Source organism: Tenrec ecaudatus, chromosome 8 (genome assembly GCF_050624435.1).
Source record: "Tenrec ecaudatus isolate mTenEca1 chromosome 8, mTenEca1.hap1, whole genome shotgun sequence".
NCBI classification, from domain to species: Eukaryota; Metazoa; Chordata; class Mammalia; order Afrosoricida; family Tenrecidae; genus Tenrec; species Tenrec ecaudatus.
Window position 1 is genome coordinate 134,689,288 of NC_134537.1, and position 144,179 is coordinate 134,833,466.

At 39.0% G+C, this 144,179-nt stretch overlaps 2 protein-coding genes across 3 annotated transcripts; one reads left to right on the top strand and one right to left on the bottom strand.

Moving 5' to 3' along the window:
* Nucleotides 1–1,449: 1,449 nt before the first annotated feature.
* On the bottom strand, nt 1,450–34,124 carry CEP44 (centrosomal protein 44). 2 transcript variants are annotated; one of them, XM_075556864.1, is made up of 12 exons: nt 33,232–34,124; nt 30,959–31,067; nt 27,269–27,406; nt 19,945–20,092; nt 18,442–18,588; nt 17,936–18,055; nt 13,738–13,908; nt 12,584–12,790; nt 11,597–11,669; nt 2,710–2,837; nt 2,415–2,452; nt 1,450–1,660 (listed from the first exon to the last, which is right to left on the bottom strand). In XM_075556864.1, the coding sequence occupies exons 3-12, from the start codon at nt 27,355–27,357 to the stop codon at nt 1,618–1,620; spliced, it is 1,164 nt and encodes a 387-aa protein (XP_075412979.1). In that variant the 5' UTR covers nt 27,358–27,406; nt 30,959–31,067; nt 33,232–34,124; the 3' UTR covers nt 1,450–1,617. The 2 variants fall into 2 exon arrangements, with proteins under 2 accessions (XP_075412979.1, XP_075412978.1); XM_075556863.1 differs by lacking the exon at nt 30,959–31,067 and having other exon boundaries at nt 33,232–34,123.
* FBXO8 (F-box protein 8) lies at nt 33,802–85,949 on the top strand. The gene is made up of 6 exons (XM_075556865.1): nt 33,802–34,077; nt 56,150–56,486; nt 60,007–60,133; nt 82,355–82,473; nt 83,651–83,847; nt 85,322–85,949. Exons 2-6 carry the CDS (start codon nt 56,158–56,160, stop codon nt 85,507–85,509), a joined length of 960 nt encoding a protein of 319 aa, XP_075412980.1. The 5' UTR covers nt 33,802–34,077; nt 56,150–56,157; the 3' UTR covers nt 85,510–85,949.
* The last annotated feature ends 58,230 nt before the right edge of the window (nt 85,950–144,179 follow it).

Sequence of the window (144,179 nt, forward strand, 5' to 3'; positions counted from 1 at the left end):
GTTTGGTAAAAGATTGCATTGGAAAGATAAAAGAAAATCTGGATTTCAAGTTTCCACTTGCTAACAGATACCATTACAATATATATTTTACTATATTTTCAATAGATTTTTATACTTTGTATACTAAATATAAATTACATTAGAAATGTTGGAAGATATAAAGGTAAAAAAGTAGGAGACATATTTTTTCTTTGTCTTATAAAACTTCAAAGTTTCTTCTTTTTAAAACCAAGATTGAATTTTTCCAAAGTAAAAAAGTATGTTCCTATTGTTTTATGGTAAAGCATTTACTTTTAACAAAAAGTAAGTTATTGGCATTTGAACCACAAGGTGGTGCTATAATTCCATGATGATACTGATATTTTAGAAGTTAAATGATGTTTTATTTTCTCATATAAACTCTTCACTTTTGCAAAGGTATCTCCTTTGTAAAGGAAAAGATAAAACTAACAAGATTGATTAATTCCAGAAATACTTACTGAAATGATATTAAATTCACTGTATATTTTTATATTTCTATATTGCCAATTTTTCAAGTCTAACAACAAAGCATGTATTAGAGTACTAGTCATATTTTAAATTTTTAAAAGCTATTCTTATTTAGAATAACAGATTAATGTTAATAATTTATAGTTCATACTTGCCTGATTATATATATATAATTATAAACATATATAAAACATGATCCAGAAAAGTTAACATATGATCTATATGATCATTTTATAAATTTTATTTTTCATTCAAAATAGCAGTGGTTTTTCCTGGTGACTACTCAATATTAATTTTACTTTTAATTTCTTAAACATATAATTTCTTGAGTCTTAAAATTAGTTCCTTTTTTCTTTTGATTTAAATTTATCTAAGACATCCATAAGGATCTCTCCTGCCTGAATTTACAACTTCCACCATAAAAAAATTTTTTTTTAATGTCCCTCCCTGTATATCTAGTATGACTGGACAGCCACCAGCGAAGGCTGGGCTGCTGCCTCACTTAATATGTGTTGCAGAACAGAGCACTAAAATACTAAATACATTTATCACAGAGAACCTTTAAACCGACTTCCAAATATATACGTAGCATCATATCCTGACTTTCTCAGTGTTCATTGAAAGCGTGTTGCTCCCTTTTACTAAGCATGAAACAACAATTGCTATTTTACTTAATTTTCAGTGGCCATATATAATTGTTTCATTGCAACGCATTATCAGTACTGATGGCAGGATGGTATGTAGGAAAGCCTCCTGTGTCCAATATGCAAGCGCCCGCTGGGGTATTTCCAAGAGGATGTAAACCATGCTCAAGTGCGTACTTTCAAAAACATACTACTTAGCACACTGCCAACAAATGTCACCACAAAAATACAGTGCAGTCATGACTGCATGCAGCAAAAGACACGCAACCGAAACACAGCTTTTCCCAAAGAGAAGAAAATCTGCTACTGCGGAAAGTAATAGCTCAAAAATTATTTATTCAAAATTGAATAAGAAACATATTCCAAATAGAATTTTAATTAATAAAAATATTGCAGAATATTAAAAGTGTAATGAGAGTTCTTAAAATACATAAGAAGTTCAACAGCTAACATTCGAAAGCAGTTCCTGTAGACAAGGCCCCAGTTAGTGAGCTGGACATTTCAATAACTCGACTGTTTCTTCAAACCTGAAATAAACATTTAAAAATACATAAGAAGTGAAGTAAGTAAATATATATAATAAATAAAAAGCTAATATTTTTATTAAAATTATACATTATTCTAAAATTAATTTGAAAGCTTTCCTATTCATAGGTGCAGTTGTTACTCATCAACTAAGTGTACAGTGGTTCAAATAGGAAATATGAGAGCCAAGTATGACTCTTTAATTTGGTGAGCTGAAGTTATTATAATATTTTAATAATGTCAAAAGAATATAATAGATTTTTTAAGTAGTAGGCTATATAATAACTTTATATGAACTTCATTTTCTTATCTTTTGAATTTCTCTTAAAAAATCAAATATAACTTCTTATTTGTATTGGGTAAGGGTATTACCTGACCAATAACTTACTGAAAAAGGCTAATAATACTTAACAGTTTTAAATATATACTACGTAATACTTTGATATCAAAGTTATGAAAGATAACGACTCATGATCATTATCAGTCAAAAAAACCCAAAAAAACTCTGCACTCTTTAATCCCCAGTTAACTCCTTTAACAATGTTTTACATCACTTGTTAGAAACCAAAACAGTGACTCATCTTACAAACACAGAACTGTAGATAGATTTATTATCCACTGGAGTCATGAAGGAAATTCCACACCTGTTTGAGAGACCTTAAAGGTTTGAAACACAATGTACATTCTATATTTACTGTAATCCAATACAATTCCCTAAACAGAAATAAATTTCTGTTGCCCCTTTCTGTTACTTACATTTTTTTCATCCTTTCCATTTTCTGGATGCTTGTTTCCTTTAATTTAAAAATCAACAAATTTAGGCAATTTCTCAAAGTCAACTATCATCAAAGTTGGGGCCTGAACATATAAAACGTAATCTAAAACATTATTATCAAGTACTGTTTACTTTTCAGAAAGAATTTTTATGAGATTAAGATTTATACAGCTTCACGATTTTTCTTGCCAGCAATATACACAACAAAAATAAACACTTGCTTGTTTTCCAGACCTGAGAAAAGAAATCATCCAAGCACTTGCCAAGATTCCTTACCTCTGAATTCTCTCTCACACCATAGCAGGTGAGAGTCAAGGCTCTGGGAGCTGAATCCGAAGATGATGTGGTGCTGTAGCCGGAGGACAGAGGAAGACTTGCTGAACTCTCCTCACTGCTCTTTCTATCTGTGAAAACATTCACTGTCAGGTTCGTTTTTTTTCAGGTTCGTTTTTCCTCCCACAATGCAGTTAAACACTTTAAAACTTTATAGATGAAAGAAAATAAAGTTTTCATAAGAAATGGCTACTGTATAGTCAAGGGGAGGTTTTAATACTCTTTTAAGACAATGGTGTGGATGTTAAATACCAGTCAATAAAATTACTAAAAATAGTATTAGCAATTTGAGTATAAAGAGTAAATTAAGAAAAATTTGCTTATTAAAAATAAGCCACTGACATATTTAGTTTTCTTAAAATAGTGTCATTCATATTAATAACGATAAAAAACCTGTCACGAAGCTTTTCTCTTTACTTTATTTGAATAAAATGGATTTATCGTAATATTTAATGAGAAAATTCCACTTCATATACAATTTTCATGTATTCTGAAAAATAAGCATTCCATTCAATTAATAATACTTAAAGTGCTGTTGGTAGGTGCCATAAAGTGATTTCTGACTAGGGGCCAATGTATGCTGTTGTTATGAGGTGCTGTCCCGTTCGATCCACTTCCAGCGACCGTGTGAGGGCTGCCGGGGCTCACACCATCCTCACAACCGCTGTGATGTGGAAGCTTTCTGGGGCAGACTGCGTCAGTCCACCTCACTGAGGGTCATCTTTTTTGCTGATGCTTCTACTTTACCCAAGTATGATGGCCTTTTAGAGGACTAACTTTCCTGGAAATATGTCCAAAATACATGAGCAAAGTCTCACCATCCCTGCTCCCAATGAACATTTCTTCTAAAATATTGATTCATCTTTGCCAGACCATAATTCAAATGCATCAACTCTTCGCCTGTCTTCCTTTTTCACCACCCAGCTTTCTCATGTCATGATGCTTTAAGCTGTAGAAGATACCTAAGCATTTCACAATTCCTTACTGTCATGTGATCGGTGACAACAATTCCTAAATCCTTTTCTCATTCAAGCAAAATTAAATTCCGAGTTAATGCCTATATAAGGAATGACTCCAACTTAGAATTCAATCTTCTATGTCTAAAGAACTGAACAGCTTGACATTTCTAACAGCCTAATATTCATCCAGCAAAAAGAGGGAAAATCTTCCCTACAACTAAATTAAAGAACATTACAACTAAGACAGTATATTTAATTGTAAAGCTTAGTAATAACCTTTTGTTGGTGGTGTTAGGTGACATCAAATCTACTCCAACTCATAGACGCCCCATTGAGTTAGGCTGGGTTGTCTAGAAAGCAAATCCAATGGCACTCATAAGTATGAGGGGGCACCCCCCCAAAAAATGACAATAAAAAAGCTGCTGGGCGGAGCTTTCATAGTACCCATTTTCCCGGCTAGACGAGCTTCCAGCAACTCACTCTCAGCTAGGGCACCCAGTGGCATTGCCTGAGAAGTTCTCTCTGGTCACAGTGAATTTTTTCATGAAAGCACGTTTCACTCAAATCTTGTTTTGTGTGATGGCCAATTTAAGAGAACAGCATGTGGTTGGGAAACTCTGTTTCCTGCTTGGGAAAAATGCCACAGGAACTGTTGTAATTCTGAACACAGCTTATAAGACAGCACTGTGGGAAAAACTCAAGTGTACGAGTGGTTTTCTCGTTTCTAAAAGGTGAAAGATCAACTGATGACAAGCCTTTTCTGGATATTCATGAGCTTCCTGAAAGGATGAAAATGTCAATTCGTAGAGCATTTGGAGTTCATTCCACCAGACTGTTAATCAAGATTTCTATCGAGAGGTTCTGAAAAGATTGCATAACAGTTTGCGACAAAAAGGTCTGATTTGGGCAGATGAGGAACTGGTTTTGCCATGACGACAATGCACCTGCTCACCCGGCTATCTCATGTAGGCCAGTTTTTAGCAAAAAACAGCATGCCTCTTTTTCCCCATGCACCTAACTCACCTGACCTCGCTCTGTGCGACTTCTTTTTTTTGTTTCTGCGAATGGAGAGGAACATGAAAGGACAGCGATTTGACGAAGTAGAAGAAGAAAAAACTGAGGGGGATGCTGTCAGCCATCCAGATGAGTATGAAAAATGTTTCCAAGAGCAGGTTAAGGTTTGTTAAAAATAAATAAATACATACCTTTGAAAAAAGGGTTTTTTTTTAATGGGGGGGATGGTACAAGCACAGTGAAGTAAGCCAAGCACAAAAAGATAAGTATAACATGAGTCCACTGAGGTAAGTTTATATATATATAAATGAAAGAACAGAAAAGTAAATGCAAAAGGGGCACAGGGAAAAAGCTACTGTATATAAACACCCCAGGGGGGAGGTCCAGGTAGTAGAGCAGGGACCAGACCAAACCCAGGGCTACATATGGTAGCCAACTAAAAAGGGGGAAGGAGAAACGGGGGAAAAAAACATGTGTGATGAGGGGAATAGGGCACTGACCCACCCAAGGGGAGGGTACTGTTTGTGTCTCCACATGGAAAGAGGGATCAGACTTAAAGCCAGTGCCAGATGAATGCAGCCTGTCGGCAAGGAGTGGGGAATCAGTGGGGGCCTGAGGGCTCGGCCCCCATACCAGCTATGTGGACAACTGCCTTCCCCCCAGAAGAATTCACTTTAGAGGACGGCACTGAAGCTGCAGCTAGGGGAGAGGGGCATGTCTGATTAGAACACATGGGACCAAATGAAGAGGGAGGAAGAGAGAGTGGAGCACATCCTGGCCCTCCAGGCCTGGAGGACAATATCCCTGCTCTGAACAGCCAATGCACAGAGTGGACCTTATGGCTGATCGCACTACGAGACATGCCATCCCTTGCTGCCCCAGGGCCCTAAGGGGGACAACACTGGAGACTCAGTGTAGGGACTGGCCCTGACTGACCCCACGACACTGAGGCAAACCACTAAAGGCATGAGGCAGAGCAACCATGGGAGCAGAGCAGGGAGCCCCCGAGGGAGTACAAAGGACAGACTCTGGGGCCAGAGCGTGGCACCCCATCGGACCTGACTGAAGGATATGCCTAGAGATCAAAAATCAGACCTTGATCTATTCACAGGGTTTTCTTTCTTTTTTTAAATTTTGTTGTCTTTTAATTAATTTATTCTTTTATGGGTCATTGGTTTTCCTTTTTGTTGTCATCGCTGTGTTCTCATTTGTCGCCTATCTTGCTATGGCTTGATTTTTGGTGCATATTATTATCTCTACAGATATAACTAGATAAGATAGGTTGGAAGAATAGTCTGGAGGAGAAAACAACGGGACCAATGGTTTCAGGGGGACATTGGAGAGGGGGAGCTGGGGGCAAGGAGATTGTGTTACCAACCCAGGACAGGGAAGCAACAAGTGGTCCAAAATCAGTGGCAAGGATGGCGTGAGAGGCCTGGTAGAGATTCAGCAAGTGCAATGTAACCGAGAGAAATTACTGAAACCTAAATGAAGGCTGAGCATTGTAGTGGGACAAGAGGAAAGCAAAAGGAAATAGAGGAAAGAACTAGGTGACAAAGGGTGTTTCTAGAGGTCTAAATATTGGCATGTACATATGCAAATATATTTATATAGCAGGGTGAGGAAATAGATCTACGTGCAAATATTTATAGATTTAGTATTAAGACAGAAGATGGACATTGGGCCTCCACTGAAGTACTTATTCAATGCAAGAACACATTGTTCTATTAAATTGGCATTCCATGATGCACAGCTTCCCGACACAATTTCTGAAGAAAAAAGTGTGCATAAGCAAATTTGGTGAAGAAAGCTGATGGTGCCCAGCTATCAAAAGATATAGCATCTGGGGTATTAAAGGCTTGAAGATAAACAAGCGGCCATCTAGCTCAGAAGCATCAGAGCCCACATGGAAGAAGCACACCAGCTTGTCTGACCACAAGGTGTAGAAGGGACCAGTTATCAGACATCAAAGAACAAAAAATATCAGTGGGTGCCCACCTTCCTGATACGATCACTGAAGACAAACATGGGCATAAGCAAATGTGATGAAGAAAGCTAATGGTGCCTGGCTATCAAATGATACAGCGTCTGGGGTCTTAAGGGCTTGAAGATAAACAAGCGGCCATCTAGCTAAGCAACAAAGCCCACATGGAAGAAGCACACCAGCCTATGTGACCACGAGCTGTTGAAGAGATCAGGTATCAAGAATCAAAGAATAAAACAATTCCATATCATTGTAAATGAGGGTGAGAGCAGAGTGGAGACTCAAAGCCCATTGGTAGGCAACTGGACACCCCCTTACTGAAGGGTTGTGGTAAGATGAGCCAGTCAGGGTGCAGGGTAGCAATGATGAAACATAATTTTCCTTCCCTCTAAATGTTTCCTTCCCTCTACTATCATGATCCCAATTCTACCTTACAAATCTGGCTTGAACAGAGAATGTAGATTGGTACAGATAGCAACTGGAAACACAGGGAATCCAGGACAGATGACCCCTTCAGGACCAGTGGTGAGAGTGGCAATGCTTGGAGGGTGAAGGGAATGTGGGGTGGAAAGGGGGAACCAATTACAAGAATCTATGTATAGCCACCTCCCTGGATGATGGACAGTAGGGAAGAGGGCGGGGGGAGATGTTGGACAGTGTAACATATGACAAAATAATAACAATTTATGAATTATGAAGGGTTCATGAGGGACAGGGGAGTGGGGAGGGAGGGGGAAAATGAGTTGCCGATATTAAGGGCTCAAGTAGAAAGCAAATGTTTTGAGAATGATGATGGCAACGAATATACATATGTGCTTGACACAATGGATGGATGTATGGTTTGTGATAAGAATTGTAAGAGCCCCCAATAAAATAATTTTTAAAAAATTAAATAGCTTTGAAAAAAATCTGGGTTTTTTTTGGGGGGTGGGTCCACCCTCATATATGACATGACTTTATATCAAGAAGTAACTATATATCAAAAAGTCAACCAGGCCAGTCCAACCTCAGTCCATAAATCAATGCTAATCCATCAATCCCTTTTCAGATTCACGAAGCCACATACTGGAGTTGCAGAATGGTGTGAACTGGGAAGCAGAAGAGCACAGAGCAGTGGGTATAGGGTCTAAGAGATGCGACGATCAGTGGAAGCAGGGCAGAGTGCAGACAGCTCTCAGGGTTGAATGGCCCACATGGGGCCACCCATGCAGACAGACACAGGGACCCAGTGAAGTCCCAGTAAGGGGAAGGTGATGTGACAAAAAGATCATCTCTGTTCACCTTGCTCTTACCAAAGAGGCTGATGACCTCAAGGTGTCAGGCTGGGACTTGACTGACAGATTTAACTCCACCCCAGCCTGGAGGGTTTAGTTGACATAATCCGTAACTGCCACCCCCGTGTAACAAAAAACATTATCCACTCCAGTGCCATCTCAAAATTACTATGCTTCAGCCCACGGGTTCAGCCACAATGACAATTCTGCTTTCTCGACAGTTTATTTTACAAGCATGTGTGCTTTTCCAGAGACTGGTCTCTCCTGATAAGAAACCCAAAGCACATGCGACTACTTCTTACCTTGCCGTCCTTTCTTCTAAGAAGCATTACAGCTGTGCTTCTTTCAGGACTGACTCGCCTGTTACTCTGGCATTGCAGAGTACTTTAGATTCTATCAATATCAAATTCCACATCTGAAAACTACTGCATCATGGAACTAAAAGTCTTATAAAACGCATACATAATTGGCCAATCATTTTTAACAAAAAGGAAATGTCAAGAGCAGCATTAGTTAATGGCAAACACTGCTTTTTAAAAATCAACGTTTTCAAACATATATTCCACTCGGACAAGTTTCCTATTGAGAAATTGGTGACAACTGCTTAAACAATGATTTTTCTCTTTCCTAACTTGTCATTTAAGAAAAAGAAATTATTTCAAAGATATTCAACATTGTAAAATAGTTTTGGCTCCTAAAAAAGCTCTCTACACCTCATCCAAGTCACTGATTCCAGAACTTCAAGTCGTAATTTCTATTTTAGTTACCGTGAGGACTCAGTCAAATTGTAAATATTCCAGCCTGTTCTTGTTTCACTCCATTGGCTCTGACAGAACCGATCCAAAGCCCTGCATTAAAGGGCAAACAGGTCCAAAGCACTGCATTACAGGCAGACGTTCATAACCCAAGCACTGCCTGTATATAATCTAATGTTTCCCCCCAAAACACAAACAAACAAAAACCAAGCTTTGGAGTCTGAATGGTATTTATTAGCTTTATGGTGGGGGATGGTCAGGAACTCAGTGCTCACATCTGTCGAACTGGAGTTTTATTGGTGGTATTGGTACTGCCAAGTCAATTTGGACCCTTGCAAGCCCATGTGTCAGCAGAATTGTCCCATGGGAGTTTCTTAGTTGTACACTTTATAGGAGAAGATCTTCTTCCTGTAGAACCACTGAGAGGTTTGAACGGCCAACCTTTTAGTTAAACTGCTGTGCCACCAGATTTCTTAAGATTAATGCTCTCTGAATGGTGGTGCAGTGGTTACGCGCATTGGGCTGTGATCTGCATGGTTGGCAGTTCAAACCCACCAGCAGCTCTGTGGGAGAAAGACTGGGCTTTCTGCTCCCGTAAACAGTTACAGTCTTGGAAAGCCACAGAGGGTCTGGCTTTTGGTTTGGCATCCAAATGAAATCAACCACTTAGGTTCCAATGAGCATGCATATATAAGGCACAATGTGTATGACTTTATAAATTTGGCTCCTTTAACTCATGTAGACCAGATTACAATGTCTTTGGGATGGAATTTTGGATTGAATATGACACCCCCAGAATATGTGTTGCAAATCCTAACCCTACACCTATGTTTATAATCCCATTTGGGAACAGGCTGCCTGGGTTCACAAGTATAGATTGGTGTAGGGTGTGTCATAAATCAATCTCTTTTGATTTAAAAGAGATTAAACAAGTAAATGAAAGAACCAGCAACCTGAATTCAGACTTCTAGGCACCCAAACAGTGAGCGAAGGAGCCCCAGTGACTTAGTGGGTTACAGAGGGGGCTGCTAACCTAAGGCAAGCAGTTCAAAACCACAAGCTGCTCCACAGGACAAAGATGAGGCTTTCTACTCCCACGAAGAAGAGTCTCTATTAGAAACCAGTGTGGCACTTCTACCGTCCTACAGGGTCACTATGAGTAGAAAACTGACTCAATAGCAATGAGTTTTTGAGAAACGGTGAGAAAATAAATTTCTGTTTGCTAAAATTACCCTACCCATTTGTGGTATTTGTTATAGTAATTTCCTATCTGGTACTAAAACATTAGGTATTCACCATATTTGTAATATATACGCTATTTCAAATAATGGCCTATCTCTTCATGGCTCCAAATCCTGAGTGGCTTAAACTTTATATATTTACATAAATGAGTTAAAAGTATGTTATATAATAATATAAAAACATATGAAGTCTAAAGCATGCAAAATTAACCCTGGCAAAAAGCAATAGTATACAAATAGACATTCAATAGTCTTGATATATAAAAATTTGAGCTCAAGCATATTCAGGTACTGAAGAGAGAAAAAAATACAGACATATCAACAAGCAAATCCATGAGACAAAGCTCCTGCCCTAAGATTGTTGAAGAAGTGAAAAATAAATGGGGAGGTGAGGCAGAGCGGGAATCATCCTTACACCAAATGTGAGGGCCGCTGCCTACCACATATACTCGAGTGTAAGCCGACCCGAGTAGCAGCCGAGGCACCTAATTGTACCACAACATCTGCATTAAGAATGTGCAGAAAACCTCGGCTTATGCACAAGTATGTACGGTACATTATAGTAAGAGGACCTCAAATAATTACATACATAACCTAATTAGTAAAATTGCTCTCTGTGCAATGAAATCCTCATGTGCACTAAATCTGAGATAGTTAAGAGAATACTTCAGAGCCTGGATTCCAACAGAGCCCTGGTGGCAAAGTGGGTTGCACACGGGGCTATTAATTACACGTTCAGCAGTTTGAAAGAACCTGATGCCTTAATGCAAAAAGATGAGGCTTTCTAGCCTTGACAAGAATTGCAGTCTTAGAAATCAAGAGGGGGCAGTTCTACCCTGTTCTACAAAGTGACTGTGAGTCTGAAGCGATCCAATGGCAGTTCTACCATTCTATGTGACCTCTGGCCGTGACTTACCCTCCTTCTATTCAGTTTCCTTATTTGTATAGCAGGGATAATAATACTGAACTTGCAGGATTGATTTGAAAATTAAATGAGTTAATAAAGGACTTAGAAAAGTGTGGGGTTGGTAGTTAGTTCTATAACACCCTGTCATTGTTATTATGACGTTCATGCATATATGGATTTAAAAGTTTAAGACACGTTCTTGAGAAAAATGATTTAAGCAAAAACACGAGGCAGAATTCATTATCTTTATCAGAAAATATAAGATTTAAAAAAATAACCAAGCAATCACTGGTACAGAGATCAGAGATCCATGTCTTTGTTCCGTAAGAGGTTATAATACCTCTCAGGTTAGTGGTAACTGTTTTCTTCTCTAACTTCTAATAGTTCTATCAGGGAAAGTTTATACTTAAGTGTCGATTGGAAACTTTGGAGGTTGGTTGTTTTTATGGTAGAGCTCTGAGCAACTAACAGTCTAGAACTTGTCGAAAAGTCCCTAACTTTGAACTGGATCAATCAACTACTGTCTCTAAGCTGGCTTCTCAAAGTCCCCTTGGCTTCAATAGTCTGCAGATTCCTGGGAGCTTTGCAACTTTCACAAATAAAAAGTCAGACTTGGGAGTATTAAAATTGCCAAATAGCCATAAAAATGTCTTTGCCATCTATCATGCTTCCAACACCAATAGTGTAAGAACTTACCAGTGTCCAGATAGTCCACACGCCTACTAGGAGAGTCTTCACTCATTTCACTGAATTCCACATAGTTGTCATTCTGCAATAACAGAGTCAAGTATTTAGAAAGAAAATCACACTATTCTTACTGCCAAGCAAAATATTTAAAAGGGCATAATTAATGCCTAATTACTTTTAATGTACTTATTTAAAAATATTCCCGTATAGAAAAATAATCTTTTAAATGTGGATCAGATTATAATTTTTAAAAATCTAATTTCTATTTCCAGGAAGGAAAGTGAAACAGATACTGGAATCAGGAATAAATCAAGAAAGAAATCTGAAAACACAATGGCAAAATGACTGAGGTGAGTGAGAAAAGGAAATAAAAGTTGTAATTTGTCCTCTTCTACCAGTATTTCTTTTTAAGTCCTGTGATAATACACCATTTATAATAATGGATATACAATAATAATCTCATGCTTTTCAAAAACAAAATCAAGGCTTGTCTTTTAAGAGACACAGCATCCCTATGTTTATTGCAGCACTGTTCCCAGCAGTAAAAGGATGGAAATACCTAAACACTCATCCATGGATAAATGGATACACAAAATGTGGAACACACATACGACATACGACCCCTCCCCCATGGAATTTTTTTTCAAAGCTCTGTATTTATATTTTTTACAAGACAACCTTATCACCTGCAAAGTACTCTCCATTACACTCAGTACATTTGTCAAGGCATGTCTTGCATCCTTTTTAAAGTACTTCAAGTGGTACTAACAATTCTAAATGCTCAATACATAGATTTATCATAGTATCTTGTTTGATACAAAGTAAAAACAATAGCCACAACAGCAATCATACAGGGGGTAAAATATCAGAACTTCATTTTTATGCCCTCTCCTAATCTTGAATGTTCTTCACACTTCCAGAGGCATGCACACCTAACACTGAGTAAAGGAAACACTGTACTTTACCGAAGATGGTTTATAAATGTTAAGAAAATACCTTTTTAGACAAAAGCATTTCTGTTTCCAGAAGAGTCACACGACTTAGAAGATTAGTCCAGGTCTTTTCATTTACCATCACTTTTCCTTTCATTTTTTCTTCTAAACATTCTATTCTGCTCTCTAACCAACCAAGCTTCTGAAGCTTTTCTTGACAGTCAGCTAGTGCAGTCTGCAGTGCAGTAATCTCAGGGTTAAATTTCACACCCTACAAGGATTAGAAAGATTGAAAGTAATAGCACATAAACTTAGCTCCTTTTAACATCAGTACATTGTCATTCACTGTTTCAATAGTATTGTTTCAATTGTTAATGAGGTGGGACAGCATGGTAGCTAAGAGCACTCGGTACCTCTGGAGGCAGACTTCTGGGTGCTTAACCGGTTCATCTAAGGAGTATGACTTGGATAATTGTACCAACTTCATATGGTTCTTGTGAAAATTCAATGAGTTATTCTGTAAAAGCTCTTAAAACTGTATCAGGTGGTGCCATAAAACTGGCAACACTAGTTTCTCAGAATGATGCCTAGCACAAATCTGACAGGAAATGAACAGTAAGTCCTCACACTCAGAACCCTGAGACTTCTCAGTCGGCCCTAAAACACAAAGCGAGGTCAATGGCCAGCCATCCGGTAGTTTTCAGCTATGCCAACTGTACAAGGAGATATAGAAAAGTCACAGACATAGGAGAAAGAAAGAGGGTTAACAGAAACGCCAGACAGTTAGCAGTATAAGGGGGCCTATGGCAATAAGGAGGAATAGAAAAGGTATTTAAAAGAAATAAAAAATGGAAGGACCAAAAAATTTCGGGGGGCGGGGGAGAGAGGTAGTGATATACCAATCATTTCATTCATTAACATACAGAACATGTAGTAGGGATATTTCACCGTATATAACATAATTACGTTATTTTCTACTAGAATGTAAATTCCTGAAAAGGCAAGCAGTTCTTACTCATCTTTGCATTGTCCAATGACACCTAGCTCAGCACCCTTGCCTAAGCAAAAGAATAATTGTTCAATTCTTTGCAGTAAGATTTACAGTTAAGTAACAGAAACATAAGAAATGTAATTCAGAGAGCTAGAAAACATTCCACATTTTAGAAATGAAATCACTTCAAAGAAATATTGGCATGTGTTAAAGAAATCAAAACGTACTTGCTGCTCAGCCGTGATTTCAGGATCCTGTTTTTCAGGTGTCTGTGTCTCAGTGGTCTTTGCTTCAGACACATCAAGTGGTTCGTGAGCGTCCGTTACTGTATTTAATGCATCCTCAGGGATGTCAGCACTGTCTTCATTATATAAGTGACGAATCACCAGAGCTTTTTTCTGGGTAAAGAAAAATAAGAGCTGCTTCAATGATTTTTTTAAAAATTATTTTTAAAATGCAGGCAGTTATTTCCCAAAAGAAGTATCTTATCTCCAAAGGAAGATAAGTTTATAATGTTCAATGTACCTATATACTCGTGTATAAGCCGAGTTTTTCAGCACCTTTTTATAAAAATTTTAAATCATTTTATTGGGGGCTCATACAACTCTTGTCACAATCCAAACTACATCAATTGTGTAAAGCACACTTACAAATTCGTTGCCCTCATCATTCTGGAAACATTTGCTTTCCGCTTGGGATCACCTCATTTTTCTTTTCTTCCCCCCCTCCCTCCCCACGCACCCCCCCCATGAACCCTTGATAATTTATATTGTTTTATCATATCTTACACTGCCCGACATCTCCCTTCATCTACTTTTCTGTTGTCCGTCCCCCAGGGAGGAGGTTGTTATATGTGGACCCTTGTAATCAGTTCCCCCTTTCTCCCCCACCTTTCTTCCTCCCTCCCGGTATGACGACTGGTCCTTAGGGGTTCAGCTGTCGATTCCCTGTTTCCAGTTCCTATATGCACCACTGTACATCCTCTGGTCTAGCCAGGTTTGTAAGGTAGAATTGGGATCATGATACTGGAGGGTAGGAAGCATTTAAGAACTAGAGGAAAGCTGTGTGTTTCATCAATGCTACACTGCACCCTGAGTGACTCATCCCCTCCCCGACTACCCCTGGTGTGCTTCTTCCATGTGGGGGCTTTGTTGCTTCTGGGATAGATGGCCGGTTGTTTACTTTCAAGCCTTCAAGTCCCCAGACGCTGTATCTCTCTATAACCAGGGACCATCAGCCTTCTCCATCACACTTACTTATGCGCACATTTGTCTTCAGCGTTTATGTGGGGAAGGTGAGCACACAATGATGGTTTTTGTTCTTTGGCGCCTGCTACCTGATCCCTTCAACACCTCGTGATCACACAGGTTGGTATGCTTCTTCCCTGTGGGCTTTGTTGCTTCTGAGCTAGATGGCCGCTTATTTACCTTCAACCCTTTAAGACCCCAAAATCTGTATCTTTTGACAGCTGGGCAACATCTGCTTTCTTCACATTTGCTTATGCACATGATTGTCTTCAGCGATCGTGTCAGGAAGGTAGATATCATGGAATGAATGTTTAGTTGAGCAAACTGTTCTTGTATTGAGGGAGTCTGTGAGATGAGGTCCAATGTCCATCTGCTACCCTACTACTAAACCTATAAATATATGCACATATCTATTTCCCCCATAATCATAAATATATTTACATATGTACATGCCTGTATTTAGGCCTCTATAGATGCCCTTTGGCTCCTACTTCTTTCCTCTATTTCCTTTTGCTTTCCTCTCAGTTACATTGCCCTTCATCACTCCCTATCAGTCCTACCTCCTCCTTGACACTGGTTTTGAATCACTCATTGTTCCCTTGTTCCTGGATTGGTTAATACCACTTCCCTTCCCTACCTCCCTCATTGTTTTCTTCTCCACATTGTTTATCCAGCCTATCTTCTCTAGATAGACCTGCAGTGATAATATGCACATAGAATTGCAGATGGCCTTGACAGCACCCAAACTGACACATAGAAACAAGGCAATGATGGCAACAACAAATTAACAAACAAAAAAGCCAATGACATACAAAATCTGAAAGAAGAAAAAAGGGGAAAGAAAGAAAGAAAGAAAGAAAGAAAGAAAGAAAGAGCCTGTTAATAGTTCAAGGTCTGCTTGTTGACATTTAGGAGTGTTTTTCAGATGAGTCTGATGTGGTGCCACGCGTGGCCCCAAAGTCTATTTTTGATACTCCCTTGGGACTTCCTTACTCTCCTCCCCTGCTGTTCTAATGCACGCCTTTAGTGTTTTGCCCTGGTGTGATGGGGTCAGCAGGTCACACATCCCACACTGTGTCTCCACTGCCGTCCCATGTAGGGCGTTGCGTCTCACAGTGGGGCTGGCCACATGGTCCTCTCTGTGCATTGGCCTCTCCGAGCAGGGCTATTGTTCTCTGAGCTTGGTGGGCCCTGGTGTGCTCCACTCCCTTCCTCCCCCTTCATTTGCTTCAGCTTCCTTCTGGGTATGGTAGGTTGGTTCCTTTCCCTCACCAGACGGTCTATTTTCATTTTCTGTGGAAATCCCTTCCATGGTGGGGGTCAGGCTGATTCTGGTTGACCCTGGCATATAGTCCAGTATTTTTATGGATTCCTCCGTGCATTATGTTGCCCTCCTGGTTTGGCGCATCATGGTGGGGTCTGTATGCACATTCCAATTCTGTAGGGACATAACCAACACTCTCCCCATGGGTGGATTAGTGCCTTGTTCCCTCCATGTCATCATCTCAGTTTCTCCCCACCCCGAGTCTCCCTCCTGCTTCCACCTTTCCTCTTCTTTATGTTAGACTCACATGGACCTCCCTGGGTGTGGTCTACCCTCCCCCATACTACCTATGCTTCCACCTATTTATTATGAGATAAGTATCTATTCTTCTATTCCTGCCATGCTGATGGTACTTATCTCAGGGGGCTCATGTTATACCTGTCCTTTTGAGATTGGCTTACCTCACTTAACATGATTCCTCCCAGCTCTTTCCATGAAACGACATGTTTCATGTGATCATCCATGCTTTTCGGTGCTGCATAGTACTCCACTGTGTGTATGTGCCAGAGTTTACTAATCCACTCGTCTGTTGATGGAAACTTAGGCTGTTTCCAAGTCTTTGCGATTGTGAATTGTGCTGCAATAAACATTGGAGCACAGATGACTGGTCGTGTTTTTTTGTTACCTCCTCTGGGTATATGCCCAGTAGAGGGATGACTGGGTCATAAGGTAGATCAATTTCCATTTTCTTTAAGTATTGCCAGATTGTTTTCTATAGTGGCTGTACAAATCTACATGACCACCAGCAGTGGAGGAGGGTTCCTACTTCACCACAGCCCCTCCAACACTTGTTGCTCTCTGATTTGCTGATTTGGGCTAGCCTCAGGGGTGTTAGGTGGTATCTCATGGTTGTTTTGATTTGCATTTCTCTTATGGCTAATGAGCGGGAACACTTTCTCATATGCTTGTTGGTCATATGGGTCTCCTCTCTAGTGAGTTCTTTTCAGCTCTTTTGCCCACTTCCTTAGAGGGTTAGCTGTTTTCCTCTTTTTTCAGGTCACGATGGTGTTGTAGATTTTAGTAATGAGCCCTTTGTCCGGTGTGTCATTACTAAAAATCCTCTCCCTGACTGTGGGTTGTCTTGTCACCCTCCTGGTGAAGTCTTTCGAGGTGCGCATGTGCTTTATTCTTATTAAATCCCATTTGTCGATTACAAGTTCACCTGTGTGTGTGCCCTTCCCTATTGCAGTGAGCCTATGAGTTCCCTGGGCCAGTGCTCTGAGGTTAGTCCCGAATCCCTCCTTGATGGTCCTGATGGTTTGGGGTTTAACTTCTAGGTCTGTGATCCACCTTGAGTGTATTCTTGTGCATGGGGTGAGGTACACGACTTGTTCCATTTTTCTACATGTGGATATCCATTGTTTCCAGCACCACTTGTTTAAAAGGGGATCCGCTTCCCACTTGATGGTTTGGGGGCCCTTGTCTAAGATCAGTTGTCTATCTGCTCATGGTTTTATTCCTGGGCTTTCTCTTCTTTTCCACTGGTCTGAGTGTCTATCATTGTGCCAGTACCACACTATTTTGACCACTATAGCTGTGTAACAGGCATTAAATAGAGTAAGGCGAGTCCTCCAACTTCTTGAGGAGTTCTCTGTTAATTCTGAGTTTCTTCCCACTGCATATGAAATCGGTAATCAGTTTTTCTAATTCTTTGAAGAAGGTTGTTGGTATTTGAATTGGTATAGCATTGAACGTGTAAAGTTTCAGCACATTTTTCATGGAGTCTTTGTGGTAAATTAGGTGCCTCCGCTGATATTCGGGTCGGCTTATATTCTCAAGTATATGTGGTATATAGAGTTAATTAAAAAGATTACTTTTACTCAAGCTACATGATTTTGGGTCTGTGTTTCATACCTTTCCTGAAGTCAAAAACCGTCCAGTGATGTCAATGCCAACAGGCTCTGCGGATGTTTTCTCACTATTTAACGTCTCTGGCTTACCCAAACTGACTTTCTTTTTTTGTTGCAACGGAATCTTAAAAAATAAATAAATAAAAACTATTAGGCATAATAACAAAACTAATAAGCATGATTATATTGAATTCTACTATCATTTAAGTGTTCATATATGAAATATGACTATTAAGTATAAGACAATAATGAAGCTGCAAGGTTTCTGAAAATTAGGAAGCAATGGATATGCATTATGATTCAACTGTTAGTTTGGAACTAGCAGCATGAAAACATCGCTATGTAAAAACACAACACTAATCTTTAATGAAAACAGCAAGCTTTGTAAGGCTAACCAAATCTATAAATAATGACATGCATTAATTTTATGTGTATGTAGGGTATTAATTTTATACATTGACATAGTAGGCCACTTAGTATGTCAGTATTATAATCTATTCATAGAATTACCTTGTCAAGACCACTCAGCTCCTTGTGCTTTTTCATGACACAGTTCAAAATATCACAAATAATTTGTATTTTCCACTCTGCAAACCCACACTGGATAAACTGCTTTTTGGTTAAAATTGGCTTGTAATTAAATTGATCACGAAGGAGCTATGAAGAGGGAATAGATGGATGTACTAATTAGGTGCAATTTCTTTCAAAAATCCTACATGATAAACGCCCACCTGGCTAACGCCATCTTGAGAGGAAACGAGGGACTAACCTATCAAGTAAACAGTATTAAAAAGACACAGACGGGAAAGGATGGCAGTGGCTGTGATATTTTTATTTGTTCTGCCTTTTTGTAGGAACCTTCCATAGAGTAGATGGTCATCCACACACATGTAGAAGGATAAAATAAAATCTGAAAGACTTAGACCCTTTATAAAACAGACACCTATCAGGGATGAGAGACAAAAAAGTAGTGAAAACTGCACCCTGTCAAAGAGAAAAGTTGAAGAGCCCAGAAAGACAAGGGAGTCTCAGTAAAATTTTGGCTCTCAGAGTTTACACTGTAGTTTATCATAAAAAAGTTTATCCTCACAAGCACTCATCCATTATGTGATATTTTAGAAAAGTCAAATGGCCTGGCAGTCTCCGATCCTTGTTTGTTAAATGAGAGGAAAAGATTAGAACTGTAATTTTCAAAATAGGCTCTGTGGAACCCCAGGATTTCTCAGAAGTGCCTGTTTAAGTTTCTGTGAAAGGCTCCTCTGGATCAGAGGCAGCGAGCAGGAAGAGCAAACAGACTAAAAAGTCCCCATTTTGTTAATGCAAGGCCACCCTTTTTAGAAGTTTGGATTTGATCAATGAACAGATTTCATCATTAAGAAAGCATCTTAATAGAGCCCCAATACTCGAGCAATAATTTATCAGTAGATAATTTAAAAATAGTTTTTATCTAAAAAGTAGATTTATTTAAATCAAATACGAATTCAGTATCTACGACTGTGTAGATACTTATCTACTAAGATACGTATAGATAATATACTTATCTATATTTTAACTGCTAAGATAAAATATGACATGGTCTCAAATCTTAAAGAAGCTAATATCCCAGTAAATGTTTTAGCTACTTCTTAGAAACAATTCATAATTTTACAAACCATAAACTTTACTCAAAAAATCATGTTTTTCTTCCTAATTTCTGTTGGTGTATCAAATTTTACTAATTTACTAAAATTTGAAACATAAGGTAATGAAAGCCAATAACATCTAAAAATTAATACAGCTATTAGATTATAAATCATTTATAAAACAAATTTGAAATGCATCTTGATTTCAAAAGGCATATCAAAATGTTGGTAGAAAAATGGAACTAAAAGGTAATGGAAATCTTCCACAAACTTTTTGAAGACCTCTCATCTATAACAAAATTACTGCCAGCTCTATTTGTTGCATGTACATAATCTTCATAAATCAGCCAATAACTTCTAATGCAAATATCATTTCATGCATTCCAAATACCTTATAGACTGCATCTATAAAGCGCAAGTCAGTCTTTGCTAGGAGCTCCACATTGGACTCCATTAGAAGTTGGGCTATGTAAGGTGAATATGAAGTAAGAGAGTAGCTGATGATCGGCAACGCCGCTGCTGTGTCTCCCTTTATCAAACTGGTAGGGGAAAGAAACAAAGGGGGCTTTTAATGGGCACAATTCCACAAAGTTGGATAATTAGGTAAATATGAAAAGTGTCAATAACTTATAAGAGCTATAATTATTCAGCTATATGTAAGACACACTAGTTTGCTCTCTCGTTCTAAATTGGTTTATTCTTAAATAATATTTTTTCACCATTTCAACAATATACTCTGGTAACTAATGTCACTAAGCAACTTATACAGAAACTATCAAACAGAACCAATTTTCTCTGTGAAAATAAATAAATAAAATGTCATTAAAACAATAAAAAGAACACCAACTTACAATGACGAGAGTTATCTGTAAAAGCTAATATTTCTTTAGAATAAGAAATTGGCTAATTACATATTTTTAAAGAATGACAAACATGGAAAAATTTAAAAGTCAGTAGAACAACAGTCTAGTATAGTATTCATTGATTTTCTAAAACTCAATCTAACTTAATCTAGTCCATTTTTAGTCATAAAACAAATGGACCACATTTCAGCAGTCAAGTACACTTATTTGTCTTGTAAACACTTGTGATTTGCTCTTTACAAAAATTAAAATAATATATGCTATGACTTATAAATTACAAATGAGAAAATCTTTTCAGATTGCAGCCCAAGTCCCCACTACGTCACCAGGGCTCCATTAGAAGCTCTATACGATGGTTCTAGTCTCTCCTATAGTGTTGCTTTTTGTCCGAATCAACTTGCTAATAATGGCTTTGGGTTTCTTTCTGAATAAATCGCCCAGTTTACTATCTTCCACTTATATAAGTCTCATTCTAAACCTACATACAATCACAGTAGGTTTGTTACTTCTTATTAACACAGAAGTCTACAAACTATAAACTTTATTGAATAAAATCACATTTCTTTCTAATTTTGCCATTGTACCAAATGTCACTAAATACTAAACAAGGAAATTTCAGCCAGTAACAGATGCTCCTTCCCTTCTGCTGATACCTCCAGTCTGGACGGGCATCTCATTCTTTTCTACCTATCTGACTGCTATTCATTCAATGAATCATTTGCCAACTGTCAAGTCTTTCTTGAAGCCGTCCTTAAGTTTCTGGCTCACACTGATCATTCCTATTGTACTCCCAAAGCACTCAGCGTCTTTTGCTTCATCTGTCTCATCCTGCGTTTTCTGGTTTGGGTTTGCGTTTTAATTTTCTACACATATGGATCTTATTTTGTCAACGGGATGTGCCCTCACTGATTCTCCCACACCACTACACAGGAGACCTTGGTTCAGCTGAAGTAATATTGTACTTGCCTAAAACATATTTAAGACATGCATACACATTCTCTTATCCCCTTTTGATTTTTCAATAAGGCAAAAAACCAATTAAATGATGATAATACTACAGTTTGTTCTTCAGGACAAATATGAATTGTTTTTCCCTTCAAGTTTCCCTAGGGGGTATAGCAATATTTCACCCAACGGGAAAAAAGCTCTGGCAACGTTGATATGCAATACAGGCCAAACACAGGAAAGAAAAAATACCCCTGATGAGCAAAGTAGTCCACTGTATGCTTATTATAAATAGAAGACAGCCAGAGCAACAGCTAACTACCCTCAAAAAGCTTGGTTATGTGGCTTCTAAGGAGTTAGCGGAGCAGAAACACTAGGAGAAGCAGGAGTTATACACTGGCCCATCAACAGCAAAACGCAGCTGATGAAAATGAAAACTAAAAAGTGGTAAGAATCAAAATGCCTTATGTGTATACTGGGTAGAGGAAGCACTCAAAAACCTGTAAAACTGGAATTAAAATAAAATGGTATTGTTCCATGAACTTTTTGAAGTCCCTTGATACATGGGTAGCAATTTAAGCCTCATAGGACAGGATTACCTATCTAAAAAAATTAATGTTTTTAATAATGCACCTTGGTCCATGAGAAAATTTAAAGTTGTGCCCCTGAATATAGCACGTCTTACAGGTCTTCCCCCAATTCTGATAATGCAGTCTTCATATTTTACAGCTTCTTGAAGTATATATGCAGCACACACATTGAATAAGTACGGTGAAAGGATACAACTCTGATGCACACCTTTTCTGATTATAAATCACGTTATCTTCTTGGTCTTTATACAGATTCCATATATATGAAGTGTTTTGGATTTCCCATTATGAAAAATACTATCCTTTAATAATATATACTTCATACAATTGAATGCCTTTGTCAATAAAACATAGGTAACCATCTTTCTTGTATTCATTGCTTAGCTACATGACATCAACAATATCCATTATATTGCCTCATCTTAATCCAACTTGAATTATTGGCAGCACTGTCAATATTCTGCTGAAATCTTTTAAAATCATCATCAGCAAAATATTACTTGCATATGATATTAATGATATCCACATTTTGTTGGGTCACTTTTCTTTGAACAGTGTATCTGTGGTAGGTACATCATCTGTTGTCAATTTGAGATTTAAGAGTGAAGAGGTAGAATTTAGCCTGCCAATCAGGTCGCAGCTTGATGAGACCACTGCCAGCTTTGAGAGGCTGCCACTGCCACTAGATCCATTAGACTTTCTACCCACTGGTCTGTGATCTTCCTGCATTCAGTGTCATTGCATGTGTTGCATGAGTCTGAAGAAGAATCTATAGCTTGATATTGGTCATACTGGCTAATATCAGACTTATGGAATTGACCTGGCCTGGGCTGGAATAGCTCTTTTGTTATACACATGAGTGTCTATGAATCTGTTTCTCTACTCTACCCAGAATAACACAGCATCCCTTCCGATTGGCATTCTGCCAATTCTGGGAACCTTCTTTCTCACCAACGCCTTCAGTGTACCTGGTTGTTCCTTCAGTACCCTCAGTTCTTGGTTACATGCTTGCTACTTCTTGAACGGTTGACTGGGGGAGCAGTTCTTTTAAATAGTCTCTGTATATTTGATCTTCTCTTGATGCTTCTTATATGATTCAATATTATACACATAGACTCCATCACTATTACAACTCGAGATTTGAATATTTCTCCAGGTCTTTCAGCTTAAGAAATACTAAATGTTCTCTTTGGTTTTCTCATTCCTGGTCTTGGTACATTTCAATATAATATGTGGCTTTCTGAGGCTGCTCTTTAAAGTCTTGTGTTCAACTCTTTTACATCATTACTTCTTTCATTCACTTTCGCTACTCTACATTCAAAAGTAAGTTTCAGTCTTTCCTGATATCCACTTTGGTCTTTTCTTTCTTTCTCATCTTTTTAAAAAATCATTTTATTGAGGGCTCATACAATTCTTATCACAATCCATACATCCATCTATTGCATCAAGCACATTTGTACATTTGTTGCCATCATCATTCTCAAAACATTTGCTTTCTACTTGAGCCCTTAATAGCAGCTCATTTCCCCCCTCCCTCCCTGCTCCCCCTTCCTCATAAGCCCTTGATAATTCATAAATTATTATTTTGTCATATCTTATACTGTCTGACGTCTCCCTTCACCCACTTTTCTGTAGTCCATCCCCCAGGAAGAAAGTTATATATAGATCCTTGTAATTGGTTCCCCCTTTCTAACCCACCTTCCCTACACCCTCCAGGTATCGCCACTCTCACCACTGGTCCTTAAGGGGTCAGCTGTCCTGGATTCCCTGTGTTTCTGGTTCCTATCTGTACTGATGTACCTCCTCTGGTTTAGCCAGATTTGTAAGGTAGAATTAAAATCATGATAGTAGGGGGAGGAAGCATTTAAGAACTAGAGGAAAGTTGTATGTCATCATTGACACCCTGCAACCTGACTGACTCATCTTCTCCCTGCTACCCTTCAGTAAGGGGGTGTCCAGTTGCCTAAAGATGAGCTTTGGGTCTCCACTCTGCACTCTCCCACATTTACAATGATACGATTTTTTGTTCTTTGATGCCTGATACCTGATCCCTTCAACACCTTGTGATCACACAGGTTGGTGTGCTTCTTCCATGTGGGCTTTGTTGTTTCTGAGATAGATGGCTGCTTGTTTACTAAAGATCCCAGATGCTATCTTTTGATAGCTGGGCACCATCAGCTTTCTTTGCCACATTTGCTTATGCACATATTTGTCTTCAGTGATCAACTGATATGGTCTTTCTCATCTTTTTAATGATTTTATTTGAATATGATGTCTTTGATGTTATACCACAACTCATGTTTGTGATCTCCTGTCATTAATGTTCAATGTGTCAAATGTATTCTTGAAACGGTCTCTAAATTCAGGTGGGATAGACTCAAGGTTGTACTTTGACTCACAGATTCTGGATTCTGATTTTAACTTCAAGTTGAATCTAGATAGGTGCCAATGGTGGTCTGTTCCACAGTTGGCAGTAGCCCTGTTTTGGCTAATGATATTGAGCTTCTCTATTGACTCTTCACACTGACTTATTAGTCAATTTGATTCTTGTGACTTCCACTTAGAATGCCAATCGAGATGTTTCAACAAAAGGATATAACTCTGCCAAATGCCAAAGATTAAGAAATCAAGTTTTACCAACTTCTACTGTCTGAAATTGATGAGACATGCCATTAACATCATTCAATGGCCACTATATGCATGATGTTGAAAATAGATTGCGGGGATTACACCAGCTACCCCGCATCAAGCTGGGTTCGAAATGAGGCATGCGAATGAAAGGAAAAGAGCTATGTAGGAAGAATGGGATCGGGAGGAGGACAGTCTGATGGACTTCTTACACAAGGGAATTGGTTACAAAACAAACATCAAAGAACTTAAACTTTCCTAAACTTTTATCTATGCAAATGTTACTTAGCCAGTCATACTTTCTTAACCTTAGACTAATAAAAGCACTAAGTTCAAAGACAATCACACAGATATGCAAGATTCAAAAGAATCTTAAAAGAGGTCCTAAATAACTGAGTTATCACTCAATGATTTTAGCAGCAAGGTCACTAATAACAGTCATTTTGCAATGCTTTTGTCTGCAAAGACACAGAGGCACAGCGGACTACATGGTCACCCATTAGTAAACACCTTGATCAGCCGGATGCCTCCTACAATAGATATTTCAAATGAATAAATCATTGGTCTTGTAAAATTCTATCATGAGATTTCTACCTCATTTCTAGGACCAATGAACTACTGCTCCTTCTTTTTGGTTTCCAACTTTCACCTGTCAATCACCAGAAAATATCAATGCATCTTGATGGCATGTCTCCTCAATTTCACACTACAGAAGTTGTTAAAACTCAATTTTTTAATCTTTGGCATTAGTTGTTGGTACATAAATTTTAATAACAGTCATATTATCTTGTTTCCTTTGGAGAAATTGGATATTATCATCTCACTGATAGTGTTATACTTCAGGATAAATATTAAAATGTTCTTTTTGATGTTCAGTTTGTCATTCCGGCCATAGTAGAAAGTATGATTATCTGATTCAAAATGGTCAATACCAGTACTTTTCAGCTCATTAATGTCCTGTATATCTATCTTCACACGCTTCACTTCATTTTTTTATACTTCCTGTGTATCTATCTTCAAACGCTTCACAATGTTCCTAGATTCATACTGTGGTACTTATATAATTGTCGATTTGAGGATTAAGAGTGAAGGGGTAGAATCTAGTCTGTCAATCGGGACATAGTCAATGAGGGATCTATGTGTGCATGGCCTTCTCCTGAGACTCTAGGAACTCCTGTATTTTTCCTCGTTGGAGGTGGAAGACATTTTTCTCTCTCTTTTCATTCCCTCAGAGGCCCTCTATTGACAAGGCTGACTCCCTGCGAGACAACCCTGAGAAAAAGCCACACGGACTTAGCCTGATGTAGTCCTGGGAACTGGAGAAGCCAAGTAGAGACCCCTGCCAGTGCTGAGATTCTTACAACACCAATGGATCCAAAGACTTTCTACCCACTGGCCTGTGATCGTCCTGCATTTGGAGTCTTTGCATATGTTTTGTGAGTCCGGAGAGGACTTTATAGATTGGTATCGAACATATGGGCTAATGTTGGATACATGGGTTTGGACTGGACTGGGATGCCTTCCTAATGTACAATTACCCTTTATATAAAACTCTCTTTTATACACATGTCGATAACTTTGTTTTTCTAGTCTACCCAGACTAACACACACACTTTATACATCCCACATTTCCATTACTAATGGATATACACAGCTGTTTCTCTTCATTTTGAGTCATGCTCCAAGAGCAAATGAAGACCCTTAACTCTTTATTCTAGCCAGGCGCACTCTGAGAAGGCATCAAACACTCTACTAGTATTTGAACAACTAATGTTATAACTTTCAGCATCATACAGGGAACCACCTGTGACCACCTGTGCAGCCGATTAGTCTCACACCTACGGCCATCAAGTCGATGCTGATTCAGTGACCCTGCAGGACAGGGTAGAACTGCCCCTGTGAGTGTCCAAGACTGTCACTGCTTCAGGAGTAGAAAGCTCATCTTTCTCTCGAGGAGCCCCTGGTGTTTTCAAACTTTGGACCTTGTAGATTGTAGCCCAATGCATAAGCATCTGCCAACTGTGGCATCAAACACTGGTTAATGACCTCAAGATTGGCCTTCAGAGGTAGCCAGTTCTGACCCTCCAGAGTTCCTTTCCAAGTCCCTATGCAGCTCTGACCACACAGAACTCATGACAAAATTCACAATTATGGGGCTATACTGAGAAGAAAGATGAGGCTTTCTGATCCTATAAACATTTACAACCTTGGAAATCCTTGGGGGCATTTCTATATTTAATTCTTCTGAATTAAAATTAGTTTGATATGGGCTTTTGTATGTAAAATATGTCCTATATAATAATAAATAAACAATGTAAAATAAATAGCATGACAAGAAATAACTGCAAACTCGGCTTCTTATGGATATTTTTCAAAGTAAGAATTACCACCATATAACCAAATACACTAAATCCTATGAATTTACAAGGTACAACATAACCATACCCAATAGACTGTGCTTTTGAAAATTATTTTAAACCTTTTAGATTGAACTTTTCAATAATTCATACTTATCTAAAAACAAAGCCCTGTAATTCCCTGCTTTCTAAATAATTATTTTTATTATTTCAAGATAAATTTAGATAGTATGCAGATAAGTCAATATCTTTGTAGATACTATTCCCTCATATCTAATGTTATCTTATAGAATTACCAAAAAGAATGCAAAAAGTTTGAAATTATAGCTTACCCTACACAATCAACCTCTTTGGGGTAATTTAGTGAGCGAAGTACTTGTTCTAGGTTCCGTAAGCTTCTTTTTAAATCACCTGTTGCCATTATTTAACATTGGATTCACCTCCAGCTCTTGAAAAAAATAGGATTTTACCTAAAAATAAAAAATCCACAAACACTGATTTTCCTTCAAACTTCTCTATTGTTTATATCTCTGAAACTCATAAATTGCTGTGAAAGAGTAAACTGCAGAATTACTGTAGAAAAATAGTATTATCTACTAAAGATGACAAAAACTTGTGAAAAAAACAAACACAATTCCAATAATTATACATCTTATGGATTAAATTATGTAGCCCCAAAATAGGTTATAAACCTAACCTCTGAACCCATCTTTATAACCTCATTTAGGAATGGATTTTCTCTATGTTAATGAGAATTTTTGAGACATGAAAGAGCATATTAGGCAATACTACATGAAGAGCAACAAGAAGGAATAGAAACACTACTTTTTATCATACGGTGTCACCTCAAAATATCTGAAAACCTTCCAAAACTCACCAACAGAGAGTAACTGGTGACACTGCGACCCCTCTGGGGGTTTCCAAGGCTGTAACTTTCCGGGAGTGGAAAGCCAGTCTTTCTCCTGGGGAGCTGCTGGGGGTTTGGGACTGCAGCCAACCATGTAACCATGCCACCAGGGCACCTCTAAAAACTTAGATGCTGTATAATTAATAAAAATCATCCAAAATAAACAGATGTATTTTATTTCTTTAAAAGGAAAAGCTGAAAAGAGACAAAAACTTGGCCCCAGAGTACACAGAAAACCATTACCTCGAAATGGCACCAAACATTTAGACCGCTGGCTTCCTAAACTGTGAGAAAATACATCTGTTTGTTAAGGCCACCTACTTGAGGTACTTCTGTCATGGTAGCAATAAATAACTATGACCTATAACAGAAATACACATATATGTACACCAAACGACCTATAAAATATTTGGGATATGACAATAAAATGATCAGTTTTTAAAATCCCATCGAAAACAATGTCATGGAGTTATATTGCAGCGCCTTCCGTGAGCGAAGGATTTCCAGTCCTTGGGAAGTGCACATGGTTACGGGCTTGACAACTAGCCAACAGGTTGGCAATCCAACACCCCCAGGGGGGCCTTGGCAAAAGTCCTGGCAATCTGCTTCCTCAAGGTCACAGCCTTGAGAGCCGTGGAGCAAGGAAGCGGTGCACCTGTGGGGTCGCATGAGTCAGAATTGACGCACCAGTGACTAACAACAGAAGTTTCACTGGACTCTCAAAAGAGGGTATTCTCAAAACAAGGAGAATTTACTCAGTTCATCGCTAAAAACCTTTGCTGAGCAAAAATTTTGGGGAACTAGATATATAAAAAAAGAATGATATCCAGGATATACAACTTAATAAAAAAAAACCACCCAATTTTTAAAAAGAGGCAAAGGTCCTGAATGAAGATCTCACCAAGATGATACACAAATGGTCAAAAAACACATGAAAACATTAGCTAGTGAAACCCCGAAACCAATCCACTGCCGTCTAATCCATTCTGACTGGTAACAACTGCTGTTCATATTTTCAGTGGCTCTTTTTTCAGACTGCCTCTTCTTTCCCCAGTCTAGAAGCTCTGCTCAAGCCTGGCCTCCTTGGGTAACTGCGGAACGGCTGCAATACCAGCGGCATGGCATTCCGTGTCACGAAAACATACGAGTCCAACTGTCGGACTAGTGGAGATTCAAATCACAACCAGCTCTTGGGCCACCGATAAGACCAGCACTAGGAAGGAAAACAGCAAAGCTGCCGAGGACGCAGAAGCATCCGAGCTGACGGAAACGCAGAGGTACAGCTGCCACAGCGACGCGTGGCCTTCCCTCCAGAGGTAAGCAGCGCTGCCCAGCCTCATCTGATTCAGGAGCTCCTCTTCTGACACCGAGCAGGGGGTCTCAGCCTTCCTAACGCTGTGACCCTTTAACGCAGTTCCTCACGTGGTGGGGACCCCCCAACCATCAAATTATTTTCTTTGCTACTTCGTAACTGCATTTTGCTACTGTTATAAATCCGCCGACCCCTGTGAAAAAGGTCGGTCAACCCCCAAAGGGGTCGTGACCCATAGGTTGAGAACCACTGGCTTAGGGACTTGAAAGCAACTGTACATGCAGATACAGGTACATCACTGTTCACTGCATAGCCCAAAGGTAGCAATAACCCAAACGCCTGTCAACAAAGGTCTGGATTTTCTTAGAAATGTAGTACTTCTAGGTACACACAATGTAGTCCTGAAAGTGTATGAACCTTTGGACACACTCACTGTACTGAGTGAAATGAGCCAATCACAAAAGGGCAAATGTTGCATAGTCTCACTTACAGGAAATTCCTATAGGTACCTGCATAGAGAACAGAGTTTAATATTAGCCACCAGGGGCAGGAGAGAGAAGAGTGGAATCATTATTTAAAAGCCAGGATATCTGTGTTATGGTGAAGGAATATTTTGTAATGGATACTGGTGATGCTTGCACACAAAATTGATGTATTGGATCTTACTGAATTGTACACTTGAAAAAGGTTAAATTGGCCAATGTTGTTTTCTTTAGATTTTCACAATAATTAAAAAACAACAGTAACCTTGGCTGGAAGAGATGAAAGGCTCTGAACTACAGGCACAGTTTGCTCAAAAGCTCAACAACACACTCCAAAATATCCAACAGTGCACAGACATGCCATGGAAGGAAAATTCTGTAACAATACCTTGATTAATGAATCCTCTGGGAGTGAAGCTCCTTTAAAATGAAGTCATTGATATTAAAAAATAAAATAGAACAATTCATCAATTGGATGAAGTATAATCTTTCGCCCACTAGCTAGCAATCAAGTGCTTGCCCGGAATAATCTTCTTACACTTCCTCTACATCTATGTGTAGCAGCAGATAGCAAGGCTAGCAGTTGGCAAAATCCTACATTTAGTGAGTTCTGTATTTTAAGACCTAGCCTCCCATCTCTGCCTGTTTCTCCCGGGCATGGTGTCTGCTCCCTCACTGAGTGCTTTCCTGTAGCTGGTCTCCCTCATCAACATAGCAAATGTTAAGTCACTGAACACACTTTTCTATACTGATGCATTGGTTTTAGACATTCTTTTTCAACTGGTATCTTGACTAGCAATTCATATTTTGTCAGTTTAATGTACCAATTTTAGGCAGAGGAATTTCAGGTACAGTCAAATGGAAGACAGCCAGACAAAGAGGATATGATCCAGAAATCATATTACAAAAATACAAGAAAAGGTAAACCATCCTGAATATCTTTTGGGATGACTGGACGAGTTGTATTCACGGGATAAGGAAGATGACTTCCCAGGCCAGTTTTCACTTTCCTGGGAAAGAGGCAGTAGCAAATCTTCATGTAACTGCAAGAAACCCTTCTCTTTGGGTGCTGTGTAGCTTAATTGAGGTTCCAGACCCACCTATCTTAACAGTGTTCTAAAGGTGCTTCCTGACCCAATGCCATTCTAAAATTTAATATAAAACTGTGTCTCTCTACATAGACTTCCCTTAATTTTCCAAATGTATATTCCATAATTCCAGATTATGTAATTTTGTTTTAATACACTACAGTATTTTTCCATTTCCCCCCTATTTTTGATGTCTTAAAGCACATTGCAATGTCACTTATTATTATTTCTACCTCTGGTCATGGAATTTCTGACAACAAAGTATGTCCCTGGAACACATCCTCTTCATCAACAGCAGAATAAGTATTTTGAAGAAGAGTAAGATACAAGTACAGCTTGGATCTGCAGATGAAGGAGACAGTGATACAGGAGAAGACAAAAATATGAGGTAAAAAATATGTACTATAGAGAAACGAAACCCCCACCAAAACAAAGAAAAAATGCAGCTAGTAGTCTATACAACCAGGAAAATTTTCAGCAAGTTTCTCACAAAATTAAAAAATCACCTAATTATAATACTCTAAAAAAGCATTTTAACAAAATACTTTTAGAGGGTAAAAAAATCTTACTTTAAAATATTGATTAACCGTTTCACTTTATAATGCTTATCAATAAGATTAAAAGCAGAAAAGGCCTATTACTCTACAAGTATCACAGATTCAGCCAACAAACACTCACAACATTGCGTTGAACCTTCCTCCTGAGGGGGGTTCTGACCACACAAGCCGCATCTGTCCAACTGAACTTATTATTGGACAGGTACTGAACATTGCAAATCTGCTTTTTCGAGATCCTTCAAAGGGCAATGCTAAATGGACAGTCATTGGAATCAACATTATTTTTTCTAAGTGAAGCAATTACACTGAATCCATTATACTATATGCATTTGACTTAGTCTATAACATCTGATATCTTTTTAAACTGTACATGAAATAAAGCAGTAAAATGAGGAAACTTTTAGTTTTGAAACTTCACAAAAGATATTTAGAAATACCATTCTGAGAAAGGCTGGAAAAACTGGAAAGAGACAGTAAGAGCTCAGTGGAACTGCTGTGTTCACTTCTAAAACTGTTCAGCACTTCGTATATATTTTAGAAAATGTCTCTCTCACTTACTAGGTGCCATCATGTCCGATTCCTAGCCACCCTACAAGGCAGGTTAGAACTGCCCCGGGGGGGGGGGGGGGTTCTAAGGCTGTAAATCTTTACAGGAGTAGAAAGCCTGATCTTTCAGAAAACGTCCATTACCCTAAGTCCAGACTTTTTAAAATGGTAAAAAAAAAAAATTCCCATAAATTTTTACCATTAGCAAAACAAAACCCAAACCCATTTCTGGCCAGCAAATTCTGATTCAGAGACCCTATTGGGCATGGTAGGGCTAACCCTTCGCTTTCAAAGCCTGATGGCTTAGTGGTTATACTTGGGCTCCTGAACCACAAGGTCGCCAGTTGGAAACCACACCACTTCATGGGAGGTTTTCTACTCCCACAAAGGGTTACAATGTTTTATGGTACTGGCTCTTGTAACAAGAGACACCCCCCCTCCAATCTGGAATATAATTTAAAGAAACATTTATTAAGTCTTAAAAGAGACAAAGACATTGGCACAGTGTGAGGGAAGCCACCATCCCTCCAGGGGTTGTAATGGCTACAAGGATTCACTATTGAAACGAAAATAAATAGGTAGCAATCTTTGTCACCTATTTGACTGCAGGAGATCAGTACATCAAAGTTGCAAGTGAGGACAGTAGTAGGGGCAGACCAAGGTTGGGACCTTCCCATTGTTAGAAGGGCTGATAAAATTGGTCTGGGGGCCTTCTAACCAAGGCAGTCAGGGGCCAAACTCATGACCTCCATCAAGGGCACACCTAGGCAAGCCCTCAAGAGAGACTGCCCGCGGCCTGGGCCGGCCAGAAAAGGGAGCAGGCAAAACAGGCTCCAAGGAATTCTGCCTAAGGCCAAGATTACCAAGTCCTTGGTTAATGCTCAGAAAGCATTCAATGGAAGCTCAAGCTACACAGGGGCTCTGCAAATGGATTTGGGTCGGCCACTGGCATCCCAATGCCTTTGCAAACCAGGGTGTTCAGAATTTAAGCGCTCTAAAACACTAGTGTCGGAAACCCACGGGTCCGTTCTCGGTCTATTTGAACCGCCAACCTTTCCTGAACAATGGAGCTTTTTAACCCCTGCGCTCCTAGATTTTCCAGTGAAGGGAAAGTCTGTATCTTTCCAGTAAAGTGCAAAAACACCCGGGAAGAGCAAGCAAGGCAAACACTGAATGCATGCTCTCGTTTCTTGAGGGCATTATTTCTGAGCCCAATCGCTCAATGCAAATGATTCTAAAGAGGAAGCAGGCTACAACGTCCCGACCCTACACGGCAATCTAGCCCGGGGCACCGCTGGCAAGCCTCTCAATGCTGTACGCTTATCCAAAAGACACGCGTAAGGCAAGGCATTCTCTAGGGCTTTCCTCCCCGTCACTAGATTTAAAAGGATGAAAAGACAGACCTGATCATCTGGCACCCCCCGGAGCCTCGATAAAGGAAGCAGATGCAAGGATCTTCTTTGGAGTCCGAGGCGTAGCCTCTGGTTTCCCAGAGCTTTCGCTGCGGCCCTCGGGGCAGGGAAGCGGGCTTGGAAGGGCAGAGTCAGAATAGGCAGGGGACAGGGCCGGGAGCAGAAAGAACCAGAGCGACTCCGGAGCACAGACTCTAGCCTCGGGTTCCAGGGACCCGACGGCGGCACTCCAGAGCGTTCCTCGCGCCGACCGTTTGTATTTGGAAGCCCGGGGAGAAGCCCGCCAGTCTCCGTGGCCCGAGCGTCCCAGCGGCGCGCTCCGCCGCGCTCCGGGATTCGTCGCTGCAGATTCGACACCCTCCGTCTGACCACAGTGGGCCCGACCGACTCGCCGGAGAGCCTTCCCGACCGACTCGGCAGTGCCATCCCAGCGAAGAGGGGAGGAGTGGGTGTCGTTTACAAGGTCGGAGAGCCTCCACGTGCGAAGTGAGTACCGAGGGCTATTTGGCGAATTGTACATTAGCAGGATAAAAGTGGTTCTTTCAGGGGCACTCCACCCGCAACGTCACTTCCGGCAACAATAGGAAACGTCAAAGCCCCGACAGTTCGCTCTTCGGGCTGCTGCAGCTTGAAGCGCGCTGAATCCAAAGGCGTCTGTGTGGCGCGGTGTCCGGTGCCGTGGGCGCAGTCCCCGCCAGCGACGTGGACAAAGAGCGGGGGAACCGGCTTCTACATGGCCTGGGCACCAGTTCCCGGCTGACGCGTTTTCCTGGTGGCAAAAGCCCCCGCCCAGAGGCCGATTCGTCGCGGCGGCGGTGGGGATCGCAGATCGCGCAGGTACAAACGCCGGCCTGTGTGTTTCGCGTCTCACGTCTTGTTCCCCCTGCACGGCGTGCACTTTGCTTCTCAGAAATAAGACCACCAGTGCTTACCAGTTGCTAGAAACTTGCCGACCCGCAGGAGTCCCAGACCAATGATCATACAAAGCCTATTGAGTGACAGCAGTGGTGGCTTATTAGCACAAAGGCTCGGAGGTTGGAGGCGGGCGGGGGTGTGCTCCGTGTTTCTAGGCCACTGGGGTGGTAGGTCAGTCAGCCTGGTTCCCCAGGTTATGACCAGGCAGCATTGTGAAATAAAGCTGACCCGTGACGAAGGTTACTTTCTGCTGGCCCAACTGTTGCTTGCCTGCAAGTTTAGCGCTTTGTTCTAGTGGTTATGCAAATGTGTGATTCCTTTCCAGTACATAGGAAGGCAAATAATAGAAGTTGCAGTCACAATGGATTGCAATTACTTCAGCTGTGTCACACTCTGGTTATAACCTTTGGAAGACTTTTATTTTTATTCTGTATTTTCTGTGATAGGACATATTCTCTCCCACATAGTTGGTAAGGCAACATCCTGGGATGAAATGCCCAGGCTGCACCAATGGGCTCAGACAATTGCGGGGATGGCTCAGGACTGTTGTACGGTGAGGGTTGCTAGGAGCCGGAATGCACTCCATGAGCACTTAAAAGCAACCACTTTCAGGGTATGTTTCCAGCGAGTCAGTAAGTCCACGCCAAAAATCAAAGGGAAAATCTTCCACAAGGTCAGACACACAGATGGCAGAAATCATTGTGACTATTTTAGGAAGTGCCTGCCATGGATACTCTGATAAGTGTTATGAATTAATAGATTGAAATAATTTAACAAAAATATGCCCAAAGAAATGTAATCAGATGAGAAATGTGAGGTTTTAAATAACTACATTTGTATAAGCAACACTTTTTTGGATCCTTCTTCCTTTTTTTTCCCCTCCCTTTTTATTTGAAAGAGGCCCTGGTGACACAGTGGTTATGTGTTGAACTGTGATCCAAAGGTCAGCAGTTGGAAACCATCAGCCCTTCCGAGGGAGATGGACAGGGCTTTCAACTCCTGTAAACAGTTACCGAGCCAGAAACTCCCCGGGCAGTTCTACCCTGTCCTAAAGGGTCACTGTGGGTTGGCCTTGGCTCAATGTCAGTGAGTGAATCATTTGAAGAGATGCTTATTCCAAAGTTTTCTTGAGAATCTTTGCTTGAAAAATGATACATATGAGAGGAATGAAATACTGGACAGAATATCACAACTGGAAAATATGTGCTTCGTGTGTGCTTGAAATTGGGCCAAAGTAAATATGGGCAAAGAGAGCTTTAAGGGGCATAGAAGTTTTAGATGTTGAGGTGGTGTTGAAAGAATGCAGAGCACTGGCAACCTATATGTTGACATGTTGTCAAAAAGGAAGTGAAGGAGATGTGCCTTAGAATAGAAACATCCATTACACGTGTCTTGAAGGCTTCTTTTAAGGCATTATTAATTAGCATCTTTTCTCATTGCCTAGCAATCACCACATTGCTGGCATCACTAGCACGTGAGGGTACCCTCCCAAAAAAGAACGTTTTTTTCCCCCCACCAGAACTATGTATTTAATTTTTTTTTACAAAACCACCTTATCGCCTTCAAATTACTCTTCGTTACACTTAATACATTTGTCAAATTGGCAATTCCATTCTTGGAAACATTTTCAAACTCATCTGTTTGGATGGCTGACAGCACCTCCCTCATTTTTTCCTTCACCTCTTCTATTTGGTCAAATCACTGTCCTTCCATGTCTTCTTCATTCCTGGGAACAAAATGATGCAACGAGTGAGGTCAGGTGCATGGGGAAAGAGGCATGCTGTTTTTTGCCAAAAAACTGGTGCACTGAGATGGCTGCCACAAATCAGGCCCTTTTTTTGGTCACACACTGCCTATGCAATCTTTTCAGAACCTCTAAATAGAAAGTTTAATTAACAGTCTGACTTAGTGGAATAAACTCCAGATGCACTAAAAGTCAACATTTTTGTCTGTTTGGGAAGTTGACGACATCCAGAGGAAGGTTTGTCATCAATCGACGTTTCATCTTTTTTGAAATAAGAAAACAACTCCCACACTTGAGTTTTTCCCATAGCGCAGTCCTTGTAAGTTGTGTTCAGCATCACAACAAATTATATGGCAATTTTGCTGAGCAGGAAACAAAATCTCAGAGCTGCATGCTGTTCTCTTAAGTCAGCCATCACAAAAAGCGAGGTTTGAGTGAAACTACTTTCACGAAAAAAATCACTGTGACCAGAGAGAACCTTCCCAGGCGACACCACTGGGTGCACTAACTCAGAGTGAGTTGCTTGAAGTTCGCCCAGTGGGAAAAGTGCTACTATAGAAGCTCCTCTCTGCCCAGTGCAAATCTGGTTGGAGGGGCAGTACTCCCTTGTACAGTCTTCAGAGTGTGTTGTTGGGTCTCAATTTTGGCTATGATGGGATGCAAAATTGTTTTTCCTTCTCAGTTTGAAATATGTTTTAAACCATTATCAGAAAAGTATTATTTCAGGTTTATCTCTGATACCTCAGGTGCTTAACACTAACAGTTCTCAAAAGGTAAATTTGACTTTTAAATCAAGGATCCCTTTCAGGTTAACACAATTTATTTGTAGTGCCAGTATAATTTTAGGACCTCTATTGTCTGCAAAAATTTTTAACAGATGCATGGAAAAATAATACACTTCCAAGTACAATATGTCTTCTGGTGATGACAACTCAGAAACCCAAACTCCCTGCCCTGGAGTCACTGCTGACTCATGAGAACCCCCGGGAGTTTCCCAGACTGTAACTGTGTAAGGGAGTGCAAACACCATCATTTTTAATCCATGACTGCATTCGTGGGGAGTATTTCGTGTGTTAGGTGGTCTAATGTGTAAAGGTAACAATTTACTCCATTTCACAATATACAAACATGAATTACCAAGAGATTAATCTATTCTCTGATATAAACCTATTCCTATAAAATTAGTCATTCAATTTTGTGAATTATTTGATCCATTGCTTAGAAAATTACTAATATGTTTACATGTTTTTCTGTTCCATATGTTGATTCAAATATGGAAACTGAAGATACTCCATTAGACTGGTCTATGACATTAGGTTTAGGAAGTTTAACTCTATGTTCAGCAGTTTGTTACATAAGATTTCATAAGAATTTTAATAAGGATTCGGGTTGAGCCAAGCTTGGCAGAGCCCCTATCTGTACTTCCATGTGGTGTTGTTGGAGTCGTGAATGGGAAAGGAGGGTGGAGAGGACAGACGCTAAATGCACATCCCCCCATCTGTACTATGTTTCAAGAATCACAGAATTGAATGTAGAGGTGACTTGCCCAGTGTTTGCTACCTAGCTAAAGAGGGGGGCTTGAATAAGATCCATGTGCTCTGTCTGTCTCTCTTCATTAATGGACATTTTCTCTCCCTCTTTCCAACTTTTTCCCTTTCCAGGCTGCTTCAATGTGTATTTTAATATTTGTTTCATTCATGTAAACACAGTTCAGTGAGAACTATGGCTTTTGCGCGTTGTTGTTTTAATTGCACAGAACTCATCAGTATAGCCCAGGTTGGCAGGCACCCGTAGGTGGCTAGGCTATGCGGCCACGATTGCTGCTGATTGCTTTTGTGTTGAGAGAATAATAGTGCACTTAATGAGAACCGGCATAGTGAACTACTGGCGTGCATAATACAGCAATGCTAATGATACCTGTGATCAATTTATTTTACTTAAAAGCCGAAACAGACCATGTAACATTTTCCCAAAAACAAACTGAAGAAATGAAATAAGCTTGAAGTACTGGTTGTAGTTACATTTAAGTGATGCATCTTTTTACATTAACATAGGTACATTTTGGAAACCCATTACACAGTATAATTAAGGAACTGGAGATATCCTTCAGAAAACAAAGTTATATTGTAAACATATTCTGAAGTTTAAAAACCTACAAATGTTATGTCATAACAAAAACTGCTTTTGCAGAGCCAGATCTTAATGTAAATGAGTGTTCCCTTTCTTTTCATGTGTTTAATATGCCTTGTGACCTCTTAGTTGTAGCTATTTCCTTTTCCCTTAGAAAGGCTTCCTGGTGGACTTAACCTTCCTTCATTGAGCCAGTGGTTGCTTAAAGTTTTCGGGTTGGGATAGGATAACAAAGGTTTTTATTTTTGTTCTTTTTTATAAAATGCCCAACCTGTCTGTTCTCAACCACATTGATGGTCTGTATTTCGACACTAGATAAATAAAATACTGGGTTGTCAATTTGTTTCTGGTGGCTCACAAAATATTTTGTCACAGAATCCCCTGTGTTCTTCAGGCATTGAACAATATGGCATACTTAATGGTTTTGAGATTTAAAATAATAAATAATCTAGTTGTTTCTTTCATTTGAAAAGAATATGTATATATAAAATTTATCAAAAGATACAAGTAAGTAAAGTTACCAGTTTTAGACCTTAATAGAATTTTCATCTTGAAAATAACGTTTAGTGTGCATTTACAATAGCATCTAAATTAGACCTTTCATTAGTTTTATATTCCACTACTTAGATGCTTCAAAATTATTGAAGAAAATTGACCATCTAAATTGAAGTATGTAATGAGCACTTCAGTACGACTGCACGCATGGCCACCATTTCATACCAGTGATCCGGTACTTTGCTTGGGAAGAGACTTATGGAATTAGTTTACATCAAATAAAAGTGTTAAAACCAACAGCTTTTTGGAGACCCACTGATGCTTTTTTATTCTTAATTGCCTTTCCCTCTGTATTATTTATCTAAATGACATATAAACTATTCTTTATTGCATATAATTGTCTCTGCAGTCTATCATAGCTAAATACTTAGTAGTATGAATTACTAAAAGCATTAGTACAGTTCTCCATTTTGTTGGCTAATATTTGATGTATATAGGGATATTTTGACTACTTGTAAATATTTTGATTAGAGGTATTTAATATATTTTGCAGGTTCACATTATATTGGACATGCCAATAATAAATAACAAAATAATTCCTGTCTTATTCTTTTGTGGAAATATTCTCTTTTGTCAAGAGAATAAAACAGTATATTTTACCATTTTAATAGTAAAACTTTTCCATGTAAATTGGGTGAAAGTTTACAGAGCGAATCATTTTTCCGTTAAATAATTCATACACATTTTGTTTCATGAGAGTGATAGCAATTCCCACGACATAACATCCTTCATTCCACTTTAACTTGTTTCCTGCGCTCATTCCTCCTTCTTTCCTATCCTTTCTGGCCTTCTGAGAAAATTCTACCCTTTTAGTGTCCTGGATTTTCAGTTCTCAGGAGTGCATACTTCTCTGCAGTTAAGTGTTCCTACCGTTATCTTTGGCTGGAAAGTGAGCCACAGGGTGCTTTCATTCCAAGCTTGAAGAATGACTAAGGGCCACATTCTTGAGGACTTTACCAGTCTCCTATCAGACAAATAATCCTATTCCTTTTTATGATTCTAAGTTTTGTTACTCATTTTTCGACCTCTCTATCTTGGACCTTCTAATGTGATGCCTTTCAAACTGGGTGGGAGCAGTAGCCAGGCACTATCTAGTTCTCTTCACAAGGTCACAGAGGCTGAGGTTCCTGTGGCCCATTTCCCCTGCCATGAGTCCATTCAGATGCATAGCCACCCTATGGGGTTTCTAAGAGTATGAGAGAAGACAACTTCCTACTGCAGAGCAGATACTACCTGTGTTTCAATGCCTAATGCACAGCACAACCAGGGCTTCTTCACATTGCCCACCATGACTATTAACTTACAGTGAACACTGTATTTTAAAAAACAAGGACAACTGAATAGCTTTTTAATTTTTTCAGTAAACTTAATGAAATCAAAGTAAAATATGATTTAAAAAGTGCAAAATGATAGGTTATCTCCAAAGATCGGCCTTGTCATGAATTTGTGACAGATTCCTTTGTGTTCCAAACCTTATTTAAGCTATTGTGTGGCTATGAATCCTTGGATACTATTTTGAACTCATGATCTAATGGTCTTCCTCATCTGGAAGGTATGGCTGGGTCTTTATGTTGTGTTTACCCCCTTTAAGACTTAATAAATGTTTTTCTTAAATTATATTTGAGATTGGGGGTCTCATGTTCCCTTAAAAAGAAGCACAGCCTTTTTCACAGTAGCCAGCAAGAGCAGCTGGGCTGAGAGCAACAAAGGGGTTAATAGCAGTGATAGGAAAAAGAGATGGGAGCCAGCTATGAAGAAGCAGATGCCAAGTTGCCTTTGCCATCTGTGGACTCTACCAGCTTTGGGCAAGTGGTTTTGTTGGTTATGAATAAAAGTTTCGGATTCATAAAGAACTGAATTTTAGTACTAAATCTTCTACTTGTCAGACAAAATTACTTGAGACATCTGTGGGCCACTATTTTCAAAGCTATATATTAGAATTATAGTAGCTACCTATGAGGATTGTACAGGACCAGGCAATGTTTTTGTTCTCTTGTACCATGGGGTCACTGAGTCAGAACTGATGCAACAACAACATGGCTATTGTAAAAAATTTAACAGAGTTTGGCACAGAGTAACTACTAAGTAGTGATTCCTAGCACAAAACAATAATATTAGCGATAAAATGCAGCTGTTTCCCCCCAATTCCTATGTAAAAGAATGAACTGAGATTTCAAATATTTTTTAATCATTTTATTGGGGGCTCATACAACTCTTATCACAATCCATACGTACATCAATTGTATAAAGAACATTTATGCATTTGCTACCCTCATCATTCTCAAAACATTTACTCTCCACGTAAGCCCCTGGCATCAGCTCCTCATTTTTCCCCTCCCTCCCCGCTACCCTGTCCCTCATGAACCCTGGATAATTTATAAATTATTATTTTGTCATATCTTGCACTGTCCGACTTCTCCTGTCACCCACTTTTCTATTGTCCGTCCCCCAGGGAGGAGGCTTTTTGTAAATCCTTGTAATCTGTACCCCCTTTCTACCCCACCCTCCCAGTATCACCACTCTCACCACTGGTCCTGAAGGGATCATCTGTCCTGGATTCCCAGTGTTTCCAGTTCCTATCTGTACCAGTGTACATCCTCTGGTCTAGCCAGATTTGTAAGGTAGAATTGAGATGATGATAGTGGGGGGAGATAGGGAGGAAGCATTTAAGAACTAGAGGGAAGATGTATGTTTCATTTTCGCTACACTGCACCCTGACTGGCTCGTCTCCTCCCCATGACCCTTCCATAAGGGGATGTTCAGTTGCCTACACATGGACTTTGGGTCCCCACTCTGCACTCCTCCTCATTCACAATGATTTTTTGTTGTTGTTGTTCTTTGATGCCTGATACCTGATCCCTTTCACACCTTGTGATCACACAGGCTGGTGTGCTTCTTTCATATGGGCTTTGTTGCTTCCGAGCTAGATGGCCACTTGTTTACCTTCAAACCTTTCAGATCCCAGTCTTTCAGACCCCAGATGCTGTGTCTTTTGATAGCGGGTACCATCAGCTTTCTTTGCCACATTTGCTTATGCACACATTTGTCTTCAGTGATCGTAATGGGGGGGTGAGCACACAATGATATGATATTTTGTTCTTTGATGCCTGATAACTCATCCCTTCTCCAGCTTGTGATCACACAAGCTGGTGTACTTCTTCCTTGTGGGCTTTGTTGCTTCTGAGCTAGATGATCGCTTGTTTACTTTCAAATCTTTAAGACCCTACATGCTATACCTTTTGATTGCCGGGCTCCATCAGCTTTCTTCACATTTGCTTATGCACCCTTTTTGTCTACAGCGATCATGTCTGGAAGGTGAATATCATGGGATGTCAGTTTAATAGGAGAAAGTATTCTTGCATTGAGGGAGTACTTGAGTTGAGGCCCTGTGCCTTAATACTAAACCTATAAATATATGCACATAAATATATTTCCCCATCTTCATATATAAATATATTTACATATGTACATGGCTTTATTTAGATCTCTATAAATGCCCTTTGCCTCCTAGCTCTTTTGATTTCAAATATTGTACAGAAAACTAAAATTCTCATAACTGAACCATAGACATCATGATAAATGGAATAAAATTTATAATTTAAAGAGAACATTTATTAAGTCTCAAAATGAACAAAAACAACAATCTATTAGCACAAGGCCATAATGGGAGGGTTTTAAGGAAGGAATAAGGATTTCCTCTTGGATCCACAATCAATGCTCATGGAAGTAGCAGTCAAGAAATCATAGGATGTATTGCATTGGGTACAGACCGCTACTCAAGACCTCTCTCTAAAGTATTAAAGAGCAAAGATGTGACTCCAACACAGATCTGTCCCTTCTGGCCATCCATGATATACGTAAGATTTGTCTACACTGTAATTCAAATTTCCTCTATAGCCACTGTCCAGGTTTCATGCGCATATGAAGTAATTGAAAATACATGTCTTGGATCCCTTACAATTTAAGTCTGCAAAGTGACAACTTTTACTTTTTAGTACTTTTTAACACTGTAAAGAAATCTTTTGCAGCAGCTTTGCCAGTGAGATACTTAATTTGTTTTTGTTGGGGTTTTTTTTTGACTACTGCTTCCATGACCTTGCTTTAGGTCCCACTCTCAACTATAAGAAGAGCATTTATAAGTATCAACAAGGACAAAAACAACATAAAGGCACAGACACATTATACGGATGATGAAGACCATTAGCACAACATGATAATGACATCCAAGGATTCACAGTTGAAATACTAGTTCATTAAGGCATGGAACAAAGGAAACTCACAGATTCATGATTGGTGACAGACCAGTACATCACAGGTACAAATGGGACTGCGGAAGCAGGAACATGAGCATGAGTGGGACACGGATATTATGCTAAATAGAAGACTTTATAAAATTGATCCAGAATTATCTGAGTACGACCCATGACGATGAGACCCCTATATGAGTATTATCTCCAGTACTGTGATCTTCATCATGGACATACCCGGGCAAGTCCTGGAAAGATACTGCCCCTCCTTGGGCTGGCTGAAAACAAGGGGTGGGGTATAATCCATTTTTCCCAAGTACTCTGTCTGAGGGAAAGATTATCTACATCCTTGGTTCATGGTGTGAAGAAATTATATTAGAACCTAAATTCTGAGCACCCAGTTTGCAGACATCTTATTGCCTGTCTGAACAATATGAGAATAGATTGGCCATTTACTCCTTAACACAGCAATGCATCAAATAAGAATATATTTTTACTGTCACAGTATAGGATGCTATCCATTTTTACTGTAAAATTCTGCAAATATAACACTTTAACAATATTTTTACCCAGTTTTAAGTCAATATATCATTTTCTCAATTATTTCAATATTTTTCTAGTCCAGGATCTGGTCCATATATTGCCTTTTGATGTCATGTTATTAGTTTTCTTTAATATGGAACAATTCCTCTTTGGTTTTCATGGCATTGGAATTTCTTAAGGAAAAAAGATTACTGATTTATAGACGTCATTTGATATTTCTCGTGATTCAATTCAATGCATGAACATTTGTCTGGATTGCCATGTTTTGATGTTGTGGCTTCAGGGTATTAGATCACGAAGTTGGTGTACTAATACATGGTACTTTACTAAGACCTGGCCATTTGGTTAAAATTTTTTGTATGAGTTTTTATTTTCGTGTTAATATTTTTATTTTATAATAAAGGAATAGTTTGTGAGAGAGACTTTGAGATTCTATAAATATTCTATCCCTTAACCAACTCTAGATTGACATTTCTTACCTGAGTAGTTTTCTCCATCCTGTTACAACATGGTGATTTTCTAACAGTTATTCTTTCTATCTTTATTAATCAGTGTTCGACTGTATGAAAGAGGTTTTTCTTTTCCTTTATTTTTCACTGATCATCCTTGTAGTCATTAATTCTTACTTATTTGTGTGATGCTTTGTACGAATTCTTGTTTCTTTTTAAATCTTAAATTGCCCTAGGTTTGGTCAGTAGACATTCCAAACTTGTCTTACTGTCCCTTTGAGCTTCTTCCATTGTTTTTGTTTTTAATTTAGTGGACATTCATAAGCTGTGTTTAAGGGACAGTGAACTAGGAGATTCTTACTCTTCTTAAAGGATATGATTAGAGATTGAAAGAGAAAAAGGCTTACATTTTCACTATAATCTTATACAGCAGAGCTTCAATTAGTATGTACTATGCAAACAAACTACCAAAATATGTAGTATGTAAATTATATTATTTTTAATTATATCTACTTATGTTAAGATTAAAATCAGATGATACTGGAAAAGCATTGAATAAAATCAGGAAAAATTATTGTAGTGTGATTGTTTCACCATGCCTTAAGGATGTCGTGTGAATGTTTCACCATGCCTTAAGGTCTCTAAAGGACCTTATTCATAATAGGACTTGTGACTCTTGCTTTGGGCTAATTGGTTTGAGGACTATCATACTGGACCATTTGTAAATGCTGAAATGAAGCTGGAGACTAGTAAAATAATGATCTCAGTTACTGTTACAAGTTTATCCATTGTACCACTGAGCCTTCAAGTTTCCTCAGTCTGGTTGCCAGTTGTCATTAGTGCCAGGTGTCTGATGGCTGTCCACCACCGTTCTGCATGTGTGCATTTTGAGGCTGTTGGGAACTGAACAGAAGATCTTGGCCTGGAACCAAAGCTGCAGATAACAGCTCTGAGACACAGGGTCATTACTCAATTACTATAAAAGTCAACACTAGCTCACTAAGCCATCACTCTTCACTTTTACTACATTATTAAACATTTTATGATTTACTAAATAGCCAAGATAAATTGATAGCTTCGTTGAACTCTAAGATAACTTAAACTATTCAATTATATTCATTTGCCTGTTTGATCATTGTTTCATTTGCTTTGTCATCCAATGTAAAAAGTAGTTCTGAGATGTATGTAATAGTAATCATTCCATATAAACTGTAAATTTGAGTTTAGTATCTAAATCTTCAGTTATAAATATTGTTAAGCCAAGGTCCCAAGCTTACCAAGAAAGATCTGACTTTCACACAGGCATTGTGAGTGAAAGGACACTTCACTCACATTAAAGGAACTGAGCAAGGTCGGCTTCATTAATGGGCACTTTCCCCAGGGTCAGCAGCTGGTCACCCTCTGCAGCCAGCCCATGGTGGCTGGGCTGCGCGCACCTGAGCTGTGCTGCAGTTGAGAGGCTCTGTTTACTTCTGACAAGGAAGGGAGACTCTCATCCTGATGGCCTTGGTTTCTCTGCTCCCTAATATTTGTCATTCTCTGAAAAGGATATTTTGAACTTTGAAATATTGTACAGATTATTGTTGTTGTTGTTAGTGTAACTTTGCCTTGGTAACCTAAAAATTCAGAATTTTTAATTCATCCCTGTCAGGTGATGAATAATAAAGCGGTGTTTCTAGAGATCAGGAGAAAATACTTTTGGTTTCATTTGGAAGCTCCTTAGAATTTTTTAAATAGTCTGCAAATGATAAAGAAATTTAAACAAAAGAGATTCAAGTTTATATTATTGTGGATAAGGGAGTTAATTTGTCATTCATAGTATATAGTAGTATAGTTATATTTCAAAATCATTCACTCTTTCCTGTAAAGATAATGTATCTCTACCTAGTTTGATGTTACTTTTTAAAATTTTTTAAATCATTTTATTGGGGGCTCCTACAATTCTCATCACAATCCATACATACATCCATTGTGTCAAGCACATTTGTACATTTGTTGCCATCATCATTCTCAAAACATTAGCTTTCCACTTGAGCCCTTGGTATCAGCTCCTCATTTACCTTCCTTCCCCACTCCCTGCTCTCTCATGACCCCTTCATAATTTATAAATTCTTTTTATTTTGTCATATCTTTTTTGCTTGTTTGTTTTTTATTGTTTTATTAGGGGCTCATACAACTCTTATCACAATCCATACATGCATCAATTGTGTAAAGCACATTTGTACATTCATTGTCGTCATCATTCTCAAAACATTTGCTCTCCACTTAAGGCCCTGGCATCACGACCTCATTTTTCCTCTCCCTCCCTGTTCCCCCCTCCCTCATGAACCCTTGATAATTTATAAATTATCATTTTGTCATATCTTGCCCTGTCCAACATCTCCCTTTACCCACTTTTCTGTTGTCCGTCCCCAGGGAGGAGGTCACATGCAGATCTTTATTTTTCTTTTTTATAATAATAATTTATAATTTTTCTTTTTTTAAAATCTTTTTATTGGGGCTGTTAAGGCTCTTATCACAGTCTGTACATACATCAATTGAGCAAAGCACCCTTATACATTCGTTGCACTCGTCATTCTCATAATTCACCTTCCACTTGGGTTCCTGGAATCAGCTCGGTTTCCCTTTTTTCCCCCATCCCCCTCCCTCCCCGATCCCACCCCTGGTCCCTTGATAGTTTATAAATAATTATTATATCTTATCTTACACTCCCCGGCGTCTCCCCTCACCCGCCTCCCCATTGCCCATCTCCCAGAGAGGAGGTTACACATAGATCTCCAAGATAGGTTCTCCCTTTCTACACCCCCTTCCCTCCTGGTGTCGCCATTCCCACCGCTGGTGTTGAGGGGTTCATCTGTCCTAGATTCCCTGTGCCTCCAGACCCCCACTGCACCGCTGTACATCCTCTGGTATAACCAGGTCCGCAAGGCAAGGTAGAATTGGGGTCATGATGATTGGGAGGGGAGGAAGCGTTCAGGAACTAGAGGAAGGTTTTGAGTTTCATTGTTGCTACACTGAACCCTGAGTGGCCCATCTCCTCACTACCCCTCTGGTAGGGGTGTCCAGCTGTCTACAGATGGGCATTGGGTCCCCATCACACACTCCCCCTCTTTCACGGTGATGTGATTCTCACCACCACCCCACCTTTGTTGTTGGAGACCTGGTCTCCTCTGTCCTTCACGATCACCTATGTTGGTGTGCTGCTTCCGTGTGGGCTCAGTTGCTTCTGGGCTAGATGGCCGCTTGTTTGCTTTCAAGCCTTTAAGTCCCCAGACGCTATATCTCTCAGTAGCCGGGCACCATCAGCCTTCTTCACCACACTTGCTTATGCACACTTTCGTCTTCAGCAATTATGTGAGGAAGGTGATCACACAATGATTGTTTTTTGTTCCTTTGTATCTGCTACATGGTCCATTCAACACCTTCTTTTCGCTTAGGCCGTGTGCTTCTTCTCTGTGGGCTTTGTTGCTTCTGAGCTAGATGGCCGATTATTTTCCTTCAAGCCTTTAAGACCCCAGATGCTATCTTTATAATCGGTTCCCCCTTTCCAACCCACCCTCCTTCTACCCTCCCAGGGTCGCCACTCACACCACTGATCCTGAAGGGATCATCCGCCCTGGAGTCCCTGTGTTTCCAGTTCCTATCCGTACGAGTGTACATCCTGTGTTCTAGCCAGACTTGCAAGGGAGAATTAGGGTCATGGTAGTGGGGTGTGGGGGGGGTGGGAGGGCACGCATTTAGAGACTAGAGGAAAATTGTATTTTTCATAGTTACTACATCGCATCCTGACTGGCTTGTCTCCTCCCTGAGACCCTTCTGTAAGGGAATCTCCAGTGGCCTACAAATGAGCTTTGGGTCTCCACTCTGCACTCCCCCACTCATTTACTATTTATATATGAGGATGGTGAAATAGATCTATGTGCATATATTTATAGGTTTAATATTAAGGTAGCAGAAGGACATTGGGCCTCCACTCAAGTACTCCCTCAATGCAAGAATATTTTCTTCTATTAAATTTGCATTCTGTGATGCTCACCTTCCCGACACAACCGCTGAAGAAAAGCGGATGAATAAGTAAATGTGGTGAAGAAAGCTGATGGTGCTCCGCTATCAAAAGATATCATGGCTGGGGTCTTAAAAACTTGAAGGTAAACAAGCGTCCATCTAGCTCAGAAGCAACAAAGCCCACATGGAAGAAGCACACCAGCTAATGTGATCACGAGGTATTGAAGGGACCAGATGTCATATCTTACACTGTTCGATGTCTCCCTTCACCCACTTTTCAGTTGGCCCTCCCCAAGGAGGTAGATCCTTGTAATCAGTCCCCCTTTTCTATCCCACCTTCCCTCTACCCTACCCTCCGGAGATCGCCACTCTCAACACTGGTCCTGAAGGGATCATCTGTCCTGGATTGCCTGTGTGTCCATTTCCTATCTGTACCAGTAAACCTCCTCTGGTCTAGCCGGATTTGTAAGGTGGAATTAGGATCATGATAGTAGCGGGGAGAAAGCATTTAAGAACTAAAGGAAAGTTGTATGTTTTATGTACTGCACCAAGAATGGCTTATCTCCTCCCTGTGACCCTTCTGTAAGGAGATGTCCAGTTGCCTACAGATGGGCCTTGGGTCCCCAATCTGCACTCACCCTCATTCACAATGATTTCTTTCTTTGTTCTTTGATGCCTGATACCTGATCCCTTCAATACCTCGTGATCACACAGGCTGGTGTATTTTTTCCATGTGGGCTTTGTTGTTTCTAAACTAAATGGCCGCTTTTAAGACCCCAGATGCTATATCTTTTGATAGCCAGGCACCATCAGCTTTCTTGACCACATTTGCTTATGCACCCATTTGTCTTCAGCAATCATGTCAGGAAGGTGAGCATCATGGAATGCCAATTTAATAGAACAAAGTGTTCTTGCATTGAAGGAGTACTTGAGTGGAGGCTCAATGTCCATCTGCTACCTTAATACTAAATCTATAAATATATGCACATAGATCTATTTCCCTATAATCATATACAAGTATATTTACATATGTACATGCCTTTATTTAGACGTCTATTAATGCCCTTTGCCTCCTAGCTCTATCTTCTATTTCCTTTGCCTTTCCTCTTATCCCACTATCATGCTCAGTCTTCATTTGGGTTTTAGTAATTCCTCTCAGTTACATTGCCCTTGATCAATCCCTACCAGGCCTCTTACACCCTCATTGCTACTGATTTTGGAGCACTTGTTGTTCCCTTGTCCCTGTGTTTGTGAACACCACTTCTTTTCTCCTACCTCTCCCTCTCCCATGTCCTCCCAGAACCATTGGTCCAGTTGTTTTTGCCTCCAGATTGTTTATCCAGCCTATTGTATCTGGATAGACCTGCAGAGATAATAATTTAAAAAAAAAAAAAACCAAGACAGAGTAAAACAAAGCAGCAAAAGAAAACAAAACTACAACAACAACAACAAAAAAGAAAAGTCTAGAAATAGTTCCAAGTCTGTTTGTTGACTTTAGGAGTTCGGTGACTTTTAAAATCGTGACTGGGTAGTATTTGACCAATGGAATTTTATCAAATAGCTAAGTCTACTAAGCAGAACTTTTACATGAGTTTATGTAGTTTAGCTTGACCTTTTTCTTTACTTTCCTTCTATTATCATACTGGTAATGTCCCACATGAGGGCTGTTTCTTATTGTATAATATATTGCTTTTATATGGCCTTTTGTGGTCATGGTTTTGTAATTCCCACTGGATGATTGGGTGTAACTGTGCAAATAAAATGCATGTGGCTGCCAAGGTCATTGAGCAACTTGTTAATAAAGCAAAGGAAGCTATGGAACCCTGTGAGAGATTTGATCAGTTTTCCCATCCCTGGCTGTAGATACAGCAAAGAAGCTCTCCTGATCAGAGGACCATAGCCTAAGTTGTTCCTCATCCTGAATTGTAGCCCCGTTACTTCCCTCATAGATTTTCTAATCATGTGAGTTTTGTGCGGCTATTGTAATGATATCTCAATCCAAGCAGAGAAGCAGAGTGTTTTGGTGCTACAGTGGGGTGGAGCAGGTAGTGGCTATTGTCAGATTGGTACAAGATTGGAAAGAGGAAGACTAGCTGACTTTTGCTCCATAGAAATCAGCCTTGGGCTGTTTATGGTGATGATGATTCCCGCCCACCCTGTTATAAAATTCAGCAAAGAAGTCAGATGATGGTGCTACCAGAGGATGTTTTACATTCACCAGCCTGCGTCCTGGATGAGAAGAAACTAAAATAGAGTGAAACAGAACCACAGGTGTCCCATCAGCTGGCATATTCTAAGCCACGTAGAGTTTTAAAATTGAAGGCCGAATGGTACAAAGAGTTAGCACACTTAGCTAATAAAAAGTTGGTGGTTCAAGACCACTCAGATGCTCCTCAGAAGAAATGTTTGGCAATCCATGTCTGAAAAATAGACCATTGAAAACTCCTAGCACACCCCTCCCCCCCCCCCAGCCAGAAAAACTCGATAACTGTTGGTTTTCTGGTTTGGGTTATACAGCCAAGTTGACCTGTACAACCCAACTAGACATTTGAAGAATTGTTTCTAGCATCTGCTCATGTTACAATCATCTCAGGAAGGATGTCATTTATAATTGATATGCACTTGAGTAAAATGTATAGTTTTTTACATTTTATTTTTCAAATTACCAACATTTTCTTATATGCATATAATAGATACCATATATACTCATGTATAAGTTGATCAGAATATCAGTCGAGGCACCTAATTTTACCACACAAACTGCATTAAAAAAATGTGCTTAAGAAATCGGTTTATACATGAGTATATACAGTATTTAGAATACTAAAAGCATTTGAGTTATAGTGATTCATAAAATTTCAAATATGGGAGGGAGGGGGAAAAAAGAGGACCTGATGCAAAGGGCTTAAGTGGAGAGCAAATGCTTTGAGAATGATTGGGGCAGGGAATGTATGCATGTGCTTTATACAATTGATGTATGTATATGTATGGATTGTGATAAGAGTTGTATGAGTCCCTAATAAAATGTAAAAAAAGAAAAGAGGAGAAAAAAAATGATTAGGACAAAGAATGTACAGATATGCTTTATACAATTGATGTATGTATATGTATGGACTGTGATAAGAGTTTTATGAGCCCCTAATAAATTGTTTAAAAAATTAAAATATGTACACTAAGATGATAGCTATTCTCATCAAAATATTTCTAAGTCAGTGACAACATTTTATGCCTGATCACATGGTTTATTTAAATATCAGGTAACTGTTTTTTTTCATGTGTAAAATAGCCCCAGTCTTCAACATCATTGAATCCAAGGATATCCTCAGCTGAAAATCTTTACTCAAATTCACTTGGACTTTTAGGAACTGTATTGACTTTGGTAGAGTTGATACAGTGGCTCGATGACATTGTCAAGATCGGTTTCTTCTCATCTCCTTGCTCTGCTGTCATTTTTGGTTAACGTTATCATCAGCCTGAGTAAGAAAAAAAACCACGTGACCATCTCTACTTCATTGGCAAGGATTGGGTCATGAACCTGTTTTCAAACCAAATACTGATAAAGGCAATAAGATACCACAAATGTTTATACCAGTCATTTGGGGTACACTGAATGATAGCAAATCAATCACAAAGATCACTACTTCAGAAGTGTCTTTATTGATAAAGTCTTTAAAATTTCTTCCATCTCTTACATAATTTAACAGTCTACTTTATTTTCTTACATATTGTTGATAAACAGAAAAGGAAGTAATAGTTCAACATTTCCCTATGCTTTCTTGATCAAATATTTAAATAATTGAATTTGATTTTGTTTCATGTTATAGGCATCTACTTATCAACCTCTTTGTTACATTTTTCATCTTAATTTTCCTTTGATATAATTTATACAACTCAAAAATCATTTACCTATGAAATACACTATTTTCTTGCATGAATAACTGTTTCCAATAAATTAAACATCTGTTTTTCTTTCTCCTTCATGAGTGAACAACTAAACTATCCCTTGGTTTCACCATGAAATAAATATTTACTCCAAAACTAATGACTTCATATACAAAAAGGACTTTTATGTGTGTTTTGAAGTTGAACCTCTCATTGATTCCACAACTCTGCTGATTTTTTTTTCATTAACAAATAATGGCACAGATGTCAATCATTTCTGTTTTATATTACTATGTTTTGATGTTCAATCTCTTAAATTAAACATTAAGACACATTTGAAGACTTTGAAAACAAGTCTTCATTGTCTCAAATCAAATGCCTTTTTTCACGAATTTGAAGTCTTGCAAGAATACAGCATGGAACTACGTATTTTATGGCACTGTTAAGGAGGCATATGAAGATAGATAATTGATGATTCAAAAAAGAACTTAGTTTGTGCCCTGCTGTTGGCACTATTGTAAAGCATGCTGGGTTAACGTACTAAAACTATTTTGTGGAAGATAATAGACTGTTGGTGGTGTCTTTATTATTTTGATATAATAAAATTGTATGTACAAAAAACACTGACCATGTTTGAAATATCAGGTAACTAAGCAAAATAAAGATTCCACACTGTTCATAGCTTTGTAGATGTCAACATGAACAAATAAACCTAATTGACATGTAATATATCAGGATAGCTGAAATATTAAATAAGTTCTACCAAACTACTCATCATTTTCACTTTTATTTCTTTAGAGGAAAATGTTTTTAGCTGAACAAACTAATAGCTAACATATTGAGTTAGTTTATTGTGCCAACCTGGCTGATAAACACATGTGGGGTTAATTGAAGGGTGGAGGGATAGATGGCTCAGTGAGCCTTGCCTTCTAGTTCTCAGGTCTCTTGCTTTGTGGTGGTCGGACCAGGGTGCAGCTGCCTTAGCAGTTTCCTGCTTCAGCTGGCAAGGCTGACTTCCTGCAAGACATCCCCAAGGAGAAGCCACATGGACCTACCCTGATGCAGCCCTGGGTGCTAGAGCACCAGTGTGGAGATCCCTGCCAGCGCTGAGATGCTTACACATTCACTGACTGAGCTTTCCTCCTGCAGTCGGCATCATTGCGTCTGTTTTGTGAGATGGAGGAGAACTTTGTGGACTGGTGTTGGACGTGTGGGTTAAAGGGTTAATGTTGGACTTGTGGGCTTGGGCAGCACTGGGTTGGGATGTTTTCTTGATGCTCACTTAACCTTTACATAAAACTCTCTCTTATACATGAGTTTCTGTGGATTTGTTTCTCTAAAGTACCCAGACTAACACACATATTGATGGTCATACATAAATTTTTTTTACATTACCCCGTTGAATACAACTTTTCCAAGCTGTATTATTTATTTTCATTATTATTTTCCCATGTTACAAATAAAGAAATTAAAACAGAGTCAGAAAGCCACTCCCCCAAGTTCTTTTATTTAGAATTAGTAGAGCCAAGATTCAAACTCAGGTCTGCCAGAATTTGGAACCCACAACACCATGTTTCCCTGAGTTGCTTCACAACTTTTGGAATTATTGTCATCTCTTTGAAAGTTGTATCACGTTTCTGACAATATACCTAGAGTCCACATCTATAGTATTGTAAAGAAGAAATGAGTTGGAGATAGAACACTATTGATTCCCTTTCCTGTCTCCAAGTGCTAAGCTTACATTAACCTTTCGGAGAGTGATTACTGGCTCACGGGGAGTTGTCCCTTGTTCTTAGCCAAGATCAAGACTGCTGTAAAGGAAAAAAGTCCCCAATGGCCACTTTCATGACCGATTACCAGCACAAAAAATGTATGATGAAGTGTCATCTTGCAGCTTTCATTGTCTGAATTATATGAAGATGAAATATAACCTTGCCTAGTAGTTTTATTTTTCTCAATTATGTATACATGAGCTTCAACCTTCCAACTTCCTCAGCATTTTTCATCTTTTTCGAAGAACCAGCTATTTGTTTTACTTCTTTTTACCTGCCGAATGCTTTCTGAATCACATTATCTAGTGTTCAGTTTAAGTGATCCCCATTGAAGTCCAGATCCTAGGGAAATCACCCTGAATCTCGGTTCCCTAGCAACAACCCTGAGAATAAACAGCAACTGCTTAGCCAAATGGCTCTTCTAGAAAGATGCTGTAGTGGATATGTACCAAAATGTGTATTCAATGCTTGAAATTTTAAACCTTCAGAACACCATGTTACCGTGTTTGATTATTTACCTTCAATTGTGCAAAGGCCAGGGCTTCAAACCAGTTTGAACCAGTTTAATTGTGGCCACTAAAGCAAAACAAGAACACACTGGAATTTGCAAATTATGAATGCCTGGAAAAGGAAAAATTACAGGTTAAAGCTCTGGAATGGGAGAAGAGGCACAGTGAAGCCTTTCAGGAGCTGGGTGATACAGATTTAATTATTACTAGGACTGTGGAGAGTATTACCTTCAAAAGAGTGGGTCAGCCAATGTGTTTCTGACTCTGTCAGGTAAGTTGCTAGGCGGTGTGCTTGGGGTCCTTGTTTTCTAATAGGTGGATAAGTTTCTAGCAGGGCACCAAGCCATAATCTTCTGGTTTTAGTTATCATGGCACATTTACACATTAAGCAAATTTAAAACTTGATAATGTATATTTTAAGTAGTTTAGTTTTTGTCATTTAGCCGCACATTCAGGAACTACTGTCACTGTCATAGTAGTGTATTCCAAGGGTATAGAATGTATATTTTGAGACTTCTTTGAATAAACAAATTCCTTGCAGTTTTTAAACATTAATTTATCCTTAGCATAAGCCTTTGGAATTCCAAATTGTTTCTTATAGAGAGGGAAGAGTTAAAAATCATACTGAACTATTTTTCCTGTTCGATTCACAAAAGATCTACTACAGTGGCCATGATCCAAGCAACATCCAGTAACTTAGTTAATATACAAGTAGATCATGCCTGTTTACAATCTTAAATATATCTCTATATCTTTTATGTTTTTTCCAGTTCTACTTAAATTTCAAAGTACATGTAAAATTTGTCAAAATTTCATAAAACACCAGTTTGTTTTTATGCATCTTTATTATCAACACCTAAATAAAACCATATTTTACATTTAAGTCATGCTTATGATCATGAAAACTTTTAATGTGTGTGTATATTTCATACACACATGCATATATATATGCATATACACACACAAAGGATGGGGCTTTGAAAGGTACAATGAAAAATGGAACTGAAAGTAAAAGAACTTTTCTCCCAACTTTTGAAACCCTCTTGTGTACACACACAATAATTTTATATGGAAATTGGTATTTTTTCCAAAATTTAAAAATAAAAATACATATTGACAGTCAACTTGTTTCTTAAACAAGAGTGTTTTTACTTGGAGAAGAGATCATGAAAGTAAATATTTGTATTTTTTAAAACATTTTCTTATTTATTGTTTCTCGAGTTGTTTGCCCAGAAAGCAATATATTTGAAGACCGACACTATATAGGAAGTTCTGGCCAGTCATTCTTTCTATATATATATTTATATTAGAACCCAATACGTGTAACAGATAAAAGTATAGCTGCTCGAATTGAAGCTCAGTATAAGAGACAGCGCCATATATGTATATGCATGCTCTGGCAACTGGTCAGGTAGAAGTGGGCAGAACTGAATACAGCTTCCCAGGGATCTCTGGTGAATACATAGGATAACATGAGAAGAGATGGAAAATTAGTATACATTATGCTTTTTGATTTAAAGCAACAACAAAACCAAATTGTTCGTTATTACAGAGCTGCTATGTATCATGGGTTTCTAGGTGTCTAATTTATAAGGTTTCTGAATTAGACTTCAGGGCCCATGTTACATTTTATTACAGTCTACAACATAAGTGTAGACTGGCAAGAATTAAACTAAAAGCCTGTTTCACAGCTGTTAAGCATCTGGGAGTTTGGTTAAAAGGGTCTTGCTTAGTTTAGCCTGAGCTGTGATAAAAAGCAGGGTCTAGAGGCCTTTTAACTAATGTCCAGTGCTCCAATCAGAGCTGTATTTAATACAGGCCCATAAGTCCACATACTTATAATTTGTGAGAGTCTTCAGGACATCAGTAACTTGTAAATCTCACCATGTGAAAAATGATTATGCCACCTGTGGACTTTAAAAGTAGCCAGGACACTAGGATAAAGATGGCAATCAAACCACATATTTCTAAGCATTCTGTCTCAGTTTTATGCTTGTATTGCTCCAACTATTCATTGTAATATAGTACCACTTTTAATATACTGCAATGCAGAATCTTCTTCTGATAAATAATTCTTGTGTCACAATTGTTATACCACTGGGAAAGACAGGTTCCTTTTTCAATGTAAACTCCTCAGTACATTCCAGCTTTCTCTCAGTCTTGCAGATGGGTCAGGGGCTGTGGAGAGTGGCCAGAAACCAGCAGCTACAACAGGAAGGCTACAGTGACCAAGCCTACCTCCCCAGGGAGCCCAGCAGGAGACCGGCTGCTAGCGGCATTCCTAATGGTAATCATCGTAAGCAAGTCCAAGGAGGCATTGACCTGTATCATCTTTTGAAGACCAGGAAGTCTAAGGAACAGGAAGGATTCATTAATTTGGAAATGTTGCCTCCTGAACTAAGCTTTACAATTTTGTCCTACCTGAATGCAACGGACCTTTGCTTGGCGTCCTGTGTTTGGCAGGACCTGGCCAATGATGAACTTCTCTGGCAAGGGTAAGTTTAACTAATGCACATAAGAGGAGTCATGTTTAAATTTCCTTTTTAAAAGATATGTATACCTTAAAATAAATACTTTGCTATATATTTTAAATGCCCCTTTTTAACTTGTCCTTTCAATTATCCTTTATTAAAATCAAGACAAATAAAGATGCAGTTATCTTCACAGTCAAATGTGGCATTAAGAAAAGGACAGACTACAAAAGAAAGTAGTCTGTGTGTGTGTATTCCAATTACTTCACCATGATAAGATTACCACACAAGGTGTGTTAGTTTATTGGTTTCTTATAGATATTGCTTTTTCTGCCTAAAAACACAATGTGAAATGAGACTTTATAATCCAAATTTAGAATGTGCACTCGGTTGGTGTAATTTGTGTTTCCCATACTTGTCTCCTATCTAAAGAATAACCACACTTAAAAACCATTAGCTATTTTTCCAATCTTAGTTATGTATATTTGTGTTTTGTTTTATTATATATGTTTCTTTCTTTCAGAGGTACTACTACATAAACTTTTGTCTAATGAAAGTAAATGTCTACTTTGATAAATATAAGGTACTGGAAGAATAAACACTGTACTTTCTGAGTTGGAATTATAATATAAGAATTTTAGCAGCTACAGTACAAGTTTAAATTTAAACTATATATGCGTGAGAAAGTTTGACAGAGTAGAATGTTTTATGGATTCTAGGCTACTCCTTAAAATGTATTGTATATTTATAATTATAGGCACATGATTTCTTTTTTTTTCTTTTTGTCCTGAAGAATCTTGGGTTATCTAGCATTCTTCACCAAAGTTTTTTTCAGACTTAAAATGTAAATTGAGACTTCATAATAAAGAAGTAGTTCATATCTAAGCACAAACTCTTTTTTCAGATTTTAAATCATAAAATCAAATTAAAAAATTACTCCATTGCCATTAATTTTTTCCAATTCATAGCAACCCTAGAGGACAGAGCAAGCTGTCCCATAAGACTTTCAAATCTGTAAAACTTTTTACAAAAGCAGATGGTCAACCCATCCGAGTGGCTGGTAGGTTCAAACCATCGACCTTGTTGGTTAGCAGCAAAGTGCTTTAATCACTGTGCCACCATGGGCCCTCACTAAAATCTAATTAGTTAATTAATGTAAGTTGGAAAATTTTATTTAAAATGTTAATGACTTTCCCATTTTAGACTTTCAAGTACTTCAGAAGTATGATATCAAGTATAAGTTCATTTCTCAACATCTAATTATGTAAAATATGATTTTATTCTTTCATAGTTTCTCATGTGGAGATAGTGTGGAAGTGTGAGGAAATTTTATAAACTAATTTTGCTTATAATAAATTGCCACTATTAATTTATTAATCACTATTATGTGCATTTAAGTGGAAAAGGAAGTATTCATTATTTATAATCTGCATTTTAGTATTCTCAACAAACTTGTCTTTTAAGAGCTGAACTTATTAAAAAAAAGTTTCTTTCTAGGATTAGATGAGCTAAATTAAAATGAGTGCTTCATTTGGGATTTAAACTTGTATTGTTGACATCTGAAAGAAGTGATTCCTTTATCTTCAACATAATATGCCTATTTTTCTGAAACTAGGTTTTTTCCCCCTTACTGGTAATTTGATTATGTTTTAAAATAAAAGATGGCTTAATTTTTATTTTAACCTTGGGTGTAATGAATACTTAGGAGTATCAATGTTGGAAAATTGTGTGACTTTCAAATTGCTTAGTAATAAAACCTAAATGATAGGACTAGATTAGATATACTACTAAAATATCAATAATTTTCTAATGAATTGTTATATTTAATTTTAGAATTACCTCATTTGGTTGGCAAAAATAATTCAAGGATCTAAATTAACCAATGTGAACATATTATCAAAATAAAAATCATATCATACCTACTCAGCTTCTCAATTTTGATTTTATAGCCTGAGACAATTACTTTTTCTTATTTTCCTATATTTTCTGGATGTGAAGAAGGGCTTTGGAGACTGAATATGTTTATCTCTCCAAATCACAGGTGATTTTGAAAAAAATTAGATAATTTTGAAGCAAAGACAGTTTAACAGTGCATTGAAATATAATTTCAGTATTTTCCATATCTTTAGAGAATGCATGTATATGGAAGCATATAAGATGTATTAAAAAGTTCAGGCATTACACTAACATAATACTTTAGCTTTCAAATAATAATCAGTAGCTGTTGTATATGTAACCAAATCTGGAAAAATCAATGCAAATCTTTAAGAAAATGAATTTTTAAGTTATAAACTATCAAGAGTTTATAGAATTTTTTTAACCAGTGTGATAAGAATAAATCAGAGTTGTGAAGTATTTTTCAAAGGTTATGTTTAATATCATTGTTTTTATGTATATATATTGAAATGTTTACATTAAAATCATTTCTCTGTTTAATGTATTTATTTATTTTAATTGTTAAAATATTTATTTATTAATGTGTAAAATGTTAAAAAATCACACAGTTCTCCCCACCCCAACCTTCCAGTGATCTTTTTCCCACTGAGTTTAGAGAATATTTGACAATAGAGCACATAGCTTACTTAGAAGACCCAGGTTAGTTAATGAATAAAAGTTTAGTATATTGGTTTACTAAGATTTTGAGATCTGGAATAAAACATCTTAGTTTCAAATTAGCCGTGTGTCTCTAGGCAACTTATTATTTGTTTCTTTTTCTGTAGCACTAATATCATAGAATTGTAAGGATTACTCAACTTTAAATATAATTAAAATAATATCTGGCTTCTAATAAAAATGCTGTAGATATTAGTAATCAGAACTATCTTTAACAATATACTTAACTTCAGATAGTAATCATGAGTATGAAGAATTTTAATAGCTGTATTAGCATGTAATCCACATCATATTATGCAATCGGTCAGGCATTAAGAGTTTCGCAGTCATCATCAACAGTCAGTTTTAGAATATTGTCCTTTCATGTAGTCATTCTTGTTAATGCCTCATTTGCCTCCAACTTCCCCTGTTATACCCCTACGTAATTTATTAATCCATTAATTGTATCTATAGACTTACCTGTCCTGGATTTCATATCCAAGAAGCAAACAAAACATAAACAAGAAACTACTAAAAAAGACAATGACAAAAATAAAACAGGAAAACCTCAGTTGAAAAGTAACCAGAAATATTAAAAACTGGAACAAATTAGGTGTTACATTTTCACCTCACTACAGCTGCCGTAATTGACATTATAAGGCTCTCGGTCTGACAGCAAAGCTATTCCCATTGTCCATTATGGTCAGAGAGGGAACACCACATGGGGACCCTACCAGTGCTCTTACTCGCCTTTATTAAATGCTATCAAAAGTGTGAAGTTTAAGTTACCTACCGAGAAAACCAATGACAACATACATAATGTTAAATATTTGAAACCTCAGTGCTATAGATCTAATAGTTCGTGTTACTATTTTGTCATGTTCCTGCACGTTTACCTTAAGAAATTAATTACAGTAATGTTTCCTTGTCTGAATGACTCATAATTTTACAGGTTGTGCAAATCCACATGGGGTCACTGTTCCATATACAATAGGAACCCACCTCTAGGATTTTCTTTTAGAAAATTGTATATGCAGCTGGATGAGGGCAGCCTCACCTTTAATGCCAATCCAGACGAGGTAAGTTAAGTACTTGAATATTTGTAATAGTTGAATTTTATCACTCTCTTGCTATAGCTGTGTAATATAAAAAGGCATGTAAAATAACACGACATTAGATATACCTGTTTAATCACTCAAAGTCCTAGTAGTTGAAGGAATTGCTATATGAAATAATCGCTTTACTTTGCTATGTCATGTTCTTCCTGCTTGTACACTTGGTGTGGCAGCTTCCATGACATGCATACGGCCCTCTATCGGACCTGTTGAGATAATAGGACCGCAACAATTGTGGAGCATGAAAGTTTGATCTGCAGAACACAGGCGGTGTTCATTAAATTCTAGCTGCAATGTGTTCTTCCTGTATTATTGTATCTGTTAAATAATGATGTTACTTTTATCAGAAGTAGCCACAGAGCACGTGGCTCTAGATTCTGACACAACATGTTTTAAAATACCGTCTATACTCGAGTATGAGCTAACTCAAATATCAGCTGAGGCGCCTAGTTTTACCACAAAAATTGCATTAAAAATGCACTGGAAAAACTTAGTTTATACTCGAAGATATACGGTAATACCTTTAACAATAAAATTCTTTATTGACTTAGAAACTGATGATTCTGTTTTAAAATTGAACCACTTTATAGTAATAATTTAATTCTTTTTAAACTAATGTAATGAAGTGATAAAATGTAAAGGTGATTTTTCACTGATATTTTCCTTGTTTTTATTTTCATATATTTTGAACATTTTAAATTTTATCTTTTGTCATGTTATAATTAGGAAAGTATGCCTGCCATTTAAAATAGTTGAATATCAAGTAGAAGTGATCACTTTGAAAATACGTCGTAAAACTAGCATCCTACTTTTAAAAGTAAATATCTTTTCACTTGTTATATGTAATTTCTTTGTTTGCTAAAAATTTTTATTCACAGAAATAAAAAATGATACCTTTGCAAAGTTTGACTGATAAAATTAAAACAATAAAACAAAACAAAACTCACTGCCATCGAGTCAATTCTGACTCGTGGAACCCAGATAAGGGAGAGCTTAACTGCCCTGTGGATTTCCAAGACTGTCACGCTTTCCAGGGTAGAAAAGTCTTATCTTCCTCCCATTGTACATGCTTATTTTCAACTGTCTTATCCACACAAATGTAGGAAATTACGTATTCATTGTAAATCCTAGAATGCTGTTTAAATTTACAAATTTATTCCCTCTTTTGTTGTGTAGAGAGGCTTTACTTTGAATGAATAGAAAACTCATAATGAAAGCAGAATGATTTATAAGAAAAGTTCTGATTATATATTTGATATCAGCATTAGAATCTCATGTTCTTTCCTCTGAAGACAAGTTATCCATACATCATAAATTGAGGTTTTGTTACGTGTTCCTGTATTGAAAATTTTTCCTGATGCCTTTCATTATAAAATATTTTTGAAATATGTAGCAACGTGAACACGTCACCTTTCTGACCTTGTTCTATGGCATTCTTGCGCTCTATCAGCGATAATGCTTCACTGCATATTTGAGGAATGTCATGGTTTGGGGGCCTTCATTACTCTTCATTTGTTATTTAAATTATATGTTATTGCTAATTAAAGCCATTTAAAGAAGAAGTGTCTAAAAAGATCTCTTTTGCTGGTGGTTTTGGATGATTACTGGAAATGAAGGGAGGCAGCATAGTGCAGTGGTTTACTCCAGATCTATAAGAATCAAGAAAGGCAACTATGATAAGCCTCAGCCTTATTCCCAGTTTTTTGAGGCATATTAGCTCCCATCATGAATTGCGATCTAGTGAAGCTCTCATTTTCAATTCCTGTCATTTGATATTATTGAAATATGCTATCATTAGAAAATATAATATGGTAAGTAGTTCCAATTGTAGACATACAAAGTCTGAAAATTTGGACGTGTTGATATTTTTTATGGTAAGTAGTCATTCCTTGATGAAGAATGCCAATCTTAAAGTAAAATTGTAAAGTTATCAGAAATAAAACTATATATTGTGCCTCATACTAGAATGTGATACGGATAGTTTTAAATATGAGAATTGGAAAAGTTAGATGGAAACATGTTTCCATCTTTAAGCTACAAATGTCAGACTCTAGAGTCCTTATTAGTACCTCCTCTAGAGTGTTCGGAGGGAGACAGAAAGAAGCAAATTTAAGTCCTTTTTTATCTGAAATGAAAAGCTTTTCTTTTTCATGCATTGAAGCCAATGTTTACTAAAAGAGAGGACTGTAGCTATCAATTAAAAAATAAGATTTTTCGAGTTTCCGGTTTTACTTACCCATCCTACCTCCCATTATCATTGAGAGTTGGCTGTATTTGCTTTTTCATTCTTTCCTGGATTGATTTAAAGCTATCCTGGGCATTCCAGAAGTATTGAATTCACCAATTTGAAAGGGCATATAGTTTAGAGACCTAGATCTGAAACACTCAAAGTGACACTTAGTTCCAGAATTCTGATTCTGTACTTTCATGAACATCAGTAATTCAGCAGGTGTCATCCAAAAGAGCAGTCATTGCCAGAATGCATTTAGTCTATAAATAGACAAAGACATTAAAATATACATTATAGACACAGAGAAATCAAAGAAGCATTGTAATTGAATTCTATTATTTCTTAGGTTGACTAATATAAATAATGTGTCCATTTATTTTTAACAAATCTTCAAATTGAAATCATGTAAGTAAGATAGCTATCTTAATAGATGTTAATTATAAAGAACATGTCTACATGAGTCTTCCTTTAGCCAAATCAGCAGAGTGACTCTTGCCAAGGGTTGAGTAGTAGAAGTTGAATATTTTTCAGAGGTTGGTTTGTTTCCCCTTAGTACAGTCATCATGACTTATTGTTTTGGGTCCATGTAAGCCTGAGAAGTAAGTTGACACTATGTTTAAATGTAAGTGGTCTTTATTACAGGTGCCCGAGATAAAATGTATACCATTGTTCAGTATTGTAAAAAGTCATTTTCATAATTTCTAGTCTGTACTTAACATTTTGATAGCAAGCATCATTAAAATATTATAAAAATAAGAATACTTACAGCCACAGGGAACAAGATTCTCCAAAGGACACCGTTCGTGTCATGGATGTGGGGAACCAAGCTCCACAGCAACTTCTGGCAGTGCTCATGGGGTGGGGGAGAACAGCTGCACAGTTTGTGGTACGGTTTTCTAGCACGCTGTTGTTATATGCATGACATCGTGACTTCAGCTCTATGTCACGTCTTTATCTACTGCATGAGCTTGTGTACTTTGTGGCAGGTGACCATCTTCCAATAAAGAAATATGCTGAACACCATCAATGTATATTAGGTTGTATTTCTCCTGCATGTACAAAGTGTGTGTATTGTTTTTATTCCCTTAGCAATATAATAATAAAATAATTTTACCTATCAACCATAAGCTATATTCCTTATGCTCCATTTAGTATGTAAAACATTTTGTTAACATAGTTAATTTGAAATTCTGACTCTGAAAAATTGGTAGTGAAGATGCTTGTTAACATTATGAGGGGATTTCAAAGTCTGGGAAAATTGAATTAAAAGGTAAAGGAATTTTTTAACAAACTGAATTCCTCTCATATACTATAGCATTGCTTTTGTCTGTATAACATTTTTAAAGGGTGTATGTGTTATTTTTAATTGCCTAGGATGGGGGGAAGAGTAAAAGTAGTCATTTTTCTTTCACTGTATAAAGCACATTTTACCTTTGTCCATAAAGAAAGATCCACATACGTACAATTTTATGCATTTTACTAAATTTACCTTCGAGAGACTCAATTATGAGAAATATTCTTTAGAAAAACTAGTCTAAAGGTAATGGACATACTTAAAAGGGATCCTATTGGGTCTTATAAATTTAGACAGTGCTAGGTTACATCTTTTCTTATTTATGGCACAACTTTTTAAATCTTTTAACAACATTGATAATTCACTGTGAATATCTGAAAGGGATATGTTTATGCAATATTCTCCAAATTATAACAGCTCTGTGTACAACCAAACTAAGCACTTCCCTGTCCTGCGTCACTGTTACAGCTTCTGTGTCTTTCCATCTCCTTGAGTCTTCCTTCTCTCACCCTGTACCAAGCACGATGTCCTTCGCCAGGGACTGATCTCTTCTGATAGCGTGTGCCAAGTATGTGGTAACAAACAGGAAGTCTTGCCATTCTGGCTTCTAAGGAACATTCTAACTACTTCCTCCAGGACGGGTTGGTTTGTTCTGGAACCCAGGGTGCTTTTAGTACTATTCCACCAAACCATCATCAAATGTATCAGTTGTTCTGCAGTCTTCATTTACATTGTCCACCTTTCACAAACATATGAGATGACTGAAAATGCTTTTACCCTAGTATTCAACATGACATCTTTGTTCTTTAACACTTTAAAGAAGTCTTGTATAGCAGTTTTGCCCAGTGTAATATATCATTTGATTTCTTGACTGATGCTTCTATAAGCATTGATTATAGATGCAAGAAAAATCAAATCCTTGACATTGTCCATCTGCTCTTGGTTTGCCATGATGTTACCTACTGGTCCAGTTGTGAGAATTTTTATTTTCTTTACATTGCATTCTTACGTACATTGAAGACTGTAAATCATCTTTGAACTTCGTCAGTAAGTACCTCAAGTGCTTTTGCCTATAAACAAGCAAGATGGTTGATTTTGTTATTAGCCACCCAGTGCATAACCCACCATTCCACTAGGACTCCTTCATCTTCATATCTCAGCGTGTTCATGAGCCTCTTGATAAAGTGCCTCTACTTGAATTGTTTGCTCAGCATACAGATTGAATAGATGTGGTGCACAGCTACAACGCTGACTCACACCTTTCCTGATTTAGAGCCCTGCTGTCTCTATCGTACTCAAACCATTGCCCCTTGGTCTGTGTGCAGATTCCACACGAGTACAATTAAGTGTTCCGTGTTCCCATTCTTTGCTATGCTGTCTATTGTTTGTTTGGATCCACAGTCAATGTTTTTTCATAGTCAATAAAACACAAACATCTTTCTGATATTCTCTGCTTTCTGCTGAGAGCCATCTGATAGCCTATTCTGAATCCAGCCTGAATTTCTTCAGCAAAATTTTACTTGCATGTGATATTAATGATATTGTTTGTTAATGTCCAAATCCCATTACAGTACTTTTCTTTGAAATGAGCATAAATTTTCATTCTAGTTTACCCAGTGGCTGTCTTCCAAATTTCTTGGTATAGACTAGTGAGTACTTCTAGCGCTGTATCATAAATAAGTATATATTACGGAAGCGCAGACACCAAGGCTGAAAGGTTGTTCACTAATGCTGATCTGCTTCTTTGACCTACAGCCTAGTCTTTTATTAGGGATTCATCTTTTTTCATTTTTTGTCATTTTTATTGTCATCTAATATTTTAATGTTATATGTTAATATGTTAAGGAAAGTGTCGGTTTGAAAAATAAAGATAGAACAACTAATCTGAGAATAATATTAAATTCAAATGCATTAAGTATCTATAGGAAATAACAGACCATTCACTATATCCTTGATGTCTGTTTTACTACATAAACTCGATTACATCGTGGAATCTTCTGAAACAGAGAAATATTCCCAATAAGGATACTAGCAGGGCACTAAAGTGCTTTAATATGGCTTTTTGTTGTTGTACTATTCGTTCTTTAGGTGTAAAATTTGAGTATCTTTCTAATGAAAGTGGGTCAGTTTCCTGTGGGTTAATTTACATTTAGAGAGTAGTGGATAAGTATATGAGCCCGGCAGACAGTAAGATAAACATTGAGCATTCCTTGGATCAATGACTGATAACCCAAGGAAAGAGAAGGGTGAATTTTAAGTCCTAAGTTCTTGGTTCATTTATATAGAAACAATTGGGTCTTCACTGTCCTTTCTCAACTAATTGCATATTTTATGAAATGTTGCTTATAGTACCTACTTTGCCCCATATGTATCAGGTAGAATGTTTTTTCCAAGGCACAGGCTAACTATTAAGCTTAGGCTACATACTAAATTTTAATCATATTATTGGGGGCTTGTACAACTCATCACAATCCATACATCCATGCATTGTGTCAAGCACATTTGTACATTTGTTGCCCTTATTATTCTCAAAACATTTGCTTTCTACTTGAGCCCTTGATATCAGCTCACTTTCCCTTCCCTCCCCGTTGATGAACCCTTGATAATTTATAAATTATTATTTTGTCATATCTTACACTGACCAATATCTCCCTTCACCCACTTTTCTGTTGTTCATCCCCCAGGGTGAAGGTTATATGTAGATCCCTATAATAGGTTCCCCCTTCCTACCCCACCTTCCCTCCACCCTCCTGGTATCGCTACTCTCACTACTGGGCCTGAAGGGATCATCTGTCCTGTATTCCCTATTTTTAAAGACTCATAGAAGTGAGTATCCCAATATTTACATAATGATTTAGTGATAGTATCACGGAACCTCCCCCCAAATTCCCTGCCATTGAGTCGATGTCAATACTTAACCCTGTGGGACAAGGTAGAGCTGCCCCTATGAGTTTCCCAGTTTGGAACTCAACAGGAGTAGGAAACACCAATTTTCTCCTGTGAAGCTAATAGTTTCTAACCTTGCGGTTAGTTGCCTAGTACACAGTACTTATTTATTACAAAGTAAATACTAAATGCATTTGATACTTGTGTATTTAAATTTAGTATTCTCCAATTAGTTGACTGACCCTTATTTTTAAAACCAACAGTTATTCTCACATGACACTGACCCCAGCACAGGAATAAGGTGAGAGTCAGGGTCAGAAAAAGCAGCTTACTCTTCATATTCCTTAGCATTATTAGAGGGGGGGGAATATTATCAGAAGTCTTCAGCAAATATATGCTCATTTCTTATTTACCAGAATTGATTAACATCAGCATCCATAGAACATTAAATCAAAATTTAAAAGAGTATGTTAAATGGCTTAGATATACCGTATTTCATGTCTATAGCTGAGATGCTAAAATGGTGGAGAGATGGGAATAGCTCTTGGGCAAGCATCCGTATCTGCCCTGTTTTAAAGGTTTGTGATTCTGCGGTCTTTTCTTGGCTCTGCTGGTTTAGAGGCCTTCTTACCCAAAGGAAGCCTATTGACACTGGAGACACACAACAGGATTTGAGTGGAGAGTGGAGATGGCTCTCGGGCCATTTGGGGTCCTCTTTCCAGTAAACCAATAGCCTAAACAGCAACAACCATGAGGGGAAGTAGTTATATTGTAGTGGGGTGATTAAGTCTAATAAAAGAGGAGTCTAGTTATTACTAACCATTGTAAAAAAAAGAGGATGTAGGTGAAACTCAGAAGGAGTAATAGAGTTCCTTCTAATACCACAGTATCTGATGATAAGAGTAATTAAGGAAACAAAAAATTATAGTAGTCCAAATGGGCAGGGTTTAGACCCCACTATTTTCAGACTTCTCACTAAAACAACCTCAACTATTTAAAAATCCTCACCCATCTATACCTCAGCCATCTGACAGGATGGTTCCATCCCCAGTCCCAAGAGGTGAATATAGCTTAGTCCAAGATAATCATGTTCCATTTCTCTTGATGCTGCTGGGTTAGAGTTAGTGGTTCAAATCCACAGAACTGCTCCTGTATAAATTTACAGCCTACAAAAGCCTATATGGAGTTATGATTTGGAGCTATGTGCTTCCATGTTTGTGTAATCAGCTCTGACATGTGCCATGAGAGTAGATACAGATGTATAGAGAAGAATGTTTTCAGTTTTTAAAAAACCAGAAGTATATCTTTGTGTATTTTTGTTTGTCTCTTGACATTGGTATATAAGGATGTAATGATATAATGGCAGGAATACCTACAACAAACCATCTTGCAGATATGAAGGATGGTAGCCATTCACTGAGAATAACAGATTGGAAAGAAGGAATTAGGTACATGAAATCATCTCTGAGCATAGCAACAGTGGAGCCATGTTAATTTGGTGTGTCTTATTATAAAGGTAATAAATCTATTGTTTGCCACTAAAAGTATCCTGGTATATTCTTTTTTTAATTATTTTTTTACTTTAGTGAAGATATGCAATAGAACATAGATCAATTCCATTTTCCTCAGGAATAATTTAGTGACATTAAATACCTTCTTCTAGTGTGCATCTATTCCGTCCTCTTGTTCTGCCTTGTTCTTCTCCCAATATAACCTCACTGCTATCTAAGGTTTCTATCTAATCTTTAGAGTTGATATTGCCTATTTTATCCCATATCTTGTATTGATAGATCTTAAAGGAGCATATTACTCAAGGCAGACATTCTTTACTCTTTTTGATATATTCTAATTTATTACCCAAATGCATAGGAGTTTGACATAAGAGTAATTCTGAACCCAATTATTTTCTGTAATAATAAACCTTGTTAATTATCTTTAGCATATCAGTTTGTTTTGCCCTCAAATTTGCTAATGCGAGTGTAATCAGAACAAAAGGAGGTAGTTCAAAATAGAAGTCTTTCGTAGAATAACTTAAAGAGTTTTCTCCTCTCTAAGTAATGTTTTCCCAAAAGAGTTGGAATGTTCAACTTCATGACGAAGCTCCCATCTCTTATGTGGCATTTGAGTCAAAGTTTAAAAGTATGACTCTCCAACACCGAATTCCCTTTTCTGTCTAAATAAATTAATCCATCAGTTTGGTCATTGCCAGTCAAGTCATACTGAATAGAGGTCATTCACTTTCCTTGAGATTGGGACTTTTTGATTCTAGTAGATATTTACTTGACATTTGTGTAATGGCCCTTTAAGTAATTAAAACAAAAAAGTCACTGCTTTTGAGCCCATACTGACTCATAAGGACCCTATCCGTTAAGTAAAACTGCCCGGTGGGTTTTCAAGACTGTAACTCATCTTCCTTCCTTAGAGCAGCTGGTGGTTTTGAACTGCTGATGTAAGCACATGCCAACAAACTCCTTGTTCAAGAAGTTTAATAAGAAAAGTTTTTAAAAGTTTATAAAAAAAATTTTATTATCTTTTCATTTTGTTTGTCCACTAACATTTTCAAGCCTCCTCTTATTATCAGTCACAGCAACATATTCCAAATTTGATGGTACTGTGACTTTAATTGTATTTGTTGGTGTTTAGTGGGTTATGGATTAAACTGCTAACCACAAAGTCAGCAGTTCAAAACCACCATCTGCTCGATAGGAGAAAGATGAGGCCTTCTATCCCCCTAAAGAGTTCACAGCCTTGGAGACCCACAAGGGTAGTTCTTTTGGTCCCACTGGATCTCTGGGAGTCAAAATCAACTCCATGGCAGTGAGTTTGGTGTTGAATTGTTGGTATTTGATGAGCAGTCTTCTGTGGAGACAAATAACTTTTTGTTACAATGGTACTAAGTTACTTTCTTTGAAGACATTGTAAGCAAAAACTATTATTGAATGGTGTTGAGTCGATTCTAACTCATTGTGACCCCAAGTGTGTTGAATAGAACTGTTGCATAAGATTTTCAAAACTGTGGCGATTTGGAAACATATCACCCATCTTACTTCTGAAGTGCCGTACAGTCAAACTGCTAACCAGGGTACTAGCTGTAAAACATTTAACTGTTTGCACCACACAGGAACTCCAAACAATAATTAGGGGTCCAAAATTGTTTTCGATTTAAAACATGTTCCTTTGTGCTATTTAAATAACAAAGCTGAAATAGTGGTAGCGTGCATAAGTAATTTCATTTTTGAATAATTAAGTAGTAATGCCAGTACTGTTTGTGCTTGTCTGCTTGAAGTTTTTTTTAATTGTTTATTTCAGAATTGTTTCAGAATTAAGACACATTTGTAAGTGTTCATCTTGAATCTAGATGATAAACTTATTTTATTTACAAAAATAGAATTTAAATAGTTGTACATATTCACATTACAAAAGCAATATTTGTGATCTTTATAAAGTAAGTATTCCAAATATACAAATATCAATGTTCAAATGTACTTATGTTCTCATTACTTTCAATTGTTGCTAGTCATCAGTGTTACCGCCATATGTTTTTAGAATGCTTTCTTTTTGGCCAATTTAGAGATTAAAGGGTCTTTTCCAGGAAATCCTACCTCAGCTATCAACTTGTGTCAATAATAATAACCCTTCCTGTTGTTGTTAGATGTCATCTAGTCTACTGCGACCCATAGCGAGCCTGTGCACAACAGAAGGAAACACTGCAGGGTCCTGCACCCTCCTCACAGTGGTTCCTGTGCCTGAGCCCAGTGATACAGCCCCTGTCAATCATCTCGCCAGGGCCTTCTTTTTACCGCCCCTCCACTTTACCAGACATGCTATCCTCCAGGGACTGGTCTCTCCTGACAGAAGTGCAAAGCATGTATGCAACCCCCCGGCAGCCTTGCCTCTAAAGAGCCACCCGGGCCTTGCTTCTTCCAATGTCGAGCTAGTTGTCTTTGTAGCAGACCGTGGTACTTCAGTACTCTTTTCCCCCACCACAATTCAAATGCACCTCTGTAAGGTCCTCCTAATTTAATGCGCACCTTTCACATGCCTGTGATGTGAAATACAATAGCTGGGGTCAGGCACAACGTAGTCCTCAAAATAACATCCTTGCCCTTCTATACTCTAAGGGATCTTGTACAACAGTTACCTATTACAATATGTCCTTTGATGAGCACTGATTGTGGATCCAAGTAAGACATAATATTTGACAACTCCCAGGTTTTCTCCATTTATCATCATGTAACCTATTCGTCCAGTTGTGAGGGATTTGGTTCTTCCTCACATTGAGTTGTATTCCATACTGAGGGGTACAATCCTTGATTAGCAGCAAGTGTTTCAATTAATCCTCACTTTCAGCAAGCAAGGTTGTGTTATATGCATACCTTAGGTTTTTAATATGCTTTTCCTCAATCCTCATGCTACATTCTTCATATAATTCAGCTTCTCTGGTGATTTGCTCAGCATATAGACTGAACAAGTATGGTGAGAGGATACGACCCAGATGCACACCTTTCCTGATTTTGAATCATAGACTATTCCGTTGTTCAGTTCGCACAACTGCCTCTTCATCCGTGTACAAGTTCCTAATGAACCCAATGAAGTGATCTGGAATTCCCGTTCTTCTCAAAGCTCTCTACAATTTGTTATGCTCCACACAGTTGAATGCCTTTGCATAATGAGTAACGCGCGTAAACGTCTTTCTGGGATTCTTTGTGTTGAGTCAAGATCATCTGACATCAGCATTGATACCCCTTGTTCTACATCCTCCTCTGATTCCGGCCTGAACTTTTGGCAGTTCCCCGTCATTGTACTGCCGCCATTGTTGTTGGGTAATTTTAAGCAAAACTTTACTTGGTATGCTATATCAATGATATCATTCTATAATTTGAGCATTCTGTTGGGTCACCTTTCTTCGAAGCTGGCACAAATATTGATTTCTTCCAGTCAGTTAGCCAATGAACTGTCTTCCAAATTTCCTGACGTAGACAAATGAAGGCTTCCAGTGTTTCTTCATTTTTCTGAAACATTTCAGTGGATGTTTCGTCAATTTTTGGAGCCTTGTTTTTTGCTCCAAGTGCAGTTTGAGCTTCTTCAGCACCATTGGTTCTTGCTCATAGGCTACCTCTTGAAATGGTGGGCTGTTGACTAACTCTTTTTGATACAGTGACTCTGGTTAGTCTTTCTATCTTCTCCTCATGCTCCCTGAATCATTCAATCTTTTGCTTAGAGGGGCTTTCAAAATTTCGATTCAAGGCTTGAGTTTTCTCTTGAGTTCTTTCGGTTTAAGATATGCTGAGCACATTCTTCGCTTTTCGTTTTCTAATTTCGGGACCTTTCCATTGTGTTATAATATTTGGCTTTGTCTTCTCAAGCTGCCCTTTGAAACTCTCTGTTCAGCTCCTTGACTTCATCTTTTCTTTCACTGCTTTAGCTACTCCAAGATTAAAAGCAAGTTTCAAGATTTTCTTCAGACATCCACATCTATCTTTTCTCTCTTTCTTGTTTCTTCATTTCCTGAGTTTCATATATCGAAAAACTCTCACAGTGATAAAATACATCAGAGATAAACCCCAACATGCAAAAAACAAAACAGGAAAAGTATTGAAAACAAGATCAGGCCCAAAGTGTATCGGGGGAAGGGAGGGATCAAATGATAAGGTTTTAACTGTTCAAGTCAGGTGTATCATTTGTGATCACCTATAGGCATCTCTCCAGTACTCTATGTTTGGTAATAAATTTATTCTCATCCTTCCATTATGGATAAACCTTTTGCTTTCTTCATGAATGAGGATTTTGTTGTTCTTCCACAGTTCATCACATCCTCTGTCATTTTGTCATTAGTATTCAGTGCATCAGATGTGTTTTTTAAATATTCTCAAAATTCAGATGGGACAGATTCAAGATCATATTTTGGCTTCTGTGGACTTGTTTTCATTTTCGTCAACATTATTCTGAACTTACATAGAAGTAATTGATGGTCTTTTCCACAGTCAGCCCTGGTCTGGTTTTAGCTGCTGATGTTGATCTTCTCCATAGTGTCTTCCCCATGAATGTAGTCAGTTTGATTTTTGTGTATTTCATCTGGCAAAGTCCACGTGTATCATTGCCTTTTGTGTTGTTGAGAAAAGGTTTTTATTATGAACAAGTCATTGGTTTTGCAAGATTCTATCATGCTATCTCCAGCTTCATTTCTATCACTAGGTCCATATTTCCAACTACTGTTCCTTCCCCTTTGTTTCCATTTTTACACCCCAATCACCAATATCTATCAGTGCATCTCGATTTCATGTTTGATCAATTTCTGACTGAAGTCATTGGTTAAATTCTTCAGTTTCTGCATCACTGGACTTGATGGTCATAAAGTTGAGTAATAGTTGTATTGATTGTATAGATATAATATGATCACAGTAACATTGTATTTCATGATGGATTTATCAAGATCCTTTCTGATGATGCTATACCATTCCTTTTGATTGTGTTACTCCCGGCATAGTAAAGCATGTGATTTTCCTCTTCAAAATGGCATTACCGGTCCATTTTCAGCTCACTAATGCCTGGGATACCAATCTTCATCCGGTCCATTGCATTTCTGAACACACTCCACACATTCTAAGTTCCAATCATTAGAAGACTTTTGCAGCTGTTCCCTTTACCTTGAGTCATGCCCAGCCCGCCCCATCACCTAGTAAAATATCGAGGGCTCCGCACCCACAGACTCATGTCCGACTCACCTCCACGCAATCAGTTCCTCCTCAGAATGTGAGTGCCCTTGGACCCATATGCCAGCGGTATCTCCAACAATGTTCTGCTTCCTTTGTTTAAGTTTTCAGTGTTTGAAAATGTGTAAGCATTGCATAAGATTTTCAATGGCTTCTTCTTCTGAAGTGAGGAACTGAGTCCTTTTTTATTGCCAACATGTTCTTAGTGTGGAAGCTCAACTGAAATCTGTGCATTTTGGGTGACCCTGCCTGCATGTGAAATATCAGTGACAAAATTTTCAGCATTACAGCAATACCGAAGCGACCACAGTATGACACACTGACAGACATGTGGTTGGTTGACTTATACTTGCTAGCAGTGTTTTGTCATTTGGAAAGTACCTTCATCATCTTATTGAACCATCTCAGTCGCTGATGTGTACCTACTATTAGCTTACTGCCATCAAGTCGATCCCGACTTATAGCACCCTTAGATCACGGAGTAGAACTACACCTGTGGGTTTCCAAGACAGTAACTCTTTACAGGGTAGAAAACCTCTTTCTCATGCTGAGTGGCTGGTGGTTTCGAACTGCTTTTTTTTAAATTCTCAATTGGGAGTTATAAAACTAATACGAAACCAAACACACTAATATCAAGTAGACTTCTACTCATAGTGATGCTACAGGTAGAATAGAACTGCCCCTTAGGGTTTCAGAGACTAAATCTTCATAGGAACAGCTCCATCTTTTCCCCACAGAGTAGTTGATGGGGTGTAACTGCCAGCTTTGTGTTTAGTCATCCATCACTTAACCCACTGTTATTGGGACTCCTTAGAGTCTGAATTGTTGTTGATTTAAAATCTAGATGGGGTTCATTCAATTTAGTCGGAAGACATTGGTTTCTTTCTCATGAAAAAAAATTCTATCCTATACCATCCTGACTGCATGTATCAGAGGAAATGGGCTACTACACCATCATAGTCACCATTTCTGCCTCTGTTTTCAAATAAGACAATGGGAATTCTCTCATTTGACCTCGAAAGCACTGCCTCTGAAAGGCCAATTATTTCTTATTATTCAGAAAGTAAAATTTTCACAATATATGTTTATATCCTTATATTTGTGTTACCTTTAGTGTGAAAGTGCTTCCATTTCCATTTTAATTTTATTTGTTCCGTTAATAAGAGTTAAAAATGTTTACCTGTGAACGAATGTATCAATTCTGTTGAAAGAAAATTACATAATTGGCATTAAAGTATTACAGTATATTACTAAATTTTATTGGACAAACCTTTTTTGCTAAAATTCAAAAATTACCTTTAAGCCAAAATAAGTGCAATGTGCATAGAAATTTGTTCATAGTTGGTTTTTTTAAAACTATACTCCGGCTCCAATGGGTCTGAGGGACAGTGAACTGGCCCCCTGTTTAAAAAGTTTGAGGATCCCTGTTCTAATACATCATTTTCTTTGTTCTAAATGCCATATTAAATACTGGTTTAAGTGATTTGTTTATGGTCTGTTGAACTACTTGTGTCTAGTAGTTAAGCAAAGAGTGCATCATTCCAATTTGTTTTGGTGCTACATTGAGTCACGAATAAATGGAAATGGCTTTGCAAATTTTTTCCATTTTTTTCTCCTTGAATCGTGGAAAAGAGCTGTTCTTCTAAAGAAGCTTTAAGAGGAGATGGGATAACATTCACGTTAACTTCAATCAGATTTCACTGTATTCTGTTATTTTCACTTCTGTTGTGTACATTGTTGTAACCTGCACCATCGCTCATAAAAACCTTCACCACTTTGCTCAAGGTTACAAATCAGCTCTCTTTTTTCCAACTCTCCCCAGATGGTCCCTCCTCCCTAAGAAACGGACTCACCGTCCTACCTTCTCTGCGTTTCCTTATGGCCAGTACTGCTCTCGCAGCCTCTGTGCTTAGGGCTGGGAGCCCCGTGGGCACAGTCGTTGGACAGCTCAACTGCTAACAGATGGATGGGTCAAACCGCCAACAGCTCCACAGGCGAAGGCCAACGTGCTTTTCAGCTATCCTGCATGCATCCACGGCGAGGATGGCCGCAGGAACCCTAGGGACAGTCAGCACTGCCTTGTCCAGTCGCTATGAGCCAGAGCCAGCGACAGTTGACTCAACAGCAATACTTTTTGAACATAGAAAACCGTACAAACCCCACTTATGTGTCCAGCCCTGTTAGCTCTGCTTCTCCTACCCTGCCGCTTCAGCTTCTCCTTTTCCCTCCTGCATTTCAATGCTTTTCTCTATTCATTCTTTCCTGCCACTTTCGGCTTTCCTGGGGCTAAATAACTGGTATTTTGTGTTTTAATTTGTCATCCCCCCACCCCCCATTTTCTTTTTTTTTCCTTTGCTTGTTTTTTTTGTTTTATTTTTTTTAACATTTTATTAGGGGCTCATACAACTCTTATCACAATCCATACATATGTCAATTGTGTAAAGCACACTTGTACATTTTTTGTCCTCATCATTCTCAAAGCATTTGCTCTCCACTTAAGCCCTTTGCATCAGGTCCTCTTTTTTCCCCTCCCTCACCGCTCCCCCCTCCTTCATGAGCCCTTGATAATTTGTAAATTATTATTTTGTCATCTCTTGCCCTGTCTGACATCTCCCTTCACCCCCTTTTCTGTTGTCCGTCCTCCAGGGAGGAGGTCACATGCAGATCCCTGTAATCGGTTCCCACTTTCTAACCCACTCACCCTCTACCCTCCCAGTATTGCCCCTCACACCCCTGGTCCTGGAGGTATCATCGCCCTGGATTCCCTGTGCCTCCAGTTCCTATCTGCACCAGTGTAGCATATTTAGTTTACTTACCTCGAGCTTATTCCTTAGCTTTCGATCTCACTGCCATCCAATCGTTGTCAGCTCATAGTAGCCCTATAGGAAAGGTAGAACTGCCCCTGTGAGTTTCCCAGATTGTGACTCTTTATGGATGTAGCAAGTCCTTTCTCCAGAGGAGCAGCTGGTGGTTTTGAACTGCTGACCTTGCAATTAGAAGGACAGCCTTTATTGAGACTTACACCCTCACTACTCTGTGGAAACAGATCTTTTAGAAGTCAATATTTTCCCCTCAGCCATCAAATCCAGCGGCTTTTCCCATTTTAGTTTCCCTGCAGCCTTGGAAACCCTATGGGAAGTTCTACATTGTTCTAAAGAGTCATTCTGAGTCAGAATTGGATTAACATTAGTGGGGTTTTTGTTTGTTTCTTTTTGAGGTATTTAAAATCTAAAAAGGAAGCTATGGTCTACACTAAGAACTTTTTTTAGCTGCTGTTGAGTCCATTATAATTCGTGGGAATCCCATTTGTTACTGCCTACCACTGCCCTGGGCTTGTTGACAAACAGCCAGATAGACAGGGCTTTCCACAGTGGCTCCATTGGGTAGGTGCAAACCTCCAACCTTTAGGTTAGGTCTTGAAGGTCATGTGCTCTACTATTGTAGACACTTTCATCTCTTTATAATCGCCATCTGAGCTTTTTTACTTAGTGAGTCACTGACACAGAGAAAGGTTGAGCAAGTTGTTTATGTTCACATAGTCCTTGAGTGACGGAACCATAATTTGGTCCCTATTTCCCACCCCCAAAATATGCTGTTCAACTGTGGTATATGACTGACTGTCTTGTATACTCTTTTATTTTTCAAATTTCAAAGGCTCCTTGCCTCTAGAATATTGATTTAACATTGTACTATCTATAACCTACTCTTATTGATTCTCATTCTTTATCTCCGACCCATACATTTTTTTTAAAAAAACTATTCCATGGTCAACTTGCCTTTCTCATCTATCACACCTGAAATCCAGCATTTCTGGGACCACACTAGTCATTCCTTTCAAACCGGCACCTGCCACCTATCTTTTTTTATATAAGACCTTTTTGCCGCCTTTCTGTCATCTTCCTCTTCATGTAAGCCAGAAATATCAGTCATCGTTTTCCTTTTCCCTATCATTCTCCCTTGACCTCATAGCAAACAGAGGTAGTGAGAGTTTTCACTTACTAAACTCTCAGCAACCAAAAGCAGTAGCTCTGCTCTGCCCTGTAGGCTTGCTGTGATTTAATCACACAATTAATGTGATGCCTTGGGGACTTGGAGTCACTTCCTTTCACATATGGGTTCGGCTTGGTTTTCTGTTGATTGGTTTATTGTTTTATGTTTGCGTACATGTTTAGGTGGTTTTTTCTTTCCATTTATACTCTTTCATTGTTTCAGTCTGGACAATTATAGTAGCCTCCTGTCTAATTTTCCTTCTACTATTTCTCTTTATATCACTGTTAAATTCACATGCAGGCCACTGCTTTAGCATGCTTAAGAGCCTTTCTGAATCATCCATTTACATATGGGGTACAGAATAAACCTGGAGTTTACCTGGAAAATCAACATTCTACCTAAACTCCAGTTCTAAACTTGTTTTCAAATCCAAGACAGTTCCTCTTTGGTTCCTAAAAGTAAGCTGAGTTTTATCTTAAAATATTGATTGAGATATTCCTTGCCAGTATTCTTCCTCATTCTGAGCTAACTAAATTCTGCCATTTCTTCAAAATAGGTACCCAGTAATCTCTTCTAGGACCCTCTAAATGTGCTCTCCGTGGTGGTCTTTTCCTTTCATTCAACTACCAAAATGCTTTCTTCATACTCCTTTATTTGGCCGTACTAGACTTACTTGCACCATTGGTTTGTCAGACATGCGTATTTGTGGCACAGCTGTGTGGCACGGGCAGGTTAAAACTGAGGTCAGAATTGCAAACCTACCAGCCCTCTACAAGGAGAAAGATGTGGTCGTCTGCTCACATAGCGATGTACAGTCTTGGAGACCTTACGGAACTGTTCTCCTCGTTCCCACAGGCTCACCACAAATTGGCACCGACTTGGTGGCAGTGGGTGGGTACCCATCCCATCCTGTCAAACATACAATAGGTTTCCTTCAGGTGAAATTCATGTTATACTTCTCAGTGCCTCTCACTGAGTACCTTGCAGATAGTATTTTGTCCTTAATACATTTCAAAATGAAGATGCAAAAAATTTTTATTTGTGCTGATTCATTTTTGAAGAAAGCTTTTAAAACTGTTTCACGTGTGTGTCATATGTATATAGTGATATACATATATCTATTTTAAAAACTAATCTGTGATTGTACATTTTTATATCCAAATCATAAATGGGTACTCGTCAGAGCAGTTGACAGTGATAACAGCACCATCAAGATCTTCTGGTCTCAGGGTCCTGGAGGCTGAGGTGCACTCTGTGTGTTAGTCCTTTTTAAAATACCAAGTTGCTAAGACACTGAAGATTTGTAGCACCTACAAAAAGAATTTCTACCTACAGTCGGCCTTATGTATAAATGGGAACCTGAGGAATGTAAGGTGTTGGCAACCAGCTGTTAACCCAGAGGTAGATGGTTCAAATCCATGCCACTGCGCTACAGAAGCTAGACCTGAAAATCTGCTTCAATAAAGGTTTCAACCAAGAAAATCTTATGGTGAAGTTCTGTTCTGTAATATATATCACTTTAGTCACCAGCTGATTCAACAGCAGCAATAATATATATAAAGTATTTTCATAATATGCATTTGGGTTTACCACCATTTCATTCCTAAAACTTTTTGCATTTGTTGTCATTTAAACAGAATTAGTTTGTGCTAATAATGTCCTTATAGCTGACAATAGTCCATGTTTATGCTATGACGCAACCTATTACAGTCCAGCACCATCCTGCTTTATCTCCAAGCTCCTGGAAGAAGCCATTCTTTCCATGTTAAACTAGTCCCAGGAGAGCCGCACTCTAGCTGTAACAATTTAGATCATTTTTAAAGGTAAACACATGTATAATGGGTTTATAATTTACATAGATTAAGCAATCAAAGTCCGTACTAATAAGTTTAAAGCTTACACTTGTTTTAGACCTTTCATCAGGAAAAAGGAAAGTAGAAATCCAAGCGCTTGAAACTGTTGACTTGTGAACAGCTCAATTCGCTCTAGTTGCAAGTATGTCCTTTCCTATGGCACCAATTGCTTCCTTGGACTCTTTCTGCCTACACTCAACTCGAAAAGGGATGTTGAACCTAAATGTATGTACATTATTAGAGGAAGCAGATCATCCTCAAAAGGGCTTATTACCCCCAAAGAATTTAAGATTTTTATTTGAATTACACACAATAGCCTATTTCTTTTTTCTTATAGCAGCAGATCCTTTCAGTCAAAGTTCGATTTTATTAATATTGCCTCGTGAAATGTGACATGGAGAATTGGGCACTTTTGTAGTGAATTATGATGGGTCCCTGGTGGCGTGCTGGTTAAGCACGTGGCTGCCAACCAGCATTTGACAGCTTGAACCTACCCAGTGGCTCCACGGGAGAAAGACCTGGCACTCTGGTCCTATGAAGGTTGCAGAAACCCAAACCTACTGCCGCTGACTCCGTTCCAACTCACAGTGGCCTTCCAGCGTGTTTCCAATGCCGTAAATCGTTAGTAACAGCCCACCAGGGCTCTCCCCTTAAAAAACCTTCTGGGGCAGTTGTGCTTTGTCACATGGGATCAATAAAAGTCAAAAATTGACTCAAGAACACAAACAAAACAATAACGAGGTAGTGTTGAGATACAGGCTATAGTGAACTGTACTATTTCTTTCCTTCATGGAAACTAATTAATGCACATGATTTCCTTTGCCCTGTGAGCTACCCATACATACTGCTGAGGGTTCTAATCCTGACTAATTTCTGATGTGCTGTACAGCTTGGGGATCTTCCTCCTTTGAAAGCTTCATTTAAAAAATGAAAATATTCATACCACTTATTAAATGTGTAGTTATGCAAGAAGACTCACATCCTGGTTTTTGTTTTGTTCATGTAGAAAAATAAGTATTTGTACAAGTATGCTAGTGTATTTATTGGAGACATTTAAAATCTGACTCCATGCTTTTTTCTATTTATCATTCTTTATCTTCATTTAGTATCATGTCTAATGTCATTCTCCTCACCCGAGGACTCCCAGGCCTGACATTGATGCCGCCTTTCCCTGTAAAACCAACTGAGGAGGCATATTTGCAGTGCTGTTCTCAGTTGTCTGCATTGGGTTTTAACTGTTCAACTATGTATGCATTTACTCCGCTATAGCTGTTTTATCTGGGGGAACTTATGTTAGTTCAGATACTGAACATTTTAAACATGTAGTACATAAAAAAGTGTATTTCTATGATGCTTGCCTATAATAAATACTAGTAGTTTACAAACAAGTAGTTTACAAACAAGTGGCATGTATCACATAATTGCAGGATTCTCTAACAATTTAATAGATCATATTAACATTTATTTTTTTAATGTTTGAAGTATATTAGAATGAATTTAGTTTTATACCTCTTACAAATTTATTTTAAGTAGGTGTGAATAAAGGGTCTCTAGTAATTCACAGGTATTCCTTTGTCTTTGAAGTTGTTTAGATATAACTAAGCACTAGAAATACTTCTGAAATATTGTTATTTTTCAAACAGGCCAGTCAAGTAAATATACAGTCAACTCTCGGTTATTCAAACTAATGGAGGAGAGGATGGAAACAGACACTAGTATTTCTCGTCACTGACCCCTTGAGTCAATTATTGGGAGCCTCATTCCAAACAAATTTTGTGGCTTTCCATCTTGATTGTTTAATACGTTCTAGCCCTTGTTTCCAGGATTCAGCCTAAAACATGATGTAAGACTGAGTTGACAAGAAAGTTTCACATTATTGTTCATCTGTGTATACTTTTATTTTTTTAAATGAGCATTGCTTTTATACAAATAAAATTCACATGTGAATTTGCTAGCATTGCTATCAGTGTATTATCCTGATTGTTCAGAAAATTAAAGTATAAAAAGTTTTATTTTTGAATTATAGTTTGCAGATAATTAAAACCTTTCAAGAGCATTACCTCATGTTACTAAATTGCTTTACAAAATTTTTAATACAAAATTTTATGAGAAAGTTGCTATCTTGAGGAGTCTTTTATAAAAATCCTTCCAGCTCTTTGAATTTTTAATGTGTGCAATATTTCTGAGTACTATGTAAGTGTTTGCAAAGTAAAGAAATGCTGAAGGAATTTATGTGTGAAAACAGTATGTTGCATGTATATCATACGTCATTTTCTCTACCAATTAACTACATACAATGTGCTATTATCCAGACACAAGCATTCATGAGAGTGCATGCTTCTGGATAACTGCTAGTTGAAATAAACACACTTGCCTTTTATTTCAATAACCGCACATTCAAATCCACATACGGCATTTATTTGAATGTGACCTCCATATTCATATATGAGAGAACATGGGCTTGAGCGTTTGGTTTTGGTGTTAATGTTTTGTGGTTGTTGATTTAAATCTAAAGTAGGAGTTACCGTATGACTAATGCTTCTCTGAAAAACTGCATGCAGAGAAAAGGAAATTCAAAGCTAAATCCTATGCAAAGCATTGAAATTGTTTTGTCTTATATTTTGCTTCAGTGTATGTTGTAGATAAATTCTTCCAGAATATAGCTGTGCTTAAAGTCAAACCATGTACAATCCATAAGGGGGCCTGGAGATATGCTTACTTTAATTTACACTCAATAATTCATTATTGTTTTTAGAGTAAAATTACATTATTCTTTCTTTAATTTGGAGATTTTTTTTTCAAAACGCTATTACCTTGGATAGTGTACCACTCTATGTATCTGAAATTGAAGAAGTTGTGTTTTCTATTAGGCAAAGGAAGTGCTTGTTAAAAAGTGTGTTTTAAAGTCTGTAATGGCTTCTTCCCCATCCACACCATCACATTTCTGTATAGTTAGCTTTTACTGACATGAGGCAGAGAATTGTACGAGGATTTCTTTAGGAGTCTTAACTTTGAATTTCCTACTTTTCATTGCATGTAAAATATCAACCATAAATAATATTATTAGTTCAAGTGCTAGCTTGTAGTTTGCATGTTAAAAGGTATAAAAAATCTATTATCCTGCAAATAATTTGTAATTATTGCTCCACTGTTGCCTGGTGGTTAAATTTTATCAATAAAGGTGAATTTTATTTATTTACGTTTCTCTTTCTGCTTTAGGGAGTCAACTACTTTATGTCCAAGGGTATCCTAGATGATTCATCAAAGGAAATAGCAAAATTTATCTTCTGCACAAGAACACTAAATTGGAAAAAACTAAGAATCTATCTTGATGAAAGGTAAAAGAAAAGTATTTATGAGAAAGGAATTGAGTAATGCTTTTAAAGTTTACTTTAGTAACTGTACAGTGCAGCAGTCATCTAGTTCCCAAATTGAGTAAAGACAGAAATACTCCTAGAGCCTCTGCTTCACATCTCTAGTGAGCTTTGGCTTGCTGATGATGAGACGGCCATTGTAAACGTTACTTTTTTTTAAAAATTGAAGCTCAACATTTTTGTAATGACAAACCAAACCCCAAACATTTTTCTGGAAATAGCAACCTTCATTTTTTTTCATTTTAACTAACTCTATACTTCAATTGTTTAGTTAGAAGTTCTCAGTTCTGAAATTGCCCATTTAAAAAACATAGTAATACAAACTGTAGTCAAAAAACCACAAATCCTAGTGATGAGATATGTGTATCACTGCATATTTCTAATACACACAAGTGCAATGTGTGAGTTTGAGATGTCTGAACCTGGGACATTGATAGGCTACATAATGATGGAGGATGCCTATTATACCTGCCCTTGTTGTTGCTACTCATTCATTTGTACTCTTTAACTGAGGCTCTCAATCAATGGACATCAGAATGTTTGGATATTTTGATGTGATGTCACTGAACACTTTAAAATCATATTTAAAATCACAAATTTCATTCTAATCTATTGAATGGCTCAAATTTTAGTTATTTTTTACTACAATGTTCTTCTGGGTTATTCATTAATACTTAGAAGTATACTGTTGTTTACAATAGCATGTTAAAAAAATGCAAAATACCTGGGAAATGAAGGGGAGCTTAGACAGAGCAGTTAGAAAACAAATGTGTAAATATGTGTTATTTGCATTGAAATGGATTTAATCTATTTGCTATATTGATTTAGCTAGGAAAACACATAAGCGTTTGAAGATGCTCCTTTTAATACTGCATAATTCCTTTGTTTCTCTATTTATAATTACTAGTTTTACCTTATTTTGTTATAATCTCTTTACGAACATTTTAAACTGGTTTAATTTAATAAATGATAATTATTAAATTTTTTAATTTTCCAAATTATGTATTACAGAATTAGCTGATCAGCTAAACAGTAAAATACTGAAATATTTTCCATCAAAAATGATAGTTTATGATTTTCTTATTACTATTTTTTAAAAGTAAATACTGACTAAAGCTACATCTTCTTGTCTTTCTACTAGGAGAGATGTCTTGGATGACCTTGTGACATTGCATAATTTTAGAAATCAGTTCTTGCCAAATGCACTGAGAGAATTTTTTCGTCATATCCATGCCCCTGAAGAGCGTGGAGAATATCTTGAAACTCTTATCACAAAGTTCTCACATAGGTTCTGTGCCTGTAACCCGGATTCAATGAGAGAGCTTGGCCTTAGTCCTGGTAAGAATATGCAGAGTGAATCGTTCCTTCAGTCTTCCGATAAGTAGCAGCGGTAGTCTAAGACGCTTTTCTCACTCCTGATAGCCACTCATACTTTTCTTTTGGTTGTAGCAGCCATTCCACAGGATGCGTCTGTCGTGCGTGTGAGTTGAAGGAACACCTTAGTCTTAGCTAGTGCCTTTTTTTTTTTACAATATATTGTTTTAGGAAGAAAGTTATATTTAGCAAAATAGATTACTTTAAATTATTCTTGTTTGAACCTTAGATATTTCTACTAGTCTAACGAAAATGTCAGATATTATGCATAATGCTTTTAATAGTACACATAATAAGTAAATACATCTAGAATTTTTCTAACCTTTTTTTAATGGAAATTGTTTTAATGTGTGTGTGTGTTTGTGTGTGTGTGTGTGTATATATATGTGTATATATATATATATATATGGCCTGCATCTCCTGCCTGTTTTTCATTTGGTATAACTTCACATATATCATTACATGAACAATTTTATTGTGATTTTTAAGTTCATGATATAATATGTTAAAAACATTTTACAAGATATAACGTTTAAATTGGCTTCCTTAAGACTATAGTATCCCAAAATGTAAGCACCATAGTAATTGCTACTGCCATGTTAATGCTCCTGAGTGCAGTCGCCATTCAGTACTCACTGGAAGTAATAGCAAGTGTCGTGACGCCTTAGACTGCTTTAATACTAAGTAGCCAATACTGCCATGAGATCGTATAAAGAAGAAAGTCAGCTCCTGAATGGTACTTCATTAAAGCAATGTTTTCCTCAAAGCTTACTTTGAAATTAATGTTAATTCTATAGACCTTTAAAATATATTTCTCAAATGGAATATTCATTTAATAATCTTTTTCAAACACTTTATTAGGGGCTCATACAACTCTTATCACAATCCATGCATATACATACATCAATTGTATAAAGCACATCTGTACATTCTTTGCCCTAATCATTTTCTTTTTTTTTTCTTTTCTTTTTTACATTTTATTAGGGGCTCATACGACTCTTATCACAATCCAACATATACATACATCAGTTGTATAAAGCACATCCGTACATTCTTTGCCCTAATCACTCTCAAAGCATTTGCTCTCCACTTAAGCCCTCTGCATCAGGTCCTCTCATTTAATAATCTTATAAGTTATTTATGTTTAATCTAACAATACTGACATAAAGTTGAGAATAAATTCTCATTTTTAAATATTTAATGAGTTTTTGGTATAAATGCCTAAATTTATTTTTAATGGAAGAAAATACATGTTGAATTTCACAATTTTGAATATAAGTGAATTGATGTGCGGTTCATATTGGCTCTCGAGTCCCTGTTTACCCAGAACTGGAAAATCCCAGCAAACGAGATGGGGCTATGCTGTAATCTTGAGCTCTTGAAGTTGTGAACGTTGGCACTGGTTTTAAGTGGCTGATAACTGTCTCTTTCCTCCTAGATGCAGTCTATGTGCTGTGCTACTCTTTGATTCTACTCTCCATTGACCTCACTAGCCCTCATGTGAAGAATAAAATGTCCAAAAGAGAATTTATTCGAAACACCCGTCGTGCTGCTCAAAACATTAGTGAAGATTTTGTAGGGCACCTTTATGACAACATCTACCTTATTGGCCACGTGGCTGCCTGAAAGCACAGTTACTAGGACTTCATCTTTTAACTTCGAGTGAAAACTCCCCAAGGACCTAGTTAGCAGACAGGGAAAGGGCGTCAGTGACGGTCAGGCTAGCCGCTGTACAATCAGCCTTGAGTGTGCACCCTTTCTTCCTTTCACTACTTTCTTTTTTAGGAATTTCCTGGGGACTAAAGAATTTTACAGACTTTTTCTTAATTTTGCTTATCATGTTTTGCACAAAGCCGAGCCATTGCTGACAAAACTATTTAAGAATGTAAAACTGACCTTGTACTCTAAAAGATGGTGTATTTGTGCATTAGATTTGCCTGAAACTTTATCTAATTTCATTCCTTTTTACAATACCATGTAATGTGTACATATTTAACTAAAGAGATTTATAATCGTAATTATTTTATTGTAAAGATTTTAACTAAAGTTTCTCCTTTTCTCTCAAACTGTCTTCTGCGTTTATTTGATCTGAGTTTACTTTCTCTGAAAAAGTGGGGCTGACTTCAGAAGGACTGTGAGAACACCTTCTTTGCCTTTGGGTTTTGAAGAGTATTTATTGTTGCCATAGTATTGTGCAAACTAGCACTTATTTTTATGTCACTGGACTTTTGTTTCTTAAAACATCCGATTTAATCCTGGGAGCAAAAATGCTGCTTAATGAAAAGCAAATATATAAAATATATCTTAACTAGTAATGATTTGCCAATTAAAATGCAAATGCATAGGGGACAATGTGTTTATATGCTAGTTTCCCAAACTTATTTGGCTTACCAACCCCTTTTCAGGAAGAAAATAAAATTATTCAGCAACTCCCTGGCAGTTAAAAACTTTTGAACAGTAACCTATACTCCCAGATAAAGTGTAAGTCAGTGGTTCTCAACCTGTGGGTCATGGCCCCTTTGGGGGTCAAACAACCCTTTCACAGAGGTCGCCTAAGACCATCGGAAAACACATATTTCTGATAGTCTTCGGAACTCAGTCACCACGCCTCTCTCCATCTCCAGGCGGGTCTGCCCACATGCAGATACGCCCTCATAGGAGTGCCGGGCATGAAGACTGTTACCCATGCTACCCCATGCTTCAAGACAAAATCTCACTTATTTGTCATTAGGAATAAATATTTCACAATATATAATTACATATTGTTTTGTGATTAATCACTGTGCTTTAATTATGTTCCATTTGTAACATATCTGCATGATGATTCATAATAGTAGCAAAATTACAGTTATGAAGTAACAATGAAAATAATTTTATGGTTGGGGGTCCCCACAACATGAGGAACTATATTAAAGGGTCGCGGCATAGAAAGGTTGCGAACCACTGGTGTAGGTGCTAGCAGCTTTTTCGGCTGCCAGGATCATTTCTGTGCCTCCGAAGGGGACAGTTGGAAAACACTGATTTATACTGTAATTCAGCTTTGGAATGATACAATGTGTTATAAGTATAGCTCCTAGTTAGGGAATGGATCTGGGAAGTTGAGAAACTCCTAATGTAGACCTTCCAAATTTGCCCCTCACTGGGATAATGTTAGACTTGGAATGGTGTAGTATAGAGATTTTGCAGTGATAAAACATGACTTAAAGCGTTTGTTTGCTTTTTTAATGTTGAAGGGTCCTGTGTTGTCGGTAAGTACAGAAGAGCAGGTTCTGCCTCCGAGCGAGCGACTACAACAAAAGCTCCCCACCATTGCTGTGCTTGAGCCCGTGGTCGCAGCCGCTGCGTCCGTTCCTCCTTGAGAGCCTTCCTTTTCTGTCGGCCCTCTACCATACCAAACAGGATAATTCCTTTAAACTAATTAATACCGTCTAAAAGATGCTTTTAAAATAATAATAAAATTTTCTAAAGTATTTATTTAAATAAATTTTATATGCTCGTAGTTTTGAATTCTCTGGCAAAATAATTTCAACTTCAAAACTAATTAAGTTTCTAACACAAAGTTTAGTTAATAATTATGTATTGTAATTCTGTTTCCAGTGAATGTCAACTTGCCCTCTCCCTCTGTGTAGTCTCTTCTGTCCTTTCTTTGTTTGTATTCTCCCCCATCCCTATCTGTTTTCACTTGACTATCTGCACTTTTTTTATATATATTTTATACTTTCTAAATTATTTTCCTTTCCCTATACCCTGATTATAAATATGGTTAATAATATACTTTTTAAAACATTTTATTATAAAAGTTGACTTTATAAATAATACCTATATACTCACTACTTAGATTCTTTCATTAAAATATTGCTATATTTGCTGTATCACATATATATCCTTACATTGTCCCATCTTAAGTTGATACAAGTCAAACCGTCACATATGATACATTGCATCCAGAAAGACTTCATCTTGCATACTATTAACTAGAAATATATATTTTTAAGAGTTTGAGGTTTTTTGGTAATATTTAAATACAATAAAAAATATATATCTTAAGCATGCTAACGGGTTCTCAAAAATATGTACTCTTGTGTAAACCAAATCCCTATCAATATGCACAACGTTACACAGCCTGCAGTCAGTGCTGCACCACGTCACTTAAAACGTAAAGATCTTGTAACTGTGCAGTTCTGTTTCCTTCTTCCTCATTATTTATTACATATAGAATATTTTCTGAAACTTCATGCTATAATGTTTTCATTTGCTTAGTCATGTGAATTTTAAATAAAGGAAAAAGTGCTGTTCTTTACACATTATCATTTCTGATGCTCTTACTCCTTCCTCAAAACTCAGGCTACTTTATTTGAAAAAATCTTTGTTTTCCTTCTTGGATGTTTTTTTTTGTGTGTGTGTGTGTGTGTGTGTGTGTGTGTGGATGGAGAATTGTGAATTAACTGTTTTCTTTTGTTTAATTTGTTGGTTCTCTTGATGGGAGAAAACCTCGTCTTTCTCCAGAGGAGTGGCTGGTGATTTCAAACTACTCACCTTGAGGCAAGGAGTCCAATATGCAGTCACTACGCATCAGGACTCTTGAGTCCAAATCAACTTGATGACATTGAGTTTGGTTTTGGATTTGAGGACTGTTCTTAACTTTTTCTTTCAAATATTGTTTTTGTTTTTTGCTCTATAATTTCTGTCTTTTCCTTATAATTTGTATTTCTATACTAAGATTATTCTATCTTCATATTCAATACAGGCACATTTTCTTTATATCCCTAGTAATACTTATAATCATTTCTTTATAAACCTTATTTCTTGTTCCAATATGTGGATCAATGTCATTCTTTCAATCGAGAGATTAGATAAGAAACTTAGGTAGTAGTGAATTTTTGTTAATAATGCTGGACAAATCAAAATAGAAGTGAGGATAGGTGTACAACTTAAAGAATATAATCAATTATTCAAGTTACTAAATCATAGTCACTAAATTGTGCATGTAGAAATGGATTGATTAGTATACAAGGGGATACCCCCCAAAAAATGGAAAAAAAAGCTCCACTGCACAGACCTTTCATAGTGCACATTTTTCCTGCTAGGCGAGCATCCAGCAACTCGCTCTGAATTAGTGCACCCAGTGGCATCTCCTGGGAAGGTTCCTTTGGTCACTGAATTTTTTTGTTTGAACCTTGTTTTTTGTAATGGCTGATTAAAGAGAACAGCATGCAGATTTTGTTTCCTGCCTGGGAAAAATGCCACAGAAACTGTTGTGATATTGAACACAGCTTACAAAGACAGTGCTATGGGAAAAACAAGTATACAAGTGTTTTTCTCATTTCAAAAAGAGTGAAATGTTGATTGATGACAAACCTCATTCTGGACATCTGTCTGTTTCCCAAATGGATGAAAATGTCGACTCGTAGTGCATTTGGAGTTTGTTCTACTAGGTCAGACTGTTCATCAAGCTTTCTATTTGAAGAGATAGCGTTAACAGTGTGCAACAAGAGCGGCCTGATTTGTGGCAGACAGGGGACTGCTTCCCACCAAGACAATGCACCTGCTCATGCAGCCATCTCAGTGCGCCAGTTTTGGGCATTAAACAGCATGCCTCTCTTGACCCCACGCACATTACTCACCTCACCATACTCCACGTGACTTTTTGTTTTTGCAAATGCAGAGGGACATGAAAGGACAGTGATTTGACAACATAGAAGAGGTGAAGAAAAAAATTAGGGAGGTGCCGTCAACCATCCAGACGAGTTTGAAAAATGTTTCCAAGAATGGAATTGCAGATTTGACAAATGTATTAAATGTAATGTAGAGTACTTTGAAGGTGATGAGAATGTTTTGTAAAAAAATTTTAATACACAGTCCGCTTTTGGGGGGTACCCCTTCATATATTTTATGTGTATATCCTGAAAAAAAAAGGGAAAAAAACAAAGCTACTTGAACATGACTTGAAGAAGAACCCTCCCACCCAGTTGAGTACTGTTTTTTTATTGCGTAATTAAAAATCTAATGATATTTAAGGAAAACAACCCAAGTTACACAGGGGGCATTGACAAAAACTCAAGGCTCCAGGAATTGATGGACTACTGCTTGAGATATTTCCACAAACATGCAATGCTGGCAGCGGTCCCTCTTCAGTGCCAAGACATTTGGGAAGGAGCCACCTTGCCACTTGACTGGAAGAGCTCTGCGTGTGAGTCTATCCCAAGAAAGATGATCTAACAGAATGTGGAAATTACTTCACAGTATTGTTGATAGACGCAAATAGAATGTTGCTCATAATAAGTAAAACACGTTTGCAGGACTATATCGACAGGGAGATGGCCAGAAATCCAAGCTGGAAAGAGAAAAGGATGTGGCATGAGATATATCACTGCTGATGTCAGATGGGTTTGTGCTGAAAGCAGAGCATCCTAGAAAGATGCTCCCTTGTGTTTTATTGACTATTTAAAGGCGTTGACTCTGGACCATAATTATTATGGATAACATTACCAAGAGTGAGAATTCTGCAACACTGATGGTGCTCATGTGTATAACCTGTGTATAAACAAGAGACTGCTGGATGATTTAAAATCAGGAACGTTAAGTGTCAGGGTTTTATCCTTTCGCCATATTTACTTAATCTCTATGCTGATCAAATTATCTGAGAAAACCAAGCCCCGAGGATGGATGTATGGATTGTGATAAGAATTGTATGAGCCCCCAATAAAATGATTAAAAAATTTAAAAGTAAAATAAGTCAATCAAAAAATGAAGAAATAAAATAAGTAATTATATAGATGCAAACAAGATCCTAGTGGATACCCAAAGCCCATCTGTCGACAATTGGAAATCACTCACAGAAAGGACGATTCAGCCAGAGTGCACTATAGCACCAAAATACCACATCCCTCTAGTTCTCTCTCTCTCTTTCTCTCTCTTTTTTATGGGGCTTGTACAGTTCTTATCACAATCCATGCATCCATCCACTGTGTCAGCCACATTTGTATATTTGTTGCCATCACCATTTTTCAAAACATTTTCTTTCTACTTAAGCCTTGGTATCAGCTCCTCTTTTTTCTCCTGTCTCCCCATTCTACCTCCCTCATAAACCCTTGATAATTTATAAATTATTATTTTCTCATGTCTTACACTGGCTGATGTCTCCCTTCACCCACTTTTCTACTCTCTGTCCCCTTGGGAGGGGGTTATATGTAGATCATTGTAATCGGTTTCCCCTTAGTCTCCCCACCTTTCATTATTGGTCCTGAGGGGTTTATCTGTCCTGAATTCCCTGTGTTTCCAGCTCTTATCTGTACCCATGTGCATGCTCTGGTGCATTTGTATGGTAGAGTTGGGGTCGTGATGGTGGTGGGGAGGAAACATTAAAGAACTAGAGGAAAGTTGTATGTTTCAATACTGCACCCTGACTGGCTCGTCTCCCTTGTGACACTTCTGTAAGAGGATGTTCTATTGTCTGCAGATGGACTTTAGGACTGCACTCTCCCAATTCTCTAGTTTCCTCCCCATCACCCACTACCCTGACCTCATTTCTACCATATAAATCCTTCTAGACCAGAGTATGTACATTGGTACAGATGTACATTGGAACAGATAAGAGCTCTCAACACATTGAATCCAGGACAGATTAACCTGGCAGGAACAGTAGTGGGAATAGCAGCGACACCATGGCAACAGGGGAGGGTGGGGGTCGGGGGAAGAAGGATAAAGGGGGAACCAATGACAATGATGGATATGTTACACACACCGAAGAGTACCAACAACAGAAATGTGGGTAAAGAGGGAGAGCGGACAGTGTAAGAGGCTCCAGTAAAATGATTATTTAAAAAATTATCCAAGAAGCTGACATATGAAGAAGGATGTAGCATCAAGATTGGAGGAAGACTAATAATCTGCAAAATTCATGTAATACAACCTTGCTTGAGAAAAGCAAAGAGAATTTGAAGCACTTAGTTAGGAGAATGGAAGACTGCAGCCTTCATTGTGCATTATACTGCGACAGCATGTCGGAATCACAAGTGGAGACAAGGTTAAAGTTGGATTTCATTTTCCTTGGATCCACAACCGATGGCTATGGAAGCAGAAGGACAGAAATCAAACGTCATTGTGTTGGCAAATCTTCCAATTATGTTAAAAAACAAAGATGTCACCTTGAAGTTTAAAGTGCACACGGTCCAAACCCTGGTCTTTTTGATGACCTCTATGCACCTGGAAGCTGCACAATGAAGAAGGAAAACCAAAGAAGAATTGGTGCCTTTGAAGTATGGCACTGACAAAGAATATGGAATAGACCATGGACTCCCAAAAGTCCAGCTAGAATGAGCCTTCGAAGTGAGACTGGTGAGACTCTGTCTCACATACTTTGAGCATGCTATCAGGAAGGGCCACCGACATGGAGAAAGACTCCATACGTGGCAAAGCACAGGGTCAGAAAATAAAGAGGAAGCCTCTCGATGAGCTTAGTTACACAAACAGTGAGTGAGACAGACAGCCTCAAACATAACAATTGTGAGGGTGGCACAGGACTAGGCCACGTTTCTTGTACATATGACAGCTATGAGACAGGCTGATTAAATGGGACATAACAGTATTCTTATTGTGTAGAAATGTATTCCTGGTTATTTTAAAAACTGGATAGTAGACATTTTTCTATCTCTAGCTGAGATAGTAAAATGGCCGTTCATTGCTTTTCAAAGGGGGTGCTACTGGCGTGTGGGGAATCGGGTTCTTCACTATGGACTGTCAGTCAGGCGGCGTAGCCAGGCATGGATTCTGGCAGTGACATCTCCAGGCACTGTGACATCTAAGTGATATGCCCACATAGTTCCAAGTGCCCATGGGGGAGCCAGTGTTAACCTTGAAGTTGGAAACTATTGGAACTTTTGTCAGGTGAATCAGATTTGTCATTGAAAGCACATGTCTCCTTATAACCGTTAATGTGCTCAACATCTTTGGTTGTCTCTTTTTAGTGTGCAAAATGAAAACACAGCCTTCTTACTGTGGTGGTATAGTGGTTATGCTGGCTTCCAACTGCAAAGTCAGCAGTTTGAAACCACCTGCGTACTCAGGAGAAAGATGGGGCTTTTGATTCTGGTAGGGTGACACTGTAGGAAACTCACAGGGGCAGGTCTACAGTTCTACCCTGTCCTATAAGGTCTCTATGAGCCAGCATCGACTCATGGCAGTGAGTTAGAGAGTGGTTGTTTTTTTTCTGTGGGTGGGGGAGATTTTTAGGGGGTATTTACCATGGTTTATAACTGCGTACTGGGCTGCTAATTTCAGGGCCAGCAGTTCGAAACCACAGCCGCTCACTCCAAGGGAGAAAGATGAGGCTTTCTACTCCTATTAAAAGTTAGTCTAGGAAATCCTCAGGGGCAGCTCTACCTTATCCTGTAGAGTCACTGTGAGTGACCTGGATGGCCGCAAATGAGTCTTCACAGGCTGGCTTCATCTTATCTTTAAAGATCTCATCTCATTCTCAACCACATCCCTCAATTGTGATCTGGTCTTTTCCTGTGCACAGCTGTTCTTTCTGTCTGCAGTATCCTTTTCTCAGTCGTCCATCATCTAAGATCTGCCTCAACTCTAAGTGATGTCTTGACAGCTCTGAAAGCCTATCGTACATCCCGTGAGTGTTCATTGCTGCTGATTCCGTAAACCATAGCGCTGTGTGCATCTATAGTCTAACTATGCAGTAACTTTCTATAGATCCAGCTCTTTCTTCAGGATGTGAGCTCACTAAGGTCAAGAACGACTAACCTGCCATGTCTAATTATAAAGCCATCGTTAGGGGAATAACTGAAAATTTTAAAGGAGGAATAAAATTTTGAAAACACAAAATTGGTATCATTTGGTGACTTTGGGGAACAGAAGGTTCCTAATAAGATATGAGGGGACAGTGGTCTCTTTATTAGAGGTAGCTAGTAGGGAAAGCATCGTGTGGTATGAAATGGAAATGATCATCTAAAATGGTGATTTGTGTTAAAGTGTGAATAAAATATTCCTTGAGAGCAACTGGGGAGTAAGATGATTTCACAAGTGTGAATGCTAATATGTAAGCTATCATATATAACCATATTATTCACTAAAATATATTATGCAAATTGAAACATGGGAGAAACCCTTCTCCGGCAAAACCAGCCCCCTCCCCCACACCCCCAAAAGTAAGTTGAGTAAAATAAATAAATGGGAAACACAGCACTTTAGATTTTGGTAAAATGAACATTCACCAAAATTCCAAAATTACTAACTGGCATCTCACAAGCTAAACAAATGCCCAACTCACTTCCACCAATCGTTTCCTAGTGGTCCTAGAAGGCCTAGTGGTCCTATAAGACAGGGTAGAACTGTCCCTGCGGGTTCTTGGACTGTAACGACCACGGAGTCCCTGGTGGTTTCTAACTGCTGACCCTGCTGACCTGGCAGGTGGCAGCGCCAGGAGTAAGCGCTAGCGCCCCAGCACTCCCAGGGCTTCGCTGGAGCGGCTGGTGGACTGCTGAGCTGGCATTTGGGGCAGCCCACATAAGCCGTTTTCCCATGTATCCTCAAGCCTTTCTGCGTTTGACTAATTCTTGAGGACTGTAAAATGAAGGTAATGTCCATGGCTTTGGAACTGTCTCTACCCAAGTCACCAAGCTCCATGTGAAATCTGCAGTGTGACACCTGCACTGGGCTGAACCTCACAGGAGTGCTGACCTTCACTGCTACCCTAACTTGCCTGTGCACTTTCTCCCCACGATTCCCAGGCCCAAACTAAGCATAACAACTGGCTACGGCTGATGAAGCCTACCTATATACAGCCACCTGTTAATTTTCTGAGGTACAGACTGTGTTTAAAAATTAAGCAATCGGGGGAAAGTAAGAAAGGAAAAGAGGGGAAAGAACGAAGCTGCTGAAGTCTTTTAGAGGCTTCCAAATTTAACAAAGGTATCCGAATTTATCCCAGTAAGATTTTTCTTAAGGACATTCTGAGAAAACTAACCCTAATCTCACTGTATACTAAATGCACGCTGCAATTTTACCTTTCTGTTCATTGGCTTTCGTTCTTTTTTTTTTTTTTCTAGGCAGATTTTATTTTATTATTTTGTTTTCTTTTCTTAAATTTTTTTCTCTTTTCTTCTTTTACATTTTATTAGGGACTCATACAACTCTTACCACAATCCATACATATACATACATCAATTGTATAAAGCACATCCATACATTCCCTGCCCCAATCATTCTCAAGGCATTTGCTCTCCACTTAAGCCCCTTGCATCAGGTCCTCTTTTTTTTCCCCCCTCCTCCCTCCCCATTCCCCCCTCCCTCATATGCCCTTGGTAATTTATACATCGTTGTTTTGTCATATCTTACCCTATCCGGAGTCTCCCTTCCCCCCTTCTCTGCTGTCCCTCTCCCAGGGAAGAGGTCACATGTGGATCCTTGTAATCAGTTCCCCCTTTCCAACCCACTCACCCTCCACTCTCCCAGCATCGTCCCTCACACCCTTGGTCCTGAAGGTATCATCCACCCTGGATTCCCTGTACCTCCAACCCTCATATGCACCAGTGTACAGCCTCTGTCCTATCCAGCCCTGCAAGGTAGAATTCGGATCATGGTAGTTGGGGGGAGGAAGCATCCAGGATCCGGGGGAAAGCTGTGTTCTTCATCGATACTACCTCACACCCTAATTAACCCATCTCCTCTCCTAAACCCCTCTATGAGGGGATCTCCATTGGTCGACACTTGGGCCTTGGGTCTCCACTCTGCACTTCCCCCTTCATTTAATATGATATATATATACATATATATACATACATATATACATATACACATATATACACATACATACACACACTTACATCTTTTTTTTTTTTTCGTTCTTATGGAATGCTTTTCCCTCCCCTGTAGTTACCTGCTGAAAGGTGATTCACCCTTTACAGTGCTTTCAGATTCTTTCCCCTTCAGGACAGTGTGCCCAGTTTCTGTAGGTGGAACTATTATCCCTCTTGTAGTATTTTACAGTTCCCATTAGATGTTGGCCCACAACAATTTTTCAGTAAATCTTATTGCATTACTTCTGGTTCAATTTCTATAGATAAATGGCTTTAATGTTTCCATTTTAAAAAGTATAAATTAAGACATATTCAACTTGGACATTGTTCTAGATGTAAATTTACCTCTAATTTGGCATATTAAGATTAATCACGACTATGTTAATATTGTCTGCTTTTTTTTCCTCAAAAAGCTTGCCACTGATTTTATTATTTCCTTGAATTAATCTTTAATATTTTTAGTGTTATTATTATGGTGTTTGGTGAAAGTAGCCTTATTCAGACAGTTTGATATTGAAATTAATGACCTATTCTAATTAAACCCAATTTCCTATATTTACAGTGAAAATTTTCTTAAATATTACTATTATTAATATTACTTTTTTTCCCTCCACGCATTCTTAAGTAAATAGATCCACTATTGGAAACTATCCTAAGAAAATATCCAAAATAAGGAAAAAGTCATACTACAGTCTTGATTTTTAATTTACAGAATAAACTAAAAGGATAGAAACAACTGATATGCCCAGTCCTACAACTCTAATAAAAATCATCAAATATTTGCACGCACACAACATACCAGATACTATGTTAGGCACTGGTCAGCGAGGCCAGAATACAGTCTCATGTCATCCTGTGAGTGAGGAAGCCGCAGTGTTGAAGGATGAAACAGGAAAGCACAATACAGATATATACTTAAAAGTAGTTAAGTACCAGTCGCTTCAAAAGTTCATAGAAAAATTCTATTATCATTCTATTCCATTTTTCCATGAGCTTTCTGAAGCCCCTGTGTATGTGTATGTCTGTGTATATTGCAGTTGTTACTATATGAAACAAAAGAAAAGCCAATGCAGACAAGGGAGAGAGATGAATAAAAATATCAAAAATACCAAATAATGATTTTTTTCTTCTTTAAATTACTATTAGGGGTTTTATATTTTAACCAAAACACACTACACTAACCTATTCTTCAACCTATTCAGGAAATAGAAATAAACTGTGTCCCTACTAAATTAACTTGTAAAGTTTCTTTAGGAGGTTTCCATATATTATTCAAATTTTGTTTTATTTTTAATAGACATTTGGTCAATCAGTTGAATCAAAACTGGACAAATGTTTTGTTTTGGGGTTTACAGAAGTGGGTTGTTTTATTTTATTTTTTTGTCTAATTGAATTAAAGACCAACAGAAGAAAGATACCAAATCTTAACTGAGAAAGTTTTCATTTGTTTAAGAGGGGGGTGGGAGACGCTTTCGTCTTGGCATGGTTGGACAGGAAAGTTGGGTTTAATTTAAAATGATTGATGAGATTGCGTCAGGCTCCTCGACTTTACCACCACTGCAGTTTGTCAACACAACTACCTGGGAAGCCAGGACGCCACTCTGTCGCCTGTCGACCTCTCTCCAGGGACGAAATTAACTCAAAAGGACTCCCTCCAGGTCCACGGCCATGGCATTGTCTCCTGGGTATTGACAGTTTAAAAGTCTGAATCAGAAAAATGTATGTTCTGGGGGAACACATTCCTAAGATATTATTTTCAGTCTCTGGTAAGTAGATAATTGCTGTTTTAATATTTGAACTGTTGCCATTTTCTGAAAGAAGCTATTTGATGAAAAATGTTTACTAATGTCTTCTCTTCCCGATTTACTTTTAAAATTAAAATAAACAAAAAAATTCCAGGATCTCAGATTACTGTTTGGTTTTCTGTTTTTAACTTAAAGAATTCAGATAAAGCTATTTTTAGACCTAAAAAAATGTTTTTCAAGTTTCAAAAATAAAATTTTTAATATCATTAGTTTGACCTAATTTTCCATCAGGTTTTTAAATTCAGACTATAATACAGTCCAACTTAATACTTGTACACTTGCACTTTAAGATAGTCAATGACATGCTTAGCTAAAACCAAATTACTAACTATTGCTAGTATTAAGTGACAAAAACAATACACATTTTTGCTTGCATGTTTAATTACCCACAAAGGAAAACAATACTAAAGCATATCAATGCACAATATATATATGTATACAGAATGCTTTCATGTTAAACACTCTGCACGTAGATCTATCTTCTCAAGATACGCACTTGAGAACTTCTGCAGAACCAGACCTCTTGTGAGGCGCTACACACTCCAATGGAGTGGTGCCGAGGCCTCGAAAGCATTCCCAAGGTTCCTTCTCTCCCGGAGGGAACAGAAACGTAGAAGGACCTGAGAAGGTGGTTATTTGTACTCGACAGAGCAGGCCTCACCCACCACCCCGCAATTTCCTCCAACGCAAGTGCTATTTTCAATCCTGAGGCTGCTGGATGAAATTTTCAGAAATTCAACGCTGAATTTTATAACATCTATTTTCAGTGCATTTAAATTGTACTCTGACTACAATTTAGAGGTTTCATTACACTATATTTCCTAAAAGTGGATTGCAAAATCCAATTTGGGCTATCATGGTTAGGCAGAAATTCAACCATTCGTTTTATTGCATTTCAGAGTTTCTTGTTCTTACGGAATCCTTCATTTTCTTAATGTTGGAATAAAGACAATAATACATAGTACTTTGTAAAATGCCATTCAAAAAAGATTATAGTCATTCTGAATAATAAGCCAGAGAAATGAAAAACTGTTGAATGCGGCCAAGGTCATATTGGATCAAGTGAAAATACCTTGTAACAGCTCTCACGGGGTGGCATTTATTACCATGATGGATCTGTGTTGTTCCCAGGTCTGGCCCACATCCTCGAATACATTGAAATCTGGTTTTGTCGACACAACTCACGCAAATGCATTTTCCATGAGAATGATTTTTAAATCCAGAGCCAAAGGAAATGTTTCAGTGTGGACTTTATGGATCTGATCAGAGAATTCTCTTCTTTACCAACAGACAGAGGATTCATGATCAGGGAATCAGAACCAGGGACGTTGCCAGGATCAAAATCTTGCTGTGTTGTGTCATACAGGAATGGCCATCTCACACTGGAGATGATTATTTTTAAAATAGTTTTATTGGCATCTATTTCATACATCATGTAATTTAATTGTTCAGTCATATTAAGAGCTGCTCAGTCATCACCATAACCCATTTCAGAACAGTTTCTTCTCATATGTGTTGTTAGCTCCCTGATCCCCCCTCCTCCCCACCCCTAGACAATTATCAATCCAGTTTACTGTCTCTGTAGATTTCTGTACCTTGGATTTCATATACAGAAAAATCATGGAAAACCCAGGAAGCAAACAATAATAACAAAACATAGAAAAAAATCAATAAACAATAAAGCAGTTACAGCAAAAATAACAACAATAACATATAATATAATAAGGATTTCTGGGGGGTGTGTAGGGTAAAGAAGGGATGGGATAAAGGGGAGCTGATATCAAAGAATTCAAGAAGAAAGAAAATGTTTTGAAATAGTGGCATCAATTGTACCATTGTACTTGATCTAACTGAATTACATAAGAGCTCCCAATAAAATTTTTAAAAGAAAAAAATATTTTAAAAACAACTTTAGAATGGATCAAAAGAAATCAAATGATGAGGTATCACATTTTAACCTAACTACATCTGCCATATTCAATTATTCACATCCCTCAACTATAGACCACATTCAGAAAGTATTCTCCAGAGGCTTAATTCATGTGGTGACCCAGGCCTTATGTTATAGACTGCTAGAACTTTTGACTGTGTCCTTGTGCAGTGGCCAGCATCCTTCATCGACCACACCAGAAGGATTCAATGTAGAGCCCCCATGAAATAAAGTGGGCTTTACTTTAAAATCACCTGTAGTGCTAATTTTAGGAACCAACTTACTCCCTTGGATTTAAGGTTGAAATTCTCTGGTGTGAGTAGAAGCAGGAGACCGCTGTTCCAAAGTTATGGAATTGGCGGTCCTTGGACTTTCGTTTGGATTACTTGCTTTGGGGTGCCCAGTGAGCAGTGGCCAGTACTGAATGCCCTCCTTGCTTTCTTATGACATGTGTTAGCTTATAGCTATGGTTCTGCCTTTGTGAATGAAGATCATTGTGATTTTTGTCTTATCCTCAACCCCTATTATTTATATAATGTCCCATCACTTAAGAGTGATCCATACACGTCAACAATTTCCTTTTTTCAACAGTTTTAAATTATATACCAAAACAAACTCACTGCCATAAAGCCAATTCCAACTCATGGCAACCCAGTAAGGCAGGGCAGAACTGCTGTTTTGGATTTCCAAAACTGTAATTCTTTTTTTTTAAATCATTTTAATGGGGACTCATACAACTCTTATCACAATCCATATATACATCAGTTTTGTAAAGCACATTTGTACATTCATTGCCCTCGTCATTCTCAAAACATCTGCTCTCCGCTTAAGCCCCTGGCATCAGCATCTCATTTCTCCCCGCTCCCTCCCCGTCTTTCCCTTGTGAACCTTTGATAATTTATAAATTATTATTTTGTCATGTCTTACACTGTCTGACGTCTCCCTTCACCCACTTTTCTGTTGTCCGTCCCCCAGGGAGGAGGTTATATGTAGAGGAGTAGAAAGCTTCATCTTTCCCCCTTGCAGTGGCTGGTGGTTTCAAAGTGCTGACCAGTGTAGAAGCCCTGGGCCAGCAGGGCTCCTCTTAAGGTCTATGTTGTTGCTGTTGTGGAGGGCTCTTATGTCAGTTCCATTCCATAGTGACTGCACACAACATGAAGCACCAACAGTCCCTCCCGCGCCATCCTCACCATCATGCCCATGCCCAGGCTCATTTTTGCAGCCACGGTGTCAATCCATCTTGCTGAGGGCCTTCCTTCCCTTTACCAAATAGGATGTCCTTCTCCTGGGACTGGTCTCTCTTGACAACATGTTCAGTCTGTAGGATGAAGGGTTGCCATCCTTGCCCCTAAGGAGTCCTCTGGCAGTACTTCCAAGGCAAATCTGTTTGTCCTTCTCACAGTCAATGATCCATTCAATATTCTTCTCTAGCACTACAATGCAAATGTATTGATTAATTTTGGGTCTTCCTTAGTTAATGTCCAACTATCACATGCATACGAAGCAAGGGAAAATACCATGGCTTGGATCAAGCGCACTTTCGTCCTCGAAGTAACTTCCTTGCTTTTCAGTACTCTATAGAGATCTTGTACAGCAAATTGTTCTGATGCAGCAAGTCTTTTGATGTCTTGACTGCTGCTTCCTTGAGCATTGATTGTGGATCCAAGAAGACAAAAACTTTGACAACGTCCCTCTTCTCCATTTATTATGATGTGACCTATTGGTCCAATTGTGAGAATTTTTCATCTTTACAGTGAGTCACAGTTCATAATGAAGGTTGCAGTTCTTGTCTTCATAAGCAAGTGTTTCAATTTCTCCTCACTTTCGGCAAGCAAAATTGACTCATCTCCATATCACAGGTTGTTAATAAGCCTTCCTCCAATCCACCAGTTGTCTGATAGTTTATTGCACTGTGGTGGTTTGTGGGTTGCTATGATGCTGGAAGCTGTGTCACTGGGATTTCAAATGCCACCAGGGTCACCCCAAAGTTAACAGGGTTCAGGAGACCTTCCAGACTAGGAACAGACAATGAAGAAGGTCTTGGCTCCCCACTTTGGAAGGAGCCTCAGAAAACCTTATGCATAAGCTTCAATATTTAAATTCAATACCATTGGTTATATTAGTGACACTATCAGTAGAATTGGGAGAAAGAAGAAGCTTTCTACTTCTGTAAAAAGTTACAAAACTCACAGGGAAGTTCTACCATGTCGTATATGGTCACCATGAGTCAGTATCAACTCCATGGCAGTGAGTGAGTGATCAATAAAATTCCCTTGTATCCCAGAGGGTCTCTGTCATACAATGATAGAAACCAAAGAAGAACCGATGCATTTGAATGACAGTTTGGGTGGAGAAGATTGAAAGTACCGTGGAGTGCCAAGAGAACAAACAAATTTGTTTTGAAAGAAGTATAGCCAGATGCTCCTTAGAGACAAAGATGGTGAGACTTCATCTCACGGACATTGGACATGTTTTCGGGAGAGCTCAGTCCCTGGGGAAGGTCATCATGCTTGGTAGAGGGACAGCAGAAAAGAAAAAGGTCCTTGAGCAGATGGACTGACTGCCACAGTGACTGCCACAATAAGGTCAAGCAATTGTGAGGATGGCCCAGAACCAGGCCGTGTTTGATTCTGTCGGACACAGGGTCACTGAGACTCAGACCTGACTTGATGGCTTCTAAGGACACAAACAGCCATTGTCTTTGTTACTCCCACCAAAGGATCTTCGTTTTTCTGATGGATCTGGAGAAGACAGTGATTGGATTATATGATTCCGCTGTGAGTGATTGTTAACAGGATGGGCATCACCATCCTGCTGGGTTTACAGTCAGTTATCTCTCAGGAAGGGGGGAAGTAGTCTCACGAGTGAGAGAAGAGGCAAGAGTGAATCTCCTTGATCCAGGAGACAGCTTTGATAGCGGGAGTGGCGAGGAAGCAGCAGCAGAAACAGAGGCCAAAGCATGACACAGCTGTGATTTCCTAGTCCACAGAGCAAGTAAAGCTGAGTGTTTGTGAGCAGCAGGCTGGCTGTGGAGTGGGATGCCTTGGGGTATTTAATTGGGGGTGGGGGGTGGTTTGCTGACCTGTGGAGCTGGAACTGAATGCCTTCAGGTGAGGCTTGCTTTTTGAGCACTTACTGGCAGTCCTAAAAGAATTTGATAATGTTGCCCAAGCAGGGCAAAGGGCAGGCGTTGAGGCTGAGGATCAAAGAGAGGCCTGCCTGAAGGCACACCAGAGAAGCTGTCCTAATTGACCACGTGAGTCCTGAGCATCTGTCACCTGAATTGCAACCTGCTAGCTTCCCCACTCAGTCTCATAATAGTGAACATTGCCTGTTAGTTTTGTGTAGCCATTGCAACGAATCATATATAGAACCCTGGTAGAAATGGAGAGTGGGGGAAGTCTCAGGAGAGGGTTACGAAGGATAGAGGGTGGAGGCGTGTCTGACCTCTGTCTGTCCTGTGGCATTCATCCACGGGAGGTCAGCTGTGGGCCTCGTACCATCTTCTCCGGGCAGCATCTGACCCCCTCAAACTTCACACCGAGAGACTCGCCGTCATCGGTACCAGCCCCACGCAGATCAGCCGTCTCTCTCACAGCACCCGTTACTTGTGGGACAGCTGACTGCGATTGCCAGACAGAACTCAAAGACCATGCCTTTACAAGATTTATTAGGGAAGTGACTGATTACCATTTAAATTCAAGCAGGCCCAGGCTGTCGTTCTTTAATCGGGACGGGCCGACAGGTAGGTCTCTCTCTGGCCTTCAGCCTGGCCGCTGCCCTGCACAAGCAAGAGTTCCGACGCTCCTGTAGCTGTGCCGACAGTGCTCACAGGCGCCCAGCCCACCAGCAGGCCTTGGCTAAAGGCACAGAGCGCTAGCTCCATGGGTTGGCAAACTTGGCTCCATCGAGCGCCCAGAGACGCCTTATTCTGTGAGTCAGCCTTCCACCCAGACACTGCTGCCTCGCTCCGCAGCCCAGGGAGCCCATGTCATCATCTCCTGCCGGTCTCTTGGTTCGGCTGCTGCCTCTACTTCTCACTGTCCCGCGTTGCCTTCAAGTTTATAGACACTATCAACAGAGTCAAGCAAGCTTTCCACAGAGGGACTGTGGGCCCCAAGAATGTCCTCTGCCCGTCTCCCCTTGGTGGTTGAGAGCTTCCCTCTATTTTCTGGAATTGGCTTGTAAAAAAAATTTTTTTAAGCCTACTAGGATGATATAATTGTCCAAACTCCTCATTAGGGTTTGTATACTTTATGTGTATGGTTTCACCCCCACAAGGACTCCAGGCACATTACTTACATTATTTATTAGTAAATAATTCAATCCCCTTGGTGGGCTGCAGGTACCTCATTTGCATAGTTCTTCCCAGTCATTTAGTGGGAGTTACCAAGATTATAATTGTCACTGCCATTGAGTCGATTCCAACTCATAGTGCCCATGTGAGCAGGAGAGAGCTGCCCCATGGGTTCCCAAGACTAACGATTTAGGGGAGTAGGAAGACACATCTTTCTCCCACAGTGCTGGCAGCGTGGTTAGCAGCCCCACACCACCAGGGCCCATATTCTGTAATTCACCACACTGCAGCAGCGGGACGTACCCACCGCAACAACAAGGCTACTCAGATGGTACGTAGTATGGTCTGAGAAGTATTTGTTGAAGGAACAAATTTATATGGGCAGGCCTTCTCCAACTAAATATTGAAAAAAAATCAAGGAACAATGCTTTGGATATAAGAAAATATCCAGTGTAAATGGGAAGAATCTTTTACCCTAAAAGTTTATAACTAAATAACTAATGCACTGTCTGTTCAGAAAAATGTGCCACCTGCCAGTTACACATCCTTGTTACAAATCATTATAGTTGACCCTAGAATTAGAATACTCAAAATTAGAATTTTACTAATCCACTTAAAGTCTTGTATGGACTAAGTTTAATAAAAATCGCCCCGTCCCCACATTGAATAATTCATGGAGGACCTGGCCGAAACTCAGCCTTGGCTGCTTCCACACTTCACGGAGATTTAGGGTTGCAAAGCCAAAAAAGGGTGTATCTTATTGCCCTAGGTTCTTGACCTGAAGCATTGTCCCTAATGCATTTACAACTGCACGACCCAAAAGAACCAAAATGGAGCTAATTCTCTTCAGTCCTCACGATCTAGAAGATTCTATGCTCTTGACAGAGTGCAAGGAGGAAATCTCTCCTCACCGGGATTAACCAAAATCATTGTGGCCAGCCTTGCTTGACTCCACTGATTCCCCCTGCTCCGCCTTAAGCACCCAAGTTTCTCCTCTTGGTCTTATCTGCAGGCAAATCAGCCAGAGGTCATTGGGTCACCTCCCTCACCATTTACCAGAACAGGCCCACCTTCAGTTGAGGACCACCCCCATTGCTCCTCAGTCTCTCCAGCCAAACACCTGCATCATAATTTGGGTGACTATAGAGTTTAGTGTTTAAACCAGGACACTTTGGAGAGTGCTAAAATGCTAAACCAGATGGTACTTCAGGACAACAGGCATAAACCCGGACGTATGGTCACCCTCCCCCTGACTGTAATGAGCGTGATAAATGCCGTAATAAAAGTTTAAAGACTTTGCAGTGGAAATGTTTGGAAGGTAGTGCACCAAGGGTCAAAATTTGTTTCCAATCAAAAACATCTCTAAATTATGTTCCAATTGGTATCTACGATGAACACCATTCTGTGTGACTGGGGCTATCTGCACGTGCTGTACAGCTCAGCCGTGGTACTGGGAGGAAATAATCCTATCACATCTTAACAGAGGATTTTGGGAGTCACGAGCTTTGTAGAAGAACTCGTGTTGTACTTAGGTCAAGAGCAGAAGGACTGGTGTCTCAGAAATCTCTGGAAAGATTGTGATGGTAGCTAATTGACCATAATGATAGTAAACTAGAAAATATGGAACATTTAACTTACTCTCTTAATTCAACCTGACTCAAACTGACCCGATAGGACAGAGTAGGCCCCCACTGCGGGTTTCTGAGCAGACGCGACTTCTGAAGGGCTGACCTTGTGTTAGAATTTTATAACAGAGCAGTGTGGCCATTGTTTCTTAATACCTTTCATTTCAAATGAAATGCTTTTAAAAATCATTTTAAAAAAGTAAAAACAATTGAAAGGTTCTCCATTCAATATCTTTCCTAATGTGTGACTCAACAAAAAAAATATTGGCATGATACTTATGACAGGTATTAAGCATAATGTCATTATATATGTTATTAACTTCTCAGAAATTGCAAATGATATTTCTGTTAAAGGCATTAGATTTCTTGCCTTCAAAAGAAAATCTAAGAATCCAATAAAGCAGGGAAGAAGCACACCAGCCTGTGTTACCACGAGCTGTCGAAGGGATCAGGTATCAAGCATCAAAGAACAAAAAAAATCATATCATTGTAAATTTGGGTGAGTGGAGACTCAAAACCCATCAGTAGGCAACTGGACACCCCATTATTGAAGGGTTGTGGGGAAGAGATGAGCCAGTCAGGGTTCAGGGTAGGAACAATGAAGCATATAACTTTCCTCTAGTTTTTGAATGCTTCCTTCCCCTGACTATCATCCCAATTCTACCTCACAAATCTGGCTAGACCAGAGGAGGTACACTGGTACAGATAGCAACTGGAAACACAGGGAATCCAGGACAGATGACTTCTTTGGGACCAGTGGTGAGAGTGGCGATGCCTGGAGGGTGGAGGGAATGTAGAGTGGAAAGGGGGAACCGATACAAGAATGTACGTATAGCTTCCTCCCTGGGGGAGGGACAGCACAGAAGAGGGCGGGGGGAGATGTCAGACAGTGTACATATGACAAAATAATAATAATTTATGAATGATGAAGGGTTTATGAGGGTGAGGGGAGGGGCAGGAGGGGGAAAATGAGCAGCTGATATTAAGGGCTCAAGTAGAAGGCAAACGTTTTGAGAATGATGATGGCAACAAATGTGCAAATGTGCTTGACACAATGGATGTATGTCGGGATTATGATAAGAGTTGTATGAGGCCCCAATAAAATGATTTCAAAAAAGAAAAAGAAGCCAAGAGAGCTTTCGTGTTAACTTATTGGCAATATTTACCTCATCCTTTGAAGACAATATTTAAAGAGGATCCATAAAAGACTGGGTAGCTATGACTTTCACCCTGCATATTTAAATGAAAATATAAAAAGATAGTCTCTCTAAAAAGAATACACATTGAGGAACATGGAGAAAAACAAAACAAAACAAACCATCCGATCCAGCCACTACTTGGAAACATAACTCCTCATGTGGTCCGCCCACATCCCCGGGCTCCTGGCGTGCGGTGACATGGCAGGTACGGAAAGTTTGTATACGCATGCTTTCCCTCTGCAGGAGCCTGCGGGATGAAGCACGGGGCTGCCGTCGGCAAGGTCGGTGAGTCAAACTCCCCAGTCAGTCCCGGGGAGAAAGATGGGGGTGTTTTGCTCCAGCAAAGATGTACCTTCTCGGCTGTTCTAGTCTGTCCAATGGTGCCACTAAGAGTGGGAATTGAATTGCTGGCAGTGTGCTTTCCTCTATTAGCTATAATTGAATTAAAGTTGTAGTGCCTATCAAGTTAAATAACTACTTTTAGCTTTTAGTAGTTAAGCTTATTTTAACTATATTATTAATCAACAGGACAATCCATTATCCTAACAGAGAACCAGGATAGGAAAAATGCACTATCCATGCAGTTTCAAGAGTGTTTAGTCCACTTGCCTTTTCTTTTTTTTTTTTAATCATTTTATTGGGAGGGCTCATACAACTCTTATCACAATCAATATATCCATCCATTGTCTCAAGCACATATATACATATGTTGCCATCATCGTTTTCAAAGCATTTTCTTACTACCTGAGCCCTTGGTATCAGCTCCTCATTTTTCCCCTCCCACTCTCCCTCCCTCCCTCCCTCCCTCCGTCATGAACCCTTGATAATTTATAAATTATTATTTTTCATGTCTTGCACTGTCCGATGTCTTCCCCCACCCCCTTGTCTGTTGTCCATCCCCCTGGGAAGGGGATATAGGTAAGTCATTGTGATTGGTTTCCCCTTTCTCCCCACCTTCCCCTCCCCCTCCTGGTATGGCCACTGTCAATGTTGGTCCCAAGGAGTTTATCTGCCCTGTATCCACTGTGTTTAAGCTCTTATCCATACCCATGTACATGCTTTTGTCTAGCCAGATTTGTAATAGATTTAGGGTTATGGTAGGTGTGGGTGGGGGGAGGAAGCATTAAAGAACCAGAGGAAAGCTGTATGTTTCATCATTGCTACACTTCACCCTGACTGACCCATCTTCTCCCCATGACGCTTCTGTAAGAGGATGTCCAATTGCTTACAGATTGGCTTTGGGCCTCCACTCGCACTCGCCCACCTCATTCACATTATGGTTTTCTGGTTTGGGTCTTTGATATCTGATACCTGATCCCATCGACGCCTCATGATCACACAAGCTGGTGTGCTTCTTCCATGTAGGCTTTGTTGCTTCTGAACTAGATGGCTGCTTGTTTATTTTCAAGCCTTTAAGACCCCAGATGCTTTGTCTTTTGATAGCCAGGCACCATCAGCTTTCTTTACTACATTTGCTTATGCACCCACTTTGTCTTCAGTGATCGTGTCGGGAAGGTGAGCATCTCAGAGTCCGGCTTGCCTTTTCCATCAGCTAAAAAATCCATATGTAAAAGTCCTGACTCTCATTAAAATAAAATGATCTGCAACAAAACCAGATAGCATTTTAAAGAAAGATTTTTGCACTATATTTTCTATGATTTTAAAAATACTTTGAATGTAACATACTAGGCACTTTTTAAACCATTTTATTGGGGGCTCATACAATTCTTATCAAAATCCATACACATATCCATTGTTTCAAACACATTTATACATTTGTTGTCATCATCATTCTCAAAACATTTGCCTTCTACTTGAGCCCTTAATATCGGCTCCTCATTTCCCCCCCCCTCCCTTCTCCCCCCTCCTTCATGAACCCTTCATAATTAATAAATTATTATTATTTTATCATATTTTAAACTGTCTCATGTCTCCCCCCTGCCCGCTGTCTTGTCTGCTGTCCATCCCCCAGAGAAGAGACTATACGTAGATTCTTGTAATTGGTTCCCCATTTCCACCCTACTTTCCCTCCACCCTCCAGGCATCGCCACTCTCACCACTGGTCCTGAAGGAGTCATCTGTCCTGGATTCCCTGTGTTTCCAGTTGCTATCTGTACCAATGTACATCCTCTGGTCTAGCCGGATTTGTAAGGTAGAATTGGGATCATGATAGTGGGGGGGGGGGGAGTAGGACATTTAAGAACTAGAGGAAAGTTATATGTTTCATTGTGGCTACCCTGCACCCTGACCAGCTTATCTCCTCCCCACAGCCCTTCATTAAGGGGGTGTCCAGTTGCCTACTGATGGGCTTTGAGTCTCCGGTCTGCACTCACCTACATTTACAATGATAGGTTTCTTTGTTCTTTGATGCTTGCTACCTGATCCCTTCCACAGCTCGTGCTCACACACTATGTTTCAATGGTTGAAATGTGGAAATTGAGAATATGTGTATTATATTCAGAGGGTAGATTATTAGCAATTGATAATCAACTTGTGCAGGTAGGAACACAGTATACCATTGGGTATAAAAAAAAAGTCCACTATCCCTGTTGCTATCATCCATGAGAAGTTTATAAGAACTAAAGGACACATTGTCAGAGGGTATGTTTAAATGTCGGGCAGTGGTTCTACTCTCTGAATGTCCAGAACTCAGAAGCAGGAATGAGATAAAGTAAAAAATAAGTAAATAAATAAAGAGCTGATACCAAGGGCTCAATAGAAAGTAAATGTTTAGAAAATAATGATGTTTGATACAATTGATGTATGGATTGTTATAAGAGCTGTAAGAGTTTCCTGTAAAATAATCTTTTAATAAAAATGTAAATAAAAGAAAAAATAAAATATATTGATCCAAAAGGTTAAAAAAATAAAAAAGAAGAAATCCCTCAAATTAGCAAGAGGTGAAGTTCAACTCAAATCAGACACACTGCCATGAAGTCAATTCTGACTCATTGCAACTCTGTAGAACAGAGTAGACCGCTGCCTTTGGGTTTCCAAGGCTATTCAGTCTTTACTGGAACAGAAAGCCCCGCCTTCCCAATGGAAATCTGCTGGTGGTTTTAACTACTGACCTTGTGATTAGCAGCCCAACACGAATCCCTCCTGCTGTGCCCGCCACCCCAGCTGCAAGGTAGAGTCAACCCATCTCCTTGATGGGGCTTCCTCTTTTTCACTGTCCTTCCACTTTAGCCACCATGAAGTCCTTTTCCATCCAGGCCTAGGAGTGTCGTGGGTTACATGATGGGCTGCTCACCCAAAATCACCAGTTTGAAACCACCAGTCCCTCCACAGACTAAAGAGGAGGCTTTCTACTCCCATAAACAATGTAAAAGTCTCAGAAGCCACATGGGCAGGACCACTCTGTCCTCCAGAGTTTCTATGAGTTAGAATCAACAAAGGCAATGAGGGCTTTTGTTGTTGTTGTTTGGGGTTGGGGGCATCTCTATGATAATATGTCTGAAGCACATGAGAGAAATTCTCTCCGTCTTTGTTTCAAAGAAGTATCCTGGCTGTACTTCTTCCAAGACAGATTTGCTTGTATTTTTGGCAGTCCATGGAACTTTCAAATTCTTCACCAACACCATAGTTCAAATGCATCAATTCTTCTTCAGGCTTCCTTATTCAATGTACAACTTTCACATGCAGTTGAGGAGATTGAAAATAACATGACTTGGGTCAGGTGCACCTGAGTCCTCAATTAGTATCCTTGTTGCTCAACACTGGGAAAGAGGTCTTGTGCGGCAGGTTTATCCAATGATCTCTTGACTGCTGCTTCCATGAGTATTAACTGCGAAACCAAGTGAGGTGAAAGCCTGGGCAGTGTCACTCTTTTCTCTCTTCATCATAATGTTACCTGGAGATCCAGTAGTGCAGATGCTTGTGAGTTGTCATCCACATAGTAGGCTGCAACCCTCAGTCTTCATCAGCACGTGCTTCTTTAAGTCCTCCTCGCTTTCGCAGGCAAGATTGTGTCATCTGCACACTGCTAGTGGGAGAAATAAAAATAATGTGATAGAGTGAAGAGCAGGCAGGGCATTTTCAATTAATGCTCAAGGGAATCCCTCTGAGGAAGTGACATTTCTCTGTAGGCTTGAGAGACAAGAAAGAGCCTCAGTTCATGTGAGGTTCGAGGCAAGAGTGCATTAATGCTGAAACAGAAAATCCAAACTCATCCTCCTCAGTCGATTCCAATTCATGGCGACCCTGTGTGTGTCATCGAACTGGACTCTGTAGATATATAATTGCAATTTTTAAAAAAGTAAATTGCCAAGATTTTTTCCAGTTGGTGAACAGGAGTTTCTGGCCTCTCAGTGAACAGTCAAACGTGTTCCACCACCCAGGAACTCTGCTTTAATGCAGCGGGGGCAGCGACTGCAAAGATGGAAGCAAAAAGAAGATTGGCTCCCGCACAATAGAATGCTATCTCTGCGAAGGAAAAATCTCTAAAACATAAAGAAGCTTCAGAAACTATGAAGGAGTGAACGATACACGGCACAGATGGAAACGGTATTTGGAGAAGAAAATATAGGTCATATCTTATAGGGTCCAACCAATGGTAGGAAGGTATTTGTATGGTTCTTCAAGTGTAGTGAGAATTATAAAAAGAGAGATGATGTGGTGTATATTTTAAAAGCAATCAATCTGTTCGAAGAATAAGTAATATGCTGAGGCAACAGCAGAAGCAGGAGATTAGTTGACAGATATGGAAGCAGCGGTCAAGAGATCAAAGGACAAATGGCATTGGATAAAACTCTGCTGCACAATACCCATTTTAAGTGTTGAAAAGCAAGCTGATTACTTTGAGGACTAAAGTGCACTTGACTCAAGCTGTGATCTATTACATCTCCTCACATGCATGTGACAGCTGGCCATTGAATAAGGAAGACAGCAGAATCGATGCATTTTAATGACGGTGCTGGAGAAGAATACTGAAAATACCATGGACTGCTAAAAGGACAAACAAATCTATCTTGGAAGAAGTACAGCAAGAGTGGTCCTTAGCAGCAAGGATGGAGAGATTTCGTCTTACACACTTTGGACATTCTCAGGAGAGAACAGGCCCTAGAGAAGGACAGCATGCTTGGGAAAGTGGCGGAGCAGACAAAAAGAGGACCTTTGACAAAATGGATTGACACAGGGCCCGCCTTGATGGGCTCAGATGTAAGAACAATGGGACCAGGCAGTGTTTTGTGTGTTACACGGAGGGCTGATGGGAGTTGGAACTCACTTGAGGGCACCGACTGGCACAGTAAGAACAACATCAATAGAATTACCTTATGCCCCAAGGTTATGATTTACAATGTTTTTTTATCATACAATGATAAGAATGTCTCTGAGGTGAACCAGAGGCATTTATAAACCATAGATATAGGAATGGATCTTAGGCTTTCAGTTAACTGTAGCCCTGATCTCAAAACAATGTGTTCTTATGCCATGGTCCTACTCGCATCTCACCATCGTGAAGCAAACACTGAAGAAGAGGTATTCTAACAGAGTGCGGGGGAAAAAATCATACGATGCCCAGTTAGAATAAAGAATGGTTTCTGGGGTCTTAAATGCGTATCTTAAAAGAAAGCAGCCATCTTAACTGAAACATCAACATGTTAGTCCACGTGGAAGGATACCAATTTGTCTAATCCAAAGATTGAAAATAATAAAATCCAAATCCAAAGGAGGGAATGGTATCACAGCTTAAATTCTGATCACCTGGTTTGCAGAAGGCTGTGGGTAGCAATGGAAACCCAAAATCCATTAGCAGGGTCCCCACATGAACCAAGCTTCTGGTGAATCCCTGCTGACCATGGTTCAGAGATGTGATTAGCCTTATCAGACAGAACATTGTCAAGTCGATGATGGCAGATGTAGTTGGGTTAAAATGTCACACCTTATCATTGTATCTCCCCTTTGATGCATTTTAAACTTGCTACTGTTTTTAATATTTTCTGCTTTTTGATCGAAGTTTTTCTGTTTTGCTGCATCATTGTTTTTGTTTGTTAATTTCTTTCTTGTTTTTGTTAAACCTGAGTTTCTATTTAGGAAATCCAGAATATGTAAATCTTCAGAAACAGTTATTGGATTAATAATTATCTAGGGACACAGCAGGAAAATGTGAGGGTGTATGGGGAGCTAGTGACAGTGGGTATGGAAAGAAAGTGTTCTCAAACGAATTTTGTTGATGATTGTACAACACTTCTTAATATAATGAAACTATTAAATTGTATGGTATGTGTGTTAGTCTGGGTGGACTAGAGAAACAAATCCTGGGAGACTTATATGTATCTAAGAAAAAGGTTTAAATACAAGAGCAGTTTATTATTGAGAACACATCGCAGCCCTGTCCAATCCAAGCCCATAAATCTATTATTAGCCCATAAGTCTAATGCTAGTCTACAAAGTCCTTTTCAGACCAAAGAAACACATGCAATGATGCCAAATGCAGGATGATCAAAGGTCAGTGGGAAGAAAGTCTTGTAGATCCAGTGACATTGTTAGCATCTCAACATTGGCAGGGGTCTCTACCTGGCTTCTCCGGGTCCAGGGTTCTGACTGCATCAGGGTAGCTCCATGTGGTTTCTCCTGTTCAGGCCACTAAGACATTTCCATGTGTCTTGTCAGCTACAAAGTCTCCCACGGAGTCATCAGAGAGAGAGAGAGAAGTATCTCCTTTCTCCAAGGAAGAAATTCAGGATTTCCCAGAAATCCCAGGAAAAGGCCATGCCCACGCAGGCCTCATTGGCTATGATCTGATTGACAGGCTAGACTCCACCCTTACACTCTTTTCCACAAATTGACAAGCGATTCAATAATTACCACAGACAACCTCTGGTCAATTTGACACTTTCACATAAATATGTAACCATATATAATTTTCAAACAAACAATAATAAAATCATATCTATACCTAACAGGATAAAACTAAAATGCATACAATTCAATATGTGCCACCCTCATTTAAACATCACATTTTATAAGTAAACAAAACAACAATATCCTATACCTAACCATTGCAGTTAAGTAACACCTACTCCTTAATCCTATCATCCTATGAATATATTCTCAAAGAGGTTGGTTTAAAAACGTTCATATGTGGGATTTTCCCATGAACCTTTTGAAATTCCCTTGTCTGTGTAGGGCCCTGAGCTAAGAGGAACAAAAGATGAATTGGTTCTCAACTGTGTGCTGATAAACGCCGAGCTGCACATAAAAATGTTCTCTTTCCAGCAAACAACAATTGCTCTAAAATCCTAATAATGCTAAAACAACCACACGTATCATAAAAAAGGTGTCCACCTTAGAAGGGGGAATGTGATGGTGGGGCAGGAGGAAGGCCAAATGAAACAGAAGAAGGCTCTAAGAAGCAAAGCTATAATAGAGGTATAGATAGAGATGTGTACTTATGTATTATGTAAGTACATTAATCCATAAAAACAGAGGGACTGGCCTATGTACATAGGCAATATGCTGAGGTTGTAGATGGACCTTGGGCCTCAGCTCATACCCTCCCTCAATACAAGAACACTTTGTTCTAACAAACTGGCATTTTGTGATACTTCCCCCACTCCCCCCGCCCCCCAATTGCTGAAGGCAAAATGGGTGCATAAGCAAATGTGGTGAAGACAGTGACAGTGGATGGTGCCCAGCCATTAAAAGATATAGCATCTGGGGTCTTACAGGCTTGAAGATAAACAAGCGACCATTCAGCGGTGAATCAACAAGCCCACATGGAAGAAGCACAGAAGCCAGTGTGATCAGAAGATTCATCACAAACGACAAACAAGCAAACAAAAACATGTTGAGAATGAGGTGGGTTGGAGCAGAGACCCAAAGCCCATATGTGACAATGGAACATCCCCCTACAGAGGGGTCCCAGAGAAGGGATGAGTCAACCAGGGTGCAGTAGAACACTGATGGATCACACAATAATTCTCTGGTTCCTTGGGGTTCCTCCCACTGTCATGACCCCAAGGCTGCTTCTCACTCTGGACTGGACCGGAGCATGTACACAACTATAGATAATAGATAACTATCACAACACAGGCAATCCAGGAATGGGAATGGGAATAGCAATACCCGAAGGGTAGGCGGAAGGGGACAAAGGGGAAACCGGTCGCAAGGATTGGCATATGACCACAAACACCCCCTTCCAGGGGGAAGAACAATAGAAACCATGGGGGAATGGAGACAGTGGTTGGTGTGAGATATGAAAATAATAATTTATAATCTATCAAGGGGCATGAGGGTGGAGAGGGGGAGGAGGGCTCAATAGAAAGTAACAAGGGCTCAATAGAAAGTAACTGTCTAGAAAAGAACGATGGCAACACATGAACTAATATGCCTGATATAATTGATGTATGGATCATAATAAAGAGTTGTAAGAACCCCCAACAAAATGATCTTTAAAAGAAAGCATGCACCTTTCCAAGTTACGAATAAAATATTTTCTTTGCTTATTCGTGCCAGATATCAAATATTTAGAGCAAAGAGATAAACTCTGCTGTGATCCACTTTTTCTAATTATGAAGAGCTACAGTGGCCCAAATGGACACCTCTCCACTTTACTTTGTGGTCCCTGTTAGGGGCCATCTAATCCGTTCACCTCCGCGAGACCCTGTGTGCAACATAAGGAGACACCTCCCACTCCTACCCCATCCAAACAAGAGTAATGGGAGAGTCCGTTGTTTGTTTTTGTTTTTAAAGAATTTTTTAAATTGTGAATTCCATGGGTGCGATTTACCCTTCAAGCGATCACCTCTGCTTTCAACAGTTCAACACACTCCCCTCTACTCTATCCCACCCCCTCTCCCTGATTTCCCAATTCCTCTTTCCTCTCCTATGAACTTCCATCCTCCTTCCACTTAGTCAATACCTGTTCACCTTCTCGTCTGTCGGATCATCTTCCCACCCTGACCCTCACTCCCGGCGGTATCCAAGTCTGTGTCTTCAGTTTTAGTCTGAGAGTAGTGGCCTCAGACAATATTTGTCCTTTTGTGATTGATTAACTTCAGTCAACATCATGTTCTCCTGGTCCACCCATGTGATGAGGTGCTGCCTGGTTTAATCATTGATTTTTAGCAAGGAACAGTATTCCATTGTGTATATGTACCCACATTTCTGTATTTGTTTACAGATGGACAGTTGAGCTGTCACTGTGGAAAGTGCTGCGGAAACATGGGGGTGCCTAGTGAGTCCATTGTTGTAGCCACTGCGTCAATCCATCGTGATGGCCTTTCCCAAAGACTGGCCTCTCTGGATAACATGTCCAAAGCACATGTGAGGAAATGTCTTGCCATTCTGACTTCCAAGGATCATTCAGGCTGTACTTCTTCCCAGACAAATGTATTTTTCTCAAAGTCTATAGTCCTTTCAATATTCTTCACCACCATCATAATTCAAACGCACAAATCCTTCTCCACTTTTCCTTACTTACTGTCAGGTTTTCACATACATATGAGGCCCTGGAAAATATGGCTTGGATCAGACTCACTGGGTCTTGAAAGTTTACAGTAAAATGTTATTATTTTACTAATTATGGTCTTACAAAAAGAACATACAGTCTTGAAGTATATTCACAGGGAGAAATATTCATCTTTTGATCTCACGTTTAGATTTAATGAATGTTTGCATCTAACAAAAATCCTCTTAGATATTGTTGATGGATGCCATGCAGTGGATTTTGACTATAATAATCCCATGTGGCTGCGTAGAAGTGCTCATCGGGTCTTCTTGAGTGCGATCATTAGAGGCAGATTTCACTAGGGTTTTTATCACGTGGAGCCACTGGGTAGCAAAGCTCAGCAAAATCTTGAATTCTGCACTTACATTGTCCAGCAAAACATCGTGCCCCCTGGGTAAAACTATGTTTCAAAGAAAAGACTTCTTGTATCTATCTCTTTGGTAGATCAAAAGATGAATAAGAATCCAGTTTTGTTTCACAGCAATAGGGGAATCACGTTCCAAATAAGAAATTCTGATTAAATTAAGTACTTTTATTCTGTTTCTGAATGTGTCAGGTTTCACTTGCGGTTTGTCTGGAAACGAAACAAATGTGTGGTTGTGTCTGTGTGTATACTGGCGTGAGTGTTTGACTGCTCATCAGCATGGATGTTATTCTAAGATGGTATTGTTTATATGGCTATATAATAGCACCATACCTAAGCTTATCTAAGCAAATTTGAATACAATTGACCCAGAGTTTTGTAGGGGGCTGGACAAAGCCAGATGTTCAGATCCTTAGATTTCTATAATCCACACACCTGGAGTCTCAGAGAAATATGGGGCTGAAAAGAGGAAACTTTCCTGAGATAAGCTTGGGCTCTTAGAGACAGGCCCCTGGGGAACGCAGCTGGCGCTCTCTCTTTTTCTTGCCGAGATGGCCTCTGGCAAGGAGCAAGGCTGTGTCAAGCTGCACACCAGGCCCGTTCTGGCCCTTAGCTAGTGACTGTAGCGCTCAAAAAGAGACCCACATAGTACAGTGGAAACGCTAATGCTCATAAAAACACGCTTGTTTATTCTCACCAAACTTGGTTCCGCATTAAATTGTCACTGGCACCCACTTTGCCACCTTGTGGAGAGCTGGAAAAGTACAGGATTTCCTGCACTCGCCCTTCCCCCGCCCCACCCCAATCGTTTATTTCCATGCTCTTCAGAAACAGTTGCCCTAACTCCGTCTTGTTGGTTGCCTCCAACTCGAGGTATTCCCATATGTGCCCACGAGACCGACTCCATAGTATTTTCAGGGATCTGACCTTTCAGAAGCAAATCGCCAGCTCTGTTTTCCCAGGCACCAATATTTCGGGCGAGTAATTGAGCACTTCACTGTTTGTGTCGCTCAGTCGTTTGTTTGCTTCCTGGATGTTACTAGAGCTGTACTGGCACTTAGTGGGTGAGTAAGTAGTTGCTGAACAACGAACTGACTCTAGAGGTAGTTTCTTCTTAAAGACTATTCTTAGGGAGCGTGTAATAGAAAATATAGTCACGATATGTTGTGTGGGGAAACCTGTGCCTTGATTGAAATGAAACTAGTTTATTCTTTCAAATACTGTATGTTAGATGTGTAGTTACATAGCTAATTAGAAAGAGAGGATGTCATCATTGTTCTCTGTAGTCAGACAACCCAGATCATTTAATTTAGGTCATTGAGAGCCCGCCTCTATTTCAGTCTGATCACCTACTTAAAATGAAAATTACCGTGGAAAATACCTTTTCCACTTTGTAAAATATATCATTATTGACTTTCTTCTAAAACTGGCCTGTGATGCTTGGTTCCCTTTCTCTGCATCCACAAAGATGCATTTTTTCCATTACTTTTTCAGAATTATATTTCATATTTCTACTCTAATGAGACTTGGATGTAAATAAATGACTCAAGCATATTTTCCAGGATGTGAAAATTATCATATTTTTAAATTGAGTATTCCTGTAGTGTCATTTTAATTTTCAAGGCTTCCTTTGGAAGGTGATTAGGAGAATGGCAGTGCTTTCTGTTTTGTAAAGAGTCAGTCTCAGAAACTCAAAGGGGTCATTAGTTCTACCCTGCCCTGTAGAGTTGCTATGGGTTGGCATTGACCTAATGGAAGTGGGTTTCGGTTTTATTTTGGAAGGTGATATTTTAAAAACACAGTAGGATGTTTTAATACTGAAGGCTGGGAAAAGTTCACTAGGTAATCAACTTTAAATTCCTCTCTCAGGATGATTGTTTTCCATTCCAAAATCAGCAGCAACAACAAAACGTACACATATGAGAGTAGTGTGGGGATAGAGCGTCTTCTCTTCATTCTCAGATGGAGCTGCTCTGAGTGACAATAGGTTTACAATGAGATAGTACTGAGGTACATATCCTGTTTACTAGTAGTTGAAATTATATATATTTATTATCTAAAGCTAATGTATGTTGCATAGAATCAAACCTTTCTCATAACTAAACAAATATGCAGATATGAAAATAAAAAGTAGATCTAAACCAATAATGTTTGTATTTTGACAGAGTTGGTGGGAAATGCAACCTTATATACCTAGTCTACAAAACAATGAAAAAAACCCTTTAAAATGTCATCTGTAATGGATCCTAAATTGTCCTAGAGTGAGAAAGATGTTATGAATTCTAGGTTTGAAGAAAGTGAAAGTTGCAATGTAATTGCTTTATAAAGTGATTTTTACTCCTCTTAAAAAAACAATTTTAAGTGTCATTTGTAAAAATGCAATAGTTATTCTGTAACAGAGGATTATACTAATGTGTATGTATAAAACTACACATAAAGCAATGTAGAGAATTTTCATTCGTTTTAGTATGTGTCAAATAATTTATTCTTTAAAACTATCTCTCCAGAGGCAAACTCTCTCTCTCTAGCATGTATTTGAAACAGCTGTGTCTCATTTTCCTGAGTGTCCTCAGAGGTGACAGCCATACATTGTGACCTCAGCCTCACAAAGGCAGTACAGTTCAGAACCCCGTATTGTAATAGGTAACATACCACAGTCACAATTTTCTTTCTTAATACCTTGTCAGACTCCTTCAGGGAAGAGATTAGAACATTATTACGATTACAAAGTTAGTGACCACTTTAATGGTATAAAAAGACTGGTTCTACTGCGTTGAGAATACACTACTTGGTGAACAAGTGAGTTGGAGAAGCGTCTTTCCCTTGCAAGTGTGCATTAGATTATCTCAATACTAGCAAGATGATTGAGAAAATAAATGTAGGGTCTTGTGTTCAAAATACCCTTTAACTAACTGGAAAGCTAGGCACTTTTGCCAGAATAAGAAGTTTTTCTTTTTAGCATCAACAACATATTTCTAAGAAGACTTGCTCTATAGAATTGGGACTGATAAAAGTCTACGGTGAAGTCTGGTTTCTTCATAGCAGCAATTTGTAACAGTTAAAAAGAAATCAAGTTTTGAAATTAGTACTCTCCCCTTAGTATGTACTCTAAGGAGTCCTGGTGGCATAATGGGCTACTGATTGGGCTGGTAACCACAAGGCCAGTCCTTTGAAATCGCCAGCCGCTCCCTGGGAGCCACTCTGTGGGAGAAGGAGCGGTTTTGTACTCCTGTAAAAGAAAGACCACAGGGGAAGTTCTACGCTGGACCCATCAGGCTCCTATGAGTCGGAATCAACTAGATGGCAGCGAGTAATATATATTGCTTATGAAAAATCAGTGAAGTTCATTCAACTATTCACACAAGTAGATTATGGAAATAAGAAAGACCAAAAATCCCAATAAATATAATCTTGATCATTTCAAAAAGATTTCTAAATTACTAGTTTTTTCAGAATTTATATTTTTAGAAACTTGCTTTTTTTTAAAAAAGGAAACTTGCTTTTTTAAAGCCTTTAAATAACCAAGAAAAGTGATCAGACAATATGTGTTTAAAGTAAACATAATGCTTCTATTTTGTCTGTTCTTTTTTCACTTAAATGGTGTGAATTCTGATTTAATATAATTATTTTACCAAAAAGCAATATTTTTCTGCAAAAATTTTATAGCCAAACATCATTAATCTAGAAAATCTGTGGCAAAAGACAAAGATAATGTATTTTTAATTGGCTGCTTTATTTTCATTGTAACTGCCCTAATAAAAATTATGTGAGATTTCATATATGGTTATCTTAAATTTTATGTATGTCCTTAAAAAAAAAAACCCTGAACCTTCCTTTTTATACCACAACCCACCCTGACTCATTTATCTTCAATGTAGCTCAGAAGATTCCAACTAAAGAAAAACCGTTTGAAATGTATTAACACATTTCGAGTAATATTTAAGAGTAAAGGGAGGGTTGAATTAGCGGGTTTCTTAGCACCAGACCTTTCAACTAGCTTATTAGTGTTTTCTGTGGCATCCGGGAAAAGAACTGAGTAAATCATCCAGCCTCTGGAGAATTTGGCCAAGAAGAGAGGGATTCTCTTCTTTTCCAAATACGCCTCCTGCCCACTTCCTGTAGATTGATGTTGGGGATGGGGGGTGGGGGTCAGAGAAGGAGTAGCTAATAGAAAAGAAACTCATTGCTGCTGACGTAGTGGACCCAAGCTACATCACTCCAATTTCCCGAACCTTCCCTCCACAGGAACACTTCAGATCTTAGGATCTCGGAGCAGAGGCTCAGGAATTAGACGTGGGGCCTTGATCCTCCTGGGTGGCATGGGAAATCAGCAGCCCCTCCGCGGGAAAGACTGGACTTTCCACTGGGGGTCGTTGTGAGTCAGCAGTGACTAGATGGCAATGAGATGATGACATTTTGTGTAACATACTTTGGACTCCTAGCTCTCAGGAGAGAGAAGTCCCTGAAAAAAAGACACCTTGGTAAAGAGGAGGGGCAGTTGGATTGGGGGGGTGGGGTGGGTTGGGGACAAGAAGACCATGGATTGACCCCCTGGCTGCAACAACGGGTTCAAGCATAGGAACAATTGTGAGGATGAGACTTGAAGTCTTTGCGGGGACAGAATCCTCATCTTTCTCTAGCACAGCGGCTGTTGGGTTCGAACTGCCGACCCTTCAGTCAGGCTGGGAGTAGGATGCTGGAGTCCATGATGCCAAAGGTGGAACAATTTATGAGAATTTATTGCACCCTTCTTGTAGCGTCGGTATGAGTTATTTATTTTGGTTTCGCCAAAATAACCAAAACGTTGGTGTCTGGTTTCCTGCTTCACTGAATATTCAATTAATTAAATTAAAATGCAGGTTTAATCGCAATATTTCTTGGTCGCGTGTTTTTGTTTGGAGAACGTGGTAAATGGCATTTGCGCACCGCTGGGTTGAGGAATAAAAGGGAGACGGGGCGGCGGCAGGAACTCTCCGAGGGTGCGAGTGAAGGACCAGGGAAGCGGTCAGGACCCGGGAGTTGTAAGAGACACTCTCCGACGGTGAAATAAAAGTCGCCTTTGGCCACTGGGCTGTCGCCGGGAGTTGCAGCTGCAAGGTCCTTGAGGAATTCAAACATTAGCATACGTGACAGGGGATGATTTCTCCAGGAGACAAACACTCCTTTCCCCACCTCCCGCATCCCCTAAATCAATAGGATTCTCGTAGGGCTCCAAAAGGCAGACGGTCCCCACCGTGCAGGTTTCGATAGGGCTTCGCCATCCGTCTGCACCCCCGGAAAGACCCAGCTCTCCTGGGCACCCGAGCACCCCGTAGGAGCCGCCGCCGCAAACCTAGGGCCCCGGGCCCGCAAGCCCAACAGATGGAGACTTTTCTGTTCAAAGGAAATCCCATGAAGTAGGACAAGTGTAGGGTACCCAGTAGCATCAAGGAGGGAGGGCGTCAAGGGGAAGGCCAAAGAGTTCGAAGATCCCCCTTCTCTGGCCCAAGCAGCAGCATTAGATCTGCAGCAACACCAGCCAAAGTCCAAGGAGCCAGGTTGGGGGCCTGCGTGGGTCTCCGCAGGACCGTGGCGGCGTCTCGAACGCCCCTCCCCGGCTGCTGCAGGGCCATGCGGACCCAGAGCAGGTTAGCCACGGGGCTCTGCATGAAATTGCCCAGCGGGACGTCTTAGCCCCAGGCTCTTTCTAAAATGCGAATCCAACCATTTTAACTGCTAAACTGAAGAAGATCCAAGGAGGCATAATTGGGATCCAAAAATCATAGTGTAAAAGCTTGGCTGGGGAAGCTGAATCCCAACCACGTTCCAGTGACACACTCAAGGCCATCCATATATTGAAGTTAGCTGCCATCTAGTCTGCTCTGCACTCAGGACTACTCCACGCACAGCTGCCAGCTGCCAGGTCCTAAGACATCCATCCCCTGCCCTGCCCCTTGATCCTTGCTCCATTACCTGATTTTCGGAGCAGGACCGGATAACCAGGCCTCTTAAAGCGCTGGTAAAATTGCTGTTTGATTCAAAGTCTCTTGAGCCCCGCTCTCTCCTCATTGCCTTCTCCCTCCTCCACCTTCCAGTCTTTACAGTCATTCCTTGTTAGAGACAGCAGGATCTGAGAGTTTCTGAAGAAATCTTCACTGCAATTGACCATTGTAATTTATCATGATGCTTTTCCATATGGTGTTCCCAGCTGGCACTCTGGACCTTCTGGTTCATTCAGCCTCGGGGTTCCGAGAACAAGGCTTTCAGGCAATATAGGGGCAGGGGTGGGACTAGACACCTAGCGCTGGTACTGGGGGAAAAGGCACAGAGGTGGAGGTGGGGCAGTTTAGGAGACTATGGTCGGGAGGCAAATGGTCAGGCAATCAGCTTTCACCTCTTCGCAGCTTTGTAAATGGGGCTGGGTCTTGTCCAGCAACTAGCCCTCAGGTTAAGGTAGCATCACATTATTCACATTCTTTTTAGAGTAACTCGCATGGTCAATGGGGACTCAAGTCAATGCAGGCGCCCTGTTGCTTCCTTATTTGTTTGCTTTAAAATTCAGATAAAGAAATTGGCACTCTAAAGTGAGCAACACTGCAGCCAAATAGTCTCTTTTTACTCATATTCCAAGGATCTCTCTCTCTCTCTCTCTCTCTCTCTCTCTCTCTCTCTCTCTCTCTCTCTCTCTCTCTCTCTCTCTCTCTCTCTCTCTCTCTCTCTCTCTCTGTTTTAGCCCAAAAGTGGAAAGAGAAAAACCCCAACCTTCAACTGTCAACTGTTTTCCAAACACCAGATTAATGTTCCCCAGGACTCGGTAGTAACGTGACCTTTCTGTTTTCAGATGTGTTTTCCAACATGTAATCGTTTGTTTGTTATGTCTCTCAGTATGGAATAAGGCAAGCTGGGGGAAGGGGTGCCTGGTTGTCAGAGAAAGGGGGAAAATGGGCTGGATGCTGGTTTTTGTTTCCTTATCAGCACAGGAAAGCTAAGTGTATATTATTTCTATTTCCATCATAATCCCAAAGGACTGAAACACAACACACACACACACACACACACACACACACACACACACTCTCACACACAACACTACTGAAAAGAAATCTCAGGACTAAAGTAACAACTCCTCCCAAACCCCCAAATCTAACAGATTGATTTTTTTAATCTCCATAAAAGATAGTTCTGAGATGCTGGTACTGTTCTATTTCTTGGTCTAAGCAGTTGTATGAGTGGTATTGATGTTCATAACTTAGCAACATTCCTCATTTATGGTGTGTCTTTTTAAAAATTATTGTACTTCAATAAAAATCCTTTTAAATTTGGGAAATAGGAAATCTCTGAGGTAGGAATGCAATACATATCCCTATCTTATAAAGACGTTATAACCTAATAAATTTTCAAACCAATAAATTTATTAAAGTCTGTTTCAGAAATTTAACAACAAGTTCATTTCTGAGTAACCGATTTTGAGCCAAATTGAAACCAATGTACTCAGATTTACTGTGCAGTAAGTAACAAACATTGAATCAGCTTTTAATATTATACAATGTCAAATAAGCAGCTACCTGAAAGCTTGCCTTATGAAAGGCCAACACAAACAAGCAACACTGACAAAAACCCAGCCTTTATATTTTAAAAAAATGTTTCCGTCTAACTCCTATTAGCAAATGGGCTTATTTTAAATGAGGAGCTTAAAAGGCACTCCAGTCACACTTTAAAAATTGTTGTTTCTCTCACTACTAGAATGTCGTCAGTCTTTAATTTTTTCCCCTCAATAAAATATTAGGCTGCTTTCGTGGCTACTAAGTGTCCTAACAAAAATCCAAAGACAAAATTGTTCTCTTTTGAGCAATAGCTTTTCTTGCTGGCATCCACCTGGCTAATGATACTAACTAACTACCTCGCTTCCCACCCTTATTTCCTCCTTTCTCTCATCGCCCCTCCCCATCACACGGATTTTTCTCTCCCCTGTCCAACTTAGAAAAATCATGCATCTCAGTCTAGGAAGTGATTTCCAGGCCAGTAAGGTTATTACTGTTCCCCCTTGCCCTTCTCCGTCCGCTCTAATGGAGCCTTTATCGTCCAGGAACCCTGGCTAAGACCGCACTTCCCACTGCGAGGCTTCGCTGCTGCTTTACTTTACAGGCCCGTCCGCGGTTTTATGATTGGTTGCAGTGGCTGGAATGTTTATAGATAATAAACAACTAATCCATTTCTTGCCTAATGAATTGCCCCGCCCGGGTACCAGTTTAACACCCATTACTAGCTCCAGCATCAATCCGAGCCAACGACGAGGGAGGTTGAAACCACCCAACTTTACTGCAGCTTGAAATCAAAGTTGAGTAATTCAAGATCAGCAGACATGGATTTCCCACTCCCAGCCTCCTCCCAAGGCTAAGGGGCTGAAGAGATGGATGCCAAAGGAGCTTTTCTGTAAGGGGAGACAGCCAAACCTGAGCACAAGACTAGAGGACCCTGATGGACTAGGCATTACTCTCCAAACTTGAAGGACTGGCAGTACAGACCAAAGCGGCTGGCAGCCGCAACCCCTCATTTGTCCTTCCCTGGCTTTTTGTGTGTTGCCAACACACACCCTCTAGGCCCCTGGAAGGATCAAAAAGGCAGGCTCTGCAAAAAGCGTGCACACTGACTCCCCAAAGACTGCAGAGGAAGTACTTTGGCCTGAGGCGGGGAAAGGGAGTGGAAAGTGCATAATCCAGTTAACAGGTCTGAATTTAGACCGCAAACTCCCAAGTGTCCTGGAAAATGTGGAGAATCTGCAAAAAAGCATTGTAAGAACAGAAGAACCCAAGGCCTGAGAGACTCAGGCTTGGCAGCTGCACATGGCCTCCACCAGTAGCTAGGGGTGGAGGCTGTGATGATGTGACTGGAGGGTCAGCAGGGACCACAGGAACATACAGAGGATCCTCTACTGGCTTTGTGCCCATTGTCTATTGTAATGCAAGAGAGAAGAGACTTAGGTGCCCACCTAGGGTCATCCCCTTTCAGTGAACACTTGGAAACTAGAGGCCTAGGAAGTCTAGCTCAAGGCCTGACACCCACAGTTCTCTTACTGGGTCCATTTTCCAAACCCATGTAATTGTTAGCTGTGTTTGAATGCCTAGACTGCCATGATGTACACACTAGGAAAGTTAAGAGGTTTGGGGTTAGATATTTTCCCAAGATCCCTTCTCTCTAGGAATCAAAGGAAGAATCGCAGCCTGATCCAGGTGCTTTCTTTTACTATAAAAGATAGGTGAAGATGCTGTTGGTTCAGTATTTTTCCTGGGCACAGGCTTCTTCCCAGAACCATGGGCAGACATTGCTTCAATTCCTGCCTGACAAGCCTGCTTTCTTTGGTCTTGGCTTCTGCATCCCATCATCTCATGGAAGTGCTCCCAATGTAGTCTGTCACTCAATGTAAACAAATATTTATTTACTGTTCAAGTCACTGGGTGTCAGAATCTGGTGAGTGCTACCTGACTGAACCAAAAGCTGGTGAGTGGATTCCACCCGAAGGCTCTTCGGAAGAAGGGCCTGGGGAGACCTGAGTGGATAAACCTTTTCCTCTGTAACACAGGAGTGGGAATAAATTGAAGGGCAACTGCTCGTTTGCTTGGTGCTAACTCCTCCAGAGCAGGAAGCACAGCGGGATATAATACATCAGAAGTCTCTTGGGGAGGGAGAGCTTCCACTTCAGGATTATATTAGAGATCACTTTGTGCTGGGCCCTTTAAGGGCACACAGTTTTTCATAGAAGCAAAGGGCACCTTCATAGCCGCCAGGTTGAAATTTCACTCCCAGGATCAACTAAGAAACTTGGGAAGTGTGCTGCTAAGTCACCCTGTGGTCCTTTGGGCCAGTTTTAGCGCCGCTTACCTGAGGGATGCCCTCAGCAGCAGCTTCAGTGCCCTCCATCTCCTTTGCCTCCCATGACCCCTTTCAATCTGCCAGGAGGGGGCGGGTGGCTGAGGGGCAGCACAGGCACCTCTTTATTGATGTTGGTCTTTCTTGGAGACACAATTCAATGCTGCTAGTGTCCCGGTGTCCAAAGCCTACTAGCCTCCCGGATCTTTAATGCTGCGGGGACAATTCCAAGAACAAAAAGCAAGCGAAGGTCTCTCAGAGAAAGGCTTTCTCCCGTGGGCAGCGCTGAGTTGGCAGCTTTACTGTCCTCGGATATTCACTTTCTTGGTATTGTTTAGGGGAAGAACTTTCTCCGCAGGCATTGATTGATTTTGCCCCTCTCTTTCCCCATGCTGTGCCATCCAAGCTCCCTCTCTTGCTCTCTGAGGGGGAACTCATTGCGAAGGGAGGAAAGTTAACAAAATAACTCCCGACCACTGGGACCCTGGGAGTGGGAGAGGTTTTTGCGTTGGTTTCTTTCAGGCTCAACACACACACACACACACACACACACACACACACACACACACACACACACACACACACACACACACTCCCCTCCCTGCACTAACCTAACTCCCTCCCTGCACTCCCTTGAAGAAGAGAATTAACAACTATCAGCTAGCATTGGAATGAAAACAAAGATAAGCAGCCTTCCTTGAGCTGTTTGGTTGCTTTGTCTAACTTTATATGTTGGTTGGAAGCTGCCTCATCAGAAATAACAAAAATAAGTGAGACAACAGAACGTTGGCGAAACTACAGAGAGGTCGCGGAAAGAAAACGCATCCTGCTTACTCCATGCAAAGGAGGAAACGAACCGTGTGTCAAATGGGCGTTAGAAGGAGAAGCAGAGCACAAGCCCAAAGCTGCCTCCGGGTCGGTCCGGGAAGCGCGGAGTAGGAGCCGAGCCCGCACCGACCCCGCGGCTGGGCGAGCGAGACCGGGCGGAGACGGAACCGCGCAGCGGGCGGCCGAGGTCCGGCTCGTCGGGTCAGAAAGACGAGCCAGGGGCCACAGTCGCGACCGCTAGGCATCTGATGTCCACACGCGAGGCAGTGCAGAGACGCTGTCGCTCCTTCCGGACGTGACTGGGCGGAAAAGGAAAACCTTACCTGCCCGAGGCTACAGCTGCTCCCAGTGGGATGTGTACTTGACCTTGCTACGTGCAGCAGACACCTGGTGCGCTAGCGACCTGCGGAGCGGCCGCTGTCCCCTGGATCCCCTTCCTTCCCTGAGAGGGGGCGCCTGCAATGCTGGTGGATGGAGGGCGACTCTGGATGGGTCCCGGGCTGCGCAGGGATCGCAGCTTGCAGAATGGAGGGCCGGCGGGTGAAAGCGCTTGGCCCCAGTAAAGGGTTCGATGTGACTATTTCTGAGAATGTCTTACACACGCAGAGACTTGCCAAGGAAACACAAGGTAGAGTTGTGGTTTCGTTCAGCTCAACTTGTCAGCCACCTCCCCTCCTTCCGATCCCACTGCCATCGGAGGATGACATTTAATGTAACTTGACTTATAAAACACGCTCTTCTTGCTTCCTTCTTCGTTTGCGACGTAAAGCTGTCTGCAGACGTAGTGTTAGAATTAGCCAGGGATCACTCTCATTTCCAGGGATACAAAATTGCGGTATCTACCTAAGAATAGCTAATTAAACGCTTTCCACTGCGGATGTGGAACAAATAATAGGCACAGAGCGAGCCATAATGATGTCACCATTTCACCGATCATTTCAATGTAATGATTAAATGACTCCATTTTACAACTTTATGGCAGGGAGGTGAATTCTCTGGACCTTACCTTGCTGTTGAAGGGATTTAGGATACACTACATTTTATTTTAACTCCCAAGATGACTCTTTAGTGATAATTTGCTTTGCCAAAATTGGACGACTAGAGATCAATGTGTTTAACAGAGTCTGTGCAGACACTGGAGAACTTCCTTGTTTCACTTTGGAGAAGGATGAATTTGTTTTATAAAAGAGATAGCTCTCAGGAGGAAGACATGCATCCATTTGGCATTAATATTGATATTAGCAGGAATTGAAGACTTTTGAGAATGATTCAGTTACAACAGCAATATTCAGAGTTGATATGATCAGCAAAATGTAAGATTCTTTTAAAAAAATAAATAATCTGACGAAGGAGCCTGGGGAAGGGTCAAATGAGGAGATACCCCCACCCTTGAATAGGCATCTATTCTCTGCTGTCCCACAAACTTCACCCCTTCAGTCTTGGTGCTCTAACACTGCCTTCAACCCTTCCAAGATCCGTTCCTTCTACACCAGACCCCTCTTCCATTCTGAGGCACAGATGGACTTGTCTTGGAAAGTGAATCAGGGCACCTTGCAGGACAGGATGCCTTCTCCCCATTGCTATTTACTAGGTTTTCTCCAGACACCACCAAGTCCCAAGAGCTAATAATAGATCAACTCATTCACATGGGAGTGCTGACGGATAGTGTACCTGTACTCTCTCTTTCCAATGAGTATAACTGCCTGCAACCAGGCTTTCAAAGCCTTTCCAAAAGCTGAAGGACTGGCAGTAGGACTTGTAGTGATTTCAACTAATCACAAGAAGCTAGTTGTTATAATGGTCCTTTCAGCCAAATATCCACCAAGGGGTTGAACCGGCCTTACTCAGCCTTTCATGGAGTGAATGAATTAAGCATTGAAACCAACCCCTTCTTCAAATGGAAATGTACTTGAATGCTCAATCCATGAAATCACTTAAAGGAAAGCTTCCCTAAGCAAGGGAGAGGAATGAACCTAGAACCCTGGAAAACCTGGCAGTAGCAGTACCCAACCTCCATCTTTCTCATTACTTCACTCTGTGTTCCTGGGAAAACGCAAAAAGAATTGTGTAGCACGAGGCAGTGTAGATGCTATAGACATGATTGTAGATATAAGAAATAGCTAGTTTTGGGTAAGGGAAATTTGTTTAATTAAAAGCAGTATCAACAACCATGAATGGGAATAATTGTGTATGTATGTTTAGAATTAATAGATCCCACATTTATATGGGATCCATGGTAATATAAACAATGATTGTAGGAAAGCATTTTATAAAAATATCTTCCTAGAACCAAAGGTCTAGTAATATCACCATCTGTGATGAGGAAACTCACAATGCTGGGTCTGGTAAGAGAGCCCTGGGAATGAAATGGTATGGAAGCTGTGGAGGTATTTCCCCTGTTATCCCCATTCACAATGGGTCAGGCTGCACTGATAACAGCTGCAGAAACAATTGGGGACCTGATTCATAAAATCAAAGGCAACCTGCCAGATGGCAGCCAACCAAGGTAATGGGGGATGGCGAAGATTTCTAAATGCTGGTGAAACAACAAAGAAGATTCCTTTGGGGACTAAGCATCTTTCTCCTTGTGTTTTGGTTAAAATGTAGAAGTCAGATACCTCCCCCCAAATTGCAATTGTTACAGTATAAAAGAACAACAATAAGTGTTTGTAAATGAGAAAGTTTATCTAAGGAGGAAAACAATTTTCTTAGCAGAAAGTTTGATGGGCCATTCCGGCTGCTCTGTCATTTTTCTTGTCTATCTTCATAATCTCTATGCAATCCAGAAACAGCCAGTAAAAGAAGAGACTCTCTGCTCTTTAATTACTTCCTGCAAAATTGACAACTGCTACCTCAATCCCATTGGCCATTCCACTTCCAAATAGGCCACTCTTTCAAAGACACAGTAATTATTTGGGGACATTTATTTTTCCTAGCTATACATCATGCCTATCAAACTTAAGTGCTTCCAAGCTACCTCACTAGTATATTAACATCACCCTCAAGCAATATGTTTAATAATTAAACTTTGTGTAATTTATCTGCTGATAAATATTTAAGCCTTTATGGTAATATGCATTCAAAATCTGAAAAAAAAATCCTAGAACAAAATTTATCCAAATCGAGGATTAAATAAAACCAAACACAACCTAGAATAATTTATTGATTCCTAATTAACCACACTCTCCCTTGATTTCTTTGTGAATTACTATATAGAGTTCATATTTATGAAGTAGCCTGGTTAAAGAGCACAATTAGCCCAGTGGTTAAAGTGCTTAGTTGCTAATTGGAAGGTCAATGATTCTAATTCACCAGCTACTCTAAAGGAGACATATGGAATTCTGTTTGTATAAAGGTAACAGTCATGGAAACGCTATGGGGTAGTTCTACCCTAACCTATAGAGTCACCATGAATTGGAATTAACTTAATCAAAACAGGTTTGCTTTAATAATTTAAAGTAGTATAGCCAGGTACAAAGTTTCACTATAAGTAAAACTTATGTTGTTTTTTATTCTTGACTAATTTTAGGAATGCAGACTTCACTTAAAAAACATTTGGTATGTGTATTTTAAATTATTATAAGGAATGATAAGACATTTAGGAAGCAGTAACAAGGTGGGTGGGCCCTCATGTCATTTCAATGTAAGTAATGTGAAATGGAGATGAACACAATTATGCAAAAAATTCAATGCAAAACATGCCTTCAGTGAAATGCTGCAGGAATGGGAGATTTCTAAAATGAAACAAAATCATCCATTACAAATCAGTGATTCTGTTAATCTTTCTATCGGCATATGTATCAGAACCAAGGGAAATATGATAATGTGTGCTAGTGTCTGGAACATGTTAAACTATCCGAGTAAAATAATGTGCATCTGCATATGCGATTCATCTTGCTTTCATTTCCTCTAGTAGCGTTGCCTGTGGAGGAAACGTTTGAGAAAAGTACTGCGTGCTTTATTCTACTTTTTAATTTAGGAGGAGATGGTGGAGATTCAGTCTTTCCTTTGAATAGTATATCTCAAACTTGAAAGAATTCGATGATCAGTCTTTAAATATTCACATCACAGAATTTATGTAAAGAAGTTAAAATACACAGTCTCCATAAATAGAAGCTACTATGTAAGTACATAAAATGCAGATTGTTATAGAGGAGCTAGATAGGAAAATACAGTTTGTTATTCAGGCTAAATATATTACAAGACAATCAACTGCATTGGCTTCTTACAAACTGTCTCTAGAAAGTGCACAAGAAGCCGATTTAGTTGTTGTTCTAGGAAGAAAATGATGGCTGCAGTACTGGGTTTAGAGGGAGTTTTTGTTTTCACTTCATGTCCCTTGAATTTTGAAAGCTGACGGTAATGTTGCCTATTCCAATATAAAAAAAAATAAAGTAAAATAAAACATTTAAGTAGATTATTAGTTTTAAAAGTAATGGTTCAAATGTACGTCATTATGGTCTGAAATTCCATGGGGGCATAAAATGAAGAAATAAATATCTGGACTGAATTTTAGAAGATAGATCAATTTTGGATAGACTGAAAGGAGTGATTAGTATTCTAGGAAGGACAACTTCTTAGGCTTAATGATATTAGACATACAAAGTTTTAGATTTTTTTTCTTGAGATGAAGTTTTTTGTCATTAAAGAGTTTAAGTCCATCTCAATTGTAATTCTCCTTTTTGTAAAAGCCACTCGAACCACTATGCAGGCTTTTGGGCTAAGGAATCTGAAGGGATTTTTTAAAAAAAGAGCACACTACATATATTTACACAAACTATCTTAAATAATGCAATCAATGACAATATCCTATTAAACCCTCCATATATATATTTTTAATTTCGAATACTCTTGAACACAGAAAATTAAAATCCTGATCATTCCCAGCGTGGGAGCAAATGAAGTGTAGATTGAGACAAGAGATGGGATACTAAGATGGTATTCTAGGTACAGAAATTGAGTGTAAGTGACGTAGTTGGAGATATTGAGGCAAAGCAGATGGAGCATGACGAGAATCCAAATGCTGGCAGATCCCAAGAAAAAGGTGACCGTCCACACCTGATTCTTAAGGGCGAAAATGAGTGGAGGGCAAACAAAACCAAACCCCAGATGGATCAAGGCCTAAAGGGAAACCCCAGAACCACAAAGATAATCAGTGAGAAAAGTGCAGGGCATAGATCTCCTGTCGACCATCATGAAAGAAGCTCACAGAGAAGAGCAAAATAGATGACTTGAACCCACTGAAGACAAGCTAGACAATCGTGAAACCCACTGAAGACCAGCTAGACAATCGTGAAACCCACTGAAGACAAGCTAGACAATCGTGAAACCCACTGAAGACAAGCTAGACAATCGTGAAACCCACTGAAGACAAGCTAGACAATCGTGAAACCCACTGAAGACAAGCTAGACAATCGTGAAACCCACTGAAGACAAGCTAGACAATCGTGAAACCCACTGAAGACAAGCTAGACAATCGTGAAACCCACTGAAGACAAGCTAGACAATCGTGAAACCCACTGAAGACCAGCTAGACAATCGTGAAACCCACTGAAGACAAGCTAGACAATCGTGAAACCCACTGAAGACAAGCTAGACAATCGTGAATCAAAATATTTCATCAGAAGAATAAAAAGAGAACCCTCAGACTTGGAGAAAATCTTCAATAATAACCCAGAGGACAAAGGACTGATTTATACCATCTACAGAAAATTGCAAAAAGGAAACATGTAAATAATCAAGTTAAAAAGGAATAAGCAGCATAAACAAGCAGTTCATCCAAAATAACATTCAAATGGCTAAAAAACACATGAAAAAATGACCCTTAGTCATGTGGGAGATGCTAATCAAAACAATGATGAGATGCCCAATAATGATGGCCCAATTAAAAACAACACCCCCCCCCCCCTGGAAAACAACAAATAATGGAGAGTGATCAGGGAGATTGGAACTCTCATACCATATCCTGTTAATGGTTTATAAATATATGCAACCATTATGAAAAGCTACCTCAAATAAGTGGGCATAGAAATTCCATATGATCCAGTTACATCTCTGCTGGGTATATAACCTGAAGAAGGAAGCGCCAACACAAACAGACACATGCATTCCCGTATTCATCACAGTACTTACTGTTTGCAATAGCAAGATGTTGGAAACAGCTCAAATGCTCATCAGAAGAATAGCTAGAGAAACTTTGGTACATACACACAGTAGAATATTATGCATCGCTAAAAACAATGAAGAAGTCACAAAGCACCTCACACCATGGGGGGACTGGAGAATCTTATCTTGATCAAAGGGAGTCAATCACAAAAGGACTATTATTGTTTGAGACCAGTACAGTATTGATAAAACCCAAGGCAATGACTTGCAGACCAAAGGGGCCAGACTTCAGAGTTCTACAAGGGAGACAGGCAAGGGTGGGAAGATGAAGGAAGATGAAGGAACAGACTTGGGTCAAAAGTAGGATAGAGATTCAAAAGAGGGAGCAGAGAAATCAGAGGAGGAGGGTGGGATAGACTACAGGGGTCAAGGTTGATGAGTGGTTAGAATTGAGCTGTTGAATGCAGATGTGATAGTCTGAAATGTAACCCCCTTAAAAAAGAGCGAGGGGAATGAGAAAATGTTTTTATTTAGTGATTTGTAAGTAATTGTTGAGAAAACATACAGCATATCTTTTTAATGAATGCACATGTTCATGAGAGTGACAGAGACTGAAACTAAATTTTAGGAGTGAAAGTGGTAGGAAATTAAAGAAACATGTATTCAGATGAAACAATACAATTCAATTAATATTTGTTGACTGCCTAACATATGCCAGAAACTGGGTGTACAGCTTGACACAAGACAAACACCATCCCTGCCTTTATGGATTTTGTTGGTCTCTTGTGAAGGGAGACATTAAATGAGCAACCGATGATGAGGTGAAGGAAAATGCTCAGGAAGCTTCTAGGAGTCAAAAAGATATAAATGGAAAGTAGCTGCAGGAATGTGGCAAAAATTCCCCCGAAGTAGAGCCACGTGCATTTAAAGTTGGAGTGGAAGGAAAGGGCGGGAGGAGACAATGCAAAGTGGCGGGAAGGCACCTAAGGAAGGAGGCCTGGGTGAAGAGGCCAGCTCTGTGAAGAAAGAACTGATGCCTCTGAGGCAAAGAAGGACAAAACCCAAACCCTGTACTATCGAGAGAATGCTGCTCAGAAGTTGGGAGAAGGGAAGTTTGGGGTCTTTTATCCAGCCTGGGGCACTAACCTTTGAGAAATTTGGGGGTTTGAGGAATCGAGGTTTGGAATAACCATTATAGAAGTTATGTTAGAACAATTCGCTTCCTTTGCAAGGATGGAGAATGCCCATTGCCAACTCTTAGCCCAATGCCCGTTGAAGGCAGTGGTACAGCACATGTGAAAAATGTTGCCCAGAACCGAGGGTGTTGTTTTTGTCAGGTGCCATGGAGTCTGTACCAGCCCGTGGTGACCCTCTGTACATATCAGCACATCTTGAACTGAAAGAACCGAAGAACAAATTCAAGGCCCCCCACCCCCATTGTACTGTTGAAAGATTCTATAGGCAAAAGAGTGAATAATCAAGACATAGAGTTTGGTATATATTTACACAAATCTATCATGACTAAGTAAAAAAAGAAAAAAGAAAGAAATCCTTGAAATCAATAGCAGTGTATAAATGACATTTAATTTTTATTTTATCATACATGAAAATAGGGTACATTAGCCATCAGTTTTTGCGTGGAAAATAATATCAAAATGACTGAGGTAGAGAAGACATTCTCATCTAGTTTGGAAATCCCTCCAAACTTGTGTGAAATAATCATCAGATCTTGGTGGCCACATGCTCTGTGAGGAAGGTTTCTGGTTGAGTCGTTAAGTCGTTTCTAAAGCAAATGTTTTGCAAGGACAAGGCTTCAGAAGAATGTGCGCTGGTGGGCTGGAATCAGGAAGGTGATTCTGGAGAAACTTTTATTCCCAAAGCCAGTTGTAGATAAAAGTAAATGGCAAATGGGAGCGAGCACGGGTGATTGATCGTCCCCGTGATAGACAAGACTGATGTATCGGGTATGACAGCAGCAGTCTGCTCCGGGGCAGCTGTGGAAATAAAAGAGCAGACAAGCGGCCAGGTTAGGGGGGAGTCTGGTTAAAGCAGGCACCTCCTTTACAGTAGCTTTCTCCTGACCAGAGAGCCCATGTCTCAAAAGGCCTGGGAGGATGTCGGATACGAATCCAAAGCTGTGTAGATGATAATTGAGATTTATCCTAGTACATTTAACACATTTAACGGTTTGGGGAATGTAATTCAGACTGAGTAGCTAACAAAAGGATAACTTTGGCTAGAGACACAGTGCATTGACTCATTCAGAGCAACGCTATTGGTCAGAATAGACTGGCCCCACAGAGTTTCTCAGGGTATAAATCTGTACAGAAGCCGCGGTGGCCATTCTCTTAGAAAGCTCCCTGGTGCGTTTGAAAGGGCAACGGCTTAGAGTTACTGGCCAAGCACTCAACCGCTGCGCCACCAACCTCAGAGACAGCGATGCAAATCGAGCTGGTCACTGGGAATGCGGTGCTGATGCAGAAATTTCAATGAGGGAAAGCGAAAGCTTCCTTTTACGCTGTCACACACACCCTACAGAAAAGGATTCCTTGTCGTTTAGTTGCATATTCCTATGTTGCTAAACAATTTTGCTTGGAAAAAATTTTCCATTATGTAATGAATTGCAGCTAAACATACAAAGTTATTACAACTTAAAAGAGACATAACTCCATCACGGCCCCATTTTTTACAGGGCCTCAGAAGACAGTCCACCCTCATCATCATCATTATCATTTAATTAAATCTGTCTATCAGATAGCCGAGGCTTTAAACGTCATATGTCCTATTTTAATTTTAAAAAATCCTGGTTGTGATCACTGCATAGAATTAAATTCCCCTGTAAAATATGGGATGAAGGGAGGTAAGGGGAGGTCATATAGTGTTACCTGATAAAAGGAGACAGTAATATTTAACATGAGGTAAGTGTTACACCGATTTATGATGTATTTTATCTGTAGAAGAAACCCTAGTTTATCGCGGTGTCATTCCGCTTGAATTGTCAGCCCTATATCTTCGACTTCTTGAATGCACTGCTGAAAGGAAAAGATTTTCAGAGATGGGAGCTCAGCGGCAGATCAAAGCTGAGAGCTATTTTGCTTTGCTAGTTCAAATAGATTCTTATTGAAACATAGTTTGTTGTCATGAATGCATAAATATTATAAAGTGGATGAAGGTTCTAGAATTGCTGGCTGTTGTTAACAGAAAGGCAAATAAGAACACAAATATCCTATAATTTTTGTAGTCTCAAACACTTTGCTTTCTGTAGTTCTCTACTTTTAAAAAAAATCAAATCTTTCAGCCATCATGTTTATCTATTTTGTTAATGCTTATAACAAAAATTAATGTATAATGCTGGGTTCACAGACAAAAATTAACAATCTGTTAAAAGAACACAAGTCTTGAGGGACGAGTAGGACTCTGCTAGGTTGAATGTCCGAAAGCTACACTTTCACATCTGAGTGGACCAAGATAGTTACACGAGTAGTTTTGTGTTTTCTAGTCCTTTAAAAAAAATTCAGTCATTATGTTTTGATTTCTTTGTCCTTTGTAACCGATAGTTAATAGTCATTAAATAATTATAACTAATTACTAAGTAACATTTTAATAATAGCTTGTTAATTATTTGAGTTAGACTGTTTTTATTTCTCCAGTGTCAGAATTTTTTACTATATTAACATTATCTCCCCTCTAAGTAATTTTTATGTTCAGAAAAAAATATCTTTCTTCAATATGGGCACAAATGCTTTCAATTTTTAATACCTTTTTTCAGAAGATGATTTTTAAAGAGTTTTATTGATGTCTCATTAATATAGTGTATAATCCAGTAGTTCAATCATATTAAGAAGAGTTGTACAATCATCACCACAATAAATTTTAGAGTATTTTGTTCTTTTTTGTCCTCATTGTTATTAGCCCCCAAGATCTTTCATGAAGAATTGAATAATGAAAAAGTATTTTTAAAAGGCAGCAGAATTATTAGGACCAAGATTGAATAAATAAGAATAGAGCCCAAGTACAGTTCTTTAGTCATTGTGTAAATTCATTAATTACAAAGGATTGAAATGACTTAATTAAAACATACTTAGGTTGAAAGACAGGGGAGCCGAAGAGGAAATATGCTATGCTTTATTCTGCACTTTTGATGTCTGTTACCTTTTCATTTTAGTTTTTCATGGTGATAGTTAAGATAAATCAGTGGTATTTGATTTTCTGTGTCTTCTTGGTCAACTTCTTCTTTAAGAATAAATTTTAGGGAGAGGGGAGCTGGGAGGAAGGGGAAAAATGAGGAGCTGATACCAAGGGCTCAAGTAGAAAGCAAATGTTTTGAGAATGATGAGGGAAACAAATGTACAAAATTGCTTGACATACAAAGGATGTATGTGTGGATTGTGATGAGTTGTTCGAGCCCCCAGTAAAATGATTTTTTAAAAAGAATAAATTCGTGGATGTGTTCATGCCTCTATCATCTTTGGTATCATCATTAAGAGTTGATAACGAATTTTAGAGGAAAGAGTAAAGATCAGATTGCATAAGTTAAATGTGTTATTTATTTCCTTCAAAGAACCTGGGAGTCCCATCAAGTCCCGAGTCGTCATTCTCTACGCTCTCCTCCAGTGCTTTACAAAGTAAAACAGCTTTGCTTCAAGGGATTAAAAAAAAAAGATAAAATAGCCTGGCGTTTTGAGCCTGTGCAGCAGTTTACACAAGAAACTTGGAAACGCTCCTATAATTCTGAGTATTATTTAGAGAGCAGCAGCCTGAGGAGTCCGGCTGCCCTGGATGTCTTAGGCCGGCTTTACTAGAGTGTTTACAGAGGGGCTCACTTCATAGCTCATATCCTTCCTCGGAACAGTCACTATAAAGCAGCAAACATATGACAGATGTGTGTCTGTGTGTCTTTTCTGTCTTGTTTAGATTTTCTAGGAAATTTTTTTTTTAAAGAAAATCATTAGTGGAGGATCACATTAACAAGCATTTATTTACTTGTATTCTTTTAAAGGCTTGCTTAATTCTGTATTTTCCCTGGGCTTGTTAGACAACTATTGTGTAGTTTTGGAATTTATATTCACATTTACTGTAATTTAGAGTAATAAAATAGTTTTAAATATTTTCATTGTATTTCAGACTTTTCTATTTCAAAGACTAAAGGTCCCGTTTTCCTCTTTTTAAAAAAAAGTTTACTTTCACAAGGTGAACATCATATTGAATAGCAGTTAAAATAAATCCCAAAAGTATTTATAAAGATTTGGTAAAAAAGACTCAGAATTTCTTAGAATGATTATAGCTTGTATAAATATTCAAAATATGTATGAAAGCAATACATAAAGTAAATACTAAAATAAATACTGAATACTAGCCTGTAATAACAAAAAAATCTACTTATTAAGAGCAACTTTGTTTACTCATTGTATGTCTTAAATCTATGTGATGCGGCAGATGTTGCATCAACTATCTTAATTTTACAACCAACATGTAGGGTAAACTATCGCTAATTCTTGTTCCACTCATAAATGAAATGATTAATTCCATTAATTAATATTCTTCATGGATTGAATAGTATTGTAGGTACAGATTTCTTTCTCAGAAATACTTGTGAGAAGAACTGGGATAAGAACTAAGGGATGTCTGCACTGTATTCTCCAAGTTCTTCCTCTGCAAAATCTTTTTGGCTAATTATGTTGGTTATGTGATAATCTTAGCATTATAGCACATTATATATCATATTATAATAATAGTGTTTTGTATATGTCAATATAGTAAGCTAATTGGAGTTATTACTAATTCTTAAAATAGTAAAATTTTAAATAGTCTATATTGCATGAGCAATCATTTCTTAAAGCACGTGGCAATTTTAAGTGGAGCTGATTCAAATGGTACTTTTATCTCTGCCTTCTTTTCCCTAATTTTCTCTTTTCAATGGGAAGTCTCTATTTTGTAGGAAAGTATATTTTTATTGTTTTATTATTGCTAGTTTTATTAGCAGGCTTTTGGTTTATCAGATACATTTAAAATTTTCTCTCAGTAGAAGTTTCTTGTATTTTACATAAAACGTTCGTTATATTCTGTTTTTGGAATATAAACATCAGTTTCTAGTGATTTCAGAGGGAATTTTCCTTAAAAAACCCTAACAAGGTCATTAAACACTTTCCAATAAACTGAACCTTCTCGGCTTGGGTAATTTTTAAAGCAAAGGAATAACACTTCCTGGTTGATCACAGTTGGAAAATTATTTTAAAGTAACTCTTGTAAGAAAAATAGATGATTACGATGATTTTAATGAGCCCATATAATTATTTTAATTTCGTTTCTCTTAAGCCCTGCAATTGTAATTACTAAGAGGACAGCTTAGTTGTGGCAAATGAATTACAGTTATTCTAATGAAATTTTTTCTTACAACTTTATTTTTTGCCTTTTTTCCTTACCACTTTTAAAAAAATGAAAACGAATTTTTCATCAGCCAAAGTAACTTCGCAGTTTTCCTTTTAGATGCTTTGTAATTAACCGAAAGAAAAATGTTACCTGAATAATATGTAATGAAACCAAATGGTTGTTCTTCAAAGAATGTTTTTGAAGCACATCTTATGTGTCACATATATGCATTATTTATTTTTGCTCAATGGTTTTAAAGTTTATAGTCATTATATACTAAAGGTAAATAAAAGGCATGGGAAGAGTCTTATTTAAGTGGATTTATCTACCTATGTCCTAAGTATCGATGTTTCCACTTACCTACCTGTCATCTGTCTGGCTATCTATCATCTATCTGTATATTCAATTGTTCATCTATCCACCAGCCTGCCTTGCAGCTTATCAAAACCAACCATTAATCAATAGTAAGAACACTTTTCCAGGAATTCCAGTGCACCGACCAGCTGACTCTTTCATTTGCACTTCAGTGGTGCTACATTTGAGGGAAATGCCACTCTGTTCTCATAAATCAAAAACATTAAAACAAGTCAAACTTTTTATTTTAGATCACAGTAAATAACTATGTTTTTTCTTTTAAAAATGGGATAAAATATTTACCATAATTCAGTATGCTATTCACATTCATCGTTACTAAATGCATGCCTGCTGTGAAAGGGAAAATTCAATACTAAAATATGTAAAAAGAAGACTTATTCTAAGTAAGCAAGTGACTATCATGGGACTTACTTGTTTTTACTAAAAGTCAGACATGTTGATTGCGCTATTTTATTATCATGCATATCTCTCTAGTTGGTAAACATAATGCTTTATAAAGGGTGGCATTTTATGAACTGAAAAGAACACATCACCAACAGTCAGCCTATTTCATTGAGTATAATTGCAAAAATGCATTAACGTTTTGGATTTTGATCATGTGCTCTTATCTTAAAAAACCCCAAACAGAAAACATTTTACAAAGGCTCAACCTTTCTGCCTGGTGCATTGCTACAGTCTCAGAAGATAGGATTGTGAAAATCTGCAATAGACTTCAATGTGACGTGATGAATAGCAAGAAAGCTTAGTGGAAATGTTGAACTCCTTCATGATTAAAAAGCAAACCTTTAATGTAGTTTTTGTTTACCATGTCATAAGTGCAGCGTTGGAAGTTACTGCCAAAGAGTCATTGGAACAGGCAATGTCAGGCAGCCAATGCTTTGAAAATGATTCAGTTCCTCTAGCCTCATGACTAAAATAATATCCAGTGGCTCCAGCCCCAAGCCTGGTTAATGCATCTGTCCAGAGCACATAATTACTCGGTCATAACATTCCCCCGGCCACCAGCCAACAAACCAATCAGCATTTCTTCCTAACTCACCAGAATTTTTGCTGTGTCAAACTGTTTGATCTCTAGGTAGTAAAAATGCAAAAAATGGAAGGACACTGCCCTGGAAGGTTTTAATTTAGAATAGTTTCTCATGGAAATTAAATTTGAAGAGAACCATGTTTTTGTTGTCATGACTGAAGTTGAAATTTTAATTTGCCATCCTTTTACATATCGCATAGTTTGCTTTTTCATCATAAGCTACATTAAAAAACTCTTTTGGGGTAAATAGCCCCCAAACTAAATATATCTCTAGTTACTATTATAAATGATTTTGTTTCCAAAGCATCCTCAAATAGAATGGAAAAGACACTATCATTTTGGTTGACATACATAGATTTATATTTGTGTGCACGTGTGTATGAAAGCCCAGATTTACTCATGTCACTTTCAGGAAGCAAGTAAGAAAGCATATATATATATATATATGTATATATATATATACACACACACACACACATATATATATATTTAAGTTATTCCACAAGTTCATGAAATTTGTGTAATTGCTATAGAATTTATTCTGGATTACGTTAATTTCTCCATATTCCTTTTAAGTCATCTAAATTAAAAAAACAAAGCGGATGTAAAAAAATCTATTTCTTATCAAGTAAATGCTCACCGAAAACGTGCAATTTGAGCCTAGAAATAAAGACTAACTATGATTTAAGTGATCACCTGAAATGCGGACCCACACTGGGTGTGGAGGCCAAACCGTGTGGGGAGAAGAAATGGCGCACGCAGGAATCAAAGAGAAGGGCTTGCGCCTGATAGCGCCCAGAATAGAAACGCAGATACCAGGCTTGGGATCAGTGCTGCACGGGACTCATTTATGCACGATGGACACCTTTTCCCAATTATTTCTCTTTCATCAATTGCAAACTTGGTTTCAATGGTGGTGTGTCCTTTGTATCATGACTCTGGTCTTAGTGGAAAAGAGGTGTTGTGGACCCACAGATAGATGAAATTTGTATAACATCCCTGTTTTATCTCAGAGACACTGACCTACAAGGGAACAGAACCCAGAGGGAGGAGAAAAGATGGGGTCAGGAAACCAGGTTAGCCTTGCAAAGAGTGGGTAACAGCTCCAGAGCGGTCCTGGTTGCACACTAAGGGGAGAGCTGGTTGTTACGACCCATCAGCCGCTCCACTGAAGAGGACGTGGTGCTCGGTGTCCATGAGGATGACAGCCTGTAACGCCCTGTGAGATAGGTCGACTCAGCTACGTGTGGGTCGCTGTGAGTCAGAATCAAAGAGATGGCATCCGGTAGGTAACAGCGTAAGCCTGGAGAAAGAGATGCAGGTACTGGAGCCTCCTTCACTTTATGGCCTCGTGATCCATGCTTGTGTGTGGCTCTCTAGGTCTGCGGTTTATAGAGCGGTCTTCATGTCTCGTTGCATCTTCGGATGATGGCGTAGCTCACATTTCAAGAACTTTGAAGTATTTACCAAGGAACTATAATAAATACCAAACAGAAAACACTTCTAAGGCATAATTGCCTTTTGTTCTGAATTGTTCATTTTCTCTTGTAATTTCAAAGAAAACCCAAGCTTCCCCAAGTGTTAGGAGTGATGATTGGGGAGAGGATGTGGGAAGTACAGTGGTTTGTTGTGACTTTAAACCAGCATTTTCATTTCCAACTGTAAGCTTACAAGTAGATCTTCCTTGATAAGAAACTTCTTTCAAGGGTAGTCCGTCAAGTCATACACAAAATGTTAAAAGGACTTTGATCGGAAGAAAACATAGTGTCTAAAATTATTATTATCTCTGCTGTTTCTTATCACTGAGTTGGAATTAATTCAATGGCAGTGAATTTAACACTGTCCAATAAAAATATGACACCCACAAAGTTTGAAAAATTTGGTACCCACATTAGAACAGTTGAAAATAATCAGATGTTATTAATTTTAATCATTTATTTTATTTAGCCCAGTACTTTTAAATTTCCATTTAATCAATATGAAGTATTACTAATATAATTTATTTATTTAAACTCAATGATCCAAATGCAATGTGCATGTTATATTTACATGTTGTTGCCTTTGTTGTTAGCGGTGATACAGCCAATTCCCAACTCACAGAGACGATAGCACAAAGGAACAAAACACTGTCTGGTCCTGTGCTATCCCCATGATTGGTTAGAGATTGAACCATTGTGATCATATAGTTTTTATAAAGTGATTTTCAGAGAAGGATGGCCAGGTCTTTCTTCCTAGTCTGTCTCAGTCCAGCAGCTCTGCTGAAATCTGTTTAATATCACAGCAACTCTCAAGGACAATTATGGTGGTATAGCACATGAAATGCCATGACTGGAAATTGAACCCAAATATATATATATTTATATATGGTATCGCTTTACAGGTCCTGTTTTCTTTTCTGGCTTTTTTTAATCCTTATTTTTCTCTATGTTTCATTCCAGAAAAGTTCTAAGGATTACATTCCAATTCAACAAGAATTCTTGCTTCAAGTGTCTTGAATTTACTGTAGAAATCACGTGTTCCATTTTAAATTTTGGTTATCTCATTTTAAATCTGAAATTTTAATGTTTTCCAACAGATTTCAGTTTTCTGCTGAAATGATAAATCTTGTCCTTAATTTCCTTGAACACTGTAAACATGATTACAAACTAGAGTTTCTGTGAGTGTGTTTCTGTTGCTTGTTCTTGCTACTCCCCAGTCTCATGTTTGTGTGTTTTCAAAAGTTATGCTCTGAACATGGTATTTATAAGACTGATCTCACAATATTTTGCAATGGAAGGGAATGCTGGCCTCTTCAGAGAAGAGTTACGTTTTCCTCTGCCAGGCATCTGGGAGCATTAGCAAAGTGGGACGACCCTAAATCCCATCACGGATAATTCATTTTATCTGCATCCTACCTGAACATTCCTGCTTTACCCGTATTTTTAGCTTTTACTTTTGTCATCTAAAAGTTCATTCCTTCCGCGTTCCAACCCAAACTAAGAGGAATTCACGGGGACAACTCTGTTGGAGGCTCTAGAATATTCCTCTTCTACTGGTTCTTTAAGGTGGTCTAAAGGAGCATCCCTTCCTACCTTTTCGCTCTCAAATGAAAAATAAGCAAACAAAAGCACATGAAGCATTGTCATAAGGTTGGACTCACTTGTTCAGTCCTCTTCTCACGCCACCCCTAACCAAGACCCTCAACCAATAACTTTTGCAATAATACCTGTTAGCTTTCTCATACGTAAGGCAGCTGTATTGTATCTTTATTTAAATTTTCTAA

Bases quoted from the DNA above. Each gene is read 5' to 3' on its own strand.
- CEP44 (XM_075556864.1), bottom strand. From the start codon at position 27,357: ATGGCAACAGGTGATTTAAAAAGAAGCTTACGGAACCTAGAACAAGTA. The intron at 18,589-19,944 runs GTATTTGGAATG...CCCTCTTCATAG, and splicing joins TTATAGATGCAGTCTATAAG to CTCCTTCGTGATCAATTTAA. The intron at 1,661-2,414 runs GTAAGTAACAGA...TGTTTATTTCAG, and splicing joins ATGGAAAGGATGAAAAAAAT to GTTTGAAGAAACAGTCGAGT.
- FBXO8 (XM_075556865.1), top strand. From the start codon at position 56,158: ATGGGTCAGGGGCTGTGGAGAGTGGCCAGAAACCAGCAGCTACAACAG. The intron at 82,474-83,650 runs GTAAAAGAAAAG...TCTTTCTACTAG, and splicing joins AGAATCTATCTTGATGAAAG to GAGAGATGTCTTGGATGACC. The intron at 83,848-85,321 runs GTAAGAATATGC...CTTTCCTCCTAG, and splicing joins AGAGCTTGGCCTTAGTCCTG to ATGCAGTCTATGTGCTGTGC.